General features: G+C 41.7%; 12 protein-coding genes across 33 annotated transcripts; 2 read left to right on the top strand and 10 right to left on the bottom strand.

Moving 5' to 3' along the window:
• Positions 1–26,519: 26,519 nt before the first annotated feature.
• On the bottom strand, positions 26,520–32,664 carry LOC105026984 (ras-related protein Rab-4B). Of its 2 annotated transcripts, none has more exons than XM_029121275.2 (8): positions 32,475–32,664; positions 30,707–30,787; positions 30,139–30,253; positions 29,868–29,930; positions 29,235–29,389; positions 27,947–28,042; positions 27,694–27,860; positions 26,520–27,561 (listed from the first exon to the last, which is right to left on the bottom strand). In XM_029121275.2, exons 1-7 carry the CDS (start codon positions 32,488–32,490, stop codon positions 27,742–27,744), a joined length of 645 nt encoding a protein of 214 aa, XP_028977108.1. In that variant the 5' UTR covers positions 32,491–32,664; the 3' UTR covers positions 26,520–27,561; positions 27,694–27,741. The 2 variants fall into 2 exon arrangements, with proteins under 2 accessions (XP_028977108.1, XP_028977109.1); XM_029121276.2 differs by lacking the exon at positions 32,475–32,664 and adding an exon at positions 31,710–31,824.
• Positions 32,665–34,526: 1,862 nt separating this feature from the next.
• Positions 34,527–39,988, bottom strand: rtn2b (reticulon 2b). The gene is made up of 7 exons (XM_010898846.3): positions 39,734–39,988; positions 38,358–38,568; positions 38,011–38,149; positions 35,861–35,930; positions 35,596–35,642; positions 35,226–35,284; positions 34,527–35,096 (listed from the first exon to the last, which is right to left on the bottom strand). The coding sequence occupies exons 1-7, from the start codon at positions 39,744–39,746 to the stop codon at positions 35,003–35,005; spliced, it is 633 nt and encodes a 210-aa protein (XP_010897148.1). The 5' UTR covers positions 39,747–39,988; the 3' UTR covers positions 34,527–35,002.
• A 430-nt stretch (positions 39,989–40,418) lies between these two features.
• ppm1nb (protein phosphatase, Mg2+/Mn2+ dependent, 1Nb (putative)) lies at positions 40,419–47,682 on the top strand. Of its 2 annotated transcripts, none has more exons than XM_010898842.5 (6): positions 40,419–42,073; positions 42,683–43,254; positions 44,405–44,522; positions 45,632–45,746; positions 45,872–45,935; positions 46,042–47,682. In XM_010898842.5, the coding sequence occupies exons 1-6, from the start codon at positions 41,677–41,679 to the stop codon at positions 46,069–46,071; spliced, it is 1,296 nt and encodes a 431-aa protein (XP_010897144.4). In that variant the 5' UTR covers positions 40,419–41,676; the 3' UTR covers positions 46,072–47,682. The 2 variants fall into 2 exon arrangements, with proteins under 2 accessions (XP_010897144.4, XP_010897143.4); XM_010898841.5 differs by having other exon boundaries at positions 40,428–42,073; positions 45,872–45,941.
• An 800-nt stretch (positions 47,683–48,482) lies between these two features.
• LOC105026994 (potassium channel subfamily K member 13) lies at positions 48,483–51,011 on the bottom strand. The gene is made up of 3 exons (XM_034293472.1): positions 50,672–51,011; positions 49,149–49,716; positions 48,483–49,079 (listed from the first exon to the last, which is right to left on the bottom strand). The coding sequence occupies exons 1-3, from the start codon at positions 51,009–51,011 to the stop codon at positions 48,707–48,709; spliced, it is 1,281 nt and encodes a 426-aa protein (XP_034149363.1). The 3' UTR covers positions 48,483–48,706.
• A 1,518-nt stretch (positions 51,012–52,529) lies between these two features.
• On the bottom strand, positions 52,530–54,311 carry LOC105026982. Its single transcript, XM_010898840.4, has 3 exons — positions 54,082–54,311; positions 53,048–53,179; positions 52,530–52,875 (listed from the first exon to the last, which is right to left on the bottom strand). The coding sequence occupies exons 1-3, from the start codon at positions 54,133–54,135 to the stop codon at positions 52,735–52,737; spliced, it is 327 nt and encodes a 108-aa protein (XP_010897142.2). The 5' UTR covers positions 54,136–54,311; the 3' UTR covers positions 52,530–52,734.
• Positions 54,312–54,852: 541 nt separating this feature from the next.
• On the bottom strand, positions 54,853–57,456 carry sdhaf1 (succinate dehydrogenase complex assembly factor 1). Its single transcript, XM_010898839.4, has 2 exons — positions 57,153–57,456; positions 54,853–55,543 (listed from the first exon to the last, which is right to left on the bottom strand). The coding sequence occupies exon 2, from the start codon at positions 55,421–55,423 to the stop codon at positions 55,175–55,177; it is 249 nt and encodes an 82-aa protein (XP_010897141.1). The 5' UTR covers positions 55,424–55,543; positions 57,153–57,456; the 3' UTR covers positions 54,853–55,174.
• Positions 57,457–57,595: 139 nt separating this feature from the next.
• On the bottom strand, positions 57,596–62,612 carry qpctlb (glutaminyl-peptide cyclotransferase-like b). 4 transcript variants are annotated; one of them, XM_010898838.3, is made up of 8 exons: positions 62,491–62,612; positions 62,046–62,332; positions 61,624–61,770; positions 61,199–61,501; positions 60,670–60,831; positions 60,281–60,380; positions 59,771–59,887; positions 57,596–58,891 (listed from the first exon to the last, which is right to left on the bottom strand). In XM_010898838.3, the coding sequence occupies exons 2-8, from the start codon at positions 62,271–62,273 to the stop codon at positions 58,746–58,748; spliced, it is 1,203 nt and encodes a 400-aa protein (XP_010897140.1). In that variant the 5' UTR covers positions 62,274–62,332; positions 62,491–62,612; the 3' UTR covers positions 57,596–58,745. The 4 variants fall into 4 exon arrangements, with proteins under 4 accessions (XP_010897140.1, XP_019903506.1, XP_019903505.1 ...); XM_020047947.2 differs by having other exon boundaries at positions 62,096–62,332; XM_020047946.2 differs by having other exon boundaries at positions 62,046–62,328.
• Positions 62,613–63,224: 612 nt separating this feature from the next.
• Positions 63,225–82,371, top strand: LOC105026992 (basic helix-loop-helix and HMG box domain-containing protein 1). Of its 2 annotated transcripts, none has more exons than XM_020048109.3 (11): positions 63,225–63,358; positions 64,181–64,307; positions 64,914–65,025; positions 76,002–76,118; positions 76,268–76,513; positions 76,612–76,735; positions 79,812–80,047; positions 80,860–80,942; positions 81,056–81,312; positions 81,404–81,493; positions 81,574–82,371. In XM_020048109.3, the coding sequence occupies exons 2-11, from the start codon at positions 64,248–64,250 to the stop codon at positions 81,719–81,721; spliced, it is 1,473 nt and encodes a 490-aa protein (XP_019903668.2). In that variant the 5' UTR covers positions 63,225–63,358; positions 64,181–64,247; the 3' UTR covers positions 81,722–82,371. The 2 variants fall into 2 exon arrangements, with proteins under 2 accessions (XP_019903668.2, XP_019903667.1); XM_020048108.3 differs by lacking the exon at positions 63,225–63,358 and adding an exon at positions 64,530–64,632 and having other exon boundaries at positions 64,111–64,307.
• A 1,093-nt stretch (positions 82,372–83,464) lies between these two features.
• Positions 83,465–89,408, bottom strand: LOC105026979 (signal-induced proliferation-associated 1-like protein 3). Of its 4 annotated transcripts, none has more exons than XM_010898833.4 (8): positions 89,319–89,408; positions 87,737–88,144; positions 86,481–87,287; positions 85,979–86,144; positions 85,603–85,831; positions 85,385–85,496; positions 85,197–85,275; positions 83,465–84,955 (listed from the first exon to the last, which is right to left on the bottom strand). In XM_010898833.4, exons 2-8 carry the CDS (start codon positions 88,102–88,104, stop codon positions 84,782–84,784), a joined length of 1,935 nt encoding a protein of 644 aa, XP_010897135.2. In that variant the 5' UTR covers positions 88,105–88,144; positions 89,319–89,408; the 3' UTR covers positions 83,465–84,781. The 4 variants fall into 4 exon arrangements, with proteins under 4 accessions (XP_010897135.2, XP_010897136.2, XP_010897137.2 ...); XM_010898834.4 differs by having other exon boundaries at positions 86,481–87,278; XM_010898835.4 differs by having other exon boundaries at positions 87,782–88,144.
• Positions 89,409–100,157: 10,749 nt separating this feature from the next.
• Positions 100,158–107,484, bottom strand: itpkca (inositol-trisphosphate 3-kinase Ca). Of its 2 annotated transcripts, none has more exons than XM_010898831.5 (7): positions 106,507–107,484; positions 103,845–103,944; positions 103,203–103,416; positions 102,907–103,111; positions 102,170–102,271; positions 101,999–102,070; positions 100,158–101,899 (listed from the first exon to the last, which is right to left on the bottom strand). In XM_010898831.5, exons 1-7 carry the CDS (start codon positions 106,939–106,941, stop codon positions 101,693–101,695), a joined length of 1,335 nt encoding a protein of 444 aa, XP_010897133.1. In that variant the 5' UTR covers positions 106,942–107,484; the 3' UTR covers positions 100,158–101,692. The 2 variants fall into 2 exon arrangements, with proteins under 2 accessions (XP_010897133.1, XP_010897134.1); XM_010898832.3 differs by lacking the exon at positions 106,507–107,484 and adding an exon at positions 104,020–104,121.
• Positions 107,485–111,283: 3,799 nt separating this feature from the next.
• Positions 111,284–118,964, bottom strand: ccdc61 (coiled-coil domain containing 61). 11 transcript variants are annotated; one of them, XM_013134426.4, is made up of 13 exons: positions 118,613–118,964; positions 118,169–118,323; positions 117,996–118,078; positions 117,752–117,912; positions 116,071–116,223; positions 115,766–115,973; positions 115,476–115,576; positions 115,132–115,349; positions 114,850–114,928; positions 114,500–114,703; positions 112,750–112,783; positions 112,579–112,648; positions 111,284–112,465 (listed from the first exon to the last, which is right to left on the bottom strand). In XM_013134426.4, exons 2-13 carry the CDS (start codon positions 118,314–118,316, stop codon positions 112,374–112,376), a joined length of 1,551 nt encoding a protein of 516 aa, XP_012989880.1. In that variant the 5' UTR covers positions 118,317–118,323; positions 118,613–118,964; the 3' UTR covers positions 111,284–112,373. The 11 variants fall into 11 exon arrangements, with proteins under 11 accessions (XP_012989880.1, XP_012989881.1, XP_012989877.1 ...); XM_013134427.4 differs by having other exon boundaries at positions 118,169–118,320; XM_013134423.4 differs by having other exon boundaries at positions 118,640–118,964.
• An 871-nt stretch (positions 118,965–119,835) lies between these two features.
• Positions 119,836–122,501, bottom strand: LOC105026991 (cysteinyl leukotriene receptor 2-like). 2 transcript variants are annotated; one of them, XM_020048154.2, is made up of 2 exons: positions 122,431–122,501; positions 119,836–121,401 (listed from the first exon to the last, which is right to left on the bottom strand). In XM_020048154.2, exons 1-2 carry the CDS (start codon positions 122,465–122,467, stop codon positions 120,374–120,376), a joined length of 1,065 nt encoding a protein of 354 aa, XP_019903713.1. In that variant the 5' UTR covers positions 122,468–122,501; the 3' UTR covers positions 119,836–120,373. The 2 variants fall into 2 exon arrangements, with proteins under 2 accessions (XP_019903713.1, XP_012989858.1); XM_013134404.4 differs by lacking the exon at positions 122,431–122,501 and adding an exon at positions 122,185–122,254.
• Between the last annotated feature and the right edge of the window lie 911 nt (positions 122,502–123,412).

Raw genomic sequence — 123,412 nt, 5'->3', positions numbered from 1 at the left:
AGCCGGTATTTCAATGTGATTCAATTAGAATCTCCAGCAGATTTTTGACAAAGTCAGTGGAGATCAAGACTCTGTAGTCCCTGCTTCCCTTGTCCTCTCCCGTCTGGCAGAATTGCACCCCCCCCCCCCCCCCCCCAGCCAGCTTGCCTCCTTTGTGATTCCCCCAGTGTCTATTCCAGTGTTTCACAGCTGGTGAAATCAAACGCTTAGTGTTTATGTCTGCCCCCTCTTCGGGCCATTGACTCTGTCCCCATGGCAACCGTCTCGTCTGAAGCTGGGCTCCCTCAGGGCTCCACCCCCTGTACCTGTGGCTGGGGGGGGGGGTTAACGGTTCTGAGGAATAAGGCTAAATGAGAGAATTGGCCATCAGACCTGAAATGTACCGTTATAATAAGCTGCCTGTTGCATTGAGGGGGCTCTGAGATATCAGGTCATTTGTGACCTTGGTATTGTGTGGAGTGTCATTTCGACAAAGCATTTCCAGAAACACTTCCATTCTACTCTGCTCTTCTTTCAGTAGAATGTCTTCAAGGTCTCATTCACCTTGGACTGTAACAGGCCTTATTTTATTGGTCTGCCTGGGCTGTTGATTTAACACCCTCTTCAGCTGTAATGATTTTTAGTCTTATGTTTGAATTACGTAGAAGCCACATTAAAGAAAATCTATTAATTGATTTGTCTTATCACCTTCACCAGATATAAGGAGATTCTAGTGATATTTTAAAAAGTCACCCCACACAGCAGTTTGCAGAGTAGCCCGTAATCTAAATGAGTTTTAAAACATTTAATTCAGTAATTCGTGTTAACATAAAAATGGAGGTTGACAAACGTTACTGCGCTGCCAACGGCTGTCGTATGTGAAAGCTGGGCTGCCTCCAGGCGTAAGCAACATAAGTGGTTACTTAGGGCCCCTGATTGTTTGGGAGTCCCCAACTGATAGGGGAAAGGGGGCCCCGACTGACATTTTGCTTAAGGCAGCCAAAGGGCTAGAGACAGCACTATGCAGTATTAGTAACCATCTCAGCAACCATGTGTCCCTTGACCATGCTGTTAACCCCTCCCACCTTCAACTAGGCCTCAATGTCAACGAGGTGTGTTCAGTCACCTCTGGGGCCTTGGTTCACCCTGACCTAGCCTGAGTTAACAGTAGGTTGTGGTTGTAAACATCTGCTTTCTTCTGGCTTTTGAAGGGTATTTGAGATGCATCTGTCTTTCAGCATTTCTAGGTCTCTGCATCCAGTATGACAAGGACTACAATTCTATTATATAAAACAGTTAAATGCAGGCATAGACACAATTGTCATCCACAAGGTAACCTGACTTCAGAAGTGGATGAAAGCTCTCACTGCCAACATCCTGAAGGATCCAGTTAATACTGTCCTGAGACCAGTGGATCAAGAGACTTAAGACTCTGAGAGTAAATTAACCTTCTGCTTGGGTCTTGTTTTGTCAATTAATCTAAGTGAAGAGGTGTTGTTCGAGTATGGACTGGACTAGCAGGACACAGGATTATTGTGATCCGCCAACGTCACACTTGTCTCCGGCGCCACCACACCGGTCAGTTCAGGTTCAAAGCTGTATCTCTGTCAGACGAGCTTTGGCCGAAGTGGGCAGAGAGAACCAAGTCTTAAGGTCATTGTGCTTGAGTCATCATCTGTTGTCATGGTTATCAAGGAGACGTTTCTATGCCCTTCTAGGACCATCAGACTAATACAGCCTCTTCTTTTCCTCACGCTGTCTCGGTCAAGAAGAGCCTCATGCTCCTCGCTGCTTCTCAGTGAAGTGTGATCTCAATATGTGAGGTGTGACGGAGGAGGTGGGAGGAGGGTGAGTGGGAGGAGGAGGGGGGGTGAGTGGGAGGAGGGATGAGGTGGGAGGAGGGGGGAGGAGGGATGGGTGTACACAGAGGTCAGCCCAAGTTTGCACACTAGTTGTACATGGTAATTGAGTTTTTTTGTTTGCTTGTGAGTAGTTTCTATAGCACAAGCAAAGGAAATGGACTTGGCTGTTCCATGGAGTCTTTGTCCTTATTTGCCTTAAGACATTTCTGGTTAGCTAACCACATACAGACATCTTGATAGTTGGACTTACCGTTCATCCCTAAGGAATGTAATTGTTTTAGGACCTATGTAGGTCTGAAAAAATATTCATTTAAAATGATTTGCCTTTACTGCATTTTGTTTTTGTAACAAGAGACCTTTAGAAACGTGCTGGTGACTCAGAGTAAATTTGTGATCCCTGGACTGTTGTGTTTCAGAATGTCATTTATTTGTTTGTAGCTCAAACAGTTGGGGGGCTATATGGACGTCTATTCAGGTCAAACATTGCATTCAACAAGCCCCATGCAATGCAATTAATTAAATCCTTAAAGGGCTTATCCAACCAAAAGCACACATTACTATAATAACATTTAAAAAAAGATTTACAGAAGTAACTGTGGTTGGCTTTCTAGCTTGTTTATGTAAAAGAAAGACTTGGTTCAGCCAAACCATGTGAAACAATGTTGGTTTGGTCCCTCAAGCTTGAACATTTCAAAAGATTCTGTTTTCATGGGTTCATTAATACTAATTATGCAAATTGATTGTATCACATTAATATAGTCATAGCTGACACATTTGACTTAAATTGGGATATCCTAAACATCTGAAACAAAGTAGTTTTTTCATAAAGATATTGTTAGTGAATTAATTATGCAAGTTACGTTAAATTATATAGTCATGGTTGATACCCATTTAGGAGTTTTAAGTGGGATAGCAATTTAGTTTAATCTCTTTCTTGAATGATCCAAGAAAGAGATTAAACAAAATTGGCTTACTAAAAACAAAACGGTGCTAATTCATATAATCATTGTTAATCAACAGTTTTAGTTGGGTTGGGATAGCCTAAACATATAAAACAAAGTTTGATTGATCTCTCTAGCAAGAACGGTTCAGGAGGTATTGTTAATTGTCAAATTACGTTAATTAACATAGTTATAGTTAATACATGTTTAGAGCATTTAAGGGATTTGAAACAAAGCTGATTTGGTCCATGATATGCTGTTTTAGGGATAACTCATGCTAAATATGCAAATTAATAAGGCTAATTAGTATAGTCATAGTAGTAGAATTTTACATTGTGACAGCTGACATGTCAAACAAAGTTGGTTTGGTCTCTCTAGCTTGAACGGTCCAAGAGATAACATTTGACCGGTTAATTTACATAAATGAAAAAAGACATTTGGGATAGCCTAAACATGTGAAACAAAGTTAGTTTGATTTCTCTACCTGAAGTAAATAAAGATACAGATAGCTAGAAAACCTATCTACACAATAATACCAAAGTCAGTATCAACATGTGAAGTGGTTATATTGTTGTAAAATCACAACCAACTGCTTCTACCTAAAGTCAGGTTGAAAAGGTCCAAGCGATGCTGCATGTCTGCTAGTAGTAAGACTCAGCAAGAGATGCAACACCTGCTTTGTGTCATGATAGTTGGAAGAGTCATCTGACAGTAAAATGTGTTCTTTAAGGACCTTTTTGTGATATGTATACATATTTATTTGATGAAGTAGATGGATGGATGTGCTCTTGACAATTATGCTCACGCCATTTACTGGCTGATTTTGTTTTGAATGTGGTTTGAAATGTAATAGTATGTTGTCTCCATCTACATTGATCAGGATATGCAGCTATGACGGGTTATTGCATGTTCTCCTGATTTAACAGATGGACCACTTAGAATTTTCATGTAGTTAGTGTCTAAAATATGCCCATTACCAGCCTTTTACATATCTATTTATAACCCAATGACATCCTGCAGGCGTGACACTTGACTTTCTCTAAGCTCTGTTGGATTTCTGTATTGGTGATGCGTCTTTCATTTGACATCTTAGTCATTTAGCAGACAGTCTTATCCAGGGGGTCTAACTGAGCTTTCCGTGCCACTAACTACAGCGACCACAAAATCAGGCCTATGTCTGACCGGCCTCGTGCAGATTGTTTACGCCCTTAGGTTGTATGGTTCAATTAGGTTTAATGAATCTCTGATAATCATTATCACAGAGAATCTTCTCTCTGGGCTGCCAACAGGGAGGGGAATGAGCGTGATGTGATCTGATGAACAGAGAGGTGGCCTGGCCACTCACAACATTCACAGGAGCTGTGTGGGAGACTACTACAGATCTACTAGAGATATGTAGAATATGAAGATGGAGGAAGGCTTAGGTTTACAGTGAATGAGGCCCAATGAGTATGGAAAGCTGTAGGAAACAGTCTAAAACAGTAGGGCTTTAAGAGGAGCAGCATGGAGCCCTTAAATACCCTGTTCATGTAGTTTATTGCTGGGAGACGGACACAACAACCAGCTTCATTGTCTCTCTTTCCCTCACTCTCCTATTCTCTTTCTTAATCTCTGTCTCTCTATCTCGCTCTCTCATACACACATATACACACATAAACACATATAGCCTCTTAAACATATACTTTATGTGATTCACACTCACTTCCCTGTAACGTGGTATTGTCTGTTGTTTTATATTGTCCATCTATGCTGTTTCCTATCATCCATCTATTCTGTTTTATATCATCCATCTATGCTGTTTCATATCATCCATCTGTTCTGTTTCATATCATCCATCTTTTCTGTCTGTTCTGTTTTATATCATCCATCTGTTCTGTTTTATATCATCCATCTGTTCTGTTTTATATCATCCATCTGTTCTGTTTTATATCATCCATCTGTTCTGTTTTATATCATCCATCTGTTCTGTTTTATATCATCCATCTGTTCTGTTTTATATCATCCATCTGTTCTGTGTTATATCATCCATCTGTTCTGTGTTATATCATCCATCTGTTCTGTTTCATATCATCCATCTGTTCTGTTTCATATCATCCATCTGTTCTGTTTTATATCATCCATCTGTTCTGTTTCATATCCTCCCTCCATTCTGTCTGTCCTGTTTCATGTCATTCATCTCTTCTCTTATGTTTCATATCATCAGTCTGTTCTGTTTCATATCATACATCCATTCTCTCCTGTTTCATGTCATCCATCTGTTCTCTTATTTCATACCATCAGTCTGTTCTGTTCCATATAATCTGTCTTTTCTGTTTCATATAATCTGTCTGTTCTGTTTCATATCATCAGTCTGTTCTGTTTCATATCATCAGTCTGTTCTGTTTCATATCATCAGTCTGTTCTGTTGTTTCATATCATCAGTCTGTTCTGTTGTTTCATATCATCAGTCTGTTTTCTGTTGTTTCATATCATCAGTCTGTTTTCTGTTGTTTCATATCATCAGTCTGTTTTCTGTTGTTTCATATCATCAGTCTGTTCTGTTTCATATCATCAGTCTGTTCTGTTGTTTTATATCATCAGTCTGTTCTGTTGTTTCATATCATCAGTCTGTTTTCTGTTCTAGACCGGTCTCAGCATCTGTTTTCTGTTATTTCATATCATCAGTCTGTTTTCTGTTCTAGACCAGTCTCAGCATCTGTTTTCTGTTGTTTCATATCATCAGTCTGTTTTCTGTTGTTTCATATCATCAGTCTGTTCTGTTTCATATCATCAGTCTGTTCTGTTGTTTCATATCATCAGTCTGTTTTCTGTTCTAGACCAGTCTCAGCATCTGTTTTCTGTTGTTTCATATCATCAGTCTGTTTTCTGTTGTTTCATATCATCAGTCTGTTCTGTTTCATATCATCAGTCTGTTCTGTTGTTTCATATCATCAGTCTGTTTTCTGTTCTAGACCAGTCTCAGCATCTGTTTTCTGTTGTTTCATATCATCAGTCTGTTTTCTGTTCTAGACCAGTCCCAGGAAGAGAGATCCAACTCTGTTGCCGTGGCAGGAGCAGTGATGGGGGCAGTCCTTGCCCTTTTCCTCATAGCCGTCTTCACCATCGTCATCCTCACAGCACGGAAGACCTCTCCCCCAGCGTACACAGACAAAGTGTGAGTTGTTGTTCAATTCGTCATTAATTAATTCATTAGTAACCATATAGTCAACTGTTGTGTTGTGTGACTGTTTCATATCAGCATGTAGCCTAAAAAGTATTTCCTGAACATGTACTGCCTTTTGAGTGACTCCACTGCAGTGTACCATAAAATGGAGTCTGGTGCAGGAAGTTAGAGAGGTGGGGCTACAAGGTTGAGGGGTGACCTGTGATTGCAGTCTTGGCAGGAGTCCCCTGTCTTGTTTCGCTGAGTATGTTTTTATGCCTAGACCTGCACTCATGTTAACATTGAAGCAAGGAGAAAGAAGGAACTTTTAGCGTAAATCATTTATATGAGTTTGGTCACTCCCTTCCCAAGAGGACTGTGAGTGACACCTGACTGCATGTTCAGTTTATCGGTCGTGTACTGTAGCCATGATGTACAGTACTGAAGTCCATTCACTTCTGGATAGTATAACCACCATAGGTAGGTAAAGAAAGAGCATTAGCAGAAACAGAAGAGCTCAATATGATAAAAATAGAACACTGCAAGAAGGCACTCAACATTTACATCATACGCCAGGAAAGTGGATTCTAGTGATGCCTCAGAGGATGTGGCTAATATCATAATTCTTTACTCATATCAGTGTATCCTTCTCTCCTCCTCTGGGGATGTGGTTTTATGACCTACACGCAAACAGTAAGTCACAGACAAACACAAAACATTGTGTTTTTCAAGACATGCACACAGACAGGCTTACAGACAAACACAAAACATTGTGTTACATGACAGACACACACAAACAGATCGACAAATAAAAAACATTAAGTCTTGAAATGATGGCACCCTTGTTTTCATTACTTTGTGCAGCCTCCCCTTCCAAGGATGACAGCTCTGAGCCTTTTTCTTATACCTTAATGGAATTAGAGAACACATTGTTAGGGATCTTAGACAGGTCCTCCATACTGTACCTTACCAGATCCTTAAAATGCTTCAGGCTTTTTCTTTTTACACCAGAAATCGGTAGACTGAATTGGCCATTGCAAAATGTGGTTTTTGTGGTTAAATTCTTTGAGGATTTCAATGTGTGCTTGGGATAATTGTCTTGCTGGAAGATCCACTTGCAACCGTGTTTTTGGCAAAACATGTCCTGGTAGAGTTCATAATAGATCCTCACTTTAACAAGTGCAATGACTTGGTGACACAAGATGCAACCAAGTTCACTAACTCTCCAACTGAGGTTTTAGGACTCTTTTTTTACCCCATGAACCATTTTCCTCAATCTGTTGAGGGCAGGTTTTACTTGTGTCATCTCTGCCAGGCAGGTTTAACACTGTTTAAATGTTACGTCCAAGTTTTTGCCCTAATATTGATAATAGACATGTACATTTCTTTTGCTATTTCTTTCTACCAACTATCTGATTCATGAAAGTCAACAACTATTCTTCTTTTTACTTTATTTTTTACTTTTTTCCTTGGTGATTGAAGAATAATGGATTGTATCTTGTTTTTATTCTGTGAAACAGAAAGTCATTGATGGTGACAATGCACTTCCATAATACTGGTGTACTTTAAAAGTAAAAGGATAAAAAGTAATTGATTTTGTTTGATTAAATTGAAAATAATCCATGTTTTCTCAAATAAGTATTAGGATAAAAGAACATATTTTCCCATATTTGAGCATAAAATAAATGTCGTTGTTGTCTGCCATTCATTATGCACCAAATCAAAAAGAGAGCTGTAACCAGTCTACCATCCAGTTGACACACCATTTCCCAATACAGGATGTGAAGCAAAACAACGTAGCATGTGTTTCTCATCGGTTTATTACAGCATAGATCCGGCATGGTTATCCCCCATAGGGATTACATCATCTCTGTTTGCCTTTTGTTCTTCAAGGGCCTCCTCAATCCCACACCTTCCGTGTCTGCCTGCATTTCCTCACCGTCCATTCACAGATTCAGGTTCTAACCCCCGGGACAAGCTGGCCAATCGGCTACTTTGTACCATGGCAGTGGGCGGTCCCTAACGGACCATCATTCCCAGATGATGTTCCCTGTGAGGGAGATGGAGACACAGTGAGTTGGATGTGTCTGATGTCGAACCAGTCAGTCTGTGGGGCCTTTATAAGCCTGCTATATTTAATAGTGTTAAACAGTGTCCATCGGGTTCCACAAAAGATTACCACAGTGGGAGTACTGGAGGTGGAGGTTGTCGTTAATCTGTCATGGTAGCAGTTTAGACGAAGGGCCAGTAAAGTCGTTCAGCTAGTGGGAGCTGCGGTCGTTTGGATGGATCAGGTAGAAAGAATTGACGCGTGTGTGTTTGTTTGTCTGTGTGTGTTTGTATCTGTGACTGTACGTTTATTTCTGTGTGTGTTTGTCTGTGTTTGTGTCAGATTCTGTGTGTGTCTCTGTTTGTGTGTGTGTTTGTGTCTGTGTGTGTTTGTGTCTGTGTGTGTTTGTGTCTGTGTGTGTTTGTGTGTCTGTGTGTGTGCCTGCGTTGTATGTGTGGTGTGACCCCTTAACCCTCCACTCAAGCCATTTCTGATGAAGAGCATGGATCAATCCTGTCCATATTGGCGATAATAAACCTGAATTGGTTCATTAGCTTTGACATTGATCCCAGTCTTATTAAAGTATTATGGTAGCAGGTCTGGTTGCTTTACTAATTCGTCCACTTTGACTTCCTTGTTTTTTTTTTAAGAGTTTCTACAGCCATTACTCCCCTCAGCCTTGGAGTGGGGAGAGCAGACATTTACACTGACTGCTGGAGGAAACACTCATACGTCCAGTCATGCCAAAAGAAACACAACACTGATCTGAAACCCAGTACTGAACAGCTGTGCTCCAACGGAACAGACTTTCCGTGCCTTCACGCACAGGTCCACATACCTCCAGTGCTCAAACAACACCCACACCAGATCCAGAGGGACACCCACACCAGATCCAGAGGGGTGTGTCTGCTCTGCCCTGGGACTTCCCAGGGTGTGTCTGATGACAAATACAAGGCAGTTGTCCGGACTGTGACCCTGGCTGTGTCCCTCAGGTTATCCCAGTAGGCTCTATGGAGCTGCTGGTTGGATCTAGACCTCATCCCTCTCTGTCATTTTACACACACACACACACATTCAAGCCCAGCTCTTCTCCTAATGGATCAAGTGCACTCTGCTGTCCCATAGTCTACTGTGGGAAACATAGGCAAGGTCATTAACTATACATCAGCCAGGTCTTCTCCGTGTCACATTAAGTCAGAGAGATGAATACCGACAGGCTTTTATACCTTGCAATGCTGAGGACTACGTAAGGCCCATATAATGTAAGGAATGCACTTTATCTTGATCAGTCTTGACCAAAGGGGTTTGGTCAGTGTTTTTGTGAAGCTGGAATTTGAATCAGTGGTTTGGTGGGGGGTAAATCAGCATTTGTGTGTGTGTGTGTGTGTGTGGGGGGGGGGGGGGGGGGGGGGGCTCAGTGGTTTGGGGAGTTGATGTTGAGGGGATACTGGAGGGGACTTTGAAGGATGTGGTAGAAGATTAGGTTGATTGCCAAGGCTGGCATGAGGTGACCCTTGATGCAGGGACGGATGTTAACCTAATCACTCTATTTAACTCAGCTTAGCGCCTGTCGATTCTAGCCTATAATTGATTTAATTCACAGCGGAAACCATTCCTAACACAATTTAATTAATCTGGTTCTACCACTTTGCAATTATCTGGTCTGCCAAAGCAAAATAGCATGTCAATAACAATAACAGGTGTGAGGTGTCACTGTCTGGCCAAATTGTTGAGAATTACAACCAACGTCTTTCTTTTTGTCCTCTCTCCCGGCAGGATTGATCTACCTCCGACACACAAGCCCCCCCCTCCGTACATAGAGAGACCCCCAGCCATCCCTCTAGCTGTTCACGCACCACAGGTGGCCTCCCTGTCACAGGTGAACACTGCATGTTACTAAAACATTATGTAGAGGGGTGTTGGAGCTGATGTAGGTCCTGGGGTTGGTGTTGAAACAATTTATAGACAAGGAGTAAGGGTCAGGGTTTAAGGCTAGGTTTAGTGTTGAATCAGGATGTGGGCATGAAGTTAGGGTTAGGTAAGGGGACTGAAATCTTAACTCCTGAACGAAGCCAGAATTCAAGGGCACATGGAAGTTTGACCAAATTATTTTCTAAACCTCTGGCTAGGAGAGAAGATCAAGAGATCTGACAACATTAAACTGGGCCCACATATCTGTGCGCTTTTCCCAGCAGGATATTAACCTAAAGAAGCAGCCACTGTGAATAAAGATACAGTATCTTACTAAATGCCAGAAAAAAATGAATGGTATGATTTGCCTTAAGTATAGAGGGTCAAGCCCTAAGCACACAGACCCACAGAAAAGGTGCACCAAAAACATTTATACATTATACATTTTTTAGGGGAGGGTTCATGTTGAATCGTGATGTGGATATGAAGTTAGAGTCAGGGTTTAGGGAGGGATAATGTTGAATCGTGATGTGCATATGAAGTTAGAGTCAGGGTTTAGGGGAGGGTTAATGTTGAATCTTGATCTGGATATGAAGTTAGAGTCAGGGTTTAGGGGAGGGTTAATGTTGAATCGTGATCTGGATATGAAGTTAGGGTCAGGGTTTAGGGGAGGGTTAATGTTGAATCGTGATCTGGATATGAAGTTAGGGTCAGGGTTTAGGGGAGGGTTAATGTTGAATCGTGATCTGGATATGAAGTTAGAGTCAGGGTTTAGGGGAGGGTTAATGTTGAATCGTGATCTGGATATGAAGTTAGAGTCAGGGTTTAGGGGAGGGTTAATGTTGAATCTTGATGTGGATATGAAGTTAGAGTCAGGGTTTAGGGGAGGGTTAATGTTGAATCGTGATGTGGATATGAAGTTAGAGTCAGGGTTTAGGGGAGGGTTAATGTTGAATCGTGATGTGGATATGAAGTTAGAGTCAGGGTTTAGGGGAGGGTTAATGTTGAATCGTGATGTGGATATGAAGTTAGAGTCAGGGTTTAGGGGAGGGTTAATGTTGAATCGTGATCTGGATATGAAGTTAGAGTCAGGGTTTAGGGGAGGGTTAATGTTGAATCGTGATGTGGATATGAAGTTAGAGTCAGGGTTTAGGGGAGGGTTAATGTTGAATCGTGATGTGGATATGAAGTTAGAGTCAGGGTTTAGGGGAGGGTTAATGTTGAATCGTGATGTGGATATGAAGTTAGAGTCAGGGTTTAGGGGAGGGTTAATGTTGAATCGTGATGTGGATATGAAGTTAGAGTCAGGGTTTAGGGGAGGGTTAATGTTGAATCGTGATGTGGATATGAAGTTAGGGTCAGGGTTTAGGGGAGGGTTAATGTTGAATCGTGATGTGGATATGAAGTTAGAGTCAGGGTTTAGGGGAGGGTTAATGTTGAATCGTGATGTGGATATGAAGTTAGAGTCAGGGTTTAGGGGAGGGTTAATGTTGAATCGTGATGTGGATATGAAGTTAGAGTCAGGGTTTAGGGGAGGGTTAATGTTGAATCGTGATGTGGATATGAAGTTAGAGTCAGGGTTTAGGGGAGGGTTAATGTTGAATCGTGATGTGGATATGAAGTTAGAGTCAGGGTTTAGGGGAGGGTTAATGTTGAATCGTGATGTGGATATGAAGTTAGAGTCAGGGTTTAGGGGAGGGTTCATGTTGAATCGTGATGTGGATATGAAGTTAGGGTCATTGAACTCTATGGCCAGAGAAGAGCCACATGCACTTGAAACAGGGTTAGATTCACTCTAATTAAAATGCAGGAGCAAGTCTTTACAGTGATTCATGGATGACCATGCATCTCTCCCCCTCTCTTTTTTCCAATGTCTCTTGCTCTCCCTCCCTACTTCTTCTTTCATCCCTCCCTTCTCCCTTCTGTTACAATCCTAATCTAATTTGCTGGTTCATTTAAGAGCGTTTATTAGTATTCAGGTCTGTACAGGGAACCTAATGTCCTTGGCCTGAACCCTACCTTACATGCCCCCACAAATAGACACACATACACCATGCTTCCATGAGTTGAAACATCTACTTTACCTATACATTATCCTAGACCTAACCCTAATCTTAACTTAACCATAACTTCAATAACCTCTCATACTGCTACAGAAGTCAGCACTTGTCACGTTTACACGTAATGTCAGGACTTTTCATTGTAAAGGCATAGGGAAACAAGTAAACACAGAGAGACACGCGCACAAGCAGTTTGTCATCTCTCTGTAATGCATTTTCTGGCATTTACTAGTTTATTAAATAGAGAGAAGAGTCCTGCTAGTCGGCTTAGCCCTCTGGACCACCCTCAGCCACAAGTCTCTGTTTTCTAATGAGTATCTGTGCATGTGCAGCTACAGAGCCTGGTATTCCCAACAATGGTTGCCGTCTGTCTGGACTGCTCTGAGAGAACAGTCATTTCTATCCAATTAACATCCGTCCTATGAGACCCTCTCCACTGATTCTGTGCCAGCCTTAAACCACATCCTCTTCCGCTTACAAATCTTTCATGTGCTGTTTTAGCCGCATACGTATAGGGTTGAAATTTAAACGTCTGGAGATTAGATTTTTGCGGGAAGTCAACATGACAGTTTCAGAACATGATGTTTGTTGTGTATACACAGAGACCCTTCGTGTGATCCTCGTTTTTGTGTGTCACAGGCTCGCAGGGCTGAGCGGCGCTTTGAGATGGCCGAGAAAACCCCCGCCAGGCTCATGCACCGGGAACCCCAAAGCCCCTCCCACCAGCCTCTGTCCTATCAGGAGTGGGTCTGTCACCAAAATGGGGCGGATCGCGTCTACATCAACCACCGGGAACACTATGTTTAAAGGGGCATATTCTGATCCTTGGACCTGTTAATCAATGACTTACACCACCCCAAACCAACCCCACAGAGGCTCAGGGTGGACAGCCTTTTCAGACACAGCTCATGATTTGACCAAGCCTTCCTAAATGAGAGTCTACTCCACGTTTAAACTCCTTTGAGAGCAGCAGTTACCGCCTGCAAGAAGCAAGACTAATGAGGCTGAAGCATAAACTGCTAAGTGTCTCTGAGGAACAACCAACCCAGACACCTCCTCCACTCTCCTCCCCTGAACCACCACACACTTGTTCTGTTCCCAACCACATCAAGGAACAGGATAACAGCAGAGGAGGAGGAAGACACATTGGGACAGTACCACACAAGAAGTTAAAACAGCACACTAAGCTCTTGTGTAGTGTACTGAAATTGAATAATATGAAAACACTGTGCTCTATCATGGATAGAAGAGATGTGTATAACTATGTCACAGTTGCTATGGTGATATTATAGTGATGGCATAATCCTGTGTACTGTTATGCTCTTTAAATTAGAATTAGAAAGAAATTATTTAAATACCAGACATATCTCTGGCTCTGGTAAACAAGCAGTGTTACCACAGCATTTACAGTGTAATATCAAGCATTACATTAATTATAGTAGATAGTAACATATAATGTAATCCAGTCATACTCTATTGTGTCATATGTTCAGATAAGATGAATGTAGGGTAGTTCAGGGGCTTTGAGAAGTCAACTGAATCATAGACAAGGGGAATGAACCATGTGGACTGTTCTTTTGTCTGTTGAGAAAAGCATATTTTTATTATTTCATTGTGTATAACACATTTTCCAACTTTTTTGTGCCATTTTAATATTTGAAAGGAGATGCTCTCAACAGTAGATATGCTTTTTTATTCTAATTATTCTGTTCAGTAGATAATAGATGCAGTTTTAAATATTAAACTAGGTTTGTTACAAACGGGTCAGTGTTATTTTTTTTTTTTTTTTTTTTACCATAATATTTATACAGTAGGGATGGCTATTGTGTTTGTATGACAACATCATCATATAGTCAAATAAAATGGCAGTTGCAGCCCTACAGGCATCTGTTAAGGTCCCGAGCCCCATATACTGTGTGTTAATGAGCTACGCTTGTGTAGCTTTTCTCTCCTGGCCAGGCAGGCTAGGGACCAAGGCTCTAGCTGAGCTCTAAACCACAAAAAGGCCTTTGTTTGTTTCCCTGTCATTGGTGAATAAGCTTTCAGGAATGCATTAACTATTGAAATATTAAAATGTCTCAGTTTCCAGGCAAACTCCCTCTTTTTCCGTGGCGGCAGTAGAGCTGCGTGAATGTTTGAGGGACTAGTTTTACCAGACTATCCTTAGGGCTGAATACCATGGATTGTGATGTTATATAAACTAACGGTTTGGACAGAAAAAGAAGGTTGAGTGATGAGAGGTGTTCACTTTTCCAGATCTCCTGTACTACTTTAGTCTTGTTATGATAGCAAATGATGGTATATGCTACCGGTCAAATGTTTTAGAACATTACCATTTTTCCAATGGTAATTTTATTTAAATTTCAGCAGTTAAGTCTAGAGAATAACCTGAAATGATACAAAGGTAAGCGGTAAACTGCCAGAGGTAAACAAAAAGAGTTCAGGTTACCAAATACTGAAAAATTATGTACATTTCAGAATAAAAAATGAATAAACAGTGGGTTCACAACTTACAGCTGTTCTGCAGCAATGGAAGTAAATTAAGCCTTGAATGTTGATATTAACAGTTCCTACAGGTGTCCCAACTTTTGTTGATAACATACAAACCTTCTGTCTGTATAAAAGCAGTTTTGGAACAGGTTGTGTTACTAAACCCTCTTAAGCATTATTTGGACAGTATTGTACTGCAGGAAGTAGCATACTGCTATCATAATGGTGAGAAAGAGGCAATTAACAAAGGAAGACAAACAGACCATAGGTCTTTCCTTTAGAGAAATTGCAAAGAAAGCCAAGATGTCAATGAGTACAGTTTCCAACACTATCAAAAGGCACTTGGAAACTGGGGGAAACATACTGGAAGAGGTCTGGCTGACCAAAAGCCACAACAGAATTAGAAGATGTTTCTGAGAGTGAACAACTTGTTTTAGAGGCGGCTCACATGGCAACAGCTTCAAGCACAGATTGACACTGGTCGAAGTAAGCAAGTCTCAGTTTAAACCGTGAAGAAAAGACTTCGGGCTGCAGGTTTGACAAGTCAAGTGACAGTAAAAAAGCCATTGATAGAATGGCAAAATGAAAAAAGACACTTACCTGTGCCATGAAACACTTCCAGTGGACTATTGAAGACTGGAAGGTCTTATGGACCAATGAATCGAAAATGTTAGTCTTTAGTTCATCTCGCAGTCGAGTAGGCAAACGGATGATTCCTCAGTGTGTGACACCAACTGCCAAACAACAAGGAGCAGGAAGTGTGAGGGGTTGGGGCTCTTTTCCTGGATTCAGAGTCAGCGACTTCCACAGAGTGGCACCCAGAACAGAAATGTCTACCACAGCATTTTGCTGCGCCATGCAATACCCTCTGGTATATGCCTAGTTGGTCAGGGGTTCATCCTACAGCGAGATAATGACCCCAAACATACCTCCAGGCTAGTGTGTGTCAGACCTACCTTAAAAGAAAAGACGGTAGGCTTCAAATCATGGAATGGCCAGCACAGTCTCCAAACTTAAATACCATTGAGCTGGGTACAGGGAAAGTAAAGCAACCTACAAGTGCAACACATTTGTGGGAACTTCTGCAACAGTGTTGGGAAACAATTTCTGAACAAAATTGATTTCCATTGTAAAAAGGTTGCCATGAGTGTGTTCGGCTGTTAGATTAGACTTTATTGTCCCCAGAGGGAAATAATTTTTCACAGCACTGTTAAACGGCTTAACTTGGCCATATTTATTTTTGTCTCCCATTGTTTATTTCTTTTAAGGTTAATTTCATAGTACATTAAGACATTAGACTGTGTGAATTTCAATACAATCTGGATAAATTGAGGTGTTTTGACTGGTAGTATGTGTGTAAGGCAGTATTGGTGTTTTGGGATCCAATCTCAGCAAAAGCAATTTAAAATAAAGACTAACTCGTGTTAAACTCAGTAATTCTTAAATCAACTCAAAGTCTTACTGACAATGGCAAATTTATTAAATGAAATATGAGTTTCTCAATCTTCAGTTTGATCACATGGATCTCTTTCTGTCCTCTATCTTGGCCTCTTCCTGTTTAGGTCATCCTCTCTATTTGTTTCATCTGGATGGCTCCTGTGTTAATGTTTTGATGTACCAACTAGATAGTGAACATTTTCCACATGCAGATACTGCCAAGAAATTCAGTGCCATGCAAATATTCAAACCCAATGATCAATTTTCAAATGTTTTGTTGAATTACAAATGGTAAATTGAAATGTAATTCTGTTTGAGCTAAATGCTGACATTTAAAATATTTTATTTTAAGGTCACATTGGTTTTATGTTTAATATAAATATTTTTTTGAAAAGATTGAAATATGCTGCTTGCATAATTATTCAACCCCTACAAAGTGATATTTGGTAGAACCACCTTTAGATGCAATAACAGCTTAAAGTCTTTTGGTATGTCATGTATGTAACTTGTTGGTGGGACTTGGATTTGCTACAGGTTGTTCACGTTGGTTGGACATTTCAACCACATTAGGTTGAAATGTCAAATGCAGCTACTTATGTGGAACTACAACGTTAGCCAACTTTTTAAGATATCAACTATTAAGCTAGTTAATTAACTATATCTTCTAATGTTTCATAGCTAGCTAGCTGTACCACTCACTTTGTCTTTGCATAAAAAACGCCCGTTTGTCTAACTTCAGTCTACAGGTGCTGGTCATAAAATTAGAATATCATCAAAAAGTTGATTTATTTCAGTAATTCCATTCAAAAAGTTAAACTTGTATATTATATTCATTCCTTACACACAGACCGATATATTTCAAATGTTTATTTATTTTAATTGTGATGATTATAACTGACTACTAATGAAAATCCCAAATTCAGTATCTCAGAAAATTTTTATATTGTGAAAAGGTTCAATATTGAAGACACCTGGTTCCACACTATAATCAGCCAATAACCCCAAAACACCTGCAAAGGCCTTTAAATGGTCTCTCAGTCTAGTTCTGTAGGCTACACAATCATGGAGAAGACTGCTGACTAGACAGCTGTCCAAAAGATGACCATTGACACCTTGCACAAGGAGGGCAAGACACAACATTTTATGACCAATTTTATGATACTGAATATGGGGTTTTCATTAGTTGTCAGTTATAATCATCAAAATTTAAATAAATAAACACTTGAAATATATATCAGTCTGTGTGGAAAGAATGTATACATTATACAAGTTTCACTTTTTGAATGGAATTACTGAAATAAATCAACTTTTTGATGATATTCAAATTTTATGACCAGTACCTGTATTCTTGGCTGTTGTCTTATGGTGCTAACTGTGAGTGAACATATAGTGTAGACTGTTTTCTAGCTAGCGAAATAACGTTATAATAATATATATTTTGCAACTATCAATATCATTTATATATAACGTTAGCATAACTACACCTTGCCGGTTTTAGAAAACCACTCTGATAAATATCTACCTAATTCATACATTACGGCAGGTAATTAGCTAGAAGTAATGGCAGCTAGGTTACCAAATTTTCATGGGCCAGATATTGCAGTTACTAGTTGCAACCGCAGCCTCTACTCTACTACGGTAACCAGATCTATCCAGCAACTACTGTACCTCAAGCAAAGTTCCTGTGTGTGGTCCTAAAGCCAGTCTGATTCGAATTAAGCATTTGCTTACCATACTGCCACTGCAACGTTCTAGAGTTAGAGTGTTTCTAATAATAAGAGTTGTGTTGATAAAAAGTGGGGGGACAAAATGCCATTTTCAAAAAGTGGGGGGGACATGTCGCACTCATGTATAATGAAACCTACACCACTGAATATAAGCATTTGTATTAATCCAGTTGTAACTCTTGTAAAATACTCTTTGGTCTTCAATTTCCCTACAAATTCACTTAACCAATGATTTGAGCCCAAGCATTTTATTGGTTGGCCAATGTAATTGGCCAGTACCCAGTGAGCAATCGCTGGCGGCTCGCCGGCGTTTTGCTGCTGGCGGGCCGCCGGCGGCTATAATGCTGTACAGCCAGCGGGCCACCAGCTTTTGCCGCTTTTCTCCTGATCTCAATTTGCATAAGCTAATTTGCATCTCAGGCGGCTTTCCACCAGCGGCCCAACTGCGTTACGCTGGCGGCTAGCCGCCGAAAAGAGGGCGTGCGCTTTAGTCTGCTGTATCTGCTTGTGTTGCCATTTTTTCCAGCAGAGATGCTATTGTACCCCTTGTATTCTTGTACTGACTATTTGATTTATTTTAATATTGTAAAATCTTAGTGTACGGAATTTTGGTCAACATTTGTAGTTTATAAATAAAATAGACTTTGACTATTGCACTATTGCTTGTGCAAAGGACCTTTGTGTAGACATGTACAGTAAACACATTTCGCCATTGCTTAGCATAATATTTTCCCGATGGCCATTTTCCACTGCATACCGGCTAAACTTGTCTATAGCCTCAATTTTAATGCTTCAAGGGGGACAGTTCTTTACTGTGTTTAAACACTGCCGTGTCCATAGATGGCGCTATAGCGAATTGCACATGTGTTAGGCAAGACCATATGTCTATGGGCAAGACAGTCGCCATTTGGATCCCATGCTGTTGTACCGTGAAAACTAGAAGGAACATTCATTTTAGCGACTTGGTTCTTACGTCAACTTTTGTTCAAAGTGTGTAAGGTATAAGCAATATGCTCTGAATTGGACAATACAACATGTGGATTATCACATTGTTTTACTACAATTTAATGAGCTCCCGAAACAAACGAAGATCAAGTCTTTTTTGGACATCAGATTGAAAATTGTTGAACGCAGAGTCACTTACATCTATGGTGAGTTCTGTTCCATTATAAATAACTAGCGTTAAGTGTTGTTAGGTTACTGAGTAAGAACATAATGACTGTTTTGTATTAAACAATGACTGTTTGCAATATTCTATTAACATTCAAATTCTTTAGTCAAGTTACCGGTAGCTGAACGCAAGTTCTAAACCATTGGCGGGAAAACAAGTTATAGAAACTGAGCTTGAAAAAAACAGCGTTGGCCTGAGATTAAATACCCACAGTAACCCTTGTTTCTTTTCCAAGTTTGGTTGCTTACTATTTTTTGTTTCCTCGTTTATCCTCAAGTTTGGATGTTTTGTGATTCTTCACATATCAACAGTTGAACAGGTATGGGAACATCGTTAGCTAACTTGTCTAAATCGTGTTTCTTAAGGTATCAACAAGTTCGAATTTTATAATATGTGCTTACTCCTTGTAACTTTTATCAACTGATACGTAACGTCGGCTAAATCGAGTTTCTTTGTGTAACGTTATCCACATCATGTGGATAACGTTACTCTTGGCAGTAAATTTAGACTAGCTAAACCTGGACCTGTTGCAGTTCCGTTACTGAAGTGTCTGTGTATCCACATTGTTCTTAGCTAGCCTGTGTGTGTCTTATGCTGCCGGTTTTTTAAACCTCTTTTCTCAACATTGCTTTCAGGTGATTTTTTTCTGTAGTTTTTTCCCAGAGGAGGATGACTGTGTGGCAGCAGTTCCATGCCAGGTATATGAATTACATGTTTATTTCGTAAATTGCTGCAATGTTTACTTGGTTTCACCATATTTACCTGTCCTCCAACTTTTATGTTTATTTTTAGGATGGAGCAAGCACAGTACTCCAAGGCACCAGAGAGGTACTCCACGCCACCATGTAGAGGATCGCTACATAGGTTTAGCCAATAAAGCATCTGTATTATTTGAATAGAGTGAACAGTGGTCCTTTACAGCGGTTCTTGCATTTCTGTTGGTTGCCTAATTAAATTAACATAGCGGACACACTTTGAAGTCAGTGCGTGAGAGAGCAGGCATGGTGGTTTTAATGATTAGCCTGCCATAGCCAGTGCATTTGAAGTAAAACTTGAAAAGTTAATTTCTTTACCATGGAAGTAGCCCTTGTAGAGGAGTTGGAGATCAGAACACCTTTCCCCTTGACACACAGAACTCGTGTGTCATTTAATCCAAACTAAAAACCGAATGCCCAATACAGGAAAAGCAACGCTAACTCCCTCCCACCTTAGCACCCACTGCACTCTAAAAGGGGCATGGTCCACTCACTAGTTATGTCCAGTAGCTCGCTACACCCTTTCCTTATCAAATTATCCTGTGTTTAAAATGTTCCATGGATTAAACTAGAAGTGTTAAACCGGTTCCACGCTCCTTGTACTTGATTAATTAGGTCACTTCACTAATTGATTAGTTTCTACCCTCACCTGGTTTTTTTTTAGGTTTGAGCTGGGAACCAATTTATAGGAAAAAACAAAAACGTGCAGACAATCTGCTCTCTGCGGAAACCCCTGGATTAAACTGAGGAGTCATTAATAAAATGTATTTCCATAATTATCGGGCCATGGAATGTAGAAGGGACCCTGCAACTTATTCAGAATGCAGTGGCCCGCCTAGTGTTTAACCTTCATAAGTTTACCCATGTCACCCCGCTTCTTTTCACACTCCCCTGGCTTCCAATTGAAGCCTGTATGTGCTACAAGGCCACGGTGCTTTTGGTGCAACATGAGTTTCTCCTCTACATTCGAGCAATGCTCAAACCTCACATCCTTACCTGGGGTCTTCGTTCTGCCACCTCTGGGGTTTTGGCCATCCTCCCCTTACAGGTAGGCTGTTCTCAGTTCACTAAGTCACAACTCTTGTCTATCCTGGCACCTCAATGGTGAAACCAGCTTTCCCAGACATTAGGAAAGCATAGCCAACTCCCATTGTGAGAGCACTCTACTCTTTCATAGACTGCCTAAAATAGTTGCTCTGCCACCACCTCTGTTGTCTGTTGGCTTCTGTAAACTTTACCTATTATGTTTATTATTGTAGATATTTGTAGATAACTAATCCATTGATTAGAATGCATTTACTACTATATGTAGTTGTTTCAACTAGCTTTCTATATACGTACACACTTAGTGAATAACAGCCTCTTCTATTCACATGTAGTGTAAATGATCTGTTAGATACAAAGCAATTTAACAGTGAAATATGAGCCATGGCTGTGGGTGCTTTAACACTAACACTGTCAACATATTTGTAGGACAGTGGCAGGACTGGTGGTGGATTATGGCGTATTATTGGACAGACAGTGACGGCTTCATGTAACTAGATTTCAGTCATATGGCCGTTTTCACAGCCCTGTAAAAGTTATTCCCCACCTCTCTCTGTCTGTCTCTCACGCTCTTAGTCTCCTGGCTGAGACATTGTCCTCAGCGGCTCTCTTGGCCACCTGCCATCCTTGCCTCCTGTCAGACTATTAGTCTGTATGCAGGGCCATCAGCGGAGGGTTAGGGGCAGGGCGGAGGTGACGGGGCTGAGGGGTGGAGAGTCGGGGGAGGGGATGGTGGACTGGGAGTGGGGGCCAGTTGACAGGCGGCTAGACTCAAGCGATTTACTGCCTTTAGAGGAGGGTCTGGGCCTTTTCTTCTTCCCCTCAGCCTTTACGCACATCATTTATTTTACGGCTGGAATAGGTGGATGAAGAAATACAGTGCCATGGAGACAGGTATGGAATAACGGATGAAGGAGGGAGGACGATGAGAGGGCCAGGACTTAGAGCCATTTAGGGGTGGCCACGCCGAGCACTCACTTTGTAATGTTCCATCTGTTGAAATCAGCTGTGTTGGAGCGCATTGTAGAACTTCTGTTGCCGCAAAACTCAGAAAACGTACTGAACCCCATGGATGACTCCACCCGCCCAGCTCTGCTTTCCACAGCACTGTGACAAAAGAACACAGAAATGATAAATTCATCTCAGTATTGATCCACGTCTGTTTATAGAGCACTGGTTTATCGCTGAACAACAGCCAGCAGATTGTATACAGAGCAGTCCACCCCAGGTACTCACTCACTATTAGCCCAGTCCAGCTCATGACATCTCAATGGGAGAGAAGGCTCTGCTTTCTGAAAGCTTATCTGTAAAACCCAGACGAACGCAGAGGGACAACTAAACCAGGGGTACTCTCGCTCATATTAATGATATAAAACTATTGTTGGTCAATATTATTTTTTGACTAAGCCGTGTGTGTGTATGACACTGAGAGGAGGATGCCTGTGAGCCTCCTTGTTGTAGTGTTTAACACGGTATGTTTTTGTGTGTGATTCTACACCTGTAACCTTAAGAAAGGTCATTCTGGTTGTTTAAGTACACACAGCCTCTCTATCTCCCTGCCTAGGAGGCTTCCTGTAGGATTCTGAATGCACAGTGACATGTTTTAGACACTCCCTGTGTTGGAATTAAACGTTTTTCTCAGCCTTTCCCCTAATCATTATTTATGAGTTTCAGCCCGGTCTCATTCTGTACAATGAGAAAAAGTCCCTTTTCGCAGGAGTACAAAAATAGCTGCCATTATTCTTTGTTAGTGTCCGTCTAGACATTTGCACGCTATTAGCCAAACCCTTTGGAGGCCTTGCCATTGTGTGTGTGTGTGTGTGTGTGTGTGTGTCTGTCTGGATGTGTTTTTCTGACAAAATGGCCTCTGTGAAGGATTGATTCTGCCCACTTCCTCCCCCATCGATCATGCTCATCTAATCACCATATCTCTCTCTTTAAGCCTGTTACCTGTCTCTCCTTCTCTCATACCGCCCAGTTACCCTGCTCTCCTTCCCCAACTCAAAACCACACAGAGAACACCACACCAGTGATGTTTCAAGTATATAATATAAACATTACATGTCTGAGACAGATTCCATTTGCTGCTCCTGACCAACCTTGTGCTGTGTTGTACTCCATTGGCTATGACTCAACAGCACAGTCACAGATTCCAGAGACAATATGCTTCCTCAACCCGTTTGTTCTTCCGTTAGGGCTTATGTGTTTATGACTGTTGAGATGATCTTTTGGTCTGGCCCGGGGTGAATGCTCACACTCCAAGGCCAACAGTACGCTGCGCGGGCCAGCACCCGGTCATTTTTCCTCCCCTGTGTCGTGGCAGTGGCTGCACAGCGATTAAAGCAGGATTGGTGGGGTTCTGTTCAGACATCTTCATTCATCAAGATGAAGGAGTGGGGTTTCATGCCTGTCTGTCTGTCTGTCTGTGTCCGCCGGATCTCCATCTGAGAAATGACACTTGGGAGTTTTCTGAGCAAATGTGTGTGGGTTTTCATGTGTGCGCGTGCCTTTGTACACATTTCAATAGTATAGGATGACTGTCAATTGATTTGCAGTTTTTTGTGAATGTATCAGTAGGTATGAATTTTGTTTTTGTCTGAATTACTCTATCTGGGATAATTTTTCAGTTTTTCTCAGTTTCATAATGCAATCCAGCTCATTCATAAAATAACTCTGTCAAAATAATCACGTAACAGTTTCTTTGATCATTACTGTTTCTCTGTGGGCCATTTCTGGGCCACCAGAGACGGAGCCAAAATTCCTCCAGCCAAAGAGTCCCGAGGCCTGCTTGATGAATGCTGGCTGGATCACTTGGGACAAAACCATGAAAATGAATCAACAATTCCAAGACATTAGTCTTCTCAATTTCACTGAAACATTTCCGATGAGAACTGCAAATAAATATCAACCAACATTTCACTTGTGAAAAACCTTGACAAAAAAAACAAGCCTGGATAAATGTGTTCAAGTGACCAGACATTTCCAGTACAACCGGAAACAAATTAACATTTAGAGTCTCATCTTTTGCCAATCATCCCTCTGTTTAGTAAATATTCAACCTGCTTCAGTAATAATTATTCATCATGGTAGCTTCCAGCTGTTTCTGTGTTTGACTGGCTGGGGATAGCAGACAGGAAAGCAGATATAAATGTCTGGAGGAGAGCATGGGATTACCCACCAGTAATATAATCTTGGGTTGAACAACACATTGTTTAATCAAAGTTTATTGTTCACACATTATAGCAGATGATATTATGGCACTAGTGCAGTGCAGATAGTTAATTAGTATTCACAAATCACAATGTACATACTGCAGGACAGCAACATCTACTGAATGCGTGTGTATGTGTGTGGGTGAATGTGTGTATACATTGAGTGTAGGTTTGAGAGAGACTGTGCATCCACAGGGTGTGCAGATATGAGTGTATACAGTTTAACAGTCTGATGACCTTGGATTTAAAGCTTTCTTCCAGTCTTTCCAGGTTGTGACGCTCCTGAATCGTTCTTAGATAGTAGCAGTGCCAACAGTTTGAGATTGAGGTCCATGATGATATGTGTGGCCTTTATTCAGCACCATGTGGAGGGCTGAGATAATGTCCCATTGGCGCTGTGGGATGATTTCAGTTGTCACACCAAGAGGCATTGCAGCGTAAGAGTAAGCTCTCAATCGGGGCAACTCCAGGCATTAAGCAGTCACTATGGGCCCGGTCGTGGTCTCAACTCGAGTACAGATGGGAATAAGAACAGTAGAATACATCTGGTGCTGTTTAAGTTTCTCTGGAGCCAGCTTCATCAATCGAGCTAGCTATCTAACCTTTAACCTTCACCTATGTGTCTGTCAATAAAATCATTCAAGAACAACAGTTCACTTTACGATTAAGAGTTCACTTTCCCTTTGAATGAAAATGCCCTTTAAAACTGCTAAATGTCTTGAAATGTGTTTTAGAATTGCTAAAAGTGTTAAATTGCAAACATCAAGCTTATTTCTGTGACAACCACCCCGAAGTTGAAGATGCACCGTTACATCTACATGATTTACACATGAGGTAATTTTAATCTTTTCACCCTCTCTCTACAATCACCCTGTTGATGTGTGGGTGTTGCTCTCTGCTGTCTCCTGAAATCAACCATCAGCTCCTTCTTTTGTTTGACGTCAAGGGAGAGGTTGTTTACCTGGCCCCAGGCCACCACGGATCTAACCTCATCCCTGTGGGCTGTCTCAATGTCATTGTGGATCAGGCCACCATTGTGGTATCATCAGCACTCTTGATGATAGAGATGGAGACGTACAGTGCCCTCCAATCGTGGGTGAAGAGGGAGTACAGGACAGGGCTGATCATCATTTTTATTCAAATTAATGTCAATTGTTTTTGAAAATGGTGGTACTTCGTCCCATTTGGACTGATAACCTATGGCTTCAGGGGACATGATATCAGCCCTGGACTCTGTTTGAATTGTTGTGGCCTTTGTGTCCCTTACCTCTGCAACCATGCAAAACTCTTTAAATTGACAAAAGGATAGACATTAATTATTTAATTCAACGATCAGTGATAAAGCAAGTCCTTTATATTGGAATATGTAATGCATTAACATTAATATTAAAGTACTTACTACATGATTAGTTGTAAAATGTGGTGGAGATTTCAAACTATCTATTTTTTATACTGGTACATAATCAAAAATAATTTCAGATATGTTGTACAGATAAAAACAAAGGATATTAAAGATGTGTTCTGCAATGTTGGCCATTGGTTGTAAAAATGAAACTGTTGAGCTGAAAAGGGTCCCTGAAAATTATACACAATGTAATTCCAATTTGTATCCCAAGTAATCAAACCCCCCAGCTTTCAAACTGGGAATTTCATGGCTACCTGAGGTATGATAGTGATTCTAATTATAGATTACATATAAACAACACATTACACATCCAGACAAAAATGAAAGGTTTAAAAAAAGCATTACGTTCTTTGCAAAAGTCCCAGATTGCATCTTTAAAATGAATATATTATATTCGGTCCATCTCTCATTTCGGTCATTGTTGTGACTGCCATAAAAAAAAGATCTCATCACAAAGATACACTGATGTAATTGGTATTAGCTGTACCTAAAACATGCCATTGCAATTTAAGGAGCCACACAGAGAAATAGCTCATTATGTTTATTGTTCATCTTGACATACTTGGGGCCAAAAGTATTACAAGGGTTTTAGCAGTGTCACTGGATAATTACTCATCTGCTTATTAATATTCTAGATCTGCTAGGGTTCAAGTAAAAAAACAAACAGATTTATATAAAAATGTAAACCCCAATGCTACAGGAATACACCTTAATATACCCTTTTGCTTCATTTACCCGTGTTTCTCAACCCTTCTCTTGGGTGCCCCCCTGCCCTGCATGTTTTAGATCTGTCCCTGCCCTAACATACCTGATGTAGCTCGTGAAGGACTGGATAATGAGCTGATCATTTGAATCAGTTGTGACGGAGCAGAGAGATCTAAAACATGCAGGGCAGGGGGGCGCCCAGGAGGAGGGTTGACAAAAACTGCTTTACCCTTTTATCTTATTTTAGAAAAAAAATTACTTCACAGCACCTCCTTGTGGTGACAGAAGTGTAACATATGAGAGCCTTTATTTTGGAACTGTGATGTGGACATTAGAGTTACTAAAGTTTGCAGATTAGAAATTGCAGTAAAAGGTTTGGTTCTTGTTTAATTTTACCACAAACTCCCTCTTATCCTCAGTTGACATGTAGGACAGAAGTCCAGAACAGAGTTGTTCCAGTCATACCTAAATTAAATCCAAAACGTATTATACATCATTTGCTATAATAAAGGCATTTCATGTGAATGGCACTCACTGCCAACATGATCTTTATAAAATAGAATGTCCTAACTGAGTGAATCCTGGCCCAACCACACATACACAAATAGAACAATAACAGAAAGAGATACAACATTAATCATTTGGTTTAATAATTTACTCATTCAAGACATTGCGAACAGGGGTAGGTATTGGTTTCAACAGTTACATCTAGCTCACAGAATGATGCCTCTCAAAGATCAACAGGTCACACGGATGATCGTCGTGCAGAGACATGGGTCTAGGGGGAAACAACCACTAAACTTTAAAAAAAATGGAGATATTCACATTTGTGCTTTACATCGATCTATCAATGGCATTCTGATTTGGGTGAATTTAGATACGGTCTCAACTTTTTCACAGTCATTGCACAACACCTCACACAGTTTAAATACACAACACTTGTTTGCCCCAAACTTGAAGTTTATAGTAGTCCATCAGATCCAATGCACACTTTGTAATACATTCATACATTGACTGGAGAGTATGCCTCCAACACTCTGTCATTCGGTCCAAGATATTAATATTGTAAATTTCACATTCACACAGTACTATGTCACCATGACTACCATACACAAGTCCCCTGCTGTATTAGTTATATAAAACAATGTACACCAATATCACATAAATGTTATATTTCCTTTTGATATATTTACAATATCTTACAGTTTCCAACACAACCAATAAATAGGCAGAACTTTCACAGAGATGGCACACAAAAGTCTGGTGTTGTGTTCTCGTCAATCTAATCACTGACTACAACTTGGCCTGGACATTCACCAGCATTACATAAACAGACATGAATCCAGTCTGAACAGTGAGAGGTGTCTGAGCTGGTGAGCGCTGCTACTTTAGCAAAGACATATAAAACAAACATCCTGATGCGTGTGTCCATGGGCCTGGCTCTGTGATTGGTCAAGCTCTGCTGATGTCACTTGGAGTCCGTAATGATGCAAAGTGGAGCAGTAGAGGGAAAACGCCTGGAGGAGAGTTGCTCCGTGACTGGACCCAAATGCAAAAACCAACTCACAGTTCCTGATCAAGAATCTAACCTGGCTTAAAGTTCCCCACAGGGTTGCTCCAGCAGTATTCCGGGGCAGGGGTCAAAGGTCACAGGGCAATCCTCCAAAAGCCTGAGCATGCAGAGTTATAAAAAATAAAGCACACCGGGACATCAAAATGATCACTTTGATCAGTTCTTATTTGAAGAAATAAACTCATCAACGATCCACACAGTTATTGGTATAAAGCAATGAAATGCATACCTGGATACATGGGCTTTGAGTGTCTTAGAGCTGGATTAGCACTAGACTTTAACAGTTGCACTGATCTCTTCCCTGTGCTGAGCCAGCCTGTGGCGACTGGCGAAGCTGCCTCACTGTCGTGTCACCATACTGGATTCCTGAGCCCATCCGCTCCGGGTCTAACTCACCTGGACACACACGGGGACACACACAGCACTTTAGGTCATGTGTATTCCTGCACATCTGTAGTACACACATTGCTCTGTGAAATTACCTGACTCTATCTTGTTAAGAATGGTGCGAGCACATTTGAGGAAGGCCTCCTCCACATTCTCTCCAGTGAGGGCACTCGTTTCCAGGAACATCAGTTCTGAACAGGAGACAAACAACATGGACAAATCAAGCGATCAATCTCATACCATCCCTACAGTGAAGCATGGTGGGATCGTAATGGTGTGTGGATGCTTCTCAATAACAGGAACTGGGAGACTGTTCAGGATTTTGGGGAAGATTTAAGGACCAAAATATATAGAGGTCCTTAAGAGAAAATGCTATAGTATCGATACAGTGTAGTATTGCAATATTATTTTTGACGATCTTGAAATCGACTGTCTCCAAGAATCGATTTTGAGTTTTCAAGCAGTTAAAAACAACGAACCCTGGACAGTCTTATCAGACTACCCCACAATTATGAACGGGCAACGCGAATAACACAATCTGTGACGTACTTCATATGTAAAGACCTGCCCCCATACAGAGTCGTAGAAAAGTTTAATTAATCAGCATTTATTCGTTGTATCAGAACAGCCAAAGGTAGCAACTTCCATATAAATGTAACTTATATATATATATATATATAATTTTTTTTTTTTTTTTTTTTTTTCAGATGGCTGAAAAAAAACTAAGCACCGGAACAAATTAAGAGACCACTGCAAATTGAACGCTTCTGTTCCTCACTCAAAACTTTCCTTTTCAACTTTTTTGGAAAGTTGGAAAGTTGTTCAAAAATAAATCTTGGAAAGTCCTGAGTAAATATAACTGACAGACTTTATTGTATTATTGAAACTTTTTGGGCAGAATTTGGTCTTTGGAAGTACGATTGAACTGTTTGCAAATGGTTATATGGAAACATAATAAAAAAATCTAAATATTGAATCACCTAGGTATCGTGATAATATCATATCGTGAAGTCCCTCGCAATTCCCAGCCCTAGCACAAACTGGTATACCTAAGAAGACTAAGAAGAAACTGTGACCACTGCCAAAGCGCTTAAGCTATACAAAGTAAATATGTATGTACATTAAAAACTGAAATCTTTTAATTTCAATAAAATGCCCCACTTCCTAAAACATTTTTTGCTTTGTCATTATGGGGTATTGTGTATATTGATGTCAAAAACATATTTAACATTTATCAATTAAAACCAAATGTTAAAAAGTGGGCCGGAAGTAAAACGTATCTATATAATTTCTTCTATTCATATAAAATGATGAGGGTAAAAGTTGCTACAGTCACAGCCATCACTCCGTCTGTTACTCTGCCATGTCATTAAGTTGCATTACCGTTCTCCTGGGCAAAGCGGGACGCCTCGAGGAAAGTGACCTCTCTGTCTGCCTCCAGGTCCTTCTTGTTCCCACACAGGATAATGACAATGTTCGGACTGGCCAGTGTCCGAGCGTCAGTCAACCAGTTGGTCAGAGCATTGTATGTTTCCCGACTTAGAAACAGACACAGAGCAATTCAAGTTGTGTTGCCTAATGGAATAACTGCATGCATTTCAATTCAAGTTGTGTTGCCTAATGGAATAACTGCATGCATTTCAATTCAAGTTGTGTTGCCTAATGGAATAACTGCATGCATTTCAATTCAAGTTGTGTTGCCTAATGGAATAACTGCATGCATTTCAATTCAAGTTGTGTTGCCTAATGGAATAACTGCATGTATTTCAATTCAAGTTGTGTTGCCTAATGGAATAACTGCATGTATTTCAATTCAAGTTGTGTTGCCTAATGGAATAACTGCATGTATTTCAATTCAAGTTGTGTTGCCTAATGGAATAACTGCATGTATTCATGCCTGGATGTGGTGATGCTGCGCTGTGGTTTATAAGTTATTATTAGGATTATTCTTAGTGATGTCATCTTATATACAGTAGGTTAAATCAAGGTCTAGCGATGTCACAAACCATCACATACCTGGTGATGTCATAAACCAGGAGAGCCCCTGCTGCCCCTCTGTAATAACTCCGAGTCACTGATCTGAGGTCAAGGGAAAACATGAGTGTCAGAACCATCCCTTTCCGACATCATGACGGAGAACATATTATCCCCACCCACTAATACTGCTATGTCATATTTATCTCATTACCTATTTCTAGTAGAGTGTATCCCAAATGCCCCCAGCAACCACCTGCAATATCAAGTGATCAGGGAACATGCTCTGTTATTGTGCATTAAGAGTGCCTACCGGAATCGCTCCTGTCCAGCTGTGTCCCAGATCTGCAGCTTGACTGTCTTGCCAGCAACCATCACCACCCGGGAGCCAAACTCCACACCGATTGTGTGGCTGGAGTCCTGCTTGACTACATGGGACAGCAAAGACAAACAGAATTAGCCTGCACTCTGTTAAAGCAGATGTACAGTAAACTCATCCAAAATCATATAAACAAAATCAGAACCCTTCTATCGTTACTGTACACTTAAATGTTACAGTCCCCTCCTAAAGTTAAGTTACCCTTCTACCATTCCTGTGCCCTTTGAATGTACCAGTCTACCATTACTGTATGTTTTAATGTACCAGTCTACCATTACTGTATGTTTTAATGTACCAGTCTACCATTACTGTATGTTTTAATGTACCAGTCTACCATTAATGTATGTTTTAATGTACCAGTCTACCATTAATGTATGTTTTAATGTACCAGTCTACCATTACTGTGCCCTTTTAATATTCTAGTAGTTGTACCCTTCTAAAGTTAAAGTACCTTCTCTGTGAGAGCAGTTGTCTGTGAGTCATTAATAACAATTCAACTTACACTTGTTTTCTATAAATTGATGGAGAAGACAGGATTTCCCTGATCCTGCACTTCCAATCACCAAGAATTTAAAAAGGAAATCTAGATAAAAAAAAAAGAAAGAATGTCAGTAAGAACACAAGCAGCTACATCACAGGTCTATACACAGGCTGACCACAGGGAGGCTGCCTAGAGCAGAGTAAGACTGAAAACCACTAAATTAACTTACAAATTAAACAGCAGCAGTTCTACTCCTTAGGGTTAATTCCTGCTACGTATACTTATATTTTTTTACATTTAAACCGAAGTTAAGTTATAAGGTTAGCCAGTTTTGCCAACAACACCAGTTACTAATAGAATGCCTGTAGAAAGTCTGCACCTCCTCAAACTGTTCAAGGAACTGTATATGTGTCCTTTACAACCAGGGTCCTTTGAAGTGGTCCCCCAATACATACTTTTGATCAATAAATATATTTGTCAAATACAACCACTGATCTCCTCAGTGAGTCCATCTCCATCAATGCAAATCAAATTATTAAAGTTTTCAGATGTTCATCACTCTGGTCGGTCTCATCACTGATATTGTCCATATACCATGGTGGCTGGAGCGGTCAAAACATGTCCAACATCCCATTCAAAAGACGGCACACTACACAAGCCAATTTTCCCATCAGAGCCTTGGGGCACCAGGAATCAATAAGCATGAGAAACGAAAACCTAAAAGCCTGCCATCTCTATTCGCCCCATTAAGATTCCAGCTGTTATGTTTGTCTGATTCATTCAAATTCCTAGGGACCATCATCTCCCACACAGCGATCACCTAGAAGCCTGATCAATATAGACTCCATCCTCCTTTCCTCCACCACCATATGGTTTGGGTCTACGTCTTCCTGCTTCAATGCTAAACTGCAGTGCACTGTAAGATCTGTAGAAGGGGTAATTGACTGCTACGTGCCCTCCATCAAGGTCCTGTATGACTCCAGGGCAAGAGTCAACTGTAAATCCATCTATATTATATACTCACAGCTCATATCCCATTATTATCTTATATGCTCATCATCTCCCACTGAATATAATGGTATATCAGCTTGGTGTAGATTTAGTGCATTCTGTGCCTATACATAGTCTACCCAGCACCATTACAGCCAGTAACATTCTGAGTATGAGTAATTGTACTTGGCAATTAACAGTTATTCTGACGTCACAAGCTGGCATTAATCCCATTCCAGTGAAGTATCTGGCTCATAAAACGGTTAATCGAAGGCGACCTAAGCCATTTGATTGGTGGAAACGAAACATCTACTTGTCTGTAGATGTTGTGAATTGATTGGACAAGGACTATTCTTGAGACAGAGCGGCCTTGACGTACCGTGAAGTTTAAACTAATTGTATTGATGAAAATTAGAATGGATTGCAGTTGTAAAGGACAAACATAAGTGCAGGTACTGTAGTTTACGGAATAGTTTTTTTCGCTGTTGCTGATTCAATGTTTTTGCAAACAATTCCCGCTAACATTGATCAACATTCAACTCGAAATCAAACACGATTTGCATATACTCAAGTAGCTAGCTACTGTAGGTTAATTCCTGACGACGAGTGATAAAGTTCTAATGCCTAGATCATCTAACTAGCTGTGTAACAAGTTGAAATAAATGGTTGCTAACTTGCTAGCTCGCTACAGGCAACTGTCCAGCCTGTACAGTAGCTTCATCTTGTTTCTTGCCCCAGACGAACGGACATGGATAGGATATAACGTTCCTTTAGTGGAGCCAGAGATTGCGTTGCTTACCATATGTTTCTGTCATTTCCTTTGATTGATTTAAGGTCCTCGTGTACTGAAATATGAATAACGAACTATTGGCTTATCGAATATGAAAACTGTATTTGACAAATTGACACAAATCCCGTTTAATAAGAGGGTTTCATCCACATCTCGTTTACCCACAGACTGATATTCTTCCAGCAGCACACGTGACATCACAATTTGACGGTAATGAGTAAACTTTCAAAATACAAGCCCGTATTTCAAAATATAGCCTTTTGGAAAACGCAAATAATGAATTGTGCTATAAGGAAGTGCAAGAAATAAATAGATATTATATATGTTTATGTTGTTGATATTTAAATGTAAGCAAATTATCCTGTTTAGTTTAAATATGATCGTTTTAAACTGTCGGTATGTATACCTCCACAAAGGAAACGTATTCAATCTTTATTAAGCCAAACAAATGTGTATCTTAATATAAAGTTTTTAAAAACATGTTAAATTGGTCTGTTCTGTGAAATGTTACTTCAAAGATTTGGTATTCAAATATTGTAGTCATCAATGTTAGAAAAAAAATTGTCTTTTTTTAATTTGAGATTTTTTTTCAATGACAGCTCAGAAATTAATCTTGCAATAATTATGTTATGGTCAGATGTTCATAGAGCTAGGAAATCTGCCATGCAACTAATGCTGCTAAAGTTCATATTATATGATATTTTCTTACATGTCCTATTGCATTACAAGTCAGTCACAAGCATGAGAAATAAAATCAATACTCTCTATTAGCGTGCATTGACATTTTTGGATTTTCGAAAGTAGAATATTCATAACTATTGTTTAATTCTTAAGTTCATTATGTTCAGCATTTAAATGTCCTAATATTTTACTTCATCTAATTTGAAACTAATTTTTTAAAGTTGAAACGGACTTGCTTTTCAGTGTGGTGACATAGCAAGGTAGTGAATTGAAATAGTAGAGTTCCAGTGTGTAGAATGGTAGAGAAATCTGTTCTGTACTGGAAAATAAAACATAACATTTGTGTCGGATGTCAGGGTGAGTCAATCTCTGAATTGGCTTATTTTTAGAGACCTTTATATGTGCCTGAGGTAAAAGTGAGATGGCAATACTCAATAGCGTATAATAATGTAAAGTATAGTGTATAATCTATAAATGGTATTGTTTCTTCAGGGAGTGAGGTCTAAATACTCAGCATTATGAATTGCTTGCTGCACTCCAGGATCATTGTTGCCTACCATTTGCTAGGCCTTAAGAGCATTGCATTCAAGCCAATGGAATGGGTGTAGTAGATTTTGCTGCTCGTATTAACAATGACATATTTGTTATTGTAATGCGTAAACCTAGTTATCCATTTATTTATTCCAGTGGGGTTGAAATTAAGAGTCTTTGAAGGGAACTCTTATTTAAAAGTGGAAAATAATCAGTGATTGTGCTGCCAGCCTAATATCATAATACTGCCAGAGGAACAAACATGGGTTGAGAGGACGTGATGACGACAACTGTGAAGCTCAAGCTACGGTAGGCGGAAACTGTGGGTGGAGTCTTAAAAGCGGTGAGTGCTTGGGAGGTCCCTATTTTGCACATGCGTTGATATCGCCAAATCAGAATTCTGCAGATGGTTTGTGGGCTTACGTGTTTAATATTGGCAGCTAGTCCGAATGCGTTTCAAGTAGCCAGCCCTTCAACTGTGTAGTGGTTTACAGGGAATCATATTTGGCTTCACGTTTAAATTGATTGCTAAATTATTCACTTTGATGTTAAAAGCAATAGCATAATTACTGTCGAATATCTGCCTTAAAATTGTTGTTGGAAATGTCATCTATTTGAGATCTTTTTAACATCATCCTCACGACTTCAACAGATAGGAAATATCGGACAGAAATATATACAACGGTAACCATATTGCAGTAGAAGATTCCCTTATCATTCAGTTAAGTTTGTGATTAATCGTTGTTAAAACATTGAACTTAAGCGGTGTAATACATTTGCAATGTGTGACGTCTATTGAAAATGATATACGAAAATGTCAAAAGCATTAATTGATAGGAGCCGTTAAGAAATGGTCAAACATTTATTCAACAACTTAATGAAAAATCAAGAAAACGTGAACAATGCAGCTTAATGACACTGGAGTAGGCAATCATTGGATATGCATCCATTCACCCCTTCTCCTGCTTTTACTATACCTCCAGAGTCAGTGGGGTATGTGTTTAGATGGCCAGTGTTCAACTGGTATGGTCTTAAGTGTTTTGTGGTGTACCCCCCTCCCCCATCTCTCGGTTTTACACATGCTTTTGTCTGTAAACATCTTTAGTGTACAAATGACAAACTCTAGATTTGAAAGGTTGCTCCCATTCACAGACACCACAATGGGAAATGGAAATATAAAACACCAGTAGCCTTCAAAATGACCCTTATACACCCAGGAGGGCCTAGCACCCCACCCCTCTTGTCAGAGTTCCCAGCCCCTAATCCTAGGTAGCCTGATAAGACGTGTGAGTGACTCCCTCCTCTCCCATTGATCCCCTTTCTCATCACTTGGACTTCTGTTTGTGTTTCAGGGTTGATGTTGGAGCCGGAGGAGCCCCCGGGGAGGGTCGTCTCAGCTGACTGTACAATCTCTTAAACCTGCAAAGACAGAAGCAAGAGCTCTAAAAGAGGAAGTCAAGAGGGGAAAATATAACCATCTGTAGGTTTAAGTGATCAACCAAAAGGAGAACAGTTTTCTATCTAGTTTTTTTTTCAACGGGCACTTACAAGTTTTTCATTTTTCTCACAAGGCCATTGTAGACTTTTCCAATCCTCTTTATCCGGCCCTGTCACCCAAACACAACGGTAGATTAGACACAGTCCTTCATACGCTGTTGCAATGTGAATTATGGTACTTGACGGTACTTGACTTGGACTGAAATAAGTCCCAGTAATAATTTGGTGCCCCAGTACTGTTTATATTTAGGTGCAGGAGCTCCACAATACTTTGCGCTAATATCCTATAACTGGAACAGCAGCTTCCCAAGTACAACATGTGAAGGGCCCATACACGGCTTCGGTATGCAACTGCCCAAGTTAGCCGGGATTCATTATCTACAACAAGTAGAGTGTGAACAGCAGGAACTCCCTGCCTCACCTGCATTCTCTTGTAGAACAGAGGAAGAGAGAAAACACAGATGACACCTGCAAAAGAGACGAGGAAGGACATAGGATCAATAAACTTTGTTCACATCATTACTGACATACATCATAGTTTTATGGACAGATTTCGAGGTGATGGGGAGTGTGAACGACAGAGAGCAATGCGACGTGCCCTCGTATAGTGTGGTCACAGTGTGGTCATGGTCATGAGGGTAGTGCTGTGGTGGACGTTGTGGTGTGATACACTCAGTTTGACTTACCAGCTATCACCAGGGTCAGTCCGTTGGTAGTGATGCCCACATAGCTCAACACATACAGCAGCAAGAGAAACTGGAAACAGAAGAACAGTTGTTTGGATCGGCATCAGAACCAAGGGCGTCATTTAGACATGCTGTAATTCGTGTATCGGGCCCTAATCTATGGATTTCACGTGACTAGGAATGCACGCATCTGTTGGTCGAAATCGTCACAAATATTCTCAGTGTGTGACATTTGCAGAGTTCGCCGGCCATGGGAAAAACTAGGAAATTCAGGAATTCAGTACTGTACGTATCCGCGTGACATGGGGCAGTGTGTTATCATGTTGAAACAGGAGGCGTTGGGCGTGGAAGAAGCCAAATGTGGTGCTCTTAGGCTGGTGTGGTTACACCTGGCCTGCAGTTCTGAGGCCAGTTGGATGTAGTGCAGAATTCTTTAAAGCAATGTTGCATTTCAAAACTTGAGACATCAGTGGCATTATGTTGTTTGACAAAACTACACATTTTAGAGAGTCCTTTTATTGTCCCCAGCACAAGGAGCATGTGGAATGATCATGCTGTTTATTCAGTTTCTGCCATACCTGTCAGGTGGATGGATTGTCTTGCCAAAGGAAATGCTCACTAACAGGAATGTAAACAAGCACGTGTTCACAAAATGTACGAGAAATATCCTTTTTGTATGGAAGATTTCTGTGATCTTTTATTTAGCTCATGAAACATGGGGCCAACACTTTACCTTGGGTTTATGTTTTTTTTCTATATGTAAAATTACATCGGTCTAATACCTGATGATAGCCATCAGGGAGACTAGTTATTTTGTCTGACTCTAGTGCTGGTGTTTATGTAGTTTTAAAGGGAAAGTTCATCCAAAAATTATATTTAGGTGACAGTCTCCTTCCCAGTTGGTCCGTCAGACACAGAGTAAATTTTTATAACAATCAATTATTCATCTTTTTTCTTAGTTAGTAATTAGCGGTATTAACATCGTAAAAATTCATGAATGGTAAACCGTACATACCGCTATTGCAAAGCTGTATTACAAGCAGAAAACTACTCTAAAACACTCTAAATTAAGACGAGTGGGGTTGTTTACTTCAAAGCCGTACATGAGGATGTTGTATTCCTCGTAATAAAGTTTTAATTTTCAAATAGATGGGTAGTTCCTGTGTTTATCGGTCTGTTTTTTTTTCACAATTGTATCAATACATGCATTTGTTCGGAAAGACTTGGTGTACACACAATACACGAAAGTTACAATTTACCCATTTCATCTTTGATATTCAGCTTGGACAGTCACCTCGGCGATGGTGAACACATTAATCCCCAACCCTTGCCCAGAATATCCAGAGGCAATGTGTACTTTGTGTATTATAGCATAGCAATCAGAATTGTATTACTTGCAATCTGTCTTGTCTCCACGAGTTGACCTGGGTAACTTGATGGAATTGCATTCGCCTTTAATCCTCTTCTAAGTGAACGGGGGTCACAATCCTCTGTATTAAAATATTTCCCACAAACATTGTATGTCTTGTTGGTTTAATTCATTGATTTTCCAACAATACTACTCTGGAGAGGCAGAAGTATTGTCCCAATTGCAGAGAGGGTAGAATTCAATTAACTTGAGATTCACAAGCAGGCTGAAGTCGACATCAAACAAAGGAAATCTTAAAGTTCACGCTCACCTCGATGACATCACTGCTGAAGAATCGAAACTGTGTTTAGTGACAATAGGAAATAGTTCACTAGTGCCAGTTTAAATCCAGCCAATTCCGCCAGCTGTTTTGTCAGTGTACAGTTTAAAAAACTGATGCTACCACGACAGATTACTGAATGTAGTTTGAAGTGTTTTGGAGTAGTTTTCTGCTTACAATGCAATAAAAAGTTATAAAGGTATGAACCGTTTCCATTCATGAATTTGGACGATGCTAATAACATTAATAACAAACTGGGACAGAACTGAATAATGGATTGTTTGAAAAAATGACTCTATGGGCCTTCTGGAACATCTGTTGGTAAGTGGAATTTCCGAAAAATATGAATTTTGGTACAACTATCCCTTTAACCTTCTCTAATCCTGACACGTGTACAGTACATTACGGTTTTGCCCTGAGTTTTCTGTAGTTTTCCATGGAACAGTGACAAAAGCGCCCGACCTTGATGGAGTCTTTGATGCTGCCAATGAAGAGCAGGCGTTTGATTTCTGTGATGGCAAAGGCAATCATCAGCACCACCTCCTCCACCACCAACACTGTCTCCTCATCTGTCAGAGACTTGTCATCCCCTATGTAAGATCTGGTACCAGACACAGACATTTATATAGACATACACATCAACACATAAAACCCTAGCTTCAGAACACAGTTTTCTGCCAACAGCAGACACAGGTGGCTGTTTGTTTATATTAATACTCCAGCAATTGCAGGTTGGAACGATCTAATATGTTTCTCTTTAATAATTAACTGATTCTACAGCATGGCACACTGTTAAACACTGTACTGACTGGAAGGGGTGTACTCCTTCGGGGTTCTTCCGTATCATCTCTAGGAGTTTGTAGTAGAGGCGCAGGGGGAAGGTGAGGCACATGATGCCCAGACATAGGTTGGAGAGCACAGTGATGGCACTGATCTGGAACAGGCTGACCAGGCCAATCACCAGCCCGGTGAACACCAGCCCTGTCTTCCCCACATCCCGCCAGTACACCAGGTCCACTACTACAGAGAGACGGGGAGAGGATGGCTATAGGTCATTCCTTAACCACACTCGTATTCATACATGTTTATTAGTAAGCAACGGAAGACAACGGGAGAGCAGAAGGAAGAGACAGCAGTGTGTTAGTGATGAATCAGTGCAGGTGTTGGTGCTCTCTGTGAACGGAAGGAGGAGAGGAGGGATAGAACGCAATTGTTAGGGGCTGGTGCTCTTTGAAAACAAAGAAGAGATAGAGGTCGTTGAGATGAGTCATTGTCTGTATCCAGGCTGATGTTTTCTGGGAACAGAAGGAAAAGGTAGAAGAGTGGTACAGATTGATTAGTTTGGATGTTGGGACTGGTACTCTGATTGAGCTAAATGAGCGATGTGCAGTAGTTTGAGCAATTTCATGACTGGAAGAAAATAGAGCAGGAGAAATTGTAAAGCTTGCCTCATACATAGTTGTTTAAATACATGCATTAACTGCAAAGTCAGGTGTTACAACATTTGGTAGGAATACTGCCACAGTCCTTAGACAAGCACAGCACATAACACAGCGAGGTACTGTATTTATGGTTCTATTCTCTACACCACTCATTTGGGTGGTTAGGTGACACACACAAACCGACTGACAAACCAACACACTTCATTAACAGTGTGCAAATACCCATCAGCTCTGCAGTGAAGCTGAAGAGCCCTTTTTACAACAGCTGAACCTTCCAATGAGCTCACTACCACCTGTGTAAATCTAGAGGGCAATTATCTCATTAAAAATAACATGCAGGAATTTTTCACGGATAGATCCAAGTTCACTCCTATAACCCAGGCATTAACCCTAAACACCCAGTGGCTTTCCCCAAAAATGATTTACCAACATAGCCGTGACAGAAGACATCTCTGACAAGTCATACTGTTCCGAGTTGGAGAAAGAGGTTTCTTCACAATTCTGTCAGCAACTCGTTTTTGTTGTTGTCTGTCCCTCTTTTCAAGCAACTTTAGCTCTTCATGTCTCTCATAATCAGAGACCTGACTAGAAGAACCTTTCTGTCCCATCCCATCTCTACCCACCCCTTAAGGAGAACCCCTGAGGTAGACATGGTTTCACAGGAGAGTCCCTATTACTGGTCCCACAGCCAGCTGGAAATAGCCCAAACATAGAGCCTAGGTCACACATTTCTATTGTCTTACCTTTTGTGGCCATTTCGGCATCTGATTCCTGTGCAAACCAGACACTAGCTTCGTCTTGCTGTTTGCTACTCTCTTCAAACTACTATGGCTAGGATCTTTTTTAGGCTCCACATGCCCCGTCAGCAGTGCAGGGCCCGACAGGCCTAATTTTATCCTGATAATTGGATACCCCCTCTCTGAGGGCATACACACATGTGCACACACACTCACCCACCCACGCACACACACACACACACATTCTCACACACACACGTAACTTGGGGAACCTGAGACATCAGCATGTGTTTTAGTGCGGACAGTTTCTTGGTCTCGGTAGAAGCACTTGGTTCCTTCTCTGTTGCCTCTCTATTGTCAAAAGCAAGAGCCCTTAATCAATCAGAGGAACAGGTATTCAGGACTGTGAGTTGTTTCATTACTTATAAAGAAATCCTAAATGCTATGTTATGATTTGACATAAATCTGACATCACATATCCATATGAATCATGTCAGGCTTTCTATGGAAAAGTAAGAAGGAAAGTGAAGTGTATTAATCACCAGTTAAGAAATTCTCCCTTCATGTAAATAGACATTCTCAAACTTTAGTTCCAGACAGTCGTTCTTATGGCTTGAGAGACAAAAAGGGCCCTTCAAATTGTCAGTATGTGCAGTGTGCTATGGTATTAACCTTTCTCAAACCCTATTGGATAAAACAGGTTAGGTCTAAGTTAGGGCCAGCCTTCTTTAACTTTGTAATTTGTCGGTGTGTATCTTACTACCTGTCACTCAAATGGCAAGGGGATGAAGCTTATTGTCTGACACTTGAATTCTTTGAGCAGTGGATTACGTGAGTCAAACATGCAGTACTTCAAATGGCACAACTTAACAAAAAACTGATTGCTTTCAAACTAGGGATTTTGTGGCTAATTGAGGTAAGACTGCTCATAGATTCTGCTTGTATGAATTTTAGCATCCTGTACAGGGAGATTAAAGATATCCTTATTTCAAACCACCCGCTATGCATTACAGACAAATCAAAGAAAGTCACTATAACTAATCAATCAATTCTGTTTGGTTTTTATTTGCATACAAACGACGAATATGAATATTGTCAGACAGGTCCTTCTAAAAAAGGCTGGCCATGGCCAGAGGTTAGTGCGTCATTCAGAGATTCAGCAAAGTGATACACTACAAATGACTCATAGTGGGTTTCAAAGGGAGCATCAGTAAGCAGGGCATAATGTAGAGGAGACTTATCTCTGGCTCCCGCCCTCCTTTATTCCCTTACTCCCAGTCCCTCCCTTTTTCTCATAGTTCCTCCCTCTCACATGCAGGAGACTGTGTAGCTGTTATAAAATGCTGACGCTCCTGACTCTAATCTGCAGGCGTACACTAGAAGCCCAGTAATCTACAGCCATCAAAGTTTGAGATTAGCAGAGAGCTAGAAGGGGAGGGATAAAAACAGAGGCACAGATAGGAAGACAGTGAGGGACAAGTGACATGCATGACAGAGAAAAGCTATACAACTCAGGGATTGGTGCACATAAATAGCCAACCAATCGCAGACAAGGCAGAGAAAACAACAAGGCTAGGGCAGAGCCTGAGAAACAGGGAAGTGCTATGAAAAAGCGAGGGAGAAGGTGAAATCACAAGACTTCCTGAGGAAATACAGAGCTAACAGGCAGAGCACGGATGAAGACGGAACATCGCTGAGACGCCCAGTGAGAGGCCAGGAAGAGAAGAAGACTGGAGAGAGGAAGGAAATGGGAAGAGGGGGTGGGTGAGCAACCAGCAGCAGCACAGAGGCAATCACCCAGCCAGTCCAACAGCATCCGGCTGAGCAGCAATGACCTGACAGGCCTGCGCTACGCAGGCAGCACAGGCCTGGCCAACAGGCCCACAGACCCCAGGGGGGCAGCAGAGGGACAGAGAACCCCCAGAACCACAGTGTCAGCTGTTGCAGCCATGAGGACCGCACGGAAGGGAAATGTGGAGATGCCCGCATTCGTCCGGCAGCTGGTAAAGGAGACTGAGAAGAGGGTCAGCTCTTTCTTCAAGGGAGGGGGACACGGAGCGGCAGAGCAGGTGGAGGTCGAGGGGGAGGAGGTGATGCCCAGCCCTTACCTTGACCGTCCCGTTCTGGACAAGCTGACTGAGGAGGGCTGCTCCCGCTGCGGCCTGACCTATGCCCTGGGCAGCATGCAGGGCTGGAGGGCCAACATGGAGGACTTCCACAACTGTGTTCCTCAGCTGGGCGCTGGGCTGGCGGACTGGAGCTTCTTCGCTGTGTTTGATGGGCATGCGGGTAGCCAAGTGGCCCAGTACGCCTCACATCACCTGCTGGATCAGGTCCTGGCTACAGGTAACACTAACTCACAGAGAATGTTATCGCGTGGGTTCGTTTCAAATCGATTCTTGGTACCGTGGGGGCCGTGAACAGATCTTACTACATTGAGTGGATGACATACAAGAGATATTTATATGTTAAATGATGTATGTATTGAGATGTTTATGTTAGAAAAGTTTAACCCATGATAAGTATAAATTATTGTATTGAATAGTGTATGTTACAGACAAGATTAGCATGTAATAAGTATAAATGATTGCCAGATCCTTGAAGGAAGTTACCAGTGGTTGCTACTGTATTTTGTTAGCGGTGATGTGATGTCATCTAGCTAGAGTCTGTGTGCAGTGTACTGACATCCTGTTTAGGCTAAATGCCTATGTACTGACTCTATGTTTTAACTTACTCCCTGTGTACTGGCTACCTGTTTTGGTTTACTGCCTGTGTCTTGACTGTCTGTTTGATCTTACTGCCTGTGTACTGACTACCTGTTTTGGCTTACTGCCTGTGTACTGACTTCCTGTTTTGGCTTACTGCCTGTGTACTGACTTCCTGTTTTGGCTTACTGCCTGTGTACTGACTTCCTGTTTTGGCTTACTACCTGTGTACTGACTGTGCGCCCTGTAGGAGGGATCGGGCCGGAGGACCACCCTGATCAGGTGAGACAGAGCTTCACCGACGGCTTCTTACAGGCAGACAGACACCTGCTGACCGCGGCCCGCCGTGAGGGCTGGGAGCGAGGCGGCACTACGGTGACCTCCACTCTCATCTCGCCACGCTACATTTACTTTGCCAACTGTGGTGACTCGCGAGCCATGCTGTGCCGAGCCGGCCAGGTGTGCTTCTCCACCGAGGACCACAAGCCCTACAGCCCTCTGGAGAGGGAGCGCATAGAGAGCGCAGGCGGCACCGTGTCCCTGCAGCGCATCAACGGCTCTCTGGCCGTGTCCCGCGCCCTGGGGGACTTCAGCTACAAGGGGGCGGAGAACCGGCCACCCACCCAGCAGATGGTGTCTCCGGAGCCGGAGGTGAGTGCGGTGGAGCGGTCTCCCGGGGATGAATTCCTGGTGCTAGCCTGTGACGGCGTGTGGGACATGGTGTCCAACGAGGAGCTGTGCGCTTTCATCCACAGCCGCCTGCGTGTCTGCACGGACCTCAGGGACGTCTGCTCCCAGGTCATTGACCTCTGCCTTTATAAGGTCAGTACCCAAGCTCGTGGTAAGTCAACTCCAGATAAGTAGATGTAGACTAGTTCAGTGATCCAGGAAAATAAATCCTTCATGTACATTTGTTGTCCAAATGTGAATGAATGATCCCCAGTGTAGATGGCCAAATGTTCTGATATGCGTCAGGATGAGCCACAGACATGCTGGTAATATATTACGACATTCTTTTGGCAAATACTTTAATCTTTTTTTACATAATAATAATCCAGGCTTAGACAGACCACCGGGACTCAAGAACATGTGGTGCCACAATAACTTTCCAAAAACCCACACCCCAGCACATTCCCACTGAACACACTCTGTGTCCCCGGGCTAAGTGAGCTGAGCTGGGCTTGTTTTTGCTCCCATATCCCTGCCTGGTATGGGGTTGTATAACAGTGTTCCAGCTCAGAGATGCTGACCAACGACCTGAAAGTGTCAGAGTCTAACTCTCTCGCACACTTCACCGGACATCTCCATCATGGTCAGTGGGGTTAAGTTGTGCGTGAAGGCGGAAGTAGGCTGTTCACGTTCCAGAAAACACAGTGCTTTGTCTTAGCCGTGCACAGACAGGGATAGGCAAAGGCTGTTTGCCTACAGCGTTTGTACTTACCAACCGGCTTTTATTTGCCCAGCCAGGTCACAACAGGAAAGCCACTCCTGCTTGTTCACATCTCATAGATAGACGCGCACCAACGGCTGACTGTGGCTGACGAGGCCTCCTAGCACACCTTCCAGTGTTTCAGAGTGAAATAGAAGAAAGATCTAGAAGAAAAGTGGCCTAATCTTTTAAGGATCCGATTAATACAGAAGCCAAGTGGTTGTAATTGGAGGTCAAATGTCACCTTTCTTACTGTAGCCACATGACTGGCGGCTGCTGTAATCCTGTAATCCAAATCTGACTAAACCGTAGGTTGATTTGGCACTTGATGACAATAACAAGATGTACATACACAACGCGAGAGATTTTCACTGTCATCACAATGGAGGGAAAGATTGTCCTATTGCACATTCTGCTCAGAAGACAGCATACATCACTAGGATTTGTTACCAACAGTCTGGAATGTTCATGACATGTGTAACATACCCACATTAGCTCATCACCGTGACTGTATTCAACTTGGCTGGCTTGTTCTCCTCTCAGGGAAGTCTGGATAACATCAGCATCATCTTGGTCTGCTTCCCTGGCGCCCCTCAGCTTTCAGCAGAGATGTTACACCAGGAAGCAGAGCTTGAGGACATGCTAGAATCTAAAGTGGCAGGTGCAGTAACAGTCTCAAACTATTTCACCCAGTACTAATAAGCATGCCACAACAAACATTTGAATTTGGCCTTGGGAGTGAGCATACTAAGCATTTGTCAACTTTAGATTTTAGCTAATCAAAATACTTCAAGGTGTGGTTCCAAATGGAGTGATAACTCTGATGTTTATTATGAAACAAACATGTCAATGATCAGTTACATCCAGTCTATCCTGAGCCAGCCAATTCGTATTATTAAAGAGAAGGTAGCAAGCTAGTAACTTACAATACTAAATGAAATGTTCCTTTAAAAACGTAACCAGCCAACTACTTGATAATATTATTATCACAAATCACAAGTTTTATTGAAGCAGTAAACGTATGTTCAGTCCAGAGTAGGTGCAGTTTTGAGAGCTCAGAAGTCCCACAATAACATAAAAGTTGTAGATAACCCAATCGCTCTCACTCAGGAATCTCTTACAACTTTATAACTGACCATTGACATTTGGTCAGAAGTCAATGGTCAGTGTCTACGAACAAGATGGCAAGCCAAATGGGCAGGTAGCTTATTGGTTAGAGAATCTAGTAACCAAAAGGTTGCTGGATCAAATCCCTGAGCTGGCAATGTGAGAAATTAGAATGGGTTCTCAGTCAAAGAACCTGGTAAAACATACCTGGTAACATTAGTAAAAAGGAAAACTGGTCATCCAAGTCATGTAATATTTAAATTTCAAGTGAAAAAAGTAGAAATAGTAATAGATTTACAGAAATGTATTATTCCCTTTCTGCTCATATGCATCAGATTTGACCTTTGATCTCTTTAAAATGGCCTTAAATGCTATGTGAAGTCCAGCCTAAAAAGTGTTTATCAGTATACCAGTGTGTAATCTAACATGGATGATAGCCATTAAATAGAAAAAGACTAACCCTGTCTTGCTGGTATACAGTGATGTTGGGGTTGCTGTTGCCTGTCTTAGTCACCCCCCTTTAACTGATATAATTCAGGTCTAATCCATTTGCATCAAGATTTATACTATTAAAGTTAATTGGGCCTAAGAGAAGGCAGATGCACTGTTGTCATGTATGCTACAAGTGTCATTTTAACCATCGTCTTTGTTCTCGTTATGTAGAGATTTATGAGAAGCTGAGTGCCCAGGGGGAGGAGCCTGACCTGCTGTCTGTCCTCACCGTTCTGGCCAACTGTGATGTCCCAGGGCTACCACCTGGTGGAGGCTTGCAAAGCAAGTAAGTGATTGTTAGTGCATTGCACCAAACGGGAACTACAAGAATGTACACTAGTAAGGTGCAATAAAGATAATCTGATTAGAGACTCAAAAAGTGTCCTTAAATCTGTTTCCTGTATGTTGCAGAAGGAACTGTATCATCAACGCCTATTATGAAAAAAAAGAGGCTCACAATTCTACTACAGCTAATGTAATGGTTTGTACTGATATTAAACTTTTTCAATTACCAAACCAATAAAATATAATTTCAGTAATAATTTACAATCAGCTAACAGTGGTCTACCTTTTTTCTCCAGGGGCTTGGTGGTTCTGAGAAGCTTGTCTAGGTTTTGTTGGCTATGAAAGGCATCTCAAAAACAACCAATGCCAAAATAAAAACCTTTCTGAGTTTTTTGCAATTCCACCAATTGTGAAAGCGGAATTGAAGTAGGAATTTTGTCTCTCATACCTGCCACCAAGCAACATCCTGACAAGGACAAATACAATGCAATTTGTAAGAACTGAAACAACGTATTTTTATTTTTCTACTAAATGGGGAATATTTTATTTTATATGACCTGGCACTTCAAACTCAGATATTCTGACTCAGTGGAATGATCCAATAGCTGACAAATCAATCAATATGTTGTATTCATCGATCACGAATACCAATGTCAAATTAAAATAGTTTATTCTTTAGAAGAGTAAAATGAGGTACTCTTTGCAAATCTTCTATTGGTACGATTTAAAATGGATGTTTAGTGTTAACAGCGTTAAAAATCTTTTATCTCAGTCCTGTTTTTGGTCTGGTTTGCATGACCTGTCCTGTGCTGCACTGCTGACCTTGATGACAGATGAATTAACGTTTCAGTGAAAGCTCAGCTGATTCATCAATGTGTTAATATATTATCATATGTGATTTTAATGACTATGTACTTTTATTACATACTGTGTTTAAACTATACATGGTAGAATTCATGACTGTTTTCAAGTGAAGTCTATCTGACTAAGTACATTTCAGGATCTTTGGGGTTTACTAGAGATTGCCACAGAATCCAGTTATATTTCCATCAAGCAGAAAAAAAACATTTTAATAGTTAGTGATTAACTGATATGCAAGACCATTAAAATATTTATGTCATTTTAAATTATACTGCAGACGGTAAATTAGACAGCAAAGAGACTTAATTCATTGAATGACCACTAGGAAGAGTTGTCTCTTTAAATAAAATGCAAATGTGAAGCCAACCTTTTTTTACTTTTCTTTTTAGGTTTGTGTTATGTAAGGGTTTTTAGGATGATATGGTACAGGATATTGTAAAAACATAAGCAGGGACAGGGCCATAATAATGGAGGGGCCTTTTTGTAGAGAAGGTGCTAAGTAGAACCAAATAGTGTTTTCCCCATTTATTTTTGGATGTTCAATATACCACTTTACGGTTTTATTTTCTGTTTGCATAATAAAACAACTTGATGAGGATATGATTTTGTTAGAAGATATGTGTGGAGACTTGGATCAGTTAGGATCCCAGAAAAAAAGTTTTTTTCCTTTTCACCTGAACAGTAGCGGGGGGAGGGTGGTGTTGTTTGCTTTTTTCATGAATGTCTGTTCTTTTCTCCTCTGTTTGTATTTTCATTTATTTCATGAATTACAGTTAACTCACTATATGTTTTGGTAAAATTTTATTGATTTGTATTTTCTTTTGGAAAAAAAGACACAAAAAAGGGTCCAAAAGTATTCTTTGTAGACCCCTTTTGGATTCCATATAGAATCTGGAAAAGGGTTGTCCGTGACACCAATAAAATGGGGGTTTGCCCATAGGGACATCGAAAGAATACTAATGGAACCCTTTTTTTCGAGTGTACAGTACTATAAAATAAATGGTCAACCGTAATTTGTGGCTATAGTAGTTAAAGATATTCTCACTCAAAATTGACATTAAAATCTTTTCCAGGGGTATATGTGCTTTATTTAAAAAATTACATTACTTAAATAAATGGAAAAAGAGCCCAATGAGGTTCTTCAGCCATTTGCCATTTTTTTGGTTCTGGCTAAACCTCTTTTGGTTTCCACGTAGAACCCGATTTAGGTCCTTGGTATAACGGTGGTATTTAGAACTAAAAGACGATAAATGGGTCACCTACAGGGACAGCCAAATAACCCTGTGGGAATATTTTTGTGTGTGTATCTGGATGATTGGATTGCATTTTTACATTACACCTACAACAAAAATATTGCACCTTCTCTTATTCAGTTCAGTCCTGTTAAGGGCTTTCTATCTAATAAATTCAAGAAGGTATAAGCTACATATTTGAAAGGTTCTCTAGCAGACCTAGATATTTGGTGATGGTGGAAGCATATACAAAATGTGGGTACATTTCTATTCACTGAAGTCACCTTACATCCATTGTGTTGTGGAGGAGCTCAAGACACATCTGCAAGGCTCTTAAAAATCAGTCGTTCTCCTCAAGAGCCTTTCCACATCTCCATACTCCACAAAAAGCCTGATTACATTCAGAAATGCATTTAAACCAATCACTTGAGCATCTCAAACCTCTCTCCAGGGAGATGCTGTTTAAATGAACGGCGTCTGTCCACCACATCGCCATATAGAACCAAGACAGAACTTTCAAGCACAGTCTTAGTAGGACATCACTGAGAGTAATGAATATCTGGAATTCTCAGAAAGCTGTCAGACAGAGCATAGTTCTGCTGTGGGCTATAATACTTTCTAAAATTAGAGACCTAAGTAGCATAAACATGATTTACATGAAAAACCTATTCGTTTGATATATGAATATACAGTATGTACATTTGCAAATATGCATGGCCAGCGGTACCATCCAGTCGTTCTGTTTCAGTTCTGTTTGATCTAGAAACAATAATTCTGAGGATGAAACGTCCCTAGTTATTGTAGACTTAACAGAAGACAATCCAGCATCCACACTAACCCGCGGAAAAGAAAGGTCTGCTCGGAGTGACTATCGGTCCACGCTGGTCTCCTGCAGTCGGTTGTTCATGATGGCGAATGCACCTACCCCGCCAGAGAAACCATTGTGGCGAGGAACCTGGCTCTGTCGGGGGCCCTGGTGGGCTGTCTCACACAGCTGCTTCTGCAGAAGCGCCAGAGACACCTTATTGGACGCTGTGAAGTCGTTCACGGAGATCATCTCCCCGGAGAGACGCCTGCCCCCAGCAACCCTATCAACACCAGCCCCAGCGTCCGTCTCACTGTCACAAACCGTCTCCACCGAGGCGTCCGTGTAGCGGTGTCCGCCCGCGGGGGCGTGGGATGGGGTGGGCCGCACACTGTTGTGTTTGAAGCGTTTCTGCCGGTGCCGTGCAGGCGGGGGCCTGGTGCCGCAGCGTTTGTTGGGGAGACAAGGGCAGCAGGCTCGTCCGCGGAGCCCCCGTTTCGGCCACGAGCAGGGACAGCGCTGGCCTGTGCAAGCCAGGCGAGCCAGGATCCAGTTGAGGGTTTGCTTGATGACGATGGAGATGACGTTGAAGAGCGAGTAGATGCAGCACACGCCCATGAGGATAAAGAGGCAGTTGCCTAGGCGATAGGCATCCTGGGCCTCATAGTGCTCCCTCTGGCTGCTCACCAGGTCTCCGAACCCAATGGTGCTGAAGGCCACAAAGCAGAAGTACAGAGAGTCTACGTAGCTCCAGTCCTCCATGGAGCAGTACAGAAAGGAGGCACTGCAGGCGATCAGCACGGAAGCTACCCCCAAAATGAGCATCACGTAGTAGACAGAGGGCTTCCAGCCCTCCAAGCTGTCCTCCTCACCGCGGGGCTCCTCAGGCCCAGACCCCACCCCTGAGAGCCTCATTCTCCGCTCGTGGCACCAGCGCATGATGTAGGCCAACATGGTAATGATCCTCTCCAGGAAGAGGTTGAAGAAGAGGATGGTGGCGGCACAGCCAATAAGGCCGTAGAAGATCAGAAATGTCTTCCCAGGGATGGTAGCAGGGGTGGTCATACCAAAACCTGGTATGAAAGAGTACACAGAGAAGAAGTCAATTTTTCAATAAAAAGCTGAAGGTTGGTCAAAAATGTATAGATAGAGATATGGATGCGAGTACTGATATCAAAATGATGGGTTGACCCAAGTTTTGAGGCTTTATATTGTTTTCCTTGTTAACAAACAGTGGAGTAAAACAAGCTGATATTTACAAACAGTTCAACTATGTACCTAGGGCATTTATAAGTTATATCAGTATTTTTATACGTCAACAGCTATTGATGTAGAAACTCCACACTGCCCCTTTGGAGTAGATGTTGTTGTTTTTACTTTTAGCTCAGATGATATAATTGTAAAGTATTTATTAATGTGTAGGTAATACAATAAATGTGGTGAAAACTAATGCTGAGATTAATTAACGCATTTCTATAGCTGAAATGTTTTTCAACAAACATGCCAATATGGCTTCAATACAACACCCCCTGCTGGTCATCCAGGATTTATATACAATTCAGGTCCCCCATAAGTCAACCAGGGTAAATGGTGTGATTATTTATTTCTAGATCCTTCTCCCTGTAACAGCTGATGGAGACAAAGCTCAAGGTCCTTATATCTTAGTAAGCAGTGTTTTTCTAGAATGTATCATCAATTAAATAGATTGTTTCTACTAATCAATCCAGTGTAAACAACTTGTCTCTATAATTCTACACTACACCTTTCAGCAGTGAAATAAGACACTTCGTTAACCCCCAGTAGTCCCTTCAATGCATAGAAATATGTTTAGTAGTAGAAAAGGAAGGTTTTTCTAATGAAATAAAATTGAATATGTATTATTTGTCGTGTTTTCATTTATATTTCAAAGTGTTTTTACATGGTCCGGTATCAGTAAAACACAATAAGAACTAGTAATCCACATGACAGGACTTCTTCCTCTAAAGTGCTTTCCCTCCAACCCCTGAAAAAAGCAGCTGTCCGACTCACCAATGGTGGACACCACCGTGCCGACAAAGTAAAAGGCTCCTGAGAAGTCCCAGCGGGGCCTAAGAGCATCCACTCTGATGCCCGCCCCGTTGGCCTCTTCATACTGTCTCAGCAGCGCGTGAAGGGCTCCCAGGCTCACCCGGTGGTTCTGGGTGAAGTTAGCCAGCTGCTGGTCCCAGAGGAGACGGGCACGGAGCTCACTGGGACGCTCCAGCGCCGAGAACACAGCCGCTCCGCACAGCAGGTAAAGCAGAATGAGACCTGCCAGCAGGCAGAAGCGTGCGTTGTCCTCGTTGAGGGGCGGACGGGGGCAGCAGCCACCACCCCGTTTACGAGCCATGACTGCAGTTGGCCCGGCAAAGATACACCACCGCACGAACATGCAATGACTGCCTTACCACTGACAGCGCTCAATGCACGTAAGACAAACCAAACTAACACACAAACACACACGTTCACACACAAGCTCAGGAGAACTTACTAAACAAAATGGGTGACCACAAAGACAACCTACACACAGCTGGACCCAGAGGCCAGGGAACTTTAAAGGTTGGTCCATCCAGAGCTCTGTCTCATGTGGCAGCCGATAAAAGAGGATTCCTGACTGCATTTCCAATGTTCATGACTCTGGAATTCACAAGACACTGGTACCGCTGGGTAATTCACTCGCCAGTAGGATTTAAAAATAAACCTTTTTTTTTTTTAAGTATATATTGAAATAAAACCATAATGAGTAACAGGTTATTGACTTTGCCTGAAAATCAAAACACGACAATAGCCAAAACACATGACAATAGTCTCAATTAATCCGAAAACTCCACAGATCATTAAAAAAGAATTGTCCATCTTGGTGTGTCTTGATCCCGTTTTAAGCTAGTAGTCAGCCTCTTCTGAGTGTGCTTTGTCGTGCATCTTATGATCAGTGACCAAGGAGATGGGAAGGCGTGGAGACTACTGAAAAGCAATCTGATTCGTAAACGTTGCCATCACACACCTAAATATATGTTAAGTGTGTGTGTGAGACGGGCAGGGGGAGATCAGAGGATCAAGCCCATGTGTGCAAGCCTACTGTGATTGGTGTAATCAGTTCTTGATTTTAGGAGCTTTTATTCTGGTCCTCCAAGCTGTAATCAACATTCATTCTAATAATATCTCACTAAGCAGTGAGACTGATAGTATTCAATATATTATTAATATGCAAATAAATGATCAAAACACTGCATCTGGAACTGTAAACTGATTTAAATACAGTAATGTTAGATTCATCATTTCAGCTCTGTTTAGATAAGGTTTGCATAACATGTATCCCTGTAACATCTGATTGCATGTGCAATGAGGTCAACAAAAAAACTTCAGAGGTCTTATGAGTTTGTTCACTGCTCACTAACTAATTTAACAATAATTTATAAGATTATTTTCTCCTTGGTTTATGTACTAATTGTCTTAGGTACAAGTTGTGCATCCTCTCTGTTGTGTGGGGGTAGCTTTGTTCTTCCTGCCTGCTCTTTTGTGTTTGTCTGCCTTTAATCTTGGATGTGGGCGGAGGGCACTAGAGGGTACTGGGGGGAATGAAGTGACCAGGTGCAGAAGAAAGGGAACATGCTTGAAACGGTGACTCCTGCCTTTACATCTAAAAAAATCCCCTTGTGTTTAGGAAAGACTTTTATAGAGCCTATGTTCAGTATCATCATCTTGCATTCCAAAATGGAGCTACTTAAATCCATAACATCTACAACTGTTCATATATCTCTTACCACACTGACATCCTTAAGCACAGAATTAAAGATGGCACTGTCCATGAATTACAGCCCACTCTCTCCTTTGGCAGAAGCATGTGTTCAGTAACTTTCCAAAAAAGCATCAGAACAGTCTCTTTTAATAATTATTACAGAACAATAAGGCAATATGACAATCGAAAAAGACAACATACAACAGAATGACAATAATGATATCTGTTTCAGATAAGGCTATGGAATGTATATATTTTTTTTAGGCTGCAATGTTTGGAACATTGGCAGAATGTCCATTAAAATACAAAGGTCAGTCAGAGAGCAGTATGGGACTCAGAGAAGAGGGACAGAGTCAAGGGCCTGCACTCGGGCAGCAAAAAGCAAGACATGTTTCTTAACCTCTGCATTGATTTGATCCTGTGAGGCACGTGGATTCTTCTGCACAAAGTCTGCAATGCGCTGGATACATTCTCTCTGTGGGGATAGAGGTAAAGCAAACAACTCAACCACTGTACCTAGACACAAAATACATTAACACTACACTGAATTTGACAGGGAATTAATTAAACAATTATAAAATGTCATGTCAACATTGTGAAGTAAACAGACTGCTCCTATGAACTGATAATAGACTTCACAAATGTACCTTAAAAGCATCAATCTCTCTTTGACCTGTGAGACGGTTCATGAGCTCTTGTGCTACCTGAATACCGGTGAGGGCTGTTAGAATGTCCTTGTCCTTTTCACTGTCTGAACGAAGCCAGCCTAAAAGAGCCAACTAGGAAAAGAGAGTAAAGGTTAGAAACATAGCAGATGTTAGATCAACCACAACTAACATTTTAAAAGCATAGTCCTTAATTCAGTCTTTAGCCAAATGGCAGCCCCTATGGTTTTTAAACAACTGACTCAAACACCTTCAAATTGGATAAGACACTTTTCAGGTCAATGGATATACACTACATGGCCAAATGTACGTGGACACCTGCTAGACCAACACCTATATCCAAATCATGGCCACTAATATGAGGTTGAAGCATCTGCCAAACCCATATTGAAGCACAGAAACTTGATGTACTGAGTTGTTGGAAAGGTGGCATCCTATGAAGTTGAACGTCACTGAGCTCGTCAGTATGGACTATTCTACTGCCAGTGTTTGTCTATGAAGATGCTTGACTGTGTGCTCGATTTTTACCTGTCAGCTGCAGGTGTGACTGAAAAGGCCAAATTCACGAATTTGAAGGGGTGTCCACATACCTTTGACCATGAAGTTATGGTCTCTAGTGGTCAATGAAAATCTATCAAGCCCCAACCAATTACGTATGTGGACGATTTTAGAGTTATGGCATTACGTTTGCATTTAAAAAAACATTCAAGGCTCACAGAACACAATAATTATGACTTAAACATTTTGCAGGGTGTCTATAGTACCACTTTGGGGGAAAGTATACATATGGACTTACAAGCACGTTATAATAAAGTAGGTTAGCCAACATTAGATAGACAAGCTTTTTGTGGAGACTAAACATATAGCAAAAGTCTACAAGTTTGTCTTTGGTCAAAACAACATTGAGTTAGCTCGAGTCCTGGCTTAAACCTATTCGGTTGTAAATTAAACGCCATATAGCACCGTAAACAACAGCGCTTACCCGTAATCAATAAAAAAATATACAGAATACTGACCTGTTGAAATAACTGCGGATTCGACATTTGATCTGGGCTCGTTGATTTCGACATTTTCAGATTTAATATACAATAAAACGTTAGCTAACTAACATAAGAAAAATGCCGAAAATATGTAATCATCAGATTAAAATGTACATAAAATGCCAACAATTGAATTTCAACCCTTTCACAGGTCTAGAAGGAACTCACTGTCTCCACTTCCTGTTTACATCACTATTTCGTCCTGTGCTACGATTTCGTCCGGAAATTACCGCCATCTAGTGTGTAGATACAAATACTTAGTCCAAAGAAAGAAATTAATTTGACATTTTGGGGCAAGGACTATTGGTGCTAAGGACAACAATTAGGCACATATATCCATCATTAAAAATTAACTTGGTGCGTTACGGTTGTACTTCGGCAGCTAGTCACATGAGCCTTGGCAATTTGGTGTCACAAAGCTGACAGTGAAATTATTTCCAGGAGCAAAGTAAAATTCCATAAGGCACTGCATTAACAGCAGTTAAAAGATGAAATACAACCAACATTTGTTTAACAGTAATTGAGGTTTATATCCTGTATTTCTTATACTTCATGCTTATGGTATTTAGAAGTTGAACATTATTTTCATCATTCAAATCACATTTGAGAATGTGATGGGTCATCCTTGAAGATTCATCAACAACACATGACAATGGAGGGCTTTCATGTTGGCAGGGATGAGAAGCTTGTTTTAGATTAATGGTTTGAGATTGGCCCCCCCAAAAAATCAGACCTTTAAAGCCATAGTCAAATTCACTACAAATACTGATTTATTTATCATTGATCCAAAACACTTAACAGTTGAAAATATTTTAACAACATTGACCACTAGAGCAACTGATCTGCAAAATCCCACCTCAATGGCCAAAGTTAATCATCATCAGTGGTGTCAACCTTTCTGACGGAATAAAGTGCTGCAGTTCAGATACATACCCATTGCTTAAAACAATTAACTCAGTGGCATGAATGAATGAATGCTTTTGGAATGACGTTATTCCATAACGTGTCAGTTTATTATCCACATTCCTAGAGGCAGATACAGCACAGGTTGTTCAGGTAGTGGTTTTGGTCAGCTCTCTGCCTGTGGTTTTGAAAAAGTTCCTAGCTGCTTTGTGTTAACATCTTTCAGCTGGTCTAGCTGTCTCTGTCCACGCCGGTAAAGGTATTCTATGTGCATGACATCAGTCTTCTTGATGTTGGAGTTCTGACGGAACTCATCCCGGATCCTGGGTAGAAAGCCTGGCTTGGTCTGGCCAGCCCTTAGGAACTGCCGGTACAGAGACAACACCTGTTTCTGTAACTTACTGTGCCGGGCCATGGTTTGAAACACACGGTACCAGCAACACAGGGAGGACAACTGACCAGGATAGAGAAAGAAGCAGTCTTAACTGTTGACTACTGTCCCAACATCAGAGTGTAGATGAAGTGTCTCCTAAACCTACAGGAGAAAGACATCATATTGTTTAGTGGTTAAAAGCTTCTCTTATGGCATGTGTTGCTGAACATTCAGCAAACTACTGAAATAAAGTAAATACTTGTGTAAATAAGGGGTACAAAGTACACTGAAAACAGGTGCTTCCTCAAATGTGTGGAATTAAAATCACATCATGTTTACTTAGGGTAATATATTTAAAAATTCTAGGCAGGCCTAGTTTCCCATTATTTTGGACACAATGGTGAGAAGACATCTCGGTGATGAGTCTTTGAAAGAGGGGTGATTGTTGGAACAAATTTACCAAGCGCTTTATAACACAAAAACTGTTCAACTTGACAATACACAGTAGCTATTTCTGTCATCAGATATGAACTCAATTAACATTTTTAGGAGATTCTGGATGTCCAAGACAGTGTTTTCCACCACCATCAAAAAAGCACTATAGAATGTATTTAAGAATAGTGTGCACTTGCAAAATATATTCTAAGGCACAAAGAACCCATATTGGTATTTTAAATACTATTTGGAAACATTTGGAATATATTTACAATTACTTAACCTATTACATGCAATAAATTAAGCTTCTGGAGGGTTATGATATACTGCCAAAATCCATTGGGTAAGCACTGTGTCCAGGCATTCAGAAAAGCATTGTCCATAACAACAGCTCGTAGCCTGGTATACGGCCCATACACCACTCCTCGTGTCTTATACCAAGACCTGCCAACCCTGTACAAACTTTTAGAGTACCAGACGCGCACGGCAAATTGGAGATTCAACGTTCGCGTAGCACGCGCCGAATCGCGGTCAACCCACATGCTCGTGCGTGCTCTGTCTGATCGCAATTATAAATTGTACAAAATCAAGTCTATAAAAGGTTGGAATAATTTCTTTCTTGACAGCATTCCATTTGTTTTGTACATTCTAGAGCAATTTGGATGGTTTTATGAAAATGCTGAAAACATGTTGGATGAGTCTATGTGGAAAAGATACACTTTTGGGGGGCGTCCTGGGTTGTTGCTGCTGCTGCTGCTGCTGCTTTGTCTTGTTTCTCTCAGTCTCCTCGCTAATTGTCTGACATAGCTTTACTGACTGGCTGCAATAACAGTGATTTTCTAAATTAGCTGCTTATTTTGTTATTGCAAGGGACCTACAATAACTTTTTTCCTTAAAGGTATTTACAAAACATTTAAAAAAGATTCATACTGATAATTACAGAACATGTAAAATAAATATATGTTTTGTGGAATTGGCACAGATTCTCGGTATGTTTATTCCATTTAATATACTCTGCAGAATGAAGATAAGTATTTCCCCTACAAGAATTCCGCATCCAGCAAACAAACTAGCTTTCAGGCTGACCTACACAGAAGTTTGGAAATGCGACGTCCACAGTAAACGATTTTAGAAAACGTATTTACTTCAAACAATGTATATACAACATTCGGTAACATATTACTTAAATGACAACAACATATAGTTACATTCACTAACGTTAGTTGACTTTGACTTTCCATGGCTGCTCCTGACTAGTGTACTGTAACCTCAACCTAGTGATACTGTACAGCAGCTATTAAATAACGCTATCCATCCAGCCAGACAGCAAACCTACCTTAATCAGGGTCACCTTAGAAATTGCTTCCCATGCCTGTGACAGTAAAATGAACTCTGAAACTTTCATTTATAATGTTTTAACCACTTAAACCGACTGATTAATATACTTATTAGCACCAGCTAGTAGCTAACAAGGGCATGACCTTTATAACTGGTGTATTCAATCCGTCGATTTTGTTGCAAAACAAAATCTAGTTTTTTAGGAAATGCTAAGCTCTGTCTCTTCTTTTTCCCGGTGAATGGTTTCCGTTGCAAGAAGCAGTAAATACGGCCCCTGATGTTTCTATTATGAAAGCCAATGTCTAATTTTCTGCTGCTTTCGGTGTTACACTGCCCTCTATTGGCTTGGAAGTCTCATCATGCTGTCAGCTCAGGTTGATGTTATTTTTCAGGGGTGCAGAATTAAAACATTTCTCACATATGAAATGAAACAACGTAAAGCAAAGTTTAGAATATTTATTTCAGAAAATATCATTTATATAATTTTGTGAGAGCAACCATTGTTTTCACATCCATTTCATACAGTACAATTATTTTTAAAAAGTGTGAGGGTGATGTGTACATGTGCAATACAACATGAGGTTAGCCTCAATCAATCTTTTGCATTGGACATCAGATAACTTGGATGGAAGCTCTGGTGCCTGTCAGTAGTGCATGACTCATTTAGTGTATAAGTAATAATATGCATTGAAAGAAATCTAGTATTGCTTTAAGATATCTGTATTTCTACAAAGTCATACCGTGTATTTCAACAACCAGAGTTATAACTATTTGATCTATTTAATATCAGAAATGGTACATCATATCAGATGCATTAGCTACATGCACAACTATTTTCCACATAATCTAGCACTTGGCAAAGCATACATGTATTGCTATATTATTGCTGGACTGCCTGTGCTGAACATACACAATAAGTAACTTTTTGGAGAACAAATATGTGCAATAGCGGTTGAATATCACCTTTGAACCAATTATTTTTCCACATGATCTGCCTTCCTTCATTGGCAAACAATGTACTACTCAAGCTCACAACCTCATTTACTGAACATCTTTAAAAAAGGCACATTATCAAATATAACATTCGGTTTTTGCATAAATCCAAGTCCCACATGGATTATGGGAATGCGAGGGATGGGTTATGTAAAAGGCCTCTATGATAACATTCCAAATTTCAACCGTTATAGTATTTATGGTATTCAACGTGGCTCCAGATCAAGAAAAAAATACAACTACATGGGTACAGAATGAGGTTCTGTAGGTGATGTGGAGAAACTGGGTGTATTAAGACTTGGTGATGTGAGTCCCATGTAGCTCAGCTGGTGGAGCATGGAGTTTGCAGCGTCAGGGTTTGTAGGGTTTGTTTCCCACAGAGGACCAGTAACAAAAAAGTATGCATGAAAATGTATAAAAACACTACTGTAAGTTGCTCTGGATAAAAGTGTCTGATTATTTACTCACATGTCAGATGTGGTACTAATTAATGACGTGATTAAATCTAAGTGGGATAGTGGCTAGTGGTATAGGTAGGAGGTTGGGAGAAAGAGGCATACAATCTGTAATACTTAATAAAAATGGGAGAAAATGACAGTCAAAGTCCTAAGTATTCAGCAAAGAAAACCACTAGCACCTTGGTGAGGTTCTCTATAGTTTGAGAATGGATGTGTTCTGCTGTATCCTCCAGAGTGTGCATGAAGGAGGGGAAGGGCGTAGTGATCATGTGCAGTACTGGAACACCTGCAGGCAAAAAGGGGTGTGAATGATGAGGAAGAAGACAATTAAGACCAGGCAGAGAGCAGGGATCCACCAGAGTGGAGACTGTAGAGTAGGAACAGGGGACTCAATTCTATGGAGTAGATGTGAATCCAGCATTTCTCATCTCTTCTCCAGATTTAAATGCATTCCACTAAGGACCTAGCGCCTGGTGGTTTGGGGGTTTTCCTTTCAATTTGAGCCAAAAAACACATAGACAACCAGGTAAGAGTTGTGCCTAACTATTGTGAATGTAATGAATCAATCAAGCACAAGGTTGAGGCAAAAACCTGCAGACACTCAGCCCCCCATGGAATGAGTTTGACACCTGTGCTATAGATCATGAAGGCTCTGAGAATGCGCATTGATCTCCGGTGCAGCAGCTGCTGCTCCTTCCTCTGTAGCAGCATGAGTCAGTCATCTACTTCACTTTGCTCCCTGGATTGTTCTGTCAATCTAGTGCCATTCCTTACCTCCACTATTAACAGTTCACTACAATACGTGTACCCCAATATGATTACAGTAAGCAATCAGCTTGTGATAATAATTCACTAAACCTGGCAATACAGGCAATGTTTGTGTTTGATACTGTGTAAGGAATGACTTTTTGGGAACGGCTACACTGACCACCAAGTTGTGGAACTACTAGTGCACATTTAAATCATGTGCTGTCTATCAAATTGTGTGATAACCAACCTGCATGATAATTGGCAGATAACCAGTCAAACATGTCCTTTTTCGGTTCAGTGGGAGGTTACTGCTCTCTGTTGTTTTAGTATGGTAATTCTGTAAGGAGAGTCTAATCAGCTGTGTAGGCATTCGAGGTGCCTACACCCTGAAACATCCATCCATGTGTGCTCTCACCCTGCTGGAGGAAGGGCACATGATCATCTTCTACAGGGCCCAGGGTAATGTCCTTCCTGAAATAGGTCACCTCTCTGGGGTGGGAGGACAGCAGACCCAGCTTATGGAGCCTCCTCTCTAGGAGACAGACATGCCCGCCACCGCAGGCCACGGTCAGGATCAATGATAAAGAGGGGGAGGGGAAAGGAGTAGAGCCAAGCAAAGAGAAGGCAGAAAACTGGAGAGAGGAACAACGGTTCATTCCAGGTGTCTTATTACTGTCCCTGGATGAAAGCAGTCAGATCAGCACTGGAGTCTGGTCTGAATTAGCATGAGTCTGTAATCACCTTGCAGTGTTCCTTAGGTGGTTTTGTCATTCTAGGGTACATCTTCCTCATTACCTCCACGATCAACAGTACATTACAATATGATTACAGTAAGCAGTCAGCTTGTGATAATAATTAAACAATTTACCTGGCAATACAGGAAATGTTTGTTTTTAATACAGTATAAGGAATAACATTACCTTACCTGCATAAATTAACTCATCAAACCAGCGCATAGTTTCGTCAAAGTGGTTGACAAACATAGGGTCAGGAGCACCAATCAGATCCAACAGAACAAACAGGTCCTGCCAACAAGAGACACAAACACAAGTAAGCCAATTAAAATACAGAAAATCTCAGCTAAGCAAAACAAAACATACATACTAGGCTAGGCAAAAGAATAATTGAAAGATCTGAACTGCATATTTCCAGTGTACGCTGTCCTTGTCTCCTTCTCAAAAGTGGTTAGAGGATAGGTCAGATGAATGGGGCTGGCTTATCCAATGGGTTTTGAGATGGGGACAAGGAGAGAGAACGCAAGGAGTGGGTAACTGAGATCATCCCAGTGTAAAAGAAAAATGTACCAAGCCTCACCAAAGCATGTAACAGGGTAGTATGTTGGGCTCCAGGGGGGTGAGGTGTGTGGGACATTTGGTCGGCAAGGTAACGTGAGCCGTACAGAGAGTCAGAGGGGCTCTGCTGCTCAAATGCCTCATTACCATCGAAGAAAACCAATTGCAATGTCACCTGAGATTTCTGCTTAGCAAAAACAATATAAGTAAAAAAAATATGTGACAAACTTACAATATCATTTAAAATGTATTGCTTCTACTACTAACATGGAAATGATGGAAGAGTGTTAATGATCTCTGGGCCATGACACATCAATGTCTGCCCACTTTCAGTTGGATATTGATGTATAACTAATTCATGTGAGCAGACTCCAGATGTATTAATAGTCTGACATCTCTTGATAGATACAAACACTTCAGATAGTTTTCCTAAATGCTTTCCGCCAGTTTGACATTAAAATTCCCTGTGCAACAAGGAACTTAAAGGGATCTGCCAAGTCATCCTTGCCCTCTAAACTTGGTTTTGCCCTACACGCAGACACAGCCTTTACTTGTTGTTTTAGCACTTTCAGATGGACGTCCAGAGCAGTGACCAGCTCCAGTATCATGGCACAGGGGACTGCTGCATCACTGGCCCCTAGGAACCTTCTGAGAGGCCCATCTGGAGTTTTGGAAGCTGGAGGCATGGCCTTGGAGTCGTAGTGGCAGGCCAGCAGCAGACGGCGTGGGGCTGAGGGGTCCAGTACGGCTAGCAGGTTGGAGAAGGTGATAAGTCCCTTAGGGGTAGGAGATTTAAAGGAGTCGATCTCCAACGACCAACCTGCCGACAGGAACTCTAGATGGCTGTAGATGTGCTGTGAGGGTCACAGAAGAAAAAAAACCACATTGTTACAATAACACGTACGGAAAAGATGAAGACAACAATTCCACTGGAATTAGCGATGTTCCACCCTGTTTAACCAGTAGAGTTCCTAACCTCACGCACTCTTCGGCTGCCCCTGGTCCCTGGCAGTCTCTCAACCAGGATAGGCCTCAGGAGAGCGTACCACAGCCTCCCTGAATTTACCTGGCTCACCAGACGCTTAATCTGTGCCACAGTGGACCTACGTGGATAATGGGTCAACTGCAGAAAGGGAGGACAACAGGTCAGAGAATGAAGGAGAAAAACATGTCAATCAAGGCTCTGAGGTTCCATTTCTACCATATGCGAAGTGTATCAATAAGTATTTAGTAGATGCTATAGCTACATATACAGCTGAACAAGCAGTTTTATTGCTGGCTGTGGATTATGCAGGCTGTACCAAGACTGTAACCCCTAAAAATATGCAACTCCTTTCGTTCAATATTAGAAAACAGATGCTATATTGTATATAATAAGCAACAGTATCCACCACCTACCTTGTCCCTCATTAGGTCGGGGACACGAAATTGTATAATATCGTTCATACCGTTATCATCATCGCTTGTATCATTACTCGAGAAAGAAAAACCAAGTGTCAGAGCCATTGCCAGCATCCCGCATAGACATAAGAGAAGCACCCGGACTCGTGACATCCGAAGTCGGTTGCAGCGTCCCAGTAGCAGCTCGGTGCCCGTAGTAGGTCGGTGTCTGCGAACAGTTCTCATGACAAGTTCACGCAAGGGTAGCGTTTACAGTGCCTTTCTGTCCATAAGAGTCCGGCTGGCTTATTGTAGGAAATAAATGGGGAAGAAAAAAGGAAAAATAAATGCACTACTAGAGCGTAGGAAAATAAATACGATCAAGTTATGTCATCTAGCTATGATGATTTCATTCCAGACATATATAAACATGAAGACTAAAATACAATAAGACGTAATTTACCTGAATGGTGAACCCGCGCTGTCATTGTCTGACAGCTGCAAATCTGTCAGATCAAATTTACCAACGTTCACAATACACCAGTCGACTCACTTCATTATGGTTCTTTTGCACCCTGAAATTCCGGGTCTGTGGTGTATAATAACGCAGTGATCTGGCTACCCTACTAGTGATTGGTCGTCCGCGAACGAACGGCTCCTTTTAAACGGCCCTTTTGGTTAACGTTTGTGAACCGAATTGCGTGGTTTGAAACGATACGTTCATTTGGCTCCTTGATTTCCTTACATTTTCGCGTTCCACGAACTACTGGGAAAATAGTACTCAAATAACGATTTATTGGTATGATATCAATTGATGGGATTTTTATAATGCAATAGGCCTAGTTTCTTTTTGAGAAAAACAGTTTTGCAATAATAAAAAAGAGCTTATTTTATCTGAATGATTGATGCATTGAACAATTTATTGGAAACAAAACCCAAATCATCAATCTCAGACGTGCCAAATACAACATATTTCCGCATGGTAACCTAATGTTTCGAAAATAGCAGAAGGTTAAATGTACCTGCTAGGATAGGTCTGTTTGTAGCCAATGACCTGCCTCATGCAAACGGATTGGTCTTTTTTGTGCCAACAGGTGAAATAACTGGTTGGCTAGAGAAAACAATGTAATAAAATGAAGATATAAAAAATCACAGTAATTTTCAGTTAAGATCAGCATCGTGTTCTTCCCTGTTCAACCGCAGCTTGGTAATAGACTGGTTGTTAGTTATTGCACACATGTAGCATTTCTATGTAGCTAGCTAGTACTCTTAGCTAATTTATATTTTGCTGGCTTATCTGCTCGCTCTCGCTGTCACAATTGGCTACTAAGGTAATTACAGTTCTAACTAGTTTCCTTTAACGGGATATCTGTAGTTCTTTGTAAAAATTTTGCCTTCGAATGATCTCAAACGTATCTGTATTAAGATAAAGGGCGTGAATTTAAAGATTGTACTATAGCCTGTTGAGATAGCTAACGTTAGCTAGTTGGCTCGCTAATATTAAATGTAATACTGCATTAGGCTAATACTGCAAAATGTAGCAACAGTTTTTCTGGGTGAAATTTAGATGATAGCATTCGTCATGAAGGCCAATATATTAATATGACCTTAAATCCAATCTACGTTTTGTAGTTTTAGAGAAATCGGGGGGGAAACACTACACTGCTATGCATACAGCTCCACTAGTATAAGGAGGACATAGAAGTCATACAAGAAATCATACATATGTCATATATATTTATCTGTACTGAACTGCTATTTACACTTTTCATTTAAATTCATTGTCATCTAGTCTTTGAAATTTCAGAAATACCAATACATTTTTCTAAATTTGCTACCCAATGTAGACCTGCCTGTGTATTATTTTTTTAAATCAGGACAATCTCAGCTTCATAACTAAATATGTTTGGGCCGCGTCATTAGCTGTAATCCAATGCTACTGCCTAAAAAAAAATTTCCCTTGGAACTTATTTTTGAATTTCTATAAGTGAGGCATCAATTTAATCAAGACAGCCTCCTCTTTTTAATAAAATATGATTTGGCCGCGCCATTCCTTGTAATCAAACGCTAGACTAGAATTATTCAGCACTTATAATGCCATGAGAGTCTCAGTGAAGGTTTGATTTAATTAATTTGCTATGGCTGTTCTTTAGCGGTTTTACAGGTGTGGGTGAATTTTGAAGTGGTCTATTGTCCAGCCTAACTGCATGTTTGATCCCGATGAAAGATTTGAGCCATGGCACCTGGATCCAAAGGCAGAGACGGAACTCGAAAGAAAAGGTACTGCCATGTTGAATGTCACTGTTTAAAGTAATGCCAGTGGTACAGTACATAAAAAAGGCTTAAATGAGATTATGAATATGATCTGCTGGCACTTGCAGCTCCATGTGACTCACTTTGTAGAGCTTGGCCTTTAAAAACCCAAGGCAGAGGAGAAGCAGCAGAAACAAAAAGATTAAATGTATTGTAGCAAAGTAATTAGTCAGCTACCTTATTCTACAGTAAGAATCAGATGGACTGGAGCACATGCTGGAGCAACAGTCTGAAAGAAGTGGCAGGCCTCCTGCCCATATCTGAAACTAAGAATGGTAGACGACTCACAAAGGTTTGTGCACAGACGTTGATTTGTTTTATTTTACAGACAGTATGTCAATGTACATTAACATTATAAATCAGCCATTTCCAGCTAAAATAGTCATTTACAACAAAAAAAATTCATGTTATTTTAATGGACAAAAAATGTGCTTTGGTTTCGGAAACAAGGACATTTCTAAGTGACCCCAAACTTTTGAACGGTAGTGTATGTATTATGTGGGTGCAATTTTCTATGTATGAATCCTTAAGGGTTACAGCGTTTGGGTGGATGTTTCTTTAATTTATTTTCAGAAGGAGACTCTGGTCCACATGCTGCGCTATTTTGACTTCCTTCAGAGTAAAATACAGACCTTGCAGAGGTGCTTGCCCCCTGAAAGCATCCCCAAGCAGGAACCTGACACAGGTATACTTAAACCCCTGAGTTACATCAATGCATTTACATTTTGTTTCTTAGTGTTGCACATTGCTTAAGTGTTCAGAACTCTTAAGTGGTCATTTATGGCTTCCTTTACACTGTGGTATAAATTTGAGGTGACACGCATGCCAAACTCCTTTGGTCATCTATCAACATATTCAATTAAACAAAAAGATGTCGAACTTCATAAATTAGACAATGACCTGAAAATACCTATCTTCGGAATTTCAGCAATTTTTATGAATCTATCTGGAAAATGACACTGGTATTCTGCCCACATGCACAGTGAGGAAGATGGTTCAAGTGGTAAATCTCGAAGCAGCTGCAATCTCCATGCCAATAAGTTATTTGGACCTCTTACCAGTACTGTGTATCAGAGACAGGATGTATGAGTGTTAAAGGAAAGGTTCGCTATTTTTGAACCTGGGGCCTTTTTTCGCATTATCTAGCAAGCCGGTGGAGGCCGTCCACAATGTTGCTCAGTGTGTTTCCAGAATTCTTTGTCTAACCTTGTAGTCATGGCAGGTACTATTCTTATTTTGGCAATTTCAGTATTGATGTGTAAAGTCCAATGACCATCTTCAAAAGGGCTTTGAAGCCACATATAACTCAGTGGGTTTTGTCCAACATGTCTCAAGGCCTACGCACTGCCACAAACATATCTTAGACTTGTCACAAGGAATAGATATTGTGGATGTAATTATTTTTCCTCATAATTCTGGAACATCGGAAACACTGTCTTATTACGTTTACTGTTACAAAAAGAAACCCGCTTGTACCCCAAACAAAAACTTTTTAAAAGCTGTAATGAGGTGAACAAAAACAATCCCAAATGTATTTTTGATACAGTTACAAAGTTAACGAAAAAGCAATGCTCAACATGTAAAGTGGGTCTTTGATGAACAGATCATCACCATTAGAAAACAAATAATAGACTCCTCCTTAAATGGGTATAGTCCTCAAAATCCCAGTTGTCCTGAGAATGCACAGAAATTCCCTGACCTGGTATCAATGGGGACACTTTGCTTTTTTGGTCCTGTGTCGCTCAATATATTAACTTAATTAGTAATGAGTTCTAAACCAACCAATTGTCAACTGGACCCAATTCCAACAAAACTACATAAGGAGCTAGTTCCTGTGCTTGCAATGTTGAACATAATTTATTGCTCTCTATCCTCTGGATGCGTACCAGACTCACTAAAAATAGTAGAAATCAAGCCTCTTCTGAAAAAATCTAATCTGGATCTTGATATAAGAAACAATTATAGGCCAATATTGAATCTCCTGTTCCTCTCAAAAATCTTAGAAATATCTGTTTCCCAACAACTCCCAACAACTTGTTGTCAACAGAAAGAACTGCAACAAGATTATGTTATTTTGATTTATTATTTGTTATTTTTATAAGATTACTTCCTATAATTTATTATCTTTGAATATAGCATCTTCCTAAATTGCATATCATTTGTGTTAGGTTTTTATTTCATGTTCATTGGTCCCTGTCTTGCTGCTTCAGACTGCGTTCTGCCGAGTTCGCAGTAGTAGGCCATAGGCTAAGCATGAATGTGGGGCTAGCCACTATCTCACAATGCAATGTACATTGTACGTGTGAAAATATGAATTCACATGCTCAGAATGTTAGTGTGATCAATGTAGATCACACAAATTTGATGCCAAGTGGGGCTGACAGCCGGTAGCCCCACTACAGCGTCATTTCGTATTTCAGCACTGGTTGGAAACCCTTAATTTGTAGGAGAATCTTGAAGTAAAGCGACTTGGTGTCCATCAGCCACGGGATATTGTCATCACTCAAATTGCTGGTAAAAGTAACTGCAGGTTTAACATAGAGTGGTTTTTGAAGAAAAAGTGGCTAAAGGTTAGCATACAAAAGAATGCACTCTTCTGTTTTCCATGTCTGCTATTTGGTGGAGATGATACTTGGTCAAGGATGGGTTACAAAGATTTGAAACATCTTTCTGAGAGGATTGCACAGGATAGCAGCAGGAGTCATCTGGACAATGCTGTGAAACTGGGCTTACTTGGAAGGGTAAATGTTACAGCCCAAGTTGACAGTGCATACAGGCGCTCCATTGAGCAGCATAACAAACAGGTGGAGGAAAACATGTACGTTCTCAGTCGGATCAGAACATGTATTAAACTGTGTGGAAAATGTGAAACTGCACTGCGGGGGCACGACGAGTGGACTCCCTGAATCCTGGAATATTCAGATGCATTTTCAAGACTATGTGTGAGGGCGATTCGAGATTTCAGAGGCACTATGACGCTCAGCCCATCTTCAAAGGGACTTCTAGCACTGTACAAAACAAACTGTTAGACTGTATGTATGAAGTGTACAGGGAGGAGATAGCCAAGCAAGTGGACGAGACATCATTTGTTGCCAAACAGGCAGATGAGACAACTGATGTCTCCTGTAAATCACAAATGATGATTGTGTTGCGATACATGTTGCCTGACAATACAGTGACAGAGAGGTTTTTGGAATTTGTGGAAGTCGAAGATAAAACTGGACTCGGCCTCTCTAATAGCATCAAGGGTGTGCTGGAACCACTGAAGCTGGGAGAAAAGCTGATCGCTCAGACTTATGATGGTGCGGCTTTAATGAGGGGAAACATCCGAGGGGTACAGACTCTAATTAAAGAGACATACACACATGCCCAGTTTGTTCACTGCTATGCTCACCAGTTGAACCTCACCTTGCAGCAACTTTGTTCAACTTTGAAGGTGTTTTTTGCAGATTTAACTGCTTTTGCCACCTTTTTCTCTGGCGCTCCAAAACATGTTGCAGCACTTGCTGAGGCAATACAGAGGCGCATTCCAAGGCCACTTGCTGTACGATGGAACTTTAAAAGTAGAACTGTCAATGCAGTTTGGGAAAACTGCACTGCGCTGCTCCTGTGTATGGAGGACATACACACACAACCAGGATGGGATGAGGCCACCATAAGTGAGGCATACAGCCTGTCAAAGAAACTCTGGGATTAGCAGTGCCCTCACCTGTTTCTAGGAGAATGTTAAGAATATGCGGAAGCAAACTGATGAATGGGCTGCCACCGTTCACGATGCAACAGACGAGCCAGGCCTTTGGCTGAGTCCGTTACTCTGCTGAAAATGATCATAACAATACCTATGACGACATCCGAGTCAGAAAGGAACTTTTCCACCTTAAAGAGGTTAAAAACCTTCACTCGTAATACGATGGGACAGCCGCAACTCAACGCATTGGCCATGTTGTCCATCAAAAGCCAGCTGATTCAGCAGCTACATGACTTAATTCTCAAAGTCTTCGAAAAATGTGCCCAGAGGAAGAAACGCCATGCCACCTTTCTCTTCAAGTGATCCCTCAGCCTTGGTGAGTGAAAGCATATTTTATCCTCCTGCATTTGTGGCGCTGGTCCGTGCATTGGTCATATTTTTGTGCTGGATTGAGTGTTATAGATGGTGACGAGTGTCAGTGTGTACATGCTTATCTATTAAGGTTTTTGTCATAGAATGGATCTGTATCCCTAAAAGGTTGTCTTTCCGCTTCGTTGTGGCCATTAGTGGTGTTGAGCTCATTGCTGTTCGGGTATGGCCCTGTAGGCACATTGGTTCTGAGGTTGGTGGCATTCCTAATTTAGGTTTGTAAATGTGACAGTGGTAATTTTACATGTGTGTGAGAGACAAGGAGAGCAATTACACAAGGTCTCTCTCTCTCTCTCTCTCTCTCTCTCTCTCTCTCCAGTATGTGTACTACAACATCTGGTAGAAGCAAGCGGTTTTGTAGAGCCACGCTTTTTGTTGATGTGTTAAATAAAGACATCAGTAGCAAGTGGGAATTTTGTAGCTTTACTGGTATGTATCCTATATTTTGAAATGGTTTGTGCCCCACCACATTTTTACATATAAAACTGCATTGTATACCGCTGGCAACGGAAGTGAGTACAGTGAAAATGTCCAAATTTGGCCCAAAGTGTTGCAATGTCCTCTTCCACTCCTCCATGATGACATCACAGAGCTGGTGGATGTTAGAGATCTTGCGCTCCTCCACCTTCTGTTTGAGGATGCCCCACAGATGCCCAATAGAGTTTAGGTCTGGAGACATGCTTGGCCAGTCCATCACCTTTACCCTCAGCTTCTTTAGCAAGGCAGTGGTTGTCTTGGAGGTGTGTTTGGGGTCAGTATCATGTTGGAATACTGCCCTGCGGCCCAGTCTCTGAAGGCAGGGGATCATGCTCTGCTTCAGTATGTCACAGTACATGTTGGCATTCATAGTTCCCTCAATGAACTGTAGGTCCCCAGTGCCGGCAGCACTCATGCAGCCCCATACCATGACACTCCCACCACCATGCATGACTGTAGGCAAGACACACTTGCCTTTGTACTCCTCACCTGGTTGCCACCACACACGCTTGACACCATCTGATACAAAAATAAGTTTATTTTGGTCTCATAAGACCACAGGACATTGTTCCAGTAATCCAGACCTGGGCAAGATAAGACCCCCGGGCCGGATCCGGCCCATTTAGTAATTCTATCCGGCACGCGATACATCCAAAACTTTTAAAATAATAAAAAATACCTGACGAGGTCCGCAGATTACTTAACTTTTTTTACTGTTTCATATTTATTTATTTTCAAATTCAAAGTCCCGTGGCACGCCCATTAATAAGTACAGCAGTATCATACTGTCTGTTTAAAATACCTTTAAGTTGAAACGAGGTATTTGCGTTGCTATGATACGTAGGGACTAGCACCACAATCCATGCGCGGAAGTTGTCATTTTATACGTACGTATTATACGCAATTGATGGCTAGTGATCTCTGGAAAAGTTGATAACGAAAGCAGGGTATTTAAAAAACTTATTTTGAAAAAAATATATATTATTTGAAGATGTCGCAGGTGAAGCAGCTTGCTTAATATGTTAAGCTAACATCACTGTTTTTAGAGTACAATTTGCAGAGGCACTTCCAGAGCAAGCATGCAGCGAAATACAAAAACTGCCAACCGATGCTACAATTCAACAAGTCCAAGTGCAGATGCAGCCTCACTGATGAACATCTTGCAGCAGTACCGCACACTTCTTCAACTGAACCGCACACTGCTTCAACAGAAATTACTCTTGACTTCACCTCACTTGTCAACGCCCATATGAGGCTCTCCTGTTCATATTGAGTGAGTAGCCCTAAAAGTTGATTTATTGGGTCTGGGCGGCTGGAATCACTGTTGTTAAAAGCACGTAGTACAAAAAAATATACTGTATGAAGTTAGACGACGGCAATTATACCAACATTTGCTTTGAGTGAATATCTTCAGAAGTGATTTCATAGACTTATGTCTGCCCTAATAACTATTAAAACTAATATAACTGTTATACACTATACCTTATGTAATGTAGCTTACTCAGTTGAGTTGAAAGTTAAGTTATAAGGCAAATATGTGTTGCAAAGGATTTTTTAGGCATTTGCCCGCCATAATAAGAGTTGTTAACAGAACATAATAAGTAAAAACATTGTTAAAGTAAATTAAGTTCAATTATGAAAACAGTGTTATTCCCTGATGACATTGGCCTCTTTTAGCAGGAAAATGCATCCTGCCACAAAGCAAAAATGGTTCAGGAATGGTTTGAGGAACACAACGAGTTCAAGGTGTTGACTTGGCCTTTAAATTCCCCAGATCTCAATCCAATTGAGCATTTATGGGATGTGCTGGACAAACAAGTCCATCCATGGAGGCCCCACCTCGCAACTTACAGGACTTAAAGGATCTGCTGCTAACATCTTGGTGCCAGATACCACAGCATACCTTCAGAGGTCTAGTGGAGTCCATGCCTCGACAGGTCAGGGCTGTTCTTGTGGCAAAAAGGGGACCTACACAATATTAGGCAGTTGGTCATAATGTTATGGCTGATCGATGTATGCTGCCTCTGGTGATGTAATCCAAAACCACAATGTACATTTTTCCTGTTTTGCTGATGACACACAGTTGTATAATTCGATGAAACATGGAGAAACCCCAAAATGAGCTGCATTTGAAGCATATGTTTCAGATATTAAGAAGTGGATGACAGAGAACTTTTTGCTTTTAAACTCTGTGTTACCCTCAAACTCGTCTTAAGACGCCACACCTCCAATTTCGTCTGGAAACTTTCCTATAGATTTTTTTTATTGGATGTTAGTTCTCAAATAATCCTCCACTCGCAAGCTTGTTGAAGGCGAGCTTAGTGTGTTTTCACAATTCTTCACTGGATAGAACACATTTTCTGAAATAGTTGCACTGAAGGCCTTATTCTCGTTAGCACCTGTATAAGCTCCTCCCAAGCAATGCATTTAATTGGGTTAACGTGGTTTGAGGTGTTAGCCCAAGCAATTAATTTGACTGGGTTAACGTGTTTTGAGACGTTACTGACAAAAACGTTTTTCCCACCTCTTTGCAACAAAAATCATATAGGTTTTTTCGACCCTGATCTCTCCTTTGATGAACATATAAAATATATTTCAAGAGCTGCTTTTCTCAATCTTCGGAACATTGTAAAAAATCTGAGACTTTTTATCAAACATTATGCAGATAAACAAATCCATGCTTTTGTTACTTCCATATTAGATGACTACAAAGCTCTTCTCTCTGGTTACCCTTATGAATACATTTAAATTTGTGCTGAACACGGCTGCTAGAATCTTAACTAGAACGAAAACATTTGGACACATTACTCCAATATTAGCCTCCCTACACTGGCTGGCTGTTAAGGCTAGGGCTGATTTTAATTTCATTTGTTTCATTGTTAAATTTTAAAACATTAGACTTGCTCCTACCTGCCTCGCTGTATTGGTCCAGCCAGATATATACCTACACGTAACCTAAGATTGCAAGATGCTTTCTCCCATAGATCTGCCGATTAAGGTTAGAAACGGATACTGAGTGCAAACCTTCAAGTATCTACTAAATTCTCTTCAGCAAGGTCTATGATTAAGTCTAGTGTGGCTCAGAGGTGTGAAGGTGAACGGAAAGGCTGACTTGCCAGGCTGGCACTCATCTCAACTGGGATGTCCTCTCCATTGACATTCGGCAGCGGAGTCACTTGCTTACTTTTGTTTCTCCATTGCGGCCCTCGTGCAATCGGAGTGAACACTGTGGGTGATACTCTCCCCTCTTTCAGGGTGGTTGCGGTTGGTTGGTGTCCCTTTGGTTGATGCTTGGCAGAGTGGAGTGACATCCTACCTGTTGGGCCCAGTCTGGGGTCTCAGCCCCAAGGTTTGTCCTTGTCCATTTGGTCATGCTTCTGACCTGGATTATGTCTTGTAGACTCTGGACACAGCCCACATGCATTTATTAATTATTACAATTTGTTCTCTTAAAATGTTCACCTGGCACAGCTAGAAGTGGACTGGCCACTCCTCAGAGCCTGGTTCCTCTGTAGGTTTCTTTGGCACCTTTTAGGTAGTAGTTCCTAGCCACTGTGCATCAATATTGTTGTTGCTTGCTCCTTTGGGTTTCAGGCTGGGTGTTTTGTTAAAGCACTTTGTGACAACTGCTGATGTAAAAAGGGCTTTGTAAAATACGTTTGATTGAATTTGATAGGGAATACTATACAGCCATTTTTTAAATATTTGAGCTCCACTGTGAGGCACATTTCTTATAAATGGAGGGCATTTAACTTGACAGCAACTCTCCTTAGAAGTGGACGCCCTTCCAAAATATCCCCAAGAGCCTCAAGAAATAATAAGTCAGGTAAATTCCAACCCAAACATAACTTCTGGGGATTTGCAGACCTCCCTTGCTCAGTTTAGTGTGCATGTTTTAACAATAAAAAAAACTAAGATTAGAAATGGAATTCATGGGAGGATTGCTAGGAAGAGGCCTGTGCTGTCATATTAGAACCAAACTGCCTGCCTTAACTTTGTTTGGGACCACCTGGAAAAACCTAAAGAATTTAGGAAGTCCATTGTATGTAAAGTTTGCTCCAGAATTTACCTGGATGGTCGCAATCAAGACCGCTATGTTTAGTGAAAACCCCTTAACTGCCTACCGCCAAAAGAACCTTATCCAAACAGTCAACCATAATGGTGGGAATAATAATCATAATCTGTAGCAGATTTTCATCCTCTGGAACTGTTTAACTGCACGTAATCAAGGGAACCATACATTCTGAGGTATACAAGGAGATTAATGAACAGAACGTCAGGCCATCAATCAAGGAGCTAAAGCTGGGCCGAAACAATTTGGCTTCCAACAACCCAAAGTATTCAAGCAAATCTACAAAATAATGGTTCAGGAGAAAGAAGATTTGTGTTTTGGATTGGCCAAGTCAAAGTCCTGAACTTAATCCATGCTGTGGCAGGACCTGAAGTGGGCAGTACATGCCAGACACCCCTTAAACAAAAGTTCTGTAAGGAGGAGTGGGCAAAAAATTCCTCAAAGAAGAAGTCAGAGACTGATCAATTGTTATAGGAGACATTTACTCCCAAGTTATCGCCGTTAATGGAGGTAGCACAAGTTAACATATTTTTGCACACGTGAAATCAGATTTATTTTTTAATAAACCAATAAACAATTAAAATATACACTACCATTCAAAAGTTAGGGGTCACTTAGACATTTTCGTCTTGTCCGTGAAAACGTACATGAAATGAGTTTGAGTAGGAAATAAGAAATGTTGTCAAGGGAAAAAATTATGTTTTTTAATTTCAACAATAATTTTACTTTTGTCCAAGAGATTTCACCCCATGCTTCCTGAAGCACCTCTCTCAAGTTGGATTTATTTGATGGGCATTTCTTACGTACCATACGGTCAAGCTGCTCCCACAACAGCTTAGTAGGGTTGAGATCCGGTGACTGTGCTGGCCACTCCATTATAGACAGAATACCTGCACTTTCTTCTCTAAATAGTTATTGCATAGTTTGGAGCTGTGCTTTGAGCCATTCTCCTGTTGTGGGAGGAAATTGGCTCCAATCAAGTGCATTTCACTGGGTGAGGCATGGCGTTGTAAAATGGAGTGATAGCCTTGCTTCTTCAAGATCCCTTTTACCCTGTACAAATGTCCCACTTCACCACCACCAAAGCAATCCCAGACCATCACATTACATCCACCCTGCTTGACAAATGGCGTCAAGAACTCCTCCAGCATCTTTTCATTTGGTCAGCGTCTTACAAATGTTCTTTGTGATTCAAACACCTCAGACTTTTTTCCAATCTTCCTCTGTCCAGCGTCTGTGTTTTTTTGCTCATCATAATCTTTCATTTTTATTGGCCAGTCTGATACATGGCTTTTTCCTTGCAACTCTGCCTACAAGGCCAGCATGCCGCAGTCACCTCTTCAGTGTTGACATTGAGACTGGTGTTTTTGCGGATACAATTGAATGATGCTGCCAGATGAGGACCTGTGAGGCGTCTGTTTCTCAAACTAAGCACTCTAATGTATTTGTCCTCTTGCTCAGTTGTGCACCGGGGCCTCCCACCCCTCTTTCAATTCTGGTTAGAACCAGTTTGCACTGTTCTGTAAAAGGGAGTAGGACACAGCATTGTACGAGATCTTCATCAATTTCTCAGATGGATTAGCCTTCATTTCTCAGATCAAGAATTGACTGATGAGTTTCAGAAGAAAGCTCTTTGTCTGTGGCCATTTTGAGCCTGTAATCAAACCCACAATTGCTGATGCTCCAGATTCTCAACTAGTCTAAAGAAGGCCAGTTTAATATTGCTTCTTTGATCAGCATAACAGTTTTCAGCTGTGCTAACATAATTGCAAAACAGTTTTCTAATAATCACATAGCTTTTTAAAATGATCAACTTAGATTAGCAAATAACGTGCCATTGGAAACACGACTGATGGTAGCTTGTAATGGGCCTCTGTACGCCTATGTAGATATTCCATTTAAAATCAGCCGTTTCCAGCTACAATAGTCATTTACAACATTAACAATGTCTACACTGTAGTTTTGGTCAATTAGATGTTATTTTAATGGACAAAATATTAGCTTTTCTTTTTAAAACAAGGACATTACTAAGTGACCCCAAACTTTTGAACGGTAGTGTATCGTATGTTTTTGTTAGTGTCCTTTATTTGGAATGTTTTTGTTTGTTCCAAATTGGGATTTAGATAAGGATTTTATTAATTTGTTTTCATATTGTTACAAAAATAATGACCATCCCCGTAGGGTTCACATACTTTCAAGCACCACTGTAGTTTTCCAGGGGTAGGTCTCTAGGGTTTGGGCCTTGGAGAGTGCACAGGTTACAAGTAACTGTGAATAATCCCTAAATTAATACAGGACAGTCATCAGTACTTAAAGGGGCAAGAAGGGGTGTGGTAAGATGTTGCCCATCTGTCCTATGTCAATAAAACACATGCCCTTTGTTCTATCACAACCTAGGTTTTAACCAAGGGGCAGGCTGTCCTCCCCCACATTAAACCAAGGTCCTTGTGGGTAACCTTTTTAACTCTAAAGGTGCACAACATCTGGACAAGGAACAGATAAACTGATGGTTTAAACTGATAGACAGATTAATGAATAACCCAATGATTTTCTGAGACCATCCAATGATGACCATAAACAAATAACAGATACCACTCTCCCACATTCCTTTTCTTATCTAAACATGGCGGCTCACTACTTTTAACTCATTAATACATGTATAGGACTAAGTATACCTCGGTTCAAGAAATTTCCCTGACACTTATTCAGCTGTCCCCATAATTGTTCCCGGACCTTTTTTGGTTCCAAGTAGAATATGTGTTGTTCTTGTGTGGAAATAGTTCTCTATTGAACAAAATAACATTCTAAAGGATGCCCAAAAGGGTTATTTTAAGGGTTCTCTTATTGGGACAGCCAAATAACCATTTTGGAACCCTTTTTTTAACAGTGCAGAGTATCACAAATGTATTGAGTACTTGATACTATATCTGGTGTCTGGACAACATGTGGGTATGTGTGTGTCTGAGTGTGTGTCTATCTATGTGTGGATGAACAGGATCTGAGAGTGAAGAGAACACCCCCTCTGAGCCCTGTACACCCTCTCATATTCTAAAGGCTAAGCGCAAGTATGTCTGCAACCGTTCCCATAAGAGACTACCTGCCTCCAGCTCAGGTACCAGCCCCACACCTCTCATGACACGTGTAACACCGTCAAACACTGATATGGGAGGTGACCTGAATTTTTCCAAAATAGAAACTTTTGCAACTGTTTGATGTAATTAATACATCAAATACTGTTGCTTTTCTGTTTGCTATGCTTAGAGGTGAAAGCAGAGCTTCAGGGGAAAAGAAGAAGATTGTGCACTGCAGATGTCAGTAGACAGAAAGCTGACCCAAAGGAGGAGGATGTGCCTGTCCCTATGTGGGGTGTGCATTTTGATTGGTCAGAGTGCCATTCCAGTGATAGTTATGGGGATTGGCATGTGCGTGAAAGTGACTCCCAACCAAGCTCCCTGGATTCGGGCTTCAGCTTCAATCAGTTGCTTCCCCTGAGCACCCCTTTGGAGGGTAAGTAAGACTGAAGGGTCTTCAGTCGGTCTAGGGCTAAACAGGTGTGTTTGGGGAAAGGTTACCGAGTCACTGTAGGTTGTCTCTGTCTTCTCCAGGGTGCAGTGGGACTCTGAGGACTCCATCCACTCTTCAGGGAGGCCACTGCTCTGCCTGTGAGGACGGCAGTGAAAGCAGCCCAAGGAGCGGTGTCCTCCATACCCCAACTACTCCAGTTACTGGGTCAGTTGACGTCCTTGTAGGGGTACCAGTACACTAAACTAGTTTTCTATCGCAATGTGCCAAATGTTTATTATTGTATGGGCAGAACAATGCTGCATCTCGCTGTCATCAAACATATGTCCTAGCACAGTCAGTCCTGAACAGTCTATCCGATCTTTGATATCCATGAAGAAGGCTAAAGCAGCAGTCAATCTCAAAATTGCTGATGGTAAAACGTATAAATGAAATTATCTCCTATATGCAGGAGTTTCGTTTTAAGAGATGTTGAATCAACCACTGTCCTGTGCATAACGGTCAGAAGACAATGGAGAAAGGCAGTAACACCAAAAAACTAATCCAGCCACTGAGGCATGACTACTCAGTAGAATGGCAGGAGTGTGTGAAAGATGGGGTACATTGAGAAGAAGGTGTCCAAAGCAGTAACGGTCCACAATCCACTGATAACTGACAAATAATTCAAATAACTATAGATAAGAGATTACAGCTCTGTGATATGCTATTCTGACAAAATTATGGTTCCCGTCTAGACAATGAAAAAGACGGATTTAGAACCTACTTAATTGTGGTCCCTCACATTTTTATCTTACTGAGCAAATCCTGGGCAGAAATGCTTAAGTTGTGAAAGTTCTACTTAACTGTTGGCACACTATTACAGTGAACACTGAGGCTGTACCCTCTTTAAGTTAGAGTTTCAGACAGTAGCTAACAGGCTATTGTGGCTATTTCAGCATAAATTAGGCTTATATCAGTTGGCTACAAACTGATTACACCAATAAAGAGATTTATGGCCCAGTAGTGTACTGCACAGTTTTTGGGAGCAGTTTTTTGGAGCTGCTACCAGACCATATTCAGATTTTTCTTCACAACTGACCTACCTGCATAGACCTGTTCCAAGAACCAAACCGTTACCCACAAAAAACATACATACAGCTCTGGAAAGTATTAAGAGAACACTCGCTACATGTATGGCAGCCATTCCATTCCAGTGTCTGTTAAATTCCAACACAGACACACTTCATTTTACTTAATGAGGTACTGATTAGGTGATTACCTGAAACAAATCTAATTTAACAAGGAAAAGTATAAAAACCACTGCTGTGGTCATCACTATCCTCTTGCAATAGGACCAGCTGGATGGCAAAAACAGTGCAAGTAGTACCTCAAAGGTAATTTCAATACAAAAATAACTATTCAGCATGACAAAAGAGTTGAAAAGAAATGCTTTGAGTGAGAAAAAGAAGGGTTCAATTCTGACTTTACTGGCAGAGGGATACAGTGAGCGTCAGGTTGCTTCCATCCTGAAATGTTCAAAGACGGCGATTCCTAAGAACAAGGTCAGGCAACAGACATTGGGGACAACAAAGCTACAGACTGTCAGAAGGCGAAAACGACTGTCCACTGACCGAGATGACAGTCAACTCATTCGAATGTCACTCAACAACCGTAGGATGACATCAAGTGACCTACAAAAAGAATGGCAAACAGCATCTGAAGTCGTGAACAGGCTCCTAGGGGAAGGGCTGAAGTCGTGCAAAGCTATAAAAAGAAACTTCATCAATGAGAAGCAAAGAAGAGCTTTGCAAAAGACCATAAGGATTGGACTGTAGAGGAATGGAGTCAGGTCATCTTCTCTGACAAGTCAAATCTTCAGCTTTGCCCAACACCCGGTCGTCTAATGGTTAGACAGAGACCTGAAGAGGACTACCAGCCACAGTGTCTCGCACCCACTGAAATTTGGTGGAGGATCATTGAAGATCTGGGGATGCTTCAGCAAGGCTGGAATCGGGCAGATTTGTCTTTGTGAAGGACACATGAATCAAGCCAAGTACAAGGTTATCCTGGAAGAACACCTGCTTCCTTCTGCTCTGACAATGTTCCCCAACTCTGAGAATAGTTTTTTCCAGCAGCACAATGCTCCATGCCGCACAGCCAGGTCAATCAAGGTGTGGATGGAGGACCACCAGATCAAGGCCCTGTCATGGCCAGCCCAATCTCCAGACCTGAACCCCATTGAAAACCTCTGGAATTTGATCTAGAGGAAGATGGATGGTCACAAGCCATTAAACAGCCGAGCTACTTGAATTTTTGTACCAGGAGTGGCATAAAGTCACCCAACAGCAATGTGACAGACTGGTGGAGAGCATGCCAAGACACATGAAAGCTGTGATAGAAAATCTGGGTTATTCCACCAAATATTTATTTCTGAACTCTTCCTAATTTAAAACATTATTATTTTGTTTTTGAAAAATTAATATGAATTTGTTTTCTTTGCATTATTTGAGGTCTGAAAACAATGCATCTTTTTTGGTTGTTTTGACCAGTTGTTTTCTACAAATAAATACTCTAAATAACAATATATTTATTTGGCATTTGGGAGTAATGTTGTCAGTAGTTTAAAGAATAAAACAATCTATTGGTTGTGAGTCAACTGGGTGTTAATCTACCAGGGGTGAATCTACTGAGTCATTGTTCATTTCCATGAAAACCCCCAAACAATTTAAATACAGGGATGTTGCTCACACATCACCTGTTTGCCCAATGATTTATTCACTTATCTTAATCATTCATTTGATTTCTTCTGTTCTAGTTACAATAGTCAGACATTTTCGTGTGAGCCGGAAAAGAGTTTGCCCACCTGGCAACATAACGAATGCTATTCTCACAGGGGGAAGGGACAGTTCCTGCCCCACTTTCTCCCTGAAGTATGTCGTTGCTTCTTATCTGTAGCCTCGTAAACATTCTGTACTTTCGCATCATATTCGTCTTTTAATCATATTTTCATATGCCTAGAGTGTACAGCAAAAATAGCAATTTTGGCTTTACTGTATGTATAGCTGTATATGCACAAATGTCAACTGTTAATTATTGTCTATTATATACTCACCGCTCATATCACTTTATCCTATATACTCATCATTACCCATTGTATATAACTGTGTGTCAACTTTACATACATTTTGAGTATTCTGTCCATGTGTCTAACACTAGTAGCACCTTAACGCCAAGTCAAATTCTGTGTAATTGTATAATATGTTTTAAGTGCATGAAGGTGATTCTCATTTTAATGTGTTTCCAGGCCAGGGTCACTTTTCCTGAAGGATCACATGGTTGGGGTCATCCCGTCCACAGGAGGCCGATGGAAACCCTTCCTGAGCCCTGCTGCTACACCAAAACGGCCCATCTTTCTGCCGTTTGGAACTGAGGACAGTCTGAACTTGGGCGAGAGTCTGAACCTTAGTCCGTCTCTCCTCACATCACCTGGCCGGGGCCTCAGCCAGTGCCTGCTACCTGAGGGACCGGAGGAGCTCCATGGTAACACCTTTTTACTAACACACAGGCAATATTACGCCGCTTCTATTTTCACCTTAGCGGGACTGCATGCCATGGACGCAAATTGAGGTTTCGATACCAGACAACAACAGAGTAAGAGAGCTGTTTTAATACTGTTCTTCACTAAAAGTTCTGTTAGAGTGTTAATAGGTTAGTAGGCCTATGTTCGTAAACATCAGTTGTTGTGCCATTCAGATGCTAATTATGATGTGATAATGGCTTAGTAATCAGTTTACCAGTGACCAAAAGGATATTAATAAAAAGATATTGATAAATGGTGAGAAATCAGGGATTGTAATGGGCATGGAGGTCTGAAACAAGTGCACATACTAGCTTTTGTTTTAGTTGTTATTATTCCAAATGCAGAACATGTAGTTATGGAATGTGGTCGGCGAAGAAAAATGAATATCTTTTTGCTATCGTAATTAGGTCAGCAGACCTGCCCTTCTTTTGCATATTGTAGTTTATTAAAGAGACTGAATAGAAATGTGGTGGGGAGAGTCCCGTCTTATTATCTGGAAGTTGTTATTGACAGAAATAGATGCATAGAGCTTGTTTATTTTCTATCTATCCCATGTTTTTACAATATACACCATAATACAAAATATATACACCAGGCCTTTAACAGTTTGACAGTGTGGTAATTAATTGTTGTTGTCAGCACCAGTGTAAATAATTAGCCTTGTCAAGACTGACTTTATAATCCGAATTTGACACTTCGTAGTACATTTTGACACTACAATGTTTAAGAAGACTTGTTTGTTATGCAGTTGCACTTTAAATGTTTTTTGCAGTGCTGTTTGAGGATGTTTGGGTCACCCCTAAAATGACCCAGGCCAAAGTGTCCCACCTATCCTACCATGACCCCACTGACACGGTAAGACTTTCTGAATCATCACGTTCACGTCCCCCTGTGTGGAATGATACTGTGGGTGCCACAATACGAACGGTGTGTGTTCAGCTTAATGATGGAGGCACTACTCCCCCTAGCTGTCAGATGGAGAAGCTGTGGTGAGGCATAGCGGTGGAGGGTGGTTGTCCTCCCACAGTGAGGGGGAGGAGGAGGACGTCACCTGGACCCCCAAGCAACAACAAGTCTCTCTGAAGTCCAAGACCAGTGGGACAAGACGCCACCGCAGAACCAACGCCTCCACCAGGGGGCACCCTCTCCTCCCTCCCAACCTGAAGAAGAAGTGTATTAACGGCTTCATCATGTTCTGCCGCATCAACAGGAAGACCTACCTACGGTGACTGACTCCTTCCACCCAGTAACCCTGTGTCTCAGATGGATGTCATGTACTTGAATGTGACTAAGACAGCTGCCATGTCTCTGAACAGCACCCACCCAGGCACGCCATCCACCGTGGTCACCAAGGAGCTGGCCAGCCTGTGGCACGACATGCCCAAGCAGGAGAGGCGTGTGTACTGGTCAGTAACTGTCTCATGGTGGTCATCCGTGGACTTACAGCACTGTTTACTGAGGAACTTGTGTTCTCTCCCTCTGTCAGTCTGAAGGCTCGTCGCTTCAGCCGTCAGCAGAACCGTAACGTGAAGCCTCAGCCGGCGGAGGGGGAGGAAGAGGACTTTGTGCCCAGTCCACTCCACATGCTGCTGGCGCAGAGAGACCTGAGGGCTTCAGCCAGAGGAGACTCCTAGAGCAGTTCCCTTCACACACACTGGCCCTTCGCCAACCATATGCATGGGATGGATATTGATATAGATGTCCATATTAAAATCAACAACTTCTCTTTTTAAGTCACTTACTGTACTAGTTAATTATGGAGTTGTTTAGAGATTTATCTGAAATGCAGACACACTTTGTGTGTGTGTCTGGCACGTCACATTTTAACTGTTACTGTTTACTGCTTCAAGTTGTTTCTAGACAATGTTCAGACTTGGTTTTACAGATATCATTGAGGAGCCTTTTAGACAGGGTTTATTGACAGAAGTCTTTCTGTGGGTTATAATGCCAAGGCATTGTTTTGCTATTCATGTCAACCTGACGTTGAATTCACCAGTCTATTTATGATCATAATGCAAAGGACCAAATAAATGACAGTATGTGGCTGACAGCTTTATTTATTACCTATTTATACTCAGAATATATTCATATGTGGGGAATGTTAATGTGTCTGTGTGAAGTCCTTCTGTACAGGACAGATGAGAACCAAAGTCTTACCGTTTGGAGTTATTCACACTGGTTGGTTGATGTTTTTATGCGGTGTGAAAATGTTTTGATGTTTCGTGAATAAAAGTTATTACTACTTAGTAGTGGGTTATTTGAGACACATCAAATAGTTTGTTTATTTTAGATACCAAAGTAGTATTTTAGATTATTCAAAATATAACAATTATTTTAACAAATCCATAGTAAAAATCACATTTCATTACCAGCACTTTGAAAACACTGCAAAATCCGGTAGTTATCACAGCCTTTTTATATTGCAGTTTATTATATGACATGAAAAGTAATCAGGCAATGTACAGGGCAGCAGGTCTACTGGATTAGTTTTCTGATGAGAGGACCAAGTTGTTAATCCTGTTCATCACTTTATAGAGGTATCCTACTGGAGGAAAATTATGTAACTATTCTATTTCTATGGTCACATTTCATAAAAAGCATCTTTAAATAGAGTATTAAAAGGTAAGTGGTCTGTCTTGATACCATTCTTTACTCCTGTTTCTGTTAGGTCCAGATATCATTGGACACTGACAGTTTTGTATAATATAAATACATTCCAGTTACAGTTAAATAATGAATATGGGCTTAAAGTGCAGTATCTCAGCTTTAATTCACATCCAAATTCGAGGAAGGTTTTGGAATTACAGCTCTTTAATATGTAGCCCCCTTTTTTTTAAGGGACCAAAAGTAATTGGACAATTGACTCAAAAGCTTTTTCATGGACAGGTGTGGGCTATTCCTTCATAATCTTTTCATCAATTAAGTAGGTAAAAGGTCTGGAGTTGATTCCAGGTGTGGCATTCGCATTTGAAGGCTGTTGCTGTGAACCCACAACATGCTGTCAAAGGAGCTCTCAATGCAAGTGAAACAGGCCATCCTAAGAAAATTCCATCAGAGAGATAGCATGAACATTAGGAGTGGCCAAATCAACAGTTTGGTACATTCTGAGAAAAACACTGGTGAGCTCTACAACACAAAAAGGCCTGGATGTCAATGGAAGACAACAGTGGTGGATGATCGTAGGATCCTTTCCATGGTAAAGAAAAACCCTTCACAACATCCAGCCAGGTGAAGAACATTCCAGGAGGTAGGCATGTCATCCAAGTCTAACATAAGGAGAAAACTTCACGAGAGCAAATACAGAGGGTTCACCACATTCATAAGGCTCAAGAATAGAAAGGCCAGATTAGACATTGCCAAAAAAAAAATGTTTAAGGCAAAGAAGTGGAATATTCTGCAATGGCCTAGTGACTCACTTGATCTCAACCCGATCGAGCAGGCATTTCACTTGCTGAAGATAAAACTTAAGGCAGACAGATCCACAAACCACAACTGAAGACCGTTGCAGTAAAGGCCTGCCAAAGCATCACAAAGGAGGAAACCCAGCGTTTGGTGATGTCCATTCATTCCAGACTTAAAGCAGTCATTACCTGCAAAGGATTCTCGACAAAGTATTAAAAACGAACATTTTATTTATGATTGTGTTCATTTGTCCAATTACATTTGAGCCCCTAAAATAAGGGGACTGTGTATGAAAATGGTTACAATTCCTAAACGTTTTAAGATATATTTTTTTTAACCCCTTGAAGCAAGGCTAAAAGTCTGCAAATCAATTGCATCTCAGTTGTTTCATTTCAAATCCATTGTGTTGGCTTAAAGAGTCAAAATTATGAAAATTGTGTCAGTGTCCAAACATTTCCGGACCTAACTGTATTTCACTCGCTGTACTATAGAATGTCACTAGAGCAGTGCTGCCCAACCCTACTGTCCTGTAGCTTTTCTCTCCAACTCTAATTTAGCACACCTGATTCTAATAATTAGCTGGATGAAAAGCTTATCCGGGTTAGTCACAAATGGGGTTTAAGAGAGAACATACAGGACAGTAGATCTCCAGCAACATGGTTGGGCAGCCCTGCACTAGAGTCTGCCAATTACCCCAAGCCACACCCCTTGCTCCCATAACTGTTTATGCTCTCATCTTTCCTTTACCCATTTCACCTTTCCGTGTATGAGTTGAATGCTCCTTCCTCCCTGTCATCTCCACTTCGTGATGACAGGGTGGCCTGCTCCTACTTTGTCTTGTGTTTGTTATGAGAAGTTAAGTGTCTATTGTTGGAAATTAGTAAATAATTTATCAGGGATAATCAACCAAGTTCCTGGAGTGCCGCAGGTACTGTATTAATTTTTTCTAACTGGCATCAGACTAACTGAGCTAAATTAATAGTTCAGATATTCAACAGTGGATATTCCAGATTGGTTAAATTGAAGAAAAAAAATGTGAAGTGGCTGTGTTCCTGCAGGATCAGGGTTTTACCCTGTTCTATATGCAGACTTATGTTATCTCTTTGTACATCCTTGCCCTCAGTTTGGTAATGCTATTACTACTTGTGTGTTCAGCCAATTCACCCCATAGTCACCTGACACCTTTGTGTTGTATTTCTAATTTTCCAGTGATGTCTTCATTCTAGACCATCACGTCCTAAAACATATACATGTTACCCAGTCTAAGATGGAGTCCATTCAGTTCCTTTTTTTCAGTATTGTTGGTCATTCTCCCTCTCTCTAGGCATCATTCCTGGGGCCACATTGAACAATACACTGAGTTTACGGAGCTGTTCATTGGATGAAAGAGACTCCTCCCACAGGCGCTGGTTGGTCTCCCTCAGAATTGTCACTTCCTCCATCAAGGCTACCTTGTCTTGTCTCTCCTGATGCCACAGACGTCATGGTGTTATTTAAATGGAGGGTGTTCACAAACACATGGTGGACGATCTATAGCATACGACTTCCATTCTCGCTCCCTTTCCTCAAAACCCAGTGGAAAAGGTCAGAGGGGAAAAACCTCAGGTTTCCTTATCCAGTAGGTTTTGAGAGATAGAAGACGTGTGGAGTGTGTAAGTAAGATCTGTCCGTGATTTTAATGTGTCACAATGGTAACAGGTGTCTCACCTTATCCAGGTTTCCCTCCAACCGTCTCAGTAGCTCCTCCAGGTGGTGAAGCCTATCTGCCAGATCACTACACTCTGGGCTGGAAGGAAAGCAAATTATCTTGTAAACATGGGAGAACTTAAAAACAAAAGCTGAAGGTGAATTAAAATGCACAACTGGATAACCAAGGGGGCTTTGGAGTAGCCTACATTGTTAATATGGGCTGGACACTGTAGCCCTGAAGGTAGTGACTGGCTGGTCCACTGTCTGATCCATGCCTCTGTGGCTTGCTGGGGGAAACCGGCTCCACCGCCCTCTGTCCTATGAACACGACCAATAAACTCAACACACACAGATTCATCCCATTCTAATTCAGCCTTTAACGCAATGCTTATGAGACCCCTCTGCTTCTCATACACACTCCTACCTTCATAGGCATTGGAAGCATTGACCGGGTTGCTCCAGTCCAGGCTCCAGCCAGGCTCTGGTGGTGGGCTGTGCCCAGGGTTCCAGCCCTCGGTCAGGGATTGCTCCGAAGCAGACAGGTCCCCCAGTCCCTCCAGCTCTGGGCAGTCAGACACTGGAGAACAAGGCTGACTGAAGTCTGAGGGACACTTGTCTAGACTGATTTCTGTAGAGAGGCTTTGACGGCAGGACTTGAGGACAGGAGGGACAGACAAGAGCTTTGGTTAGCTAAATGTGTACATGGGCTCAATGTCAACATTGGAGGTTCATTCTCCTTGACTTTAGGTTAGGACAATATTCAACATCTGCTCATCTAGCCGTGTTTTTGTGTAGCTCACTGCGTCTGTCCTGGAGTCCTCTGAGGTGTTGTCTAGTACGATGAGTCTCCTCAGGGCTTCCTCTATGTTCCTGTCTGTGTGGGTCTGTCGTGGAGAGTGAGGGCTCCGCAGCGCGGCCATAACACGCGGCTGACCAAACACATTTTGGGACGTCATGTCCACCTGTCTGATTACAGTGGTACTGTTCAGCTGCACCGTAATCAATAAACGTCAAAACAATATGAATCTGGGCTGGATCACCTAAATAGGAATCCTCTTAAAAGTCTCCTGTCAACTCAGATCTCACAGATGCTTTTCTCTAAATGGTGTAAAACTATGATGAAATGATGAATACACAATTTAGGATGAATACACGCATTTAGGATGTACTTATTAGAGATATTATTTAAAAAGAACGCTAGCAAATCATATTTTAAACATAATCCACAGGTTTTACACTTTTGTTAACTAACAGATTATTATCCTTTCTCTCACTTAAGCTCAAACTGACACAAAAACTCACCTCTTGATATTGTTACAGTGAGTGCTGTTGTTGATCTCAGTGGTGTTGTTGTCTGTAATGGTGTTAACCTTGTGCTCCCAAGTTGTGAGACTCCTATAGACAGTCTTAGGACTGAAGCTTGGCTGGTGGGCAGTCTTGGGACTGTGGCTTGACTGGTAGACAGTGTTAGGACTGAAGCTTGGCTGGTGGGCAGTCTTGGGACTGTGGCTTGACTGGTAGACAGTGTTAGGACTGAAGCTTGGCTGGTGGACAGTCTTGGGACTGAAGCTCGGCTGGTGGACAGTCTTAGGACTGAAGCTTGGCTGGTGGGCAGTCTTGGGACTGTGGCTTGGCTGGTAGACAGTGTTAGGACTGAAGCTTGGCTGGTGGGTAGTCTTGGGACTGTGGCTTGGCTGGTAGACAGTCTTAGGACTGAAGCTCGGCTGGTGGACCGTCTTAGGACTGAAGCTTGGCTGGTGGGCAGTCTTGGGACTGTGGCTTGGTTGGTAGGCAGTCTTTGGACTGTGGCTTGGCTGGTAGGCAGTCTTGGGACTGTGGCTTGGCTGGTAGGCAGTCTTGGGACTGTGGCTTGGCTGGTAGGCAGTCTTATTACTGAAGATTGGCTGGTGGGCAGTCTCGGGACTGAGGCTTGGCATTTGCTGCTGCTTGTTGAAGTGCTGCTGGCTTAGTTTGGACTGCTCCTGGAAATCCTGGCTCTGGTCCTGGACAGGGTGATTGGAGTCTGAAGAGCTGGATGTGATAGTGGCTCTAAGCATGCAAGGTTTCTCCAATGTATGAGTCTTGTATCCCTGAGGGCTGCTGTAGGCACTACAGGCAAAACAAACAGACACATACCAGAACCAAAGGTACAGTAGAAACACAGAAACACACACCAGCACATACAAACACATACAGCAAGCAAACACACAGCACAGACGCAAACACACCAAAAAAATACACCCACAATGAAGATGTGCAAGCTCACATATCGCATGCATAATTAGTCCTTCAATCGCACGCCAACATCACTGAGACTTACCCAAGCAAAATCCTGTCAAGCATTGCTGCCTTAATGCCCCACCCAGTGCCTCGTTATGTCAGTTGTGTGTCACCCAGTGGCTGTGGAAGAAGGGAGGGTGTCCCACATTTCCCCTAATCCTCCCCACCGTGGGACCCTACGGCTCTCAACTGACCCAGAATCTTTAGACGTGAGTCTACACCCCACCAGACAGATTCCCTCCCACCACAGCCTCTGTCTCACCAGGCTTGTCTCTTACCAGTGTGTCCCTCCCTCCCTGTGGTTCCCCCTCTGTTTTACCCACCAGGGTTTGAAGACAGCCAGGGCTCGACGTGGCAGGGGCAGGGTGTGCGCATGGTAGCCATGGCACTGGTTGAGGGGGGCAGGCCTGGGGCCGGGTCTCTGTGGAGGGGGGCTGTATGTGCCCCAAATATTCAGGGGTCTCGGGGGTGTCCGGGGAGAGGCGTAATGGGACTTGGCCTGCTGACATTGTTGAGTTTCATTTGGGGAGTACAGATGTTCAGGTGTGTCAAAGTCCCTGCCGCTAAAGAGGACATCCAGCCCAACCCCCTGGTGAACCCCCCTCTCACCAAACCAGCCTTTGTGGGCGGGGCTACAGGAGGCCATCACAGGGACTGTCACTGCTGCGGTGGTACAGAATCTCCACCTGAGAAAGACAGTGGCGGTCAATGGTGATGGTTTGTATGTATCTTCAGGCTGGTCTCGGGGAAATACGTAGCAAGTAAGTGTACAGAAATCAGCGTTTTCATCTTTTTTGTTTTCTAACCCTGACCTCTGTACTGATGTGTAACCTTAACCTGAACTAGATTGGCTTCAAACCACCAATGGCTGCATTTATGACCAGACTGAGATTGAAGAGAGTAAGATGGAAGCATGCATACGAAAATGTCATTGGCAAAACTTAGACTAATCATGCAGGAAACCAGGCAGCTTAGTGCTTTAACGTGAATACCAGAACATTTGTCATTGCACCCTTGAGCAAAGTGCATAACCCTGACTGCTCCTTCAAGTCTTTCTCACTCAGATGCGTCCGCTAGATGGATAAAATGTCAAATAACTGCTAACCATAAGTGTGGCATATTAAGCACCCTCGTTCAATCATGATCCTGTCAATCCAATGGGACATTCAAAAAGCACACAGCAGAACCGGTAACCTGGTTGAGCTAAGGAGAGGAAGGGTTGCCAGACTAGTGGAGGCACAGCTATACGCTCTGGGACTGAGGGATAAAGAGCCGATTGTTCCAGTGAATCTAGTCAGTGCTCTCCTTGTTCACATCAAGCTGCATTGTGCTGCACTGGGATCTCGCAGCTCCACATTGCACTGAATAGCACAGATTGAACAAATGAATGTTTACGAATTTACTGGTACAATGTAAATAATTGTTTTTTTATCTGCATGTTAAACCTAATATATTTGGTTAATATCAAGCAATTATTTTTCTGCCCATTTCAACCCTGCAACCATAACACATATTTCAACCAAAATTCTAGTGGTGTATTTTAGAGAACAGGTTGTGTAACTTGATTGTTGCATAAGTGTCTTAACTTATCTCTACAGGTCAGTGCCTACAGATCTAATTTCAGAACATACTGTATCAATAGAAGGCTATCTGACTAGATCCGGACTTTCAGACCAATTCCCCAACATGTCCCTCAATCGTGACCATTCACAAAACAGCAGGATAAGTACTTAATAGCCTAATCAGTCACCATGGCAAAACACATCAACAGACAAATGTGAGCCATCACTTGCAAATGCTAAACAACCACATTCCAGAGAAATCAGCGTGTATCTTATAGAGGAAGATTTTAATTCTTACCCTTTCTCAATGTCAGTGGACCCGTTCACATATCCTCAATGGACTCACAGAGTTCTTTGCCTCTGTCCAATGTGTGTGTGTTTGTGTGTGTGTGTATTTTTCTTAGTCAATCGCTGGATTAGTGGCTTGCAACATTTTCATGCATTTAAAGATGTATAAGGGACTTCAGCACTAAACAAATATTTTGAGCTGGATGTGTAATATGTTGATTTTAGGTGCATAGTCTATTATGTAGAATCCTTTTCCACATACCTCAGTAAGACATTAAATGCCAAGTTTGAAAGCAATTAGTTTTGATCACATGGGGTCCACACAGGAAATACTTGATATAGTTGGACACACTTACCCATTCACTTGAATAACTGACATTGGAAATACATATTGCAACTTATATGTACACTGAACAAAATTATAAACGCTAAACTTTTGTTTTTGCCCCCATTTATCATGAGCTGAACTCAAAGGTCTAAGACTTTCTCTATGTACACAAAAGGCCTATTTCTCTCAAATATTGTTCACAAATCTGTCTAAATATGTGTTAGTGAGCACTTTTCCTTTGCCAAGATAATCCCTCCACCTCACAGGTGTGGCATATCAAGATGCTGATAGACAGCATGATTATTGCACAGGTGTGCCTTAGGCTGGCCACAATAAAAGGCAGCTATAAATGTGCAGTTTCACTGTATTGGGGGGTCCGGTGAGGTCCAGGGGGGTCCGAAAACCAGTCAGTATATGGTGTGACCACCATTTGCCCACTCAAGTCGGTAACAATGACGGACTGCAGTAAGGTTGAGACCGTGATGAGGACGACGAGCATGCAGGTGAACTTCCCTGAGACGGTTTCTGACAGTTTGTGCAGAAATTCTTTGGTTAAGCAAATCGATTGTTGCTGCAGCTGTCTCAGGAGACCTTAACTGGTCTTAGACGATCTTGGAGGTGAAGATGCTGGATGTGGAGGTCCTGGGCTGATGTTAATACACGTGGTCTACGGTTGTGAGGCCGGTTGGATGTACTGCCAAATTCTCTGAAACACGGTTAGAGAAATGAACATTCAATTCACGGGCAACAGCTCTGGTGAACATTCCAGCAGTCAGCATGCCAATTGCATGCTCCCACAAAAGTTTGACATCTGTGGAATTGTGCTGTGTGATGGAACTGCACATTTTAGAGTGGCCTTTTATTGTGGCCAGCCTAAGGCACACCTGTGCAATAATCATGCTGTCTAATCAGCATCTTGATATGCCACACCTGTGAGGTGGATGAATTATCTCAGCACAGGAGACGCGCTAATTAACACAGATTTGGACAGATTTGTGAACAATATTTGAGTGAAATAGGCCTTTTGTGTACATAGAGAAAGTCTTAGACCTTTGAGTTCAGCTCATGAGAAATGGGGGCAAAAACAAGTTGCATTTATAATTTTGTTCAGTGTATATATATAAACTGGGTGTTTTAAATCCAGAAAGCCAATAGCCATGCTACATGAGACCAAATACAACAGTATGACATTACATTACTTTTTACTGCTCTAATTGCATTGTTAACTGATTTATAGTCATCTTGGGGGTTTGGGATATATTGCCAATATACATCAGCGTGTCCAGGCACACCACAATGCGGGGTGCCCATGAACAGTTTATATCTATGGCCATATTATATGGCCCATATACCACAGAAGGGCATCTAAACGCACAATGCGCAGAACCTTGAAGTGGATGGAGACAAAAAGATGTAGGTGTAGGTTTGCTAATTAAATTCAGTTTATTACATCGAATCATAGACTGTATATATAAGCATCGAATACATTCACTGTTGATCCGACAATAATCTTACAACAATGGTATTCGTTCCATGATTTGTCGCGAGGATTCGATTTCTTTGTGATCATAATGACGGAGCAAAATGAAAGGGAAAAGGCTGTAAAACCGTCATTCAATTAAGTAAAGTATATGATACAGCCGCTTAAGATTTAGGAAAAGCTTGACTGACTAAATATGGGATTCTTTACAATAATTATACCAGACTGGAATACGTTCCTATCACAACGGAAACAAACCAAACAGATAAAACGTTTGTAAACGTAACTAGACATTATAAATGTTACCTTCTATTAAGTCAAATGATGAGGAAGATTTCGTAGCTAGCCTACTGTAAATTGAGGTCTTAACTTGTGAAAGACGGCGAAACGTTTGTTTTATAAAGTTATGACTTAACAACTGATGCGCTACACCAAAACAACTAGTTTGGTAAAATAGGGAAAATTGCACTTTTTAATTTTCAAGAAAAGGCGATCAGGAATGCATTTTTGTCTAACCTCAATTTACAATTTACAGTCTATGTAAATTTTAAGTATTTTGTATTTGTTTTTTATTCTTGGATTAATGTTCCCAGGGCACACTTGATCTAGATCTAGGTCTCAAGGTGTCTCCCTGGTTTAATAAAATGAAAAGGATTTATTCGATGGGCAATAGCCTCTAGATCAGACCTGGGAAAACTACGGCCCGCGGGCCACATCCGGCCCTTTGTACGTCCCTGTCCGGCCAGCGTGAGGCCAATCAGAAATTATAGGGATGCACCGAAAATTCGGCCACCGAATAACTGACACAATCTTATCTTTCGGTGTTTCGGTTTTTAGTTTTCGGCCTTTGGAAATTTTATTTTGAAAAGCGTTACGTTTGTATTACTTACGTATGGACGTATATGCGTGCGTGAGCTGAAAGTGAAGGTGAACAGCGACAAGTGACGCTGACGCTAAGAAAAGAAAAGTTGATAACGAAGGCCGTGTTTTCAACAAGACATGGACTGCCAAGTATTTATTTACAGAAATTAAATGTAAAACCGTTTGCTTAATCTGTGGTACACAGTTCGCTGTGTTAAATGATTATAATTTAAATCGCCACTACACGACCAAGCATGAGGATAAATACAGAAATCTGTCTGATGAAGAGCGCGCGTGGGATGCGTTGCTTGCAAAACTGCAAACCCAACAAGGACTTCTTACGAAACTTCACACCCCCAGAGATGCAGCCGTCGGGACAAGTTATGTAATTTCTCACAAAATCGCCAGAAAAAGTAAGGCGTTTTCTGACGGAGAGTTTATTAAGGAGTGCTTATTGGACTCTGTTGCGTTGTTGTGCCCGGAGAAAAAGAGCGCACGGTAACGAGGCGGGTTGAGGACATCGCTGGAAACTTGGAGCTTCAGCTGAAGAACAGAGCGGCCGACTTTGACTATTTTTCTCTGGCTTTGGGTGAGAGCTGCGATGTACGTGACACCGCCCAGCTACTCATCTTCTTACGTGGAATAACTGCAGACTTTCAAATCACGGAGGAGTTGGCAGCCATGCAGTCAATGAAAGGGACAACCACTGGTAATGACTTGTTCACAGAGGTAAATGCATGTTTGGACTGAAATGGGACAAGCTGGCAGGTGTGACAACAGTTGTCCAAATCTGACGGGGAAACATTTTGGACTTTTAAAGAGAATGCAGGATAAAGTGACAGAAATGAACCCTGTGCAGAAATCGACATTTTTGCATTGTATTATACATCAGGAAGTGTTATGTAAGACTGTTAAAAATGAACCATGTTGTTGATGCTGTATCTAAAACAGTTAACTTCATCCGAGCGAGAGCATTAAATCACAGACCATTTGTTGCATTTTTGGAGGAACATGAGCTTATGTCACCATGTTCAATCACAGCACTGTCAGGTGGCTCAGCCTTGGCAAAGCACTGAAAAGTGTCTGGGACCTGAGAGACCAGATTCAGGATTTCTGTGTTAAGAAAGGACATAACATGCCAGAGCTTTCAGATAAAGACTGGGTGGCAGACCTCAGATTCGCTGTGGATGTGACTGCACTAATGAACAAACTAAATGTCAAACTGCAGTGCAAGATGTACAGTGCAGTGAAGGCTTTCATGAGAAAGTTGCAGCGTATCTCAAGCCAAGTGAAGGACAACATTCTGACCCACTTGCCAACACTAAAGGAAACCAAAAGATCAGCCGATCACATCCACAAGTACTCAACTGCAGTGTGGATAATGCACCAAGTGATGTTCAGATGGAACTCATTGACTTGCAGTCTGACACACTTCTGGCAGAGCACTTCAGGTCAGTCTCACTGCTGGACTTTTACTCCTCCCTCAAAGAGGAGAACTTTCCACACCTGAGGAGGCATGCTCAGAGGATTCTAGTCCTCTTTGGATCTACCTTTGTATGTGAACAGACATTCTCAGTGATGAAGTTCAACAAATCCAAACACAGATCCTCTATCACTGATGACCACCTCTTAGCTGTCCTTCGCATAGCCACCTCAGACATTCAGCCAGATTTCAATGCCCTTGTTCAAGCCCAGAACAGACTGGATTATTCTCACTGAAGAGGTAAAATGAGGTGGAAAACATTACAAGTTATTGTTTGTTGTATTGCTGTATTTCTATAAACTTGTTGTTTGTTGTTTTTCATTGTTTGTGGAGATTAATTTCACATCGCTGAATATAAATATTTACAGAATCGTTTTTTTCTTACGATTATCAGTACCAGCTATTCAAAATATATAATTTGATGCATTTTACAATGGGTGAAAGTTGAGCAGAATTAAGTTCAAGTTATCGTTGGTGTGGCCCTCTGACACCATTCAGGTTTCTCATGTGGCCCCTTGTAAAAATGAATTGCCCACCCCTGCTCTAGATGAACTTGACTTTCGTTCTTTCATTCCCTATACTGCACGTAGTCTACCACTAGCAGCACCATTACACCTACGCTACGCCGTTCTGCATTGCCGAGGATTGGCTGCAGTGCTACCTCTACACTGGTGACGCCGACGGCTACGTGCAGACGTGGAGCTGGGAAACCAGGTGCCTGCTGCACCAGTTCCCTGCCCACGCCCAGCCAGTGAGCTCTGTGCTGCCGCGTGCCAACACCTGCAGCCTGCTGACGTCCTCTGTGGATGGGCCGGGGTGAAGGAGTGCAGCCGCAGGGGAGAGCTACCGATCAAGGTCTCTGTGGATGAGCCCGGCAAGGTGAGGGGCATGTTCCACGTAGGGGAAAGCTACGTCCTGCATCAGTCCCCCACCTAATTTTCAGTGTTGTGGCTGCAAGTAACATCACTTCAACAACACTGGGTGCAGCCTGAAGGTGATGAAGTGGGTGGAATTCGGGAGGGGCTCGGCGCGGCTCCTGGTGGTCACAGAAGACTGCATAGCGAGGCTCCTGTCCTGACTCCCCTCATTTTCCGGCAGTTTTAGTATGTGGTCGGTCAGAGTGGGGGTGGAGCAAGTGGAACTGCCATTTATCCCAGGCACAACATGCTCCGGTTCTCTCTGCCTACGTGAGAGTGTGTGGAGGGAGAGAAGCCCTGCCGAGCCCATCTTCTGTTTCGACTGCTGCCCCTAACTGGGCCTGCTGGCTTGGTCTGGCCCCGGGGGGCGGATTGTGGAGATCTGGGACTGCTCTGTCAACATGCTTAGTGAAATCAGGCTGGGCTCCGCAGTGAAACTGGTGTGTTTTGCGAATGCACAGGGCGACGTCTTGGCCTGCTTTAGCGGCAGCATCTCCCTCATCTCTTGCCTGTCAGGCTACTTACAAGAGTTCTAGAACAGGCCACAGGGGATGATGTCCTGAAGGACCCAATCCTCTTCCTGGAGAATGCGAGCCCATACCAGAGCTTGATATCTGGGATCAGGCTCAACTTCAGATTTCTTCCCAATTCAGTGATCCGAGACAAAGGTCAAAATATGGGAGAGTCTATTTCCACTAAGCCTGGGCCCAATGGCTCGCAGAGGGAGATCCCGGGGGAGGATATGCATCAGGAAACACCAGAATTTGTTTCACATTCTCTCCACAGACTGAGCTGGGAAACCCCTGTGCTAGAGGAAAGGTCTGAGCCTGAGGAGGTCCAGCCCATTCTAGGCATTAATGACTATAAGAAGAGAATCATCATCACCATCTTCAACCTCTTGGAACAGGAAGCTAAGTACAGCTGTGAGTACCACACTGCCCTGTTGTAAGTTGCCCAGCCACAGCATCTAAACTCAGAGCCGTTGAACCAAGTTGGAGGACAGGAGCCTTTGTGGAGGCAGGTGGGAGACTGGAAGGCCCTGGAGCTCCTCCAAGACGAGGTCCTATCACTTCTGGGGACAGTGCTGACTGACTGTGACCATGAGCTCACTCTAGATTAATCTGGAGTGAGTTTCAGGGTACCAGCCCGGAGTTGAAACAAAACGTACCCGATACACAGTACCAGTCAAACGTTTGGACCCACTCATTCACTTTTGACTGGTACTGTAGGTACATACATTGGCACGTTGCCTCATTGTGCCATCCGTATTTAAGTTGCTACATACTACACACATTCAACAGAGCACAATGCTGTCATTAAAAAGTACTCCACGTTCCCTTTCTAGTCCTGGCAACTCCTAGGAGCCTTGAATGTCAAGCCATTTTGATAAGTTGACTGATGACCACAGTGACCGCACCTGACCACACAAGTTGCTAGAATGCAATGAGTCAAGGACATTCCTGCTGACCATGCCACCCCACGGCAATCTTAGGCAATGAGCACAGCCCCATGGAGCCGTCATCTACGTCAGTCACTGCCATCGACCACGGAGTAAACGCTTATTTTGAAATCAATGAAAGCTGCTGTACCCTGTTGTCTAGCATCCAATGGCAGTGTCCAAACAGTACATCTCAGCTACACTGTGCCCTGCCATCAGCAACGTGTCATTCTACCTGCTATGCCTTGACCCATAAACATTGTTCAAACAATGTGTTCAAACAATGTGCTTCAGATGTTCAGAATAAGCCTTGGTGATTTTAGAGCTTGATAGCTGCCACTGGACACATCATAGATTAACAGAAGTGTTTCCTCAATGGCTGTTGGCAATACCAGACTACATGACTATAATACCTGTTAAAAAATATATATATTTAGGTTAGTCATATCAAATGTTCAGCCTTTGGTTGAAAATGAGCGGCAAGATAACAGCAACATTCTCAGCAGGGAGTTACATATAGTTTGGATGAATGTTTTCCACTGACGTTCTGCTCAGAACTACAGAAACCTAAAATTGTCATTAGTGGAAACTAGCTGATATAGTGGGGAAATATAAATTACTTGGGCAGTTGTTATCAACTTTGTTACTTCACATCAACGTTGGTTGATCAGCATTGGTGTGTAACAGCATTCAGATTGTACTCTAAGCTTGCCCTACATCTATCATAATGTTATAGATCAGGCAATCCTATTGGTATTATTTGTACAGCTCAATTGGTTAGAATGAATTACTTTTTATGGAATAGTAGTCCATCCTACTTGTAAATATACTATTTAAAATTTCAGATGGAACTCATTTGGGTTGCTACTGTCTGTAGATAACACAGTGGGGAGAACAAGTATTTGATACACTGACGATTTTTCAGGTTTTCCCACTTATAAAGCATGTAGAAGTCTGTCATTTTTATCATAGGTACTTTTCAACTATGAGTGACGGAATCTAAAACAAAAATCCAGAAAATAACATTGTATGATTTTTAAGTAATTAATTAGCATTTTATTGCATGACATAAGTATTTGATACATCAGAAAAGCAGAACTTAATATTTGGTACAGAAACTTTGTTTGCAATTACAGAGATCATACGTTTGCTGTAGTTCTTGACCAGGTTTGCACACACTGCAGCAGGGATTTTGGCCCACTCCTCCATACAGACCTTCTCCTGATCCTTCAGGTTTTGGGGCTGTCACTGGGCAATATGGACTTTCAGCTCCCTCCAATGATTTTCTATTGGGTTCAGGTCTGGAGACTGGCTAGGCCACTCCAGGACCTTGAGATGCTTCTTACGGAGGAGCCATTCCTTAGTTGCACTGGCTGTGTGTTTCGGGTCGTTGTCATGCTGGAAGACCCAGCCACGACCCATCTTCAGTGCTCTTACTGAGGGAAGGAGGTTGTTGGCCAAGATCATGGCCCCATCCATCCTCCCCTCAATAAGGTGCAGTCGTCCTGTCCCCTTTGCAGAAAAGCATCCCCAAAGAATGATGTTTCCACCTCCATGTTTCACGGTTGGGATTGTGTTCTTGGGGTTGTACTCATCCTTCTTCTTCCTCCAAACATGGTGAGTGGAGTTTAGACCAAAAAGCTCTATTTTTGTCTCATCAGACCACAGACCTTCTCCCATTCCTCCTCTGGATCATCCAGATGGTCATTGGCAAACTTCAGACGGGTCTGGACATGCGCAGTGGGACCTTGCGTGTGCTGCAGGATTTTAATCCATGACGGCGTAGTGTGTTACTAATGGTTTTCTTTGAGACTGTGGTCCCAGCTCTCTTCAGGTCATTGACCAGGTCCTGCCGTGTAGTTCTGGGCTGATCCCTCACCTTCCTAATGATCATTGATGCCCCACGAGGTGAGATCCTGCATGGAGCCCCAGACCAAGGGAGATTGACCGTCATCTAGAACTTCTTAGATTTTCTAATAATTGTTGTTGTCTTCTCACCAAGCTGCTTGCCTATTGTCCTGTAGCCCATCCCAGCCTTTTGCGGGTCTACAATTTTATCCCTGATTTCCTTACACAGCTCTCTGGTCTTGGCCATTGTGGAGAGGTTGGAGTCTATTTGATAGAGTATGTGGACAGGTGTCTTTTATACAGGTAACGAGTTCAAACAGGTGCAGTTAATACAGGTAATGAGTGGAGAACAGGAGGGCTTCTTAAAAAAAAACTAACAGGTCTGTGAGAGCCAGAATTCTTACTAGTTGGTAGGTGATCGTATACTTATGTCATGCAATAAAAAGCAAATTAATTATTTAAAAATCATACAATGTGATTTTCTGGATTTTTGTTTTAGATTCTGCCTCTCACAGTTGAAGTGTACCTATGATAAAAATTACAGACCTCTACATGCTTTGTAAGTAGCAGTGTATCAAATTCTTGTTCTCCCCACTGTAGCTGCAACATCACAGTGCCTTTTATCTTGGGATGTAGTTGAAAAATATTCTGGGGAATGTTTTAGGCCAAAGTCCAGATTAACACATTCGGGCCTTCCTGCATTTCAACAGTTTTATACAAATAAAGCAACTGTTCACATTTTGTCATGAGGTTAGGAATTTTAAAACAAAAGTCTGGCTATTGTACACATACTACTATCACATGACATCTTGGAAATCTAAGGTCAAAACCTCTGTAAAAGAATAACCTGTTCCTCTCCCATCAGAAAGAGAGATCCAAGGCAACTGCTGAAATAAACTGAATGAGGACTTGGAGCTCCAGAAAGACACCATGTACCAAGAAAACTAAGAAAGCAGAACATCCTCACCCTACTCTGACCACATGACTGTTGACACAGCAGTTCTGATCATTAGAAACAACCCAGAACTGTGTCCTCTCCTAGTTTACTCCTTGTTTCAGCTGCGTCCATTACAGAGGAACTTCCAGCAGCCGTGGCCAGTAAAACGCAAGATAAGTAGCACAAGCTACATTTTACCCAGCATTACATTTGACTTCTGTAGATAGTTATTCTGTCTTCATGTCATGAAAAGTGGATGGGGTAATAATCCCTGAGCAACCAGTCAGAGGAGAATCTGTGAGGAGGGCATCCAAGCCCATGCAGCCAGTCCAGGTGCTGCAGAACAGTGGATGGATGTGTCCAGGAGAAATGGAAAGCTTCCCTGTTTCCCCCAGTCTTTACCACTTCTGCTAGTCTGCCAACCAGCTGTTGGCCAGGCAGAGGAAAGTGGTGGAGGTAGTTGAGAAGCAGGAGGCTCTGGTGTTGGGCGATCCTCTACTGTACATCTATAAGAAGTCCCTTAGTCTTGCTGCTGCGCTCTCCGGTCCTGCAGACGGTTCTGGGGCTGAGACAAACCCTCTGCCGGTCCATGTTAGTGACTCTGGCTTGGGCTGCCTGCTAAGTCAGGAGGTGTCTTCTTCGTTGAAGTCTCCCTTCGCCCCTGTCCCAGAGCACTGCCGCCTCCAGCCTGGGAGTGGCGAGAGAGACGTTAGCTGAAGAGCCTACGCAAGCTGGTCTCCCTCTATGGGCCTCCGGCCACAGAAAGCCTCCAAGGCTTCTCCACCTTACTCTGCATTCTGCCCAGGCCCTCCTGTTCCTCACTCAGTCACAGAGCTCAAGGTCAAGTTTATGGACCCCAGCGTGGACCAGCTTCCCTTCAGGCCCGTGGACCTGTGTGTGCCGGGTGAGAGGGTGGTGCACAGGACAATCTTAAGGAGGGATACCTGGGAGAGACACTCCTACCAGTTCAGTCATCTGCTTCCTCCACCCGGGAGGCTGACCAGCTGCACAATGGGGCAGAGTAGGTATGGGAGGCTGGAGCAAGACTGGGTAGGGAGCCTTGAGGGAGCCTCCCTGACCCTCACCCCTGCCTGCCAAGGTCTTGCCCTTTCTTACTGACATGAAATAGAAGAGGTAGTTGTCCATCCATGTCAGGAATTATTTAGAGCTTATTGTGACACAATAAATATTTTTAATTAATGCACCATTTACATGCACTATTTACAGCTCCGGAACATATTGAGAGACCGCTGCAGCTTTTTCTTTCCTTTCCAAAAAAGTCAAAAGGGAAGGTTTTGTGTGAGGTTTTGTGTGAGGAAGGGTTAAAATTAAGAGACCACTGCAAATTGAACACTTCTGTTCCTCACAACTTTTTGGAAAGGAAAGAAAATGGTGCAGTGGTCTCTTAATTATTTCCGGTGCTGTATATTTTCCATTATTCACCCAGCAGCATTTTCTATAAAAAAATGTTTAGACTCTGTTTAGTTTGCCTTTATCATAGCAGTTGAAAAACTGGTGAAAGCTTGAGAAATATTACAGGACAACAATTGTGAATTGTGAATTGGTCCATATTTTAATGGCTTTCATTTGAGTAGCCAGGTCCAAAACTTAGCACAAATGTCAGTTGTACTGATTCTGAAGTTCCTGGCTAAATCTGTCAATGTTATGAACTGCTACTTACATAATACCCTTAAAACACAGTTTGGACATAGACCCATTCATATCTTCGTTGTATAGCAAAAGTCAGGGAAAAACCAGTCTCATCAATAGAAAAAGATGTGTAATTGCACTCCTTAAATAACAAAATATTTACATTTAAAGCTGCTAAAATGTATATTGTCAGATTTTCCCAATTTAAGAACTGTTAATCGGATAATACAGAACATTTTAAGATTAACACATTATCATAGTTCCAGCCTACAGGATACCCCAAAAGGCTCTATCCCTGAAGGCATACTGTTTACAGTTGTACACCTCCCTCTGAAGTCACACACTCTCCCATAGAAGTGCTAAATAGTCCAAGGCAGTGTTCATTGACACAGGTCATAGATCAGGGGTGTCAAACGCATTCATTAGGGGCTAGTTCTTGTTGTTCTTTTCCTTCATATTAGTATCCACTCAAGTCCTAGACAACCAGGGAAGCTCAAGATAGGAGCATAAACCTGCGACACTCTGCCCTCCATGGAAGGAGTTCAAACACGTAGGGCTGCTTGGCTGACTCCATTATGTACAGCAGAACAGTATCAAAATGGCTTGTTTAGGTCCTACGGCTCCCTTAACTGCAGTAAGAAACACTTGTTGATGCTTGTTAAGTACATTTGGAATAGAACATAGGGATATGTGGAAAAAGATAAAAGGGCAGTTTTTCTTTTTGCACTGTTGTACAGTTCTACTAATGTACTATTATTCACACCAGTTAATATCCCTTTGCCTTCATTAACAAACAAAGACAGTAGTACATAACACCCGAAATCCTGAACACTGAATCCCAGCCCAATCCATGAACAGCAGTCTGCAGTTGGTGAATTACTCATTTTCTTTGAACGGCTCCTTTCATTGACACTCAACTCAGTTATCATATGGGCAAGTAACAAAATGGATCATGCTAAAGGAAGTATAGAAAGAAAATTACCAGTTCAGAAATTGAGTGCATGATTCAGAGAATTTGCTATTCATTGATAATTGAATTTCAAATTCACAGCTTTGTAGAGGCAATAGGCTACGTGGCCTGCATTAACCCAAACTTGAGAACAAATCGTTTAGCAAGGCCGTAGCATGCAATATTGTACTAATCCCTCGTGGCAACAGATAACTCGATACCAGAGTTATAACTATAGAACTAAGTTCAAATGGTATAAAACAAAAAGGGTTTTATTTGATTGTTGTCGGAAGACAATCCTGCATGCTCAAAGCATTAGTCAAAATGTATAATTTTTTTGTGTGAACAAGTTGAAAAGGTCAGAGTCAGTAAAAAGAGCCGAGCTTCCTGTCACTACTTGGTTGCCAACCCTCTCTGGTGAAAACAAACATGTTCTGGTTAAGATGAGAGAGGTGTTTTGGGATGAGGTCCCTATGTCAGATTGAGGTTCAGTTCAGGTGAGAGGTAGCATGTCAGTCAGGACATCAATCAGGTTGTCCAGCCCCCACAGGTACCCATCCTCTCGGTTGCCCTCTACCCATGAGGTGCGGTGGTCCAGGGTGAGAGGTGGCGGCAGGGGAACAGTCCTCCCAAAATCAATCATCCACACTCCAGTCCTCCCTGTACCGTCATGCACAAACAGCAGGGAGCTGCCCACCACCTGCAGAGACGGATGTTAGTGCATCTCTCGGCTTACAGACGTGAATCCACACCTCCAAATGTTGCGTTGTACCCGAGAAAGCGGTGCAAGCGCGTTTACCTCGTGTGTTCTGAAGAAGTCTGATGATTCCAACACCAGCCGAAGCTCCTTCAGCCGTCTCAGATAGCCGCTCTGAAAGAGAAGGAGAATTGCTTTACCTGATGCCCTTCATGCTTTATTAACAAAGCTATAACACAGGTGCTGGGGATTTCAGCCTTAAGACCGACTCACCAGAACGAGGCCGTCGGATCCCACAAAGTCCTGCAGGGCTTCAATCACCTGATCCCTGCTTTTGGTCCTTTTGAAGTTGGTGTTGCACACTCCATCAGCTTTCTGCACAGGGATTAACGGTAGACAAATGTTGTGCACCAATGGGCAATAGTTTATGCAAGTCCTCTGGCAACACATCCTAAAGGAATGACATTCAGAGGATTTGAGGATTTTTCTGATTGCCTGAAGATTGTCACTTGCCTGAAAATGTGAAAGCAGAAATGCTACAACTCTTCGGTAACTTAGGAAGGAAGCAGAACTGTTTTACTGGTCTACTAGGCTGGAGGTGCAACCGTGCGTAAGCACCACCGTGCTGGACGGAGCCGTGCTCTGGATCCATTTTTAGGACTAATGTGAAGCACATGCTCAAGAGCAATAAATTCAAGGGACTCACATTTTGCATGTACTCAACAAAAGTTGGCGTCGGTGTAGCATGTAAAAATATCAACTGGTTTTGCAATACCCCCATGTAGGTAATGTTAGGCTACCTGAATTATGTATTTTTATCTTTTAAAAATCATCTGCTTAATAAGGAATCCACAGAGTCATCTCAACGTGTCTATAAGAACCAGAACTACTCTGATGTATAGTAACCCATGGCAAACCAGGAGTTTGGCCCAGGAGTTGAGGTCTATGGTTATAATTAGAGTTTTAGGGTTAAGGTACAGTAAAACAAGCGTGCGTTTGTGTCTCCGTGCCTTGATTCCTTCAATGCGGAAGCCCATGGTAGTGGTGGAGCTCAGGGTCTCTCTCCACTGCATGTATCTGGTCTTCAGCACAGCCTGCAGGGCTCGCTCTTCTGCAGTTGGGGCCTCTGGGTCCACGTCCACCATCTTCTCATACATGTCCCGACGAGGCTGGGGCCGCTCCCGAGCCTTAGCCAGATCCTCCTCCAGGTATGTCCTAGCAGAGCAGACACCTCAACATTACATACTCGACACAAGACAACAAGGACACGCCAAGAGACGTGTTGCCTACTGCCGGACTGACGCACCGGGTGCCCATCTTGCAGTCCATGATGGCAGGGCAGCTGAAGTGGGCCAGCAGGTCGTCCATCATGTTGTAGTCCTGGTCAGAACGCCGCACGACTCCGTGGTAGGCTGGAACAAAGGATCTCAGGGAGTCCTCCATCAGCCTCTGTAGGCACTGCTGCTCTCCCTCAGTGTGACGCTTCAGCAGCATCCCATCGTCCCCAGCATGGAAGCTCCCTGGACCACACAGGCGTGACGAGGCATGTTATACCCTTTATTTTGTACTACAATACCAATCTAAAATGACTGCACGTTGAGGTGATTTATTATTTAATTTTTTTACTGAGTTACAGTTAGAGGAAACATTTTCATTTGCAAGTATACCCTGTGTTCATAATATTTTACGAAAAAATAAGCAACACCAACAAAAACATTTCAAAAAGCAAGCACATTTGTCCTCAAGCGAATCTTCCATGAATAATTTTGCTTAAAGAAAAAACACACTCAAACAAGATCAAATTTTTTGAGCTTATTCCACTTCTGCGCTGCATTAAAAAAATAAGGAGAGAACCCAGCCGTCTTCTATTAGCAAAAACAATCTTCATTATAGAGTATAGCAGAAGTAGATATTAAGAAAATACTAAAAAGTCTGACAAAGAACCAACCTGCATGTCCAACCACTTGAACCCAGGGCTGTGGCTTCTTGGGGGGCACCGAGAGGGGAGATGTTGTCCCTGTGCTTCTGGGTTTTTTCCATATGACGCTCTGCATGGGGAGAACAATCAATAACGCACATTACAACTCCATTACTTTCTGTACAGTACAACACCTCTAGCTTACATTCACTCTGTCTGCCTGTCTTGCTCCCCTCTGACTCCACTGAGGAAAAGTCATGAGAATGACACAACTTCAGACTTCAGACTCCGTCACACAACTTTCTGACCTATGGCTGAGTGTCTCCATGGAAACAGCCAGTGACCACCAGACTGATCCAAAACACGTAGGAGAGGTTGGGCTGGGCTCATGTGCAACAGCTGCACACACTCATCAAACATTTACAATACATTCTGCTGGACTTTGTTCAAAGCTGTGATGAACAGTCTGTACCACGCCCATTCATCAAAGTACCCTAGAGAGATTGAAGTGCGTGTTGAATTTCTGTTCTTCAGCTCTATATTTATGTAGTTTAATTGTCTAAAGGTGTACCTGGACAGTTCTACAGACAGGATTTGTGTGGAAATACTAGTCCAACCTGTTCTGTATGTGTAGTGGCCTGCAGCTATACGTGTAATTAAACAAACTCCCAGGCAAGGAGAAGCTACACCTCAAGCTGAGTTGACCATACTTCAAACCTTAGTTGACTGGACTACACTTTCACAATGTCATTTAACATCTCAAAGAATGATTCTCATATTAGTCTAGCAGATATTCTATTCAGCTAACATTCCACTCCTTATTTTAGCAGATGAAAAAACGTGTCAAAGTGTGGAATTATATTTAAAGCGACTGGTACCCAGATTAGCCCCCTCTATTCCAACCTCTTTTTCTACCCACACTTCGATGCTTAGCTATTCCCTAGCACCCATTCTCTCAGGCATGTTATCACCTGTAGGATAGTTGTGTGTTAACTAGTTGACAGACATGATGCAACACACTAGTGATGTAATAATCTCTGTATTAGTCTGATATTCCTTAACGTCCTGAAAAGTTCATTATCAACTGGCATGATTGATCTGTGTGTAAATACATTTGAATTCAACTTTTTGACAGGATCAGTAGTTTCCTTAATTGCTGTTGGCTAAACAGCCGAGACTCATTTTCAGCCAGCTAATGTTTCCACTTCAATTATTATTGCTTTTTGGTAATAATCCGTGGCTTCAGATCAATTGTTAAAACCATAACAGCAAGAGCTGGTACAAATACAATTAAAGAAAACGGATCAAAGGATATGAATCAGATGATACTTATTAAACACAGGCCTACTGATTTGACTATACCCTAAAATGTGTGATTGTAATAGATTTAAGTCAGATATGAATTCCCAGTACACCAAAATATGAAATGCAAAATGTAATAGCGAATAAAATGAAAAGTGATACACTTTTCTTTATGTAGCCCATAACCAACATAAGCATTGCTGTTAGTGAAACCATGGATGTGTTAGGGTTTACTCTATGTTAGAACCTAAATATATATTTTAACTCCTGTCTTCCTGAACCCTTACAAGCACATATTTTAGTTGTTGGCCTGGACAAACTGGGGCATATTTATACATTTCAACTCACAGACAACAGATCAAGCAAAAGTCACGCTTGAAAAAAATGATTTGCTAAGAAGATAACCGTTAAACAAAAAATATTTGATATTGAGTTTATAAAAGGCTGCATTTGACCTTTCAAGTAACATATTTAAGGTATTATAGGAATTCTGGTATTCATCTTGTTTTGAAAATATACACAGCTACAGCACTCAGTAGCAGCACTATGAAGTATTTTTACCAATAACAGAAATCTGTTGTATGCAACTATGCATATTGAGGGGAATTTAGATTTTGCACAGTAATAACCATTTGTAATCATGCTCCTTTTCTGCAGGTAATCTGTCCATCTGATCTTCAGATATAGCACATTGCAGTGTTTTTATTTTGTTTGTGATACCAATGTATGCATATACTACCATTTACATTGCTAATGCCAGCCAGCAAACTCAAGGATGACATTTTGAACCCCACAAAAATGTGTGAGCATTAAAAGTGAGAGCAATAATAGATATTAAATGACAAATTAAACAATACACAGTAACCTTTGGGATTTCAATTGAAAAAAGTTTTGACAACCCTGTTTGTAGCCTATTAAATTATACCAATCTCAACCATTTATATTTCTCCATGATAAAAGTGGATTCATAAATGTATGGTCAGGTCTTCTTCACCTTCACTCTAAAATGCAACTAGGAGACGACTGACTCAAGTGTTTACACTGTGTCAGTGTTGACTGTGTGCACTTCTCTTCCCTTGAGATTAGCTCAAAAATCCACCAAGCATTTGTACTTACATAGTAATAAAAAAGCAGTAAGATAGAGGAAAAAAAGCATGACAGATGGAGATTGGAGCACACTTCGCTCTGATTTCCAGCAGTTCAGACTAAATTATCCAGAACTGTTGGTTCAAACCTATTTCTAATCATAATTTAACGATACCTGGGTCTTAGCAGAATGTTGCTGTGCATGCTTATACTGACTGGTCCTACGGGAGACTAGAGTAGAGCAAGCTACCATTGTTAGTTGGGCCGTCTCCTTCACAGGGGTGAATGCACAAATTGCACTTACCCGGGGGACTTCATCGGGATAGCCATCGGGACAGCCGCGGTCGTCCTCATATTCTTCAAAAGACGAGGCTGGCGACAACCCAGACGATGAAGCATTTGACAGTTTTCTGAGTAGGAGCGATGCGGGGGAGCCTCCAAACCCACTGTCCGAGCAAATTGACTCCTCGTCGGGATGGGAGCCAACGGAGAGCCCACTAAACCTCATGGTCTCCAAATCAATTCGGTATGGTCTCACATCACATGTGATTACCAGTTGTGGAACATTTTCGAGTGCGTTTTCGCAATGTGATGGGATATCACCGGTATGTTTTGTAGAGTCAGTATTTCCATTTGCCGGCCATACTGGATCCACCGACGCGCTTGTGCAGTTTTGGCTCTTGTCCCCCATGCTTCTCGGGCTGGGAGCTGTAGTCATTCGCGTTTTAGTCATCCTCATCGGAATTATAGTGGAAAACGAGTGTAGTCCATAGATTGCATGGTGTGGTCTCACGTCCTTCCCGACTTTAGCTGTGGAGGTTACCTAGCTAGCTAGTTCAACGAAATGGCCCCGCCTACGTTGCGTTTCATCTCCATTGAAGAGAAACAATAACTGGGCTGATCTCAGCAACTCGACGTACCTTTGAACCATAGGGACCGTTCACATTTTAACCACATAAGCAGCACGATTACTGTATCACGAGTGACAATATCGCTATTCCAATGTCGAGGATAAGTGTTAATTAACGACATTTACATATAGCCACGAATGTTTTCACCCAGGCGTAGGCAATAATAATTCTCTGCCACGTGAGGGTGCTAGAATTGCACGAGTTCTTGATGTTCCTCATTGACCTAGTTAAAGATGCAGTCTGCGATTTTTGGTGTAGTATGTCACGTGCGGACCCCATGTTATTAACCTTGCAATGTTATGGTTATGGCAGTGATTTTACTTCTAGATTATGCATATATAAAAACGTATAATTTCTCTGACATTGATATTCAAATTCTGATACACTGGGCCTCCATTCAGAGATCAACAAGACAACAGATTTTCGTTTGAATACTGAACTCTTATTTTACAGAGTACGAATTCTACATAACTATGTAAATGTATTGTAGGCTTAAAAACAATCATCGCCAGCACTGTGTAAATACATGAATCCAACATTTACACCTGCCTGGCTGCCTGCTGTTGAATCTTTGCCTTCAAAACTGCTGAGGTCCCAATTTTACAGTTATGCATAACATGCTGTAGATAATTTTGCGTTCGGTTGCTGCAGGCCTTGTCGAACAGGTGTTGTGCGGGAAACCGTCCTCCTGTCAGTATCTGACCCCCTTCGCGTGAGCACGCACACTATTCTCCGTTGCTGTGATTTACTTTCTTGTGTGGAAATGTTTGCCGTTCAACTCGTTGTCAATTTTACCTGCGTTTCTCTTATCTTAGTTGAACAAAACATTATTTTTGTCCTTAAAGACATATTTTATAATTTTATTACAGAAAAAAATCGCTGTTCGAGCGGAAGACGCTTGCAATGTGCAATTTTCTGTTAGGCTATTTGTTCCAGTGTATTAGTCTATAAAGAACATCCTTTTTCCAAAAGTAAACTATACAACATCATCGCCGACATGTATTTCGTCTTATTTGACAAATACATATGGAAGCTGTTCTGACAAAACCAAAATGTATAGGACATTTTTTTTTATATCCGCACATTCAGCAGAAATTCGCCTATCCTAAGTATAATTTATGTTGAAAACAAATGTTTGTGAAAGTATGCCAGCCCATTTTCTCACCTGCCAATCCCTTCCCGGCATAGTTCAAAATCATTTTGATAGCTAATGTTGACCAGTTAATTTTTTTGCCTAAATTACTTTACTGTTATCTTTAAAGACACAAATAAATAATGTTTTTTTTCAATCAAGATCAGATGAAGGTGAAGAATAACATTTAAACTGTGTATATATTTGAAATTGTCTATTTATTGTTTGTCAAACTACATAATGACACATAATAGGGAACCTTTATATTTTTGTCCAGGTCTACGGTGTGTTCGAAAAACATTCAGACCCCTTCACTTTTTCAATATTTTGTTACAATACAGCCTTTGAATTTTTCCTCATGAATCTACATATGAAACACCCCATAATGAAAAAGCAAAAACAGTTTTTTCAGAATTTCTCCTGAGTCATAATTATTTTTAAATATTACATTTACAGTAGTGTTTAGACCCTTTTGTAATGACAATTGAGCCCAGGTGCATCCATTTCCCATCCTGTTTCCATTGATCATCCTTGAGAACACACCTGGGTTAAAATGAATATACTGGGCATAATTTGGAAAGGCACACCCATCTATATAAGGTCCAATTGTTGACATGACAAAGCATAAACTAAGGTCAAAGAAATTGCCCGTAAAGCTCAGAGATAGAATTGTGTTGAGGTGCAGATGTGGGGAATGATACCAAAAAAGGGCTCCAGCATTGAAGATCTCCAACAACACAGTGGCCTCCATCATTCTTATGGAAGAAGTTAAAAACCACCAACACTCTTCCTAGAGCTGGGCGTCCAGCCAAACTAAGCAATCAGGGGAGAAGGGTTTTTGTCAAGGCGGTGACCAAGAACCCAATGGTCACTGACAGAGCTCCAGGGTTTCTTCCAGAAGGACGACCATCTCTGAAGCACTCCACTAATCACACCTTTATGGTAGAGTGGCCAGACAGAAGCCAATCCTCAGTAAAATCCATGACAAGCCAGCTAGGAGTTTGCCAAAACCACCTAAAGGACTGTCACCTTCCAAGATGACGGTTACTCTCAGCACATAGCCAATGCAATGCAGGAGTGGCTTCGGGAAAAGTCTGTGATTGTCCTTGACAAAGCAGGACTTGAACCCAATCAAATATTTCTGAAGAGACCTGAAAAAGGGTTCGCATCAACGTTACCCCTCCAACTTGACAAAGCTTGAGAGGATCTGCAAAGAATGAAAGAAAAATACAGGTGTGCCAAGCTTGTGGCATCAAACCCAAGAAGATTTGTGGCTGTAATTCAATCAATTAAATGTATTTATAAAGCACTTTTTAAATCAGCAGATTCAACAAAGCATTAAGTAAAAGGGTCTGAATAGTTTTTTTAAATGTCTTTTGGTTCTGGGCAGGATTTAAATAAATGAGTGATTATAGAATTTAAAGAACAACATGAGAAATTGACTGTCTATTCATCCATCACCATAACAATATGTTGCAGCATGATAATGCCCAGCCCCAAATCACAAGTCTGTACGTCTGTAAGTCTTTTATTTTGGAAATGAAACAGGAAGTTGTAAAGCTAGGGTTCAGCATTGGGATCGCAATCCTGCTTATAATTGCGAGCATCACAGCTCTGGGTTAGGTTCAGGTCTTTTGCAGATGCCACATTACAAATTTTCTATTCAGAAAAACTATCTGTAAAAGAGTTAATAGATTGTCATAGATTCTAAGACCCTCTGGAACCCTGCTGGAGGGATGGAACACAATTATTCCAAAAGATATTCCCTCATTTGGTGTTTTGATTATGTAAAGCATTGTCTAACATGTCAGTCCAAAATCTCCCAAAGGTGTTCAACTGTGTTGAGACTGCTAAGGCCATAGCATATGACTCATTATTTTCATACTCATCAAACCATTCAGTGACCCCTCATGCCCTATGGATGGGGGCGCTGTCATCCTGGAAGAGACCACACCCATCAGGATAGAAAGGTTTTACCAGGATAAAGGGGATCACTCTGAATAACTTTGAAATGATTTGAGGTGACCCTTCCGTCTAAGGAGACAAGTGGATCTAAACCATGCAGCAAAGTTTGTGCACCACTAAACACTCAAATGTGTATTTGTCTTTGTAATGTAGGGTTATGCACTTCAACACTACTATAATAGCCCTCTCTGTGTAATTCTTGATGGACTGTGCATTGACATTTTCAGTCACCTGGGAAAAAGCTGCTCTTCTGTTTTTCCTTATATATCACATCATCGAATGTGAGCTCTCTACCAGAATGTCTTTCCCATAGATGTCAATCCAGATGTAACTTTAGCAACAGTTCCTATTGAAACACTAGCCAGCTGAGCAGTCTTTGTGACTGACACTCCTGCCATGTGTGCCCAAATAATGCTCATCACTTTTATACATGCCGCAGTGCATTTTAGGATATTAATTGCTTAATTGTAACATGCAATACACCTGTATGGAAGCATCTGCTTTCATTATGTTCCTCCACTAGGTTTTTCCTTTAATTTGGCACCTGTCTGTACATCGCTCCATACCTGTATCATCTTTTTTATGAGCAAGCTATTCTGGCTTTGCTCACCTGAAAGTCTCATTTGACTCCAGAACGACTCTTCGTTTAAAAGCATGGATGCATGACAGTAGCTAGCCTACACTTCAATGTACCTTTTCAATTGTATGGTACATCCAAGCATGTCCATCTTATAGGATGCATTGTGGACGACATACATACTTGCTATGTTTTACCCTCAAATTACATCTGTAAAAAGTATTGTGACGTCTGTGGCTCAATACAGAACGTCATGCAAAAATATTTTGCAATAGCTTTTTATGTTTACTAGTCTCCTGGGTGGTCAAGTTGACCTGTACAACAAATTAGATAGATAGGTTTCAAGTGACTGATACAATCATGTTTTTGTTAGGTATATACTATTGTACTCATGTGGCTAATTTTGGCAGGTTGGCCTTTGAGAAAGTCTTAGCAGCCTGCCATTTTAGATCAGTTGTGATTTGTTCAAAAAACTTTGTAATTCTGATAGATGGTGTTGAATGGAAAGCATAACATTTTATTAGCAACTGAGGTAAACCTAAAAACCTCAGAATCGGTTTCAAAAAACAAAACAGCCTATCAACTTCCTTTGTTAGTATTATCCTCCCACACTAATGCAGAGAGAGATGGAAACAGCTGCTTCAGTAGCCTAGACACTCACCCAGGAGAGGAAGGTTTCAGCCCCAGAAGGTTAGCTGTAAATTAATGAGATCAAGCCAGCTGTAGTAGCAGCTGCCCCTTGAGTGAAGCCCTAGGGAGGAACATTCAGCCCATTCAACCAACACTAAATGTACTAGAGGACACTGCACTTGGTGCTCTCACTGAGACACTACCAAGAGACATAGCTGCTGCAGGGATGATGAAGAGTTCATAGTTTTAGTAATAGCATGAAAATACAGTTGGCTGAATGGCCATATTAAAATAATCAATGATCCAATAGGTCACTTGAACTGAATTGAACTGAACACTTCATAAACCCCATATCATCAAGTTATAACACATGGATAAAACCCAATAATAATGCATCATAAGCAGGCATTTCAATAAAATCTGTATATAGCAGAATAAATGAAAGCTTTCTTTAAAAAAATACAAATAATACTTCTGAACAAAAACAAGTAATCAATCACCTGCAAAACATTTTAAATAAAGCTACAATATTTACAGACCCAAATATTTTAAATCAAAACAAGCTTAGCTTTCATCAGTCACTCATTTTATAAAAGGGAAAACTGGGTATTAATGTCACATCAATATACACAGTGCAAGTTATAAAACCATAGTATAAAATCAGTCGTTCCTCAGTTCAAGTTCAGTGGCAGCCTTCACAGAGGTATCTTCATCCACAGATTGGGCACCGTCTCCCAGAGGACCACAGAATAAGCTGTGCGTGCATCCATCTGTCTTTGCACTTGCATAAGCCTGTTGGCTGATAATGTGTGCTTCTGTGCGCAAACATCATTGTGTAGTGCAGAGGTCTTGTTTATTAACAGTTCTTACTCCAACAGTATTACTTGGTCTCAGTTTCCAACCCAGAGAAGACATTTCTAAACCAACTGTCCCGCCCAGGGTTTAGAGCATAGAGTTCAGCGTCCCGTATCCAGGTCCCTCATGTAGTCCTGTAAGGCCTGCAGCCGGGCATCGATCTCTGACAGGTCAGCCCCATCTATGGAGCCTTCTGGGCAAAGGACAAGCAATGTGTCACCAGTGGTCATGTTGAAAGCATTTTCTTTAGCTCGCCCAACTGACTGATTAACATGTTACATTGAAAAGTAGGCATTCCTTGGTTACCTTTGTCTGATCTTATCCTGTGTGTGGGAGTGCTGCAATGGGGCTTGCTTGTCAAATGGATTCCTCTGGGCTGAAAGAAATACCATAAAAATCCCAGTCACTCAACACTAACATTTTAAGTGGGTTGGGGAGGCGTCTATCACCAGCTTTTTAGAAAGAAAATGCACTCACCAGGGTTGGACCGTTGTAGGACTGCTTCCTTCCTCTGAAACACACAACAAAACGAGAAACTATAGTGAAACAACCCAACATCTCCCAGCTCATCACTTTGGTGTAACGGAGGTTGTATACACGGTCAAACTGGTCATTTCTTCGGCAATTCATGTTTCACTTAATCCACCACTGATGCATACCAAAGGACGTTTATACAGTGGGGAGAACAAGTATTTGATACACTTGTGATTTTGCAGGTTTTCCTACTTACAAAGCATGTAGAGGTCTGTACTTTTTATCTTAGGGACACCTGTCCACACACACAATCAAACAGACTCAACCTCTCCACAATGGCCAAGACCAGAGAGCTGTGTAAGGACATCAGGGATACAATCGTAGACCTGCACAAGGCTGGGATGGGCTACAGGACAATAGGCAAGCAGCTTTGTGAGAAGACAACAACTGTTGGCGCAATTATTAGAAAATCTAAGAAGTTCAAGATGATGGTCAATCTCCCTCCGTCTGGGGCTCCATGGAAGATCTTACCTCGTGGGGCATCTATGATCATGAAGAAAGTGAGGCATCAGCCCAGAACTACACGGCAGGACCTGGTCAATGCCCTGAAGAGAGCTGGGACCACAGTCTCAAAGAAAACCATTTGTAACACACTATGCCTTCATGGATTAAAATCCTGCGGCGCACGCAAGGTCCCCCTGCTCAAGCCAGCGCATGTCCAGGCCTGTCTGAAGTTTGCCAATGACCATCTGGATGATCCAGAGGAGGAATGGGAGAAGGTCATGTGGTCTGAAGAGACAAAAACAGAGCTTTTTGGTCTAAACTCCACTTGCCATGTTTGGAGGAAGAAGAAGGATGAGTACAACCCCATGAACACCATCCCAACTGTGAAGCATGGAGGTGGAAAAATCATTCTTTGGGGATGCTTTTCTGCAAAGGGGACAGGACGATTGCACCGTAGAAGATGGGTCGTGGCTGGGTCCTCCAGCATGACAACGACCCGAAACACACAGCCAGGGCAACTAAGGAGTGGCTCCTCCATAAGAAGCATCTCAAGGTCCTGGAGTGGCCTAGCCAGTCTCCAGACCTGAACGCAATAGAAAATCTTTGGAGGGAGCTGAAAGTCCGTATTGTCCAGCGACAGCTGGATAAGGTCTGTGTGCAAACTTGGTCAAGAACTACAGGAAACGTATGATCTCTGTAATTGCAAACAAAGGTTTCTATATCAAATATTAAGTTCTGCTTTTCGGTTTTCTCAAATACTTGCATGCAATAAAATGCAAATTAATTACTTAAAAATCAAATCAATGTGATTTTCAGGATTTTTGTTTAAGATTCCATCATTCACAGTTGAAGAGTACATATGATAAAACAGACTTCTACATGCTTTGTAAGTGGGAAAACCTGCAGAATCAGCAGTGTATCAAATACTTGTTCTCCCCACTGTAGGTGGTATTGGTAATGTCAATCAAAAAGAATAATGTCCCAAAACCACATTGTATCAATGACTAGTTTAAAGTGTTATTCAAACTGTTACACCTTTGCAGTTTTATGGACAGAAATAGAAATATCCGTTGTAAGGGCAAAAAGAAAATGATGAAAAGAATCTAACAAATAATCTAAGCTCAATGTCTGACTCAGTTTATATTCACTTTATCTACTTCAATAGCAGGCCTATTAGCCTACTGGCTTTACACACATTTTTAAACCCAGTTAGGACTGTAATACCATGACATGCATATGAATAAATTACCGGATTGTCAACTCATCCATCTCCACCAATGAATTCTCAGAAGACTGTCTGCTCCTCCTACTCTCAATTGATACACTCCTCCCTCTGCTTCCACTGCCAGCCCTGGTCATCTGGGGATATGCCTCCCTGGACCGAGATCTGCCCCGCTCCAGGCCTCTGTCCAGAACAGGCGACGCCAACATGTCCCTTCGGACCTTCCTCTGGCTGAGGGAGAAAACAAAGGAGGCCAAGTTAAGTTTAGAAAACGACTGAAGAACTACCTCAAATGCATGCCCCTCTGATGTAATCGACCACAGCTTGCACCGCTTTTCAATTTATGACAATTAAATAGATGGGGGGGTGAGACTAACTTTTTGAGCTCCGCCTCTCTCAGTCGGCGCTGTCTGTCCTGGATATATGCAGTGGGGTCAAAGCGTGGCGCCCGCAAACCTGAAAACAGGAATTACAAAATTGACTGGGAGCTCATAGTTATGGACAGACAAAGCAGATAATCTAGGCCTGTTTGCTTTACTTAGGCTTGGTGGTTAGTTCAATTTGACCGGCTCCAATTCATCAACTTACACCAAATCAAAACCATCCAAGCATTGAAGCTGAATTACCAGTCAACTCCTATAAATACAAAATGTTAAAACCTGTGGGAGAAGGTGAGGGTCTGGAGACGTGTGAGCGGGGCCCAGAGGAGTCTGCCCTCCGACCTTCTGACCTTCGACCCCTCTCTTCTGTCCTCTCCCTGGACCCTGAGCGAGCTCTGACCACAACACGTCCCAAAGTACGCTCCCGGGACAGCGAGCGCCTGATCTCTCCGTCACCCCGGGAGGCACTGCGCCCTGGGAGGGCAGGGGTCACTCTACTAATGACAGACACACAGTACAGACCCTTACACACAGGGAGACGGTATCATAACAAAGTGGAGTCAGTTAGAGAGGAAGTACTTGGGAAAGTGACTGAAAGATACAAAGAGAAAGGAAAAACATACATGCTTAGATTGACTAACCCTCGTCTCAGCAACGCCAGCTCATTGGTCAAACTCTTTACACGAATCCGGAGTGCTCGCTCTGATGCCCTTAGCTCCTCCAACTACGAAGGATGAAACACGTTTGAATGAGCATTACAGCTGAACAGTGCAATCAGCACCAAACAATCCTACTTATAATGGTAAAAAATTACAACATCTAATTCTTGACATGCACACAAGACATGGTTTAGGTATGCAAGACAATATGCTACATTATTTCGAGAGGAAGTATGATGCAGGGAGGAGCCAACCTGCTCCAGTAGGAGGCGCTGCTCCTGGCCTCTCTTGCTGGCTGACCGCTGACTCTTAGCCCTCTCTCTGAGGAGCTGATCCTCTAAACTCCGGACCAACTCTCTGGACCCCTGAGTTCCTGCTCCAGAAGTGGAAGCAGCCCCAACAATCTGTAGACGCTCCAAAGCCTTGGCCAGGGCCTCTTTCTCCTCTCTCACCAATGCCAGTCTAAGAACAGAAAAAACAGCCATGGCCCTTAACCTTTGACCTGAAGAGAATAATAGACTGCCCTGATTATTACAGTATAACATAACTTATAACTTACTCTGCCCGGAGCCTGCGTATCTCTGGCTCTGCTGGTTTATGACCTGCATGGTTGACGAGGGCATTTAGCTCAGTCTTCAGTGCTCGGATCTCCTTCTGCAGGGCGGCAGGGTCAGGTTTACCATGGTAGGGCAGTGGCAGGGGGTAGTGGATCCTATAAGGAAAGGTTCATTCATAGTTGACTGACGCTTTCCTTCTTCCAAAGATCTCAAATGGGTTAGCTAATGTTTGTTGATTGATTGTTTTATTTGATCAGCCAAGTATAGAATGTTTTATCATATTCCAGGTAGGAGATTAACTTTGGTGGCTGGTGGATGCACAGATTTTACCAGCTACTCAATATTTTTACCAGACATATTCAGCTCAAGTAAATGATAAATGACAAAAACCAAACACACGTGTTTCGAAATCTTAAAACAACAGGTTATGAAAATGTCTTTCAAAGACCAACAAACATTAGTTTATGTATATAGTAATAGTTAGTTCCCATAATAAATGAATTAATCTGCTGTTTGTACGATGAGTTCTGACAACAGTGCGAACAGTACATTGGCTGTTTGTTCGTCATACACTAGCCAATCCCGCACCTTTCTGGTGTCATCCTGTCACCACTTCAGAATGTGAATGTTGCTTCTTTGCTTCAACAGGGTTAGTTTTCTTTGGCTGATGTTACTTTTACAGCTGTTGGCCTTTTTAATCGCAGCAACATGCGCCACGTTTCTGCTATCAAGCTAGCTAGAGCCTATAATTAGCTAGAATCGCTCACCGCAACAACACTTGTTTTGCAACGCTCCATACTTAAATACGGCGCCAACACTTTTGCCAACCTAGTGATGCGCTCATGATATACGTGTTTGAATGTCCAATCAGAGAGTCGGGGGGAATCTGGACGGATGTTGGGTTGATTTGTCTTTTTTTATTTTGCTTCAAAAAATCTCTTGGGTTGCCTGACACTTTTGTGCAGTACTCCCCCCCCCCTGAAGTTGGCATTACATTTTATACAGATTACATTTTGTTACTTTGCTATATGTTGCCCAAGTTACCAGGCAGGAAGTCTCCACCCACCTTTCCAATGGAACCTTTCCCGCAGGACCCCTGGGCAAATCCATGAGCAGGATTCAAACTCTGTTCAATAAACTCTGTTCTGCACCATTCAGGGGCCGCAGCCTACATACTTTTCATTGTAGCTAATCTGTGAATTAAGATGACAGGTCTACTCTACTTGAAGCACAATGAGCAAGATCCTTGGTGACTAGAGCTGATATATTTCCAAGTAACTTTTGGGTTTGGGGCTATGGGATCAAAACAACAGCCACCAATAACACTTTGGGAAACTGGAGTCAGTACTGCAGGTATAAGCCCACATTGGGACAATCTGTAAGATGTAGTGAATATGCGCTCTTATATTCCCATTTCCCAGCGTAATTAACAATACATTCCAATGGTGCAAAAAACAAGATTCAAAGATTAACAGATATTCTTTTGGCTTTTTATGTTTGCTAAGAGCTGATTGGTGAATCACTATGTCAATCATTATCTATGCTAACAGTCAATTTAATCAACATCTGATCAATTTGTTATTTGATTATCTACGTTGTCCATTTGTTTCATGTTTATGGTAATTTTTCAGTTAATAAGATTCAAATAGGGTTTATGTCAATATCACTAAAAGACAGACAAACCTGTCAAATTCCACAGTGTAGATAAGGATGAGGTATCTTTTGGCACTAAGGTTAGGAGATTGCTGTTGGGCTCGAGGACGACCAACAACCCCAGTCTTCCTGTTTCGCAGGAGCTCCAGGTCAGCATAGGTCAAGAGGTCAAGGGTAACTGACTCACTTGTCTGTAGAAAAAGCATGCATGTTTATCAAAACACGTTTAAAAGATAACTATACGTTTCCGCGTCCTAATGGCTCACAGCCTCACCTTACTAACGGCTGATTCCAACATGCTGCAGAAGATGGGAAACTGCTTGAAGTTCCCTGTTTTTCGAGTAAGGTCTTCGATGTCTGTGTTACAATAGAAAACATGGTTAGATCATACTCATACATAATTATGTCTACAAAATCAATTAAGAAATTTCACGACACTTCACTTACAGGCTGGGTCAAACTCTCCCCTCCACTGGTCAGCTGTCATGGCATCAGAGATCTCGACTATTAACAATCCTTCTTCTAGTTCTATCTTCACAGCGAACTCCACTCCACGGAAAGTAATGTCCTCCTGCACCACTGAACCCACCTCCATTTCTCTGCTTTGGTCGATTCAAAATAAATGTAGGTTAAATTAGCGACAAGGCTAACTTAAAAATAAAAATATGTTTTCAACAGTGCTACTATATTTTATAACCGTTAGGTAAGGTTACTGTAGCTTAATTTTAACGATAGCTACCAAGTTACTGAACTAGAGTAGCTGGCACATCGGCTTGCAATGTGTGTTGGTAAATATACATGCTAGCTAGCTACGCGTCAGCCAATAAATGCTAAATAAATAAATAAATGCTAGCTAGCTTGCAGTTCGTAGTTAGCAGATAGTTAGCTTACTCTGCTAAGGTTAGCTATATACTGTACCCGTGGTGATGTGCTCGAAAACTTATCCAAATTCCTGACCCTATGAGAGCATTCTATATTTGCAATTAAAATATCCAAGTCAGATCATGTCTTTGTCATGAACGAGAACATATGAGTACACATCTCTTCCAAACCTGGCAGTTTAGAAGCCGCCGCCACTGTTGAATGTAGCGGTTGAATGACCGGGAACGTATAGCTACCGCCTCCTACACAATGGCCGTGTTCGAGAGAATCAAAACGAATACACGCGCCTGCGAAATGACTGATCTACAAGTCACCTTGTGCCTCAAAATACGATTCATTGTTATTTACAGATCAGTCAGTCAGTCACAATTTTCCCATGATACAATGCGGTTTTGATCATCTTGAACACGGCCAATGTCGACTGAATCTATTGGTCGAAAATACCATACAAAGATATCTGATAGGGTGAAGCAGAGATACAGAGCCACAGTGATAAAGGTTGGGGGGCTAGAGTTGTTCGAAACTAGTAGTCACTTGGCTTGTTAGTTCAATCAAGATGTATTTTTGCATTTCATTTTTTTATTTCACCATTTATCCCATAAATAATTGAAAATAATGTCTGTGTTTCCTTTAGGTTTAACCGTGTTTATCTTGTCAGGACTAGGTGATGTTTGTTAACATATTTGCTTCAATTAACTCTACAAGAACATATCTTTGCTTATATTTTGCCAAAATTGATGTCACCTTGCCCTGTAGATCAGAAGTATGCAAATGAAACTCTCTCAGTATTGGCCACATTAGAGCACAGAGCTTTACATAATTGAAGCAGTGTGGATCATTTGGACAGAAAAAAAACAAACAGCTATATCATCTCTCACCATGCCTACACTTGGGTCCTCTTCCAGGCAGGTTTTTCAAAGCTCTATCTTACATACTCCCCTGATAGCTGAGATGGTTAATTGCAGGCATGTCGTTTTTTTATAGCCATTGCCTAATTCATTAAGGTCAAAAACCTTCATTTGTGTGTTTTATTGACCTTCCCTAGGTTGATTGAAAATTAAGGGAGTATGACATCTCATAATAATCTATACTAAAGGAAGCCATGGATGACCCCTTAAGAGTTCCCAATGCCTCAGATTAATATGTAACAAATATTCATGGGAATACAATTTTATTAGATTTTTACACATTTGTAGAGTTGTCAATAATCATGATTTATTTTCCTTCTTTAAAAATGTTACATCAACTAGAGGTATCATTCTGAATCTATTTTCAATGGTTTAATATTGATTTTGTTTATGTTAGTTCATGCTTTTATTGATAGAAGAGAGACAGTTGAAATACAGAGTGAAATATAGAGAAGATTGTGTGGTGAAATAGGAGGGGGCTGGAATTGAGCCCTCGCTGCTGCAACCAAGTCTGTGGCTCACACCACTAGACGACATGGCTCCATTGTTATGAATGGAAAAGATTTCACTGTACAGGAATTACATTACTAGAATTCATCCTACCAAAGCGCTAGGTGTTATTGAAGGATCCCTATTTTGTGCTATGTAAAATAACCTAATAATTCCAAATCGAGAATGACAATAAATTACATCAATAGAGATCCATCTTTACATATTGAAATACATTTACAGATGACTAAAAAACAATAGAGAGATGTTACATATTATACAATACCAGTTAAGTATATTTTATTTACATTTAATTACAAAGTAGATATTAAATGCATTATTTGTGATGATTTCATTATGAGTTGACAGTTAATTATATAGGCTGCAGCTCGTGAGACCTCTGTCTCTCTGTTTTGCTTGTAACTCCCCGACGAGTTTTCATGCAGAAATCCCTGAAGTGTTCTCCCACAAAGAAGAAAAGGAACGGGTCCAGGCAGCTGTTCCCTGCTGCAAGACAGAGTGTTACCACGGCAGCCTTCCGAATATCCTGGAGGTAACTGCAAGTATCCTCACAGCCATTTTTCAGAGTGTCCTGCTCTGCTGCTAGGAAGAGGGTTCGCACCACATGATAGGGCAGGAAGCAGATCAAGAAGATGCCAAATCCGAGGATGACAAGGGCACAAGACTTTCTTCTGGAGGGTCTTCTCATCCCCTCCACCCCAGCTCTACACTGCCTCAGGCTTAGCAGCACACACACATAGCAGACAGATATCACAGTAAAGGGCAGTGTGAAGCCCACCACAAGGGAAGCACGGTTCAGAAGGATGATGGTGCTCAACTTACTGCCCAACTCCAGACAGCGGGTCCTCCCTTCCTCATCCTGGGTAGTCCCCGCACTCAGTAGGGGTGCAGAAGCCAGGGACACAAAGATCCAGATGAGAAGACACCCAGCCCAACCATAAGATCCACCCTCCAGACTCATGAATGTGTAGGGGCGTGTCACAGCCAGGTAGCGGATGACACTCAGGGCCAGTAGGAAGTAAATAGAGCCATACATGTTGATGTAGAACACAAAGGAGGCCAGGCGGCAGGTGAGGTCCCCAAAAGGCCAGTGGGAGTCTAGTAGGTAGTATCCTGCCCTCAGGGGCAGAGAGCACACCAGCATGAGGTCAGACAATAGCAAGTTCACCATGTATAGGTTGACTGTGGTCATTTTCCTCTTCCTCCTATACATACTCAGGAAGACCCAGAGGGAGGCACTGTTGGCTAGGAGGCCCAAGGAGAAGAGAAACAGGTATGCAGCAGGAAACACGCTTCGCTTGAAGCTATCGATGGAACAATTGCATGTCAGATTCTTCAGCCCCGACTCTAGACTCATATTTTCTGTGTCTCCACTGAGGCCTGTGGATTAACAACAAAGGGAGGCACTAGTATGAATAGTGTAGGGAGACACTAGAATGAAGGATGGAGGTAGACACCATTATGAAGGATGGAGGTAGACAGTAGTATGAAGGGTGGAGGGAGACAGTAGTATGAAGGGTGGAGGGAGACACTATTATGAAGGATGGAGGTAGACAGTAGTATGAAGGGTGGAGGGAGACAGTAGTATGAAGGATGGAGGTAGACAGTAGTATGAAGGGTGGAGGGAGACAGTAGTATGAAGGGTGGAGGGAGACAGTAGTATGAAGGATGGAGGTAGACAGTAGTATGAAGGATGGAGGTAGACAGTAGTATGAAGGATGGAGGTAGACAGTAGTATGAAGGGTGGAGGGAGACAGTAGTATGAAGGATGGAGGTAGACAGTAGTATGAAGGTTAGAAGGAGACTCATTAAGGGTCAAGGGAGACACATGAAGGGTGGAGGGAGACACTGGAGGTTGGAGGGAGACACCAGTATGAACGGTGAAGGGAGACACTGGAGGTTGGAGGGAGACACCAGTATGAACGGTGAAAGGAGACACTGGAGGGTATAGGGACACAGGTACAAAAGGTAGACACTACTGTAAGTGCTGGAAGGTACAATTACAACAAAGTGAATTTTAACAACACAGTCATTTGTCATATCTATACAGACCTTTAATTCTACCTACATAGATTTTTTTACAGCCATTCATTATTTGTTTACTATTAGATGTCCTGCAATAAATTGAGAAAAATATAAAGTAAAAAAATAAATTTACAGTACCTATCTTTTTGTTCCTGTACTGTTGCATAATTGATTTTTTACAGCCATTCAATATTTGTTTACTATTAGATGTCCTGCAATAAATTGAGAAAAATATAAAGTAAAAAAATAAGTTTACAGTACCTATCTTTTTGTTCCTGTACTGTTGCATAATTGATTTTTTACAGCCATTCAATATTTGTTTACTATTAGATGTCCTGCAATAAATTGAGAAAAATATAAAGTAAAAAAACAAGTTTACAGTACCTATCTTTTTGTTCCAGTACTGTTGCATAATTGACATCCGTGTTTTAAACACACTTGAAACAGCGTTCTGATTGCTGTGACCTGTTAGGTTTGGAGGAAGCCAAAGACAAATGAGGGCAATACCTTTATCTCTATGTCAATGCATTGATATTTCACTCAGGGCGTGACTTCCTCTGCTACTCTCCAAATCTACCTCATTTCCTATTGTATACAGTTTAATGAGGCCATGCTTTAAAGGGGAAATCCAAACACAGAAAAATAAATCATTAAACTGCAATCTTTGCTGAAATCCCAAGTTCTGTCAGTGGGTAACATTTTGGGTAACATTTTCACCCTGATCTAACCTCTAAGCCAACTTTGATATCAGAAAATCGTGGCTTACCCCAGCTCTGCGGTTTGATGTTTGTCAATACAATTTCTTCAATTAAGTCTACAAAAATATCTCTGCTAATATTGAGCCAATATTGTCCTCTAGATATTTACACAGTAATGAAAATGCCCAGGTGGTGTATGCATACAGATAGACACATTTTGAGTTTTGGAAAAGTAGTAGCTGGTTTCTGAATGGTGACTAGCCATATTCTGGCTTTGTTGGGTGAAGATTATAAGAGTAGATTAGTGAAGAGTTTTTGGGCCACACTAATAAATACAGCCAGGCTGTGTCCAGGGTCTTTTTTGTAAAATCCAGATCAGCCACACAACCAGGTGGACAAGGACAAGGATGGCTAGGGGGGTGTGGGCAATGACTCCAGGAATCATCAGGCAGAAACTAAATCTGGAATCTGCAAACCACAATGAGGATTTTGGACAGGGACAATTAGAAGTTGTCTGGCCAGGTAGTTCTAAAGCCTGGTCCAGGGGCTCAGGACCTCTGAAGATAAAATAGAACACCAGAAAAATTTGTATCCATTCCTTGGACCCAAAAAGACACCTCAGCAAATACAGTTAGATCCGTAAATAATTGGACACTGACACAAGTTTT

Source organism: Esox lucius, chromosome 7 (genome assembly GCF_011004845.1).
Source record: "Esox lucius isolate fEsoLuc1 chromosome 7, fEsoLuc1.pri, whole genome shotgun sequence".
NCBI classification, from domain to species: domain Eukaryota; kingdom Metazoa; phylum Chordata; class Actinopteri; order Esociformes; family Esocidae; genus Esox; species Esox lucius.
The sequence above is the reverse complement of the archived record's forward strand: the minus strand, read 5'-3'. Positions and strand labels throughout refer to the sequence as shown.

Coding starts and splice junctions, on each gene's coding strand:
- LOC105026984 (XM_029121275.2), bottom strand. Junction 29,931..30,138: donor GCTGGACAGGAGCGATTCCG/GTAGGCACTCTT, acceptor CCTTGACCTCAG/ATCAGTGACTCGGAGTTATT. Junction 27,861..27,946: donor TCTTAACAAGATAGAGTCAG/GTAATTTCACAG, acceptor GTGTGTGTCCAG/GTGAGTTAGACCCGGAGCGG.
- rtn2b (XM_010898846.3), bottom strand. Junction 35,285..35,595: donor TGTTCTACAAGAGAATGCAG/GTGAGGCAGGGA, acceptor TTTGGGTGACAG/GGCCGGATAAAGAGGATTGG. Junction 35,097..35,225: donor GTGAGAAAAATGAAAAACTT/GTAAGTGCCCGT, acceptor CTGTCTTTGCAG/GTTTAAGAGATTGTACAGTC.
- ppm1nb (XM_010898841.5), top strand. CDS start 41,677: ATGAGGACCGCACGGAAGGGAAATGTGGAGATGCCCGCATTCGTCCGG. Junction 43,255..44,404: donor TTGACCTCTGCCTTTATAAG/GTCAGTACCCAA, acceptor TTCTCCTCTCAG/GGAAGTCTGGATAACATCAG. Junction 44,523..45,631: donor GCTAGAATCTAAAGTGGCAG/GTGCAGTAACAG, acceptor CTCGTTATGTAG/AGATTTATGAGAAGCTGAGT.
- LOC105026994 (XM_034293472.1), bottom strand. CDS start 51,011: ATGGCTCGTAAACGGGGTGGTGGCTGCTGCCCCCGTCCGCCCCTCAAC. Junction 49,717..50,671: donor CACGGTGGTGTCCACCATTG/GTGAGTCGGACA, acceptor CTTTCATACCAG/GTTTTGGTATGACCACCCCT. Junction 49,080..49,148: donor GGCCAGCGCTGTCCCTGCTC/GTGGCCGAAACG, acceptor CTGCGGCACCAG/GCCCCCGCCTGCACGGCACC.
- LOC105026982 (XM_010898840.4), bottom strand. CDS start 54,135: ATGTCGAAATCAACGAGCCCAGATCAAATGTCGAATCCGCAGTTATTT. Junction 53,180..54,081: donor ATCCGCAGTTATTTCAACAG/GTCAGTATTCTG, acceptor CTCTTTTCCTAG/TTGGCTCTTTTAGGCTGGCT. Junction 52,876..53,047: donor GAGAGATTGATGCTTTTAAG/GTACATTTGTGA, acceptor CTATCCCCACAG/AGAGAATGTATCCAGCGCAT.
- sdhaf1 (XM_010898839.4), bottom strand. CDS start 55,423: ATGGCCCGGCACAGTAAGTTACAGAAACAGGTGTTGTCTCTGTACCGG.
- qpctlb (XM_010898838.3), bottom strand. CDS start 62,273: ATGAGAACTGTTCGCAGACACCGACCTACTACGGGCACCGAGCTGCTA. Junction 60,381..60,669: donor CTACCCTGTTACATGCTTTG/GTGAGGCTTGGT, acceptor TCTTGTTGGCAG/GACCTGTTTGTTCTGTTGGA. Junction 58,892..59,770: donor TGTGCCCTTCCTCCAGCAGG/GTGAGAGCACAC, acceptor TTTTGCCTGCAG/GTGTTCCAGTACTGCACATG.
- LOC105026992 (XM_020048108.3), top strand. CDS start 64,264: ATGGCACCTGGATCCAAAGGCAGAGACGGAACTCGAAAGAAAAG. Junction 64,308..64,529: donor GACGGAACTCGAAAGAAAAG/GTACTGCCATGT, acceptor CTTATTCTACAG/TAAGAATCAGATGGACTGGA. Junction 81,313..81,403: donor AACAGGAAGACCTACCTACG/GTGACTGACTCC, acceptor GTCTCTGAACAG/CACCCACCCAGGCACGCCAT.
- LOC105026979 (XM_010898833.4), bottom strand. CDS start 88,104: ATGGCCTCCTGTAGCCCCGCCCACAAAGGCTGGTTTGGTGAGAGGGGG. Junction 85,276..85,384: donor GTCCAGCCCATATTAACAAT/GTAGGCTACTCC, acceptor CTTTCCTTCCAG/CCCAGAGTGTAGTGATCTGG. Junction 84,956..85,196: donor TGGAGGGAAACCTGGATAAG/GTGAGACACCTG, acceptor CTGTGGCATCAG/GAGAGACAAGACAAGGTAGC.
- itpkca (XM_010898831.5), bottom strand. CDS start 106,941: ATGAGGATGACTAAAACGCGAATGACTACAGCTCCCAGCCCGAGAAGC. Junction 103,112..103,202: donor GACTGCAAGATGGGCACCCG/GTGCGTCAGTCC, acceptor CTGCTCTGCTAG/GACATACCTGGAGGAGGATC. Junction 101,900..101,998: donor ACTTCTTCAGAACACACGAG/GTAAACGCGCTT, acceptor CCGTCTCTGCAG/GTGGTGGGCAGCTCCCTGCT.
- ccdc61 (XM_013134426.4), bottom strand. CDS start 118,316: ATGGAGGTGGGTTCAGTGGTGCAGGAGGACATTACTTTCCGTGGAGTG. Junction 115,974..116,070: donor ATACGCAGGCTCCGGGCAGA/GTAAGTTATAAG, acceptor TTCTGTTCTTAG/ACTGGCATTGGTGAGAGAGG. Junction 112,466..112,578: donor CAGGATAAGATCAGACAAAG/GTAACCAAGGAA, acceptor TCCTTTGCCCAG/AAGGCTCCATAGATGGGGCT.
- LOC105026991 (XM_020048154.2), bottom strand. CDS start 122,467: ATGTCAATTATGCAACAGTACTGGAACAAAAAGATAG. Junction 121,402..122,430: donor GTACTGGAACAAAAAGATAG/GTACTGTAAACT, acceptor GTTAATCCACAG/GCCTCAGTGGAGACACAGAA.